The sequence below is a fragment of the Ovis aries genome, chromosome 13, assembly GCF_016772045.2.
Source record: "Ovis aries strain OAR_USU_Benz2616 breed Rambouillet chromosome 13, ARS-UI_Ramb_v3.0, whole genome shotgun sequence".
NCBI classification, from domain to species: domain Eukaryota; kingdom Metazoa; phylum Chordata; class Mammalia; order Artiodactyla; family Bovidae; genus Ovis; species Ovis aries.
The window spans coordinates 36,235,276-36,379,454 of record NC_056066.1 but is presented as its reverse complement, the minus strand read 5'-3'; the positions used below and the strand labels follow the sequence as shown (position 1 = coordinate 36,379,454).

The window sequence follows — 144,179 nt, the reverse complement described above, 5'->3', positions numbered from 1 at the left end:
GTTGAAGGGTCTGTTGAAATCTTATGTCATGTGTTTTAGTCAAGGTTTTTTTTTTTTAAATTATTGAGTTCTGATAGTTCTTTAAGTATTCTAGGTATAAGTTTTTCATCAGATATATAAACTGCAAATATTTTCTCCCAGTCTGTAGTATGTGTTTTTTTGCTAACAGTGTATTTTGAAGAGCAGGTATTTTCAATTTTTGTGAAGTCCCATTTATCATTTTGTACTTATGCAGACTGTGTTTTGGGTGTCATATTTAAGAAATGTCTGCCTATCCTAAGGCCACATACATTTCCCCATGTAGTTTTCTAAAAGTTTGATCATTTTAGGCCTTAAATGTAGGTTTTTGATCCATTTTGAGTTAATTTTTGTATATTGTTCAAGGTATGGGTGAAAGTTGACTTGATTTTTTGCATGTGGTACCCAATTATTCTAGCACCATTTGTTGAAAACTGTCCTTTACCACTAAATTGCATCTGTATCTTTTTATTTTTTGGCCCCGCTGCATAGCATATAGTATCTTAGTTCCTTGACGAGGGATTGAACCCAGGTCCCTTGCAGTGGAAGCATGGAGTCTTAACAACTGGACTGCCAGGAAAGTCTCTGTGCCTGCATCTTTATTGAAAATTGGTTGTTGGTATTTCTGTGAATTTATTTCTGGACACTTTAATCTGTTCTAGTGATTTGTTTATTTTTTTCCAGTACCACTGTCTTGGTCAATATACACAGAGAGAAATAACATACTAAACACCAATAAATGCAACTTAATTGTCAGCTGACTTCCTACTTCCTAATAGTTACATTGAAAGCCAAAGGCAGTGGTGAGATATATTTAATGCAATAAGAAAAAAAAAAAACTAAGAGTTGTATACCTACAAAAATTATCTTTGAAGAATAAGGGTCAAAAAAGCATTTTCAGTCAAACCAACATAAAACTGTTGGGTAACAGTAGAGGGGCCCCCACTATAAGAAATTCTAATGCCTGTTTTTCAGGAAAAAGGAAAATGATCCCAGGTGGGTAATCTAAAATGTAAGAAAAAATAAAGAGAAAAATCGGTGGTAAAGAAGCAAACATCAGTCAATGTGAACATTAATAATAATATCTAAGTTGAGTGTTAAAAATAAAGTAGTATCAAAATTGAAAGAAAAAGATGATCAAAGTAATGTTTCAGTGTTCTTATATTACTCAGGAAGAGGGGAAGGATATTAATGAGTTGTTAAATATGCTTATTAAAATATCTAGAGAAGCCTATAAAGATTGATTAAAAAAAAAAACAACAAACATTAACTGAGTGGAGAAGAGAACTGTTTCATTCCAAAAGACAAGACTAGAGGTAGAAAATCATTGTAAAGGCTGGATAAGTGAATGTATAAAATAATACAGGAGAAATAACTATAAATGCTATATATTTAAACAATAAATGTAAAGATACTATATACTATCTAGAAAAAAGAAAGATCAGACTTTTTAAAAAATTCAGCTGTATTCAATTTTTAAAGATACATCTAAAACATAACTCAGAAAAATTAAGTTCAAGATAAAAAATGGTATACTCAGTAAGATAAAATTGGTGTTGCTTTATTTATACCAGATACCAAAATATTTTAGTATTCACTACTGATAATAAAGAGGGTTCCTGCATAACATTAAAAGACTCAGTTAACTAAGAGACAGAGCACTCTCTATGCTTCTTTGCCCTTATTACCATAGCCTCAAAGTAAGTGAAGCATATATTGAGACATATGAAGAAAAATTAACAACCCAGCAGGATAGCGGAAGATTAGAGCACTTATTTCTCAATATTTCACAATAAATGTCTTTATTCCTTCAGCAAATATTTATTGAGCACCTACTATGTGCCAGCCCTGGAGGATGAAATGGCAACCCACTCCAGTGTTCTGGCCTGAATATTCTGGCAGAGGAGCCTGGGAGGCTGCAGTCCATGGGGTTGCAAAGCGTCGGACATGACTGAGCAGCTGAGCAGGTACCGTGTACTAGCACTGAGAGTACAATAGTGGATAAAATAAGCAAAAATCCTTACCTTCAGGAAACTTTGATTCTAAGATTAGATAGAGAAACAAAAAAGTTAGTAGGGACAGAGAACATTTGAACAGCACAATAAAAAATCTTTATCTGATGGACATGTGTGGAACATGCAAAACACTTAATGAATACTGATTTTTTGCTAGGTTATAAAGTCAACACACACACAGAAGCTAAGAATATTATACAGACCATGTTTTCTGACCACTATATATTAAGCTAGAAATCAAAACGAAAACTTGCAGTAAAGATTTTTCTGCCATTCTGTAAAACTAGAGATGTGCATATTCATTGACCCCATAATTACATTCTTAGGATTCTACCTTTGAGAAAATCTGACACATGTGAGCCAGGACATATGCACAAAAATGCCAAGGAAGTTTTTATTGTTGTTGTTGTATAGTCACTAAGTCATGTCTGACTCTTTTGTGACCCCATGGACTAAAACCCTCCATGGGATGTCCCAGGCAAGAATTTGGAGTGGGTTGCATTTCTTTCTCCAGGGGATCTTCCCAACCCAGGAACTGAACCTTCGTCTCCTGCATTAGCAGGCAGATTTTTTTTTTTACCTCTGAACCACCAGAGAAGCCCCCCACTAGATGCTATACCTGTTTTTAAAAAAGACAATTGGCGATAGTTTGTCCAGAAACAAATGTTTACCTGCAAAAGATAGATTAAAAATAACTGTGGTCTATTCTTATAATCAATAGTAGACATTTATGAATGATACCTGCTTGAATCCATATAGATGCAAAACTCAAAAGGTTATTTTCATGTTACTTCAGCTAGACTAGTTTGAAGTTATGTACTTACTATGGAATGGCATGACTTCATGTTGTATGCAAATGTGATGAGGGGGAAAGAAAAGTAAGGTCAGGCGAAACCCAGAATTCAAGATTGTAGGAAGGGGTAAGATCAGGGAGGTACTCACAGATGATGAACAAGGTTTCCATCTTTCTGCCTAGGTACTGGCTACAGAGTGTGGCATGAATGATGGCCTCAATGGTCTCTGTCCCCTGGTGTTACACCTGTGATCATGTCACAATATTGCAAAAGGATTTTATAGTTGTAATTAAGGTGACTAGTCAGTTGATTCCGAGTTAATCAAAAGGGAGATTGTCTGGGTGGTCTAACCTGATCACTTAAACTCTTTAAAAGCAAAGCATTTTCTCAAGCTAGTTGTACAACAAGAAGTCAGAGATTCAACACATGAAAAGAGTTTGATTGACATGTCATTGCTTTCTTGATGACAGAGGGGGCCACATGTCAAAGAAGTAAGGACTTAAATCTTACAGTTGCAGGGAACTGAATTCTGCCAAGAATAAGCTTGGAAAATGACTCTTCCCCAGAGCCTCCAATGAGAATTCAACTTGGGCATAACCCTGATTGCATCTTTGTGATAACTTCAGCAGGGAGCCCTGTCCAGCCATGCTGGACCTCCATACAGAGCTGTGAACTGATAAAAGGGTGCTGCCTGTGGTAATGATCAATAGGAGACCAATATACATAGATATTTATATTGTTGGACTTGTACCTTTTACTTATGCTATAATCTTTTATTTATAGCATAAAAATGTGATTTCATTCTTTAATAATATTTTTAATTTCTAGAATTAAAAAATTTATTTTTTTGAGACAATTGAAAGATAGCACTGTGTGAGTGTAAGGTGTTCAGAGTGTTAATTTGATACATTTATATATTAAAGAGAAAGCTAGCAATTGACTTCATATATTATACAATATTTTATACATTATTATATATAATTATTTTAAATATAAGATAATGCATATTATATTATATATTATATAATAATTTATATATTAAAGAGAAAACTGCCTCTTGACTTTACAGGAACTTCTGAACAATGCAGGTGATGGGGCTAGTTGTGCATGAAAAGAATTTAAAGTTTTGACCTACCCAATAATGACAAAGTGTCTTCAAGACAAATCATGAATTATGAGCCATGCCCAAGACCATTTTTATGATGTCTTTTATTAGATTGCATAGTTACAATGCAAAGATTATAACACTAAGCTAAGAATGCAGACTGCTACTTATGGAGGCCCAGAATTTGGGAAATGGTTCAATCCTGTGGATTCTATGTAATGATGTTATTGTTGCACTAAACATAGGGGTTGTAAAGCGATTCTGTATGTTAGTCTAAGTGTGTAAATATTTCTGTTATGGCATCCTTATGTGACACCGATCATGAATATTTTATTTTATAGTGTGCTTGAATTAAATCCATTATAACCAAAGAAGGCATTAGAATATGGAGTAAAGTTGGCATGACTGCCTGTATCCTGACCCCATCAAGCATGGAATCGCTGCTAACAACATATGTGAAACATGATCAAAACCCTGGAGGCCTAAGGCAGCAACTCCATTGACTCCAACAGGCACTTCAACAGATTTTAACAGATGTGAGATGAATGACACAAAATAAATAGAACCTAATGTGAATAAGCAGCCACAAGATGGCATTTGAATACTAATGTATTTAAAGTTTGGGGCAGTAACTTAAACACATGGCTACTTTAATCTTTTCCCTTCCCGGGTCACTTTTTCTCATATTGCCATGTAAGAAGATCACAACTTTATTTTCTCTGTAGCCTAAGTCATAAACATTTATTTATCAGCTTACTTTTTATCTCTTGTGATGGTTGATTTTATGTGTCAATTTCACTGGGTCATGAGGTGCTCAGATATTTGGTCATTTTCTGTGTGTTTCTGTGGGGGTATTTTTGGATGAAATTAACATTAAATTGGTAGACTGAATAAAGCAGATTGCTCTTTATAACATGGATGGGCCTCATCCAATCAGTTGAAGACCCTAACAAGGTTGATCCTTCGTTACTTAAGAGAGAATTCTCCTCTTTGATGACCTCAAAACTGGAACAGGAGTTCTTCCTGGTTCTAGAGCTGCCTATTGGTCTTGAGATTCAAACCAGCACATTGGCTCTGCAGATTTTGGACTTGCAGTCTCCATAATTCCATAAGCCAATACTTAATTGTCTATCTATCAGCTACCATATTGATTCTGCTTTTCTGGAGAGTACTACTATATCTCTCAATTTATTGTTAATTAACTGCCCACTATAGCAGAAGTTCCATAAAGGCAACAAGTTTGCCTTGTGCTCTTACATTTCTAATGTCCAGACAAGCTCATAAAAATTATGCAGACAATCATTTGTTGAGTGAAAGCATCGTGGCAGGGGAGCAATGATGCATGTGGGTATTTTGAGGGTGGCACTGAAGGAGTACAAATACGTCAGCTTTAGAAAGTGGTATCTTTGAGTGGATGTTGAAATCATGCCACACTGATATTAAAAATAAAATGGAGGAAAATTTTAAGAGTCAAGGCATGTTGCTACTAAATGGGGAAGTTTAGGTAAACATTGCTCAAAGGGAGGGATCATCTATTCCTGAGTCTTAAATGTTGTTTATAGGCATTTGGAAATTATACACGTTGGTAACAAAATTTGAGACTGTTCTACTGAAATTTTGGCCAGCACCAAAGTCTGCAATTGCACGTTTCTGTTGCCCTAGAGACACTTAGTCTCACCCACGTCATTCAGCTGAAAGCAAATCATAGAGAAATCAGTGTCAATTATGATTACAAATTTTGGTTGCCATTCTTAGGAAAAGATGGAGGGGATGGGAATCAAGGGAGTGAATAAAAGGGAACTTTGTAAATGTTTTGTTCATGGTGATCAAGACCATGAATGTGAGTTGAGGGGATCACATGTCATGCTTGGGAGTTGCAAATTCTATTGCAAAACCACCATGTCTTAGTGCAGTGTTACCAAGATAAAGTAGGTAAATTCTCCATCGTAACCAGTCTTACAAAGATATTTTTTTTCAATTGAATGAGAACTCTATCCTGTGTAACTGACTGCCTTAGTGGGCTGAACAGAGTGAGGGTACAGTCGGGAAACAGCACTATTTCTTTTCTCACCACTGCCTTTAAACGAAGTCTCCATCACCTCCCTTTCCTCTGCTCGTCAATGACAACTCAGTCCCATGGTTTTCAGTTCACTTGCAGCTGTGAGAACTGTCACATTTCCAGACGCTAGAAGTCTAGTCCAGTATAACACAAAACGCAACCTCGCCTCTAGTTCCAGCCTCCTCTCTCCTTGCTTTCCAGCCCCCAAGGCTTGGTTCAGGAATGCGCAGCAGGGTGGGGGTGGAGGGCTGTGCTTTCATTAATGCTCCACCTCGATCTGGCACTCTCTTCCCCTCACTAACATTTTCCTAAGTGGAGGTGGGACAAGGAAGGAGGAGAAGGAGTTAGAGGAAAAGGGGCAGAGTTGTCTTCACATAGAGGGTACTGTTTACAGCTACAGTTCTCTGCAGTCTCCAGCTGCCCTCTCATGTGCTTAGTCGCTCGGTTGTGTCCGGCTCTTTGTTACCCCATGGACTGTAGCCCACCAGGCTCCTCTGTCCATAGGATTCTCCAGGCAAGAATACTGGAGTGGGTTGCCATGCTGTCCTCAGGGGATCTTCCGGACCTGGGGATCAAACCCGTGTCTCCTGCATTGGCAGGGGAATTCTTTACCACTGAGCCACCAGGGAAGGCCATAAATTTTTTAACTTCTGCCAAGTATATAGGCCTCAAACTGTATCTCCTTCCTCTAGTTCGAAAAAAATTATAAATGAAATTGAGCATTTTTTATGGCTAGCTCAGTCGGTAGAACATGAGACTCTTAATCTCAGCTTCATGGGTTTGAGCCTCACGTTGGGCAATGTTTTTGGCTTCCCTGGTGGCTCAGATGGTAAAGAATCTGCCTGCAGTGCAGGAAACCTGGGTTTGATTCCTTGGTTGGGAAGATCCCCTGGAGAAGGGCATGGCTACCCACTCCAGTATTCTTGTCTGGAGAATTCCATGGAGAGAAGAGCCTGGCGGTCTACGGTCCATGGGGTCGCAAAGAGTCAGACACAACTGAGCAAATTTCACTTTCTATATTGCATTTGAACTTCTATTTCTTCTAGAGTGAAGGGATACTTTTTCCTTTCTTACCTTTCTCTTCTGGAAGTCCCACTAGGTCAGGGTTAGCACAGACTGACTGAGATGTTTAACACTCAAGTTTTTCAAGAGCCTGTCAAGTGGCATTACCTCATGGCAGGTTACTGCACTTAGCGTGGTTTTACCCACACACAGGGGACGCTTTTTGTGCAGACAAGCAATTGTACACTGTCAGTCAGGCTAAGATTACCTAGTGCAGTTGTTGTGTGGGCTGGTGGGCCTGAGCCAGGCAGAGGTGTGGAGGCTGCTGTGTGGGGAGGGGTTTCAGGCTGAGGCTGGTACAGCATATCCTTGGTTCTCACTGGAATAGAGTCTTCAGGAAAGACTGAGGTGGGGTTAGATCTCCTCAAGCATTGGCGATGAAAACAATGTTTGCATTCGTGCATACTGTTGCTTGTTACGTCTGATACTTTTGCAACCCTGTGGACAGTTGCCTGCCAGGCTTCTCTGTCCACGGGATTCTCCAGGCAAGAAAACTGGAGTGGGTTGCCATGCCTTCCTCCAGGGGATCTTCTCAACCCAGGGATCAAACCTGCATCTCATTGTGTTTCCTGCGTTGGCAGGCGGGTTTTTTTTTTTTTTTTTTTAACCATTAGCACCACCTGGGAACAATGTTCAGTGCTATTAAACTGCAGAGGAGCTGCATTCTACCTGTGCCATAGGGCACAAGGCAGACTCCAGGCTGACGTGGTTACTGGGCCCAGGTAAGAAGCACCGGCCCAGTTTGCTCCAAAAGGCAACTCCCATTAAGGCCAAGGGAGGGAGTGTCTGTCCTCAGGCTGAAGAGTCACCCCTACCACGTGATGTCCATTTAGCTCTAGATTGGAGTTGCCAGATTGAGCAAATGGAGATACAAAATGCCCAATTAAATCTGAATTTCAAATAAACAAAAACAAAAATTGAGTTTCTAAGTATATCCCACACAGCATGTGGCATATGCTAGAAAGTATCTGCTGTTTATCTGAAATTCATATTTAACTGAGGATACTATCATATTCGACTACTCTGTATTAGATCTATCAATTATACATACTTTTAACATAGCTATAATGCCCAGGACCGAAACTGCACAGCTTATTGTATGAAGGAGCAGACTAAATAGAAGCGTAGGAATCCAAACACAGTTAGCAACAGCAGTCTTGATCTTCTAGAAACAGAAATGGGGAATGAAACCCATTTCATAGAGAAACCCACAGAGAAACCACCCCTGGAAGCGAGTTTGGAGGGCTTCCACCCAAGAGTCCCTGTAGCACAGCACTGAAGATGCCTCTTCATGCCGACAGACAAATGTTTCTTGTACTTATTCTCCAACGCATTCTTTTCTCAGAGCACATTCTAGGAAATGGGTTTATGTAAATGTTGTACAAGTCTTCCTAGCAAAATTCTTGTTAGCTTACCTTCCAGTTACCTTCCTGAAAGAATAAATTCTGGAGCCTGGAAAAAAGAAAGAAAGGAAGGATGAGAGGAAGAAAGAAAAGATGCTCAATATCAGTAATTATCAGAGGAATGCAAATCAGAACTACAATGAGGTATTATGTCAAGTTGGTCAGAATGACCATCATCAAAATATCTACAAACAATAAATGCTAAAGAAGGTGTAGAGAAAAGGAAACCCTCTCACTGTTGGTGGGAATGCAAATTGGCACAGCCACTCTGGAGGTTTCTCAAAAAAATAAAAATAGAGCTATCATATGATCCAGCAATCCCACTCCTAGGCATAAATCCAGAGAAAACCAGAATTCAAAAGGATGCATGCACCCTATGTTCACCGCAGCACTATTAACAATATCCAGGGCATGGGAGCAACATGAATGTCCGTCGACAGAGGAATAGATACTCCTCAGCCATGAAAAGGAATGAAACGGTACCATTCACAGAGACGTGGATGGACCTAGATGTCGTTATACAGAGTGGAGTATGTCAGAAAGAGAAAAACAAATATTGTATAATACCTCTTATATGTGGAATATGGGAAAACGGTACAAATGAACTTATTTGCAAAGCAAAAATAGAGTTACAGATATAAAGAACAAACTTATGGTTACCAAGGCTGGAAGGGTGGGGTAGGATCAATTGGGAGATGGGGGTTGACATATATATGTTACTATGTATAAAGTAGATAACTAATGAGAACCTACTGTATAGCTCAAGGAATTCTACTCAGTGCTCTGTGATGACCTCAATGGGAAGGAAATCTAAAGGAGAGGGGGTACATGTGTAAGCAGAGCTGATTCACTTCGCTGTACAGTAGAAACTAACACAACATTCTAAAGCAATTATACTGGAATAAAAATTAATTTAAAAATAAAGCGAATGTTGAGATAGTTTTACCTTTCTTTGAACGCACTGGGCTTTTAAAAGAGAGGCGAGTTTAACCTGTGGTTCAAGATGAACCACATATTTCAGAGGACCCCCAGGCCGCAGGTGCTGACCGATGCTCACTCTACCCGAGCACTGAGGACCATCTAGTGATGGCAAAACCAGATATTAGCGAGAAGGAAGAATTTGTTTGGATATTTAACACAAAAGGGCAAATGCTTTAGGATATTATCTTTTTGGACTGTAACTTAAGAATTTTGGATTTTTATCTCTTTAGGATTTAATCTTCAAATTTTAATTTCTCAGGATGAAATTCATAATAGGGTAAGGTTCCTATTCAAATTTGAAGTAGCACTTTATTATTGGGAATTTACCATTTAACTTAAATAATAAGCGATTTAATACAAACACATAATGGATTATCTCCATTTCATTGCAGAACCTCGAACAGCATGGGGGGATATAATTGGCTTGGAAAATATAGAAGAGGAAATGAGTATTCAGCTTTGAATACGGAATGCCATAAAGAAAAGAATTTATATATTTAAACTATTCTAGACCGTATTAAGGGCTTCCATGGTGGCTGAGCAGTAAAGAATCCGCCTGTAATGCAGGAACCTCAGGAGAAGCAGGTTCAATCCCTGGGTCAGAAAGATCCCCTGGAGGAGGACATGGCAATCCACACCAGCATTCTTCCCTGGAGAATCCCATGGACAGAGGAGCCTGGCAGGTTACAGTCCATAGGGTCGCAAAGAGTCTAACATGACTGAAGCAACTGAGCACACACACAGACCATATTAAAGGGTGCAAAGCTTGCTAATTAATTTTATGATGCTGGCATAATCTTAATATCAAACTTTGATATAAAAATAACAGATAAAGCTATACAGCCAGTTCTTGTTATTTGCAGTAATTATGTTCTATAAAGTTGTCATTAACACTGAATTAGTGAATACTGAACCACCGCTTCAGGGAGAAATATATGGTTAGGCTCCTGTGAGCCTCTGGTCATAAAATTTTCTCAACTTATAGGTGCATAACCTTGTTTTATGTGTGTTTATGTTTAGAGAAACCTTGTTTAATATATACTGTTGGCTCATTGGGCTTCCCAGCTGGTTCAGTGGTAAAGAATCTGTCTGCAATGCAAGAATTGTAGGAGACTTGGGTTCAATCCCTGGGTCGGGAAGATCCCCTGGAAGAGGAAATGGCAACCCTTTCCAGTATTCTTGCCTGGGAAATCTCATAGACAGAGGAGCCTGGCAGGTTACCATCCCTGGGGTCGCGAACAGTCAGACACAACTGAGCAACTGAGCATGCACACACATTAGTTCATTAACACTGAACTCACAGCCAAATCAGACCTATAAGTCATGCCTGCAGAAAGCTTCTCTAATATACAAATTTTCTCTTTAAGGCACGTCACAGCTTTTCTGCACCTTGGCACGTTGGATGACACTTCAGCACTATGCTCAGGTGCCATTTTAAATAGCAAAATCACCAATAAAAAGCATAAAAATGCAAAAGTATGGCACTAAATACACCATGAGAAGGATACTTTTACAGAATAAGCTGACATAGAAAGGCTGAGTGTTGCCTTGTTCAGCCTCAGCTGGTTGAATAAGTTCCCAGTTCTCAGCTGCTGCTGCTGCTGCTGCTAAGTCACTTCAGTCTTGTCCAACTCTGTGCGACCCCATAGATGGCAGCCCACCAGGCTCCCCCATCCCTGGGATTCTCCAGGCAAGAACACTGGAGTGGGTTGCCATTTCCTTCTCCAATGCATGAAAGTGAAAGGTGAAAGTGAAGGCGCTCAGTTGTGTCCAACCCTCAGCAACCCTGTGGACTGCAGCCTACCAGGCGCCTCCGTCCATGGGATTTTCCAGGCAAGAGTACTGGAGTCGGGTGCCATTGCCTTCTCCGAGTTCTCAGCTCAGAACTTGCATATCAAGTGATTCAATTTTTTTGCCACTTTGCACGTGACTATGAATAACAGAGAAGCACAGCCATACTGATTTGAGATTACAAATACATTCTAGTGAGTAAGTGAGTTTACAAATATGGGATTTGTGAATAACGAAGATTGTTATTAACTACATGGCAAAGTTTCATTCATATTAGCAGCAAAGTTCTCTTTGTGGACTAATAACTCAAGTGAAGATAATCGTAAAACAGTATTAGAGGGCATTAGACAAGATCTGGATACACAGAAAGGTCTTAATCTCAGATATTTCTGGATGGGAATACTTAATCACACAAGAGGTGATTCCAACCAGAATTTCAGTGGGCAATTTTTTAGTGCACAAAGTATTTTAAAGTCATTATGTAAAAATCGATATATTAGAGTTGCCCCCAAATATTTAGAAAAAACTAGACTATTAAATTTTACTATGGAAGTCTTATAAACAAAACAGTGTAGCATAGGCACAGGAATTTAATACAAGAAGTTTAGAAACAGATCCATGGGACTTAATATATGACCCAATGGTATCCCAGCTCACTGGAGACCAGTGTGTTGTGTTATAGATGGCACTGTCATGATGGACTTCACAGATGAGAAGAAATAAACAAGACCCGAACCTCACATAATACACACAACAATAGATTTAAGATGGATGGGTTAAAGTTCTTGATCTTTTTAACTAAGTATTTTTAAAGAAAATTTAAGATACATTTTTTATACACTTGAGTGGTGAAAGCCAGAATCCGTTAAGAACTGACTCCCTAAAAATTAAAAAAATCTCTCTGTGTCAAAGGACAAGATTAAGAGCAAAAGTAAAAGACAAACAAGTCTGTGGGAAAACAATTATTAACACATGTGGAAGACCAAGCGTTAATGTTATTCAACTTTTGCAGATTCATAGGAAAAAGAACATAATATTCCAGAGAACAGGCATTCACAAAACCAGAAGACATATGCAGATATGGTCAACCTAACATACAAAAATGCAGATAAAAAGAATAAGATCGTTTTATAATGGACCCATGTGTATGCATGGCTGAGTTCTTTCTCTGAAACTATCACAATGTTGTTAATCGGCTGCATCCCAATACAAAATAAAAAGGTATTAAAAAAAAAAGTTTAAAAAGATCATTTCCTGCTCATCAGAGTGGGGAAGGGGAGGAGAACTAACCTGTGATCACAGAACTGTGGGAAAACAGATGCCTGTATCTACTCCTGGTGGAAGGAAGACTTATTATTGTAAGTTCTGAAAATAACATAACAATATTTACTGAAATATCAAATGTCCATGTCTGTTAACACTCTTGACCCATTCTCAGTGACTGGAGGAATCCACCCTCTGGAAATTGAAGCAGCATTTTAATTTATATTAACATATATTTACTTTTCCCTTGTTGCATTGTTTATAACAGGAAAAGAGCCTGGAAACACTGCCCACAGTAAACAGTGCCGTGGTACCATGGAATAGTCTGCATCTGTGAAAAAGAATGCCTGTAGCCTTTTTCTTTTAATGCAGGGACTCTTTCCCAAGATTACGCCTTTAAGATATTGTGAGATCTTGCTCTAAATTTCTCTAGAAATTCCCTTTGCCTTCACTGCTGGCTGAGCCCCAGACAGGATAGTCTTATGGAAAAATTGTATTTGTGATCCTGCATTTAGTAGCAAAACAGGTGTCCCTCTCTGGGGCCACCCACACGATCCTGCTTATGTACTTAATGGGTTCATGGCTTCCCCCCAGACCCCAGGAGGCAGAGGAAATAACATCATCCTTCTACCAAACCATTTGGGTTTCACTGGCCCTGGTGTACACTGCTCCATATCCTTAGCAACATGACCACTTGGGTGGAACCATGTTAAAAAGTTTTTCTCTTTTTCTCAAATGATTTAAGAAAACTCTGGGGGAGAGAGTAGGTGGGGATGAAAAAACACAATATGGGTTTTTCAATAACATCTTGAACTTATAACTCTGTGAAATATTGTCTTTGAGCCAGTAATGAAACCCACATTGCACCAGTGGCCTTGATGTTGAACAAAGAGTGGGAGGACCATGTATTACTATCCCTCAGAGCTCTGGGCTCCTCGTGTTCTTGTTCCTTTTTGAACCTGAAGATGCTTTCTGGAGCTCCCATTGCTTTTGTGACATTTCTCCTGCAAAGACCTGGTTTAGTAGTTCAAATAGTGCTTGACTGTATGTCCCATGCCTGCCACCTGTGCAGCGTGAATAACTTTTGGGGACCCCTGTCCCTGGCCTGCACTCCCCAGTTTGGGTTGATGAGAATTCTCCCAGAACCTAAACCTTTGCAATCAGCCCAGTGCAATAGCAGTCTTAAAAAATAGTAGGGGTCACAGGCCCTAAAGGAAATTGGAAATCTTAGAAATCACAGATTTTTAGGTTGATAGAGACTTTAGAGGTTTTTTTTTTTAATTTTTTAAATCTGCCCCCATTTACAGACTGAAAGGAAATATGAATTCAAGAAAGGAAGACCTAGTTTAAACATCAGACGGTTACTCTGGACCTGGCTGCCCATTATGCTGTGCCTCTCCAGTGTGGTCTGTGGACCAGTTGCTACAAATCGTGGGAGCTTGTTAAAAATGCAGATTTCACAGGGACTCCAGTTTTGTAGGTCTGGAATGGGATCCAGAAATCAGATTTTAAAGTCTGCCAGGCGATTTATATTTTATTTTATTATTATTTTATTTATTCTCCAGACTGCAAGGACCACTGCACTAGTGGTACCTAGAGATGCTTCTTTTCCGCTCAGCTGCATCTGAGATTGTTAGACAGCTGAGATTTAGAAGTTGAGCCCATAAGCCACCCAAGACATGTTCATTGAAAGGCAGAGCTGTTCTTCCCGATCATTGAAAAGTTTGTAACTTCCGGTATAACTGAAATGAAAGCTGACACTTTGTCTTAGTTCTGTGCCTACACAAGCAAATCAGTGATGCTGCCCATTTAGGGAGGTTGCCATTATCCTTGGGCCGAGGTGATTTGATGCCTTGTCCACCTGGGCTTCCTTCTGCCTGCAGAGGGTGCACGAGATGCTGGCATCCGGCAAGGCTGGATGGAAACAGGCAAGAATGGCTGATGCTTTTTTGTGCATAGATCTTTTGAATCTGATGGAAACCAGGGACATCCTCCCAGAAACATGTATATACACAAACTTGTGCATAAATTTCTGAAGGCTCCTGAATTCAAATTTAAGGCCCTAAGAGATCCTAAGAGAGGATCTTTCCTATTTTAACTGAGTCTAGGGACTCACCCAAGGTATACTGTAGTGGATCTGGAGTTTAAAAGAGCTAATTTTCAAGAAAACAATGAGTTGGGGAGCAGCAACAAACCTTGTAAAATGCTGATCATTGTTGAAGCTGGGTGATGGTTGTATGAGGGCTTATTGCTCTCTTTGGGTTATGATCATTTCTGTAGCAAAAATGGGGGGGAAATGAAATATCTAATCTCCTTCTATCCAATTTATCTATTTGGTATCTCAGCTGCCGAGGGAATCTTGGGTGTCAACCGAATATCAGTGAGGACCAATCACCCACACTGATAAGATACAGTTTCCAACTTTTGCTGCTGTAAATATCCTATATTACACACCAAATGTCAGGCTTCCACTTGTAATTTATAATGTGTTCTACTTTCCATGAGGAGTGATATCAGTCAGCTATCGCCAAACACTGCTACATAGCACACCATTCCAAAATGTGGTTGCCTAAAAAATAAACTTGTATTCTAGATTATGTATCTGCTGGTCAGTTGGTGCAGGCTGGCTTCAAATTTAGGCTAACTGGGGCAGCTTGGATGATTTCAGTAGCTTGAGCATCTTCTAGGTGTTTCTTGTTTTCCTGGGATTCTTCAGTTACCCAAGGCATGTTCTTCTCATGATGGAGGCTTGCATCACGTTGCTAATACTCTGTGGACAACACAAGTCAGGTGGCAGAGTCCAGAGTCAAGGGAAGAAGAACATTTCACCTAAAAGGAAGAACTAAAATCACATGGCAAAGGGACTAGGTACAGAGGTACCAATAATTTCTTTACTGTAGGGCCAGACTATTCCAATATAAGGAAATGGGAAGTGACCTCAACCTCTTTTTTAGGAAAGAGGGACCGCAGGAAACTCTCTCCCCAGACCGGATTTCCCTAGGATTTGGTAAGACCATTTTCAATCCTGGCTCTCCGATCTCCTAAAATTATTACATCGCTGAATAGATGGTTTTACTATGCAAAATCCAAAGGCTTTTGAATTGGATCTGGCCACCTAAGGGACGGGGGCTTCCCAGGTGGCTCAAATGGTAAAGAATCTGCCTGCAATGTGAGAGACCTGAGTTTGACCCTTGGGTCAGGAAGATCCCCTGGAGGAGGGCATAACTCACTCCAGTATTCTTGCTTGGAGAATCCCATACACAGAGGAGGCTTGATGGGCTACAGTTCATGGGGTCACAAAGAGTTGGATATGACTGAGCAACTAACACTTTCACTTTCACCTAAGGGATAAATAAGCACATTAACAGAGTGGGTGCAAATATGAACCCACCAGGGTGCCAAAGTGATGTCTCTGCTTTTTAATATGCTGTTTGGGTTTGCAGTAGTTTTTCCTCCAAGAAGCAAGCATCTTTTAATTTTGTTGCTTCATTCACTGTCCTCAGTGATTCTGGAGCCCAAGAAAATAAAAGCTGCCACTGTTTTCATTTCTTTCCCAGCTGAAATCAGCCATTCCTGCCCAGATCAGCAAAGCTGCCTGGCGGACCCGGAGAACCTGAGCAAAAGACAAATGTCTATTGTTCAATGCCCCCTAAGGTTTTGTGGTAAGCAATAAAGGGTATGGGAGGGGTGAGGGAGGCCAATAAGAAGGGAACCTGCCGAACAGAGGGGGTGGAAGTAAAAGACCATGGGGACCAGCCCAAAGGGGAGGACATCGGCAGAAAGAAGTGAATTTGTTAATGTTATTATGCCCCCTGGCTGGTTAATGATTGCCAGAATAGCAGATTTTTATTCCATAATATCTTCCAAACATTGAAGAGTTGGATTCTCAGATGAAATAAGACTTTAAGCAGAAGGATGCTTAACTGCTAGTTTAGGGAGAGATTGAATGTAGGGGAAGGGTGGTGAAATAGGGAAGACCGGCCAAAACCTCAGCCCATATTGCTTGCAGATGCCCACTTCCTTCTCCACGAGATGTGTCAGGAGAGTTCAAGAGAGTCCTTCCAACTGACTTTTGGTTCTTGAGAGACTCTTCATGAGAGCCACAACTTAGCATGGCCAAGAATGTTACAAGTGCCCTGTTCTTTATGGCACTGGCATTCTCTGGGTAGGTCTTAGATAAACTGGTGGGCTTTGTCTCCTGAAATTATGAAATCTAGTGTAAGATCAGGTATTTTCTTCCCCAAAGAATAATTCCCAAAGCTAGTTAACTCCTCAGTTCTTCTTGACGATGGAAGACAGATGCATCAAAAAAGTAAGGTTGTGATTTTAGCAAGTCAGACTTCCTCTGTGTCTCCTACATGGAAGAGGCAGGATCTCTCAAGCAAGCCCATGGCTGTCTGAGAGCTCCCAACCTTCTAGGCAATACATTTCTTGTACATTTAAGGCACTTTGTACTTTAAAAGTGCTTTCAGTCTCTTAACTCATTTTATCACAAACATTAAAATGATTCACTAGACAGAAGGGTCTCCTTATTTTATAGATAAGTAAGAACTGCGAAACCTGTATGCAGGTCAAGAAGCAACAGTTAGAACTGGACATGGAACAACAGACTGGTTCCAAATAGGAAAAGGAGTACGTCAAGGCTGTATATTGTCACCCTGCTTATTTAACTTCTATGCAGAGTACATCATGAGAAACACTGGACTGGAGGAAGCAGAAGCTGGAATCAAGATTGCAGGGAGAAATATCAATAACCTCAGATATGCAGATGACACCACTCTTATGGCAGAAACTGATGAAGAACTAAAGAGCCTCTTGATGAAAGTGAAAGAGGAGAGTGAAAAAGTTGGCTTAAAGCTCAACATTCAAAAAAACAAAAAAAGCTCAACATTTAGAAAACTAGAATCATGGCATCTGGTCCCATCACTTCATGGCATATAGATGGGGAAACAATGGAAACAGTGGCTGACTTTATCTTTCTGGGCTCCAAAATCACTGCGGATGGTGATTGCAGCCATGAAATTAAAAGACGCTTGCTCCTTGGAAGGAAAGTTATGACCAACCTAGACAGCATATTAAAAAGCAGAGACATTACTTTGTCAGCAAAGGTCCATCTAGTCAAGGTATGGTTTTTCCAGTAGTCATGGATGGATGTGAGAGCTGGACTATAAAGAAAGCTGAGTACTGAAGAATTGATGCTTTTGAACTATGGTGTTGGAGAAGACTCTTGAGAGTCCCTCGGACTGCAAGGAGATCCAACCAGTCTATCCTAAAGGAGATCAGTCCTGGGTGTTAATTGCAGGGACTGATGTTGAAGCTGAAACTCCAATACTTTGGCCACCTGATGCAGAGAGCTGACTCATTTGAGAAGACCCTGATGCTGGGAAAGATTGAGGGCAGGAGGAGAAGGGGACAACAGAGGATGAGAAGGTTGGATGGCATCACCGACACAATGGACATGGGTTTAGGTGGACTCCGGGGGTTGGTGATGGACAGAGAGGTCTGGCTTGCTGCAGTTCATGAGGTCTCAAAGAGTCGGACACAACTGAGCAGCTGAACTGACTGACTGACAGAGACACAAAAGCTCAGGGGTGACCCAAGAGTCTGGCAGCTTCCTGTGTGGTATTGACTCAACTCATACACTTGTTAGCATAGCTCTCATTTTGGAAGGATGCTGCAGGAGGCCTCTTCCTTGAGGACTTCTGGAATCTTCCTGGAGTGGCTCTTTTACTTTGCTCACGTGAAGCTTTCCATTTTGATGCCTTCAAGTGAGTGACAGCAAAAGGGAGGGAACGAGTGTGTTTTCAGGCTGCTGAGTCTGATGACAAGTAATTAGCTCCACAGGTACTGTTTTCCTAGGCCTTTCTTCATGTGGAGTCTCAGGAAATTCCATTACTATCGATCCCTTCCAATTTTAATGCTGTAATGATCTCGTTTCCCCTCACAAGGGAAATGATTATGGGCACTCTGCATTGTGTAAATACATATGTACATATTTATGTACAGATCTCTGTTGTCTTGGCAGAGCTCTCAATGCTGTTAAAATGGTCTGTGAATGTCTTTACAAAGCCCCCTCCAGGTATGTCCAACAGCATACTTTAAATCAGACTTTCCTTTTTTTGTTTGTTTGTTGGTATCTGGTTTTAACGTGCTGAGCATTTTAAATTATACAAAAGACATTCCTAGAAGAAAGGTTTCTTCTCTTTCTCAATTTCTCTCCCCCAACCTCCCACATCCCAAAGAGCTCTTTTTCAATGTAAGAAGTCAAAAGCTTCCTGTGTTATTCTTTGCATGACTCGCCACAACATTCAAACCTTTGTCTGGCCCAGAAGAAGAGTTTGAGGAGGCTCCCTTCAGACTGGCAGCCAGCTTTCAAAGTCTCCCCTTTCCAAGTAGAGAAATAAATTAAAGCTGACACTGGGAGTGTGTGGACGCCCGCTGCCTTTCGATCTGTGCTCTCGCGTGCTTATTTATTTTTGTTCCGTTGCAAAAAGATTTATGACCCCTAATTATGAATTCTGACATTCCTGTGCTACATGGATGCACTTAGATTAATTTTCACTTTCTGATGGCTTTGAAAAGCTTTCTTTTTCAGTTCTAAACCCTCAAGGGCAACAAGGGTCCCTTTTGAAAGAGGGTCTGGCTGGTGCCACTGCCTTCAAACGCTGTGTTTTCCTGGCTTGGACTTAATCTGGGCTCAGGGATTGACGGATGGGTAGTAACCTCAGCCTCTGCTTTATTTACTCTCCTGGCCTTTTTCTCTTTCAGAGAATCGAATATATTAAAAATATGCTTCTAAATAAAAGCTGGCGAGCAGAGTGTCAGCGTGGAAATAACTTTTTCAAGACATTTCAGGAAAACAAGAATACTTAACAATTTGAAATTTTAAAAAGAACCACTGATGGCTGGTTTGGCTGGGAGTGTGATGGTTTTGCAAAATAGAAAGACGCATGCAGACTTCATGAACAATGCTTCTAAGCCAACATAGGATGAAGCAAGCCTCTTTGTTTTTCTTCTCTGAATGCACAGCTCATGGCATTTCTTCAAAAGTTAGCAAGAAGAGAGGTTGATCTGAGGGCTGAAGCAACAGCTGTAGGACTTGGAATCAGCCCAGGTCTCAAGGATTTCAGGAAAAATAGGGGTTCACCCTGGAGGAGGGGGTGCAGTGAAGCAGGGGTGCCCAACCGGGCACCTCACAGGAGGTGAGTGGTGAGCAAGCGCGTGAAGCTTCATTTGTATTTACAGCCGCTCCCCATCAGTCGCATTACCACCTGAGCTCTGGCTCCTGTTAGATCAGCGCTGGCATGAGATTCTCACAGGATCTGGAGCCCTATTGTGTTTGACTCATCCTGAAACCATCCCCACCCTATCCATGGAAAAACTGTTTTCCACAAAATCAGTTCCTGGTGCCAAAAATGTTGGGGACTGCTGCAGTAAAGGACTCGCGTGCACGCATGCTAAGTCGCTTCTGTCTTGTCTGACTCTCTGCGACCGCATGGACTGCAGCCAACCAGGCTCCTCTGTCCATGGAATTCTCTAGGCAAGAATACTGGAGTGGGTTGTCATGCTCTCCTCCAGGGGATCTTCCCAACCCAGGGATTGATCCTGCATCTCTTGTGTCTCCTGCATTGGCAGGCAGGTTCTTTACCATTAGTGTCACCTGGGAAGCCCAAAGGACTTAGCACCATCTAAAATTCCAGGCATATCGTGGAACCTGGGCAGGGTTCTCAGCCCCTCCTTTCCTACCTTCCTCCCTAAGGCAGTGTGCTGATCTGATTCTTGGGGCAGGGGTGGGGGGAGGGTGGCACTAATGGCCCTAGAATGTCACCTCTCACACCGGAAAGTGCAGCACCCTGGGAGGGTATCAGGGGGTTGGAATTTTTTTTTTTATCAGAACATTTTGAGGGAAAAACCAAATAGCTCAATTGATAAGATATTTCAAAACATTATAATTTTTAAATTTCATTTTAATTAACTAATTAAAGAAGAGAATTTTGTTTCTGGAGACTGGCAGAAATTTCAGTTCTGGAAGCTGGAAGGCTGAGGTCAGGGCGCCAGTGCTATTGCAGACTTGTGTCCTCACGTGATGGAACGGGCTGGCCATCTCCCTGGAGCCCCCGTTTTAAGAGTACTGATCCCACTCATAAGGGCTCCATCCTCATGATCTAAGCATCTCTCAAAGCTCTCCCCACTACTGCCAGTCCTTTTAGGGGTCAGCATTATAACACGTGAATTTTGAGGAGACACAAGCAGTTCCAACCACAGCACCCACCTGAATCACACTCATTCTTCAAGCCCTCCCCCATCATGTCCTTGCAAACTGATGCTGGTCACCAAGGGCTCCCTCCACCGAGCCATGAACACATGGAATTCCGTCAGAAGAGCAGGCCATTAGTGCTAGCCATGAAGACGTTTCTTTTCAAACTTTCCATATTTCCCCTCTTAAAAGCTCCATAGGCAGCCAATCCTGTCTTTAGCTGAGAACCTTCCAGGTTGCACTGCCCCCCCACCACTAGCAGGGACAGAGGGCACAGCCCAAGGATGTGGGATATCTACCTCTGGATGGCTCCACTGTTCCCACAAACCAAAGGGTGATGGCAGAAGGCATAACACATAACACAGTCTCAGCCTCCAGGGAACAGGCTGCTTTCCCAGGGGCCACCCTCCCTCACTCCTAGGTGTTGGAGTGCTTCTATTTTCTGAAAAGTGATCATCTGTGACTCTTACTATGGCTGCCCCCAACCCTGCCAGGTGAACAGGGTTGAAATAAATTTCCTTGCTGAAGAAGATAGCTAAATTTCATCGGTAAATCCAGCCTTGTGGGACCTAGAGAAGCCACCCTGGCCTCCTCTTTCTCCCCCATATCCTCTGTCCAAAGTTTTACTGTTAAGCCTCAGAGGAGATGGCATGTGCCAGAGTCACCAAGTTTGGGTGTCTGGGTTCCTAAAAGGTTGCTTTAACCACAGGGAACAACGAAAAAAACCACTGCATATGGTGACTGTAGCCATGAAATTAAAAGACACTTGCTCCTAGAAAGAAAAGCTATGACAAACCCAGACAGCATATTAAAAAGCAGAGACGTTACTTTGCCATGGTTTTTGCAGTAGTCATGTATGGATGTGAGAGTTGGACCATAAAGAAAGCTGAGCACTGAAGAATTGATGCATTTGAACTGTGGTGTTGGAGAAGACTCTTGAGAGTCCCTTGGACTGCAAGGAGATCCAACCAGTCCATCCTAAAGGAAATCGGTCCTGAATATTCATTGGAAGGACTGATGCTGAAGCTGAAGTTCCAATACTTTGGCCACCTAATATGAAGAGCTGACCCGGAAAAGACCCTGATGCTGGAAAAGATGGAAGAGAGGAGGAGAAGGGGACGACAGAAGATGAGATGGTGGGATGGCATCACCGACTCGATGGACACGAGTTTGAGCCTGTTCCAGAAGATGGTGAAGGACAGGGAAGCCTGGTATGCTACAGTCCGTAGTAGGGTCGCATAGAGTCAGACACAGCTGAGTGACTGGGCAACAGCAACGCTGGCCTCACTTCTGCCACGTGCATCCCTAGTGCCTGCCCAAGTCCCCTAAGGAGAAGGAGCACAGGAAGCGTCTGTTGATGACTGACCGAGCACACGAATGAGTGGACGTGTCAGGCACTTGCTGGTGGCTGAGGATCAACAGCAAGAACCAACATCTACCAACCTCCATGGAGAGGAGACAAACCATCGGATGCTCGCTCCCCCACCTTGGTTCCACAGCAAGGCTGTGAAGGGAAATCTCGGGGTGCAGGATGAATTGTGACAGGAAGCTGGTCTCATGGAGGGGCCCAGGAAGTGCCTCCCTGGAAGAGAGATATGATCTGAAGCACCAGGGGATTTTTCCACTTGATAACCTGGTGTTAACTTAGTCATTCGCTTGACTCTAAGCAGATTACACATGAGAGAAGGAAATCGTGTGTGTGTGTTTGTGTGTGTGTGTGTGTGTGTGTGTGTGTGTGTGTGTGTGTGTGTGTGTGTGTGTGTGTGTGGTGGGGGGCAGTGGCCACTCCGCGGAGCCCAGTGGAGTTCTGCTGCGCAAGGCTTTTTACACTTGAATTGACTGACTTTCCCCCTTTCCTTCTTTTCTGTTTTTCTTTTTGTTTTTTTTGAAAAGCATTAAGAAATTCTCCTCACCAAATACACTGATTTTTTTCAATCCACATATGCATCCCCCCAGTTGTTTATATTTCCAACACGGGTATTTCAAACGCCTATTCCTATATGTTTTTATCTTTTCTGCTTGTCAGATGGTGATGATTTCATGTGTGTGTGATTGGAGTGAAGCTGCTCCTTCTTCCAAAGTCAGCTCAGCATAGCATGGTAGCTTCCCCATGCGCGTCACACATGTGCACGCACACACACACACACACACACGTGCACCCATGCACACACGAAGTCAGAATGCTGCAGCCCAGGGGCCCCAGCATCTGTCACGGGCAGGTAGACTGTGTGCCTGACTCACTCACTTCTCAAAAGGATGATATAAGCAAATAAGACGTCAGCGGGGCTCTGCCAGGTAGGTTTTTGTTTCTCCTTAAACTCTGTGCAGGTCAAAAGAGATTTCTTCTGCGAGTTTCCTCTTCATGTAAATCAGCTTCTGAAGACGGTGGTGGGAAGAGCCATCTGGAGCACGATAAGTTTCTCTGTGCCTTTTCACCTTTCCCAAAGCACTGAAAGCCAAGTTAAGTACAGGCTAGGGACTTAAGAGCTACCTGAGGTTTTAGATGCTCTAGCTGGGAAAATCAGTTGTTCCACTGCTCATCATTAGGGCTCTGCTTTTGTAGGGTGGTTCTTCTTTTCAGCTGTCTCAACCTCAAGGTGAATGAAGCACTGAAGTGACCCAATCCTGCCCTTTGCAGAAAAATAGAACTCAGCAGAGTAAATTTTCAAGATCTCATTGCCTTTGTTCAATGATTCAATGAATCAGGCAGCATCCATCTAGCAGATAGAAATGAAAGACTTTTTTTTTAAAAAAAAAAACTGAAGTATAGTTGATTTTCAGGGCTTTCCAGGTGGCTCACTGGTAAAGAACCTGCCTGCCAATTGCCAATGCAGGAGACGTAAGAGATGTGGGTTCAATCTCTGGGTTGGGAAGATCCCTTGAAGGAGGGCATAGCAACCCACTACAGTATTTATGCCTAGAGAATCCCATGGACAGAGGAGCCTGGTGGGCTACAGTCCATAGGGTCACAAAGAGTTGGACACGACTGAAGTGACTTAGAATGCATACACGCAGTTGATTTTCAATATTGTGTTAGTTTCAGGTACACAGCATCGTGATTCAATATTTTTGCAGATTATATTCCATGGTAGCTTATTAGAAGGTAATGGGTACGCTTCTGTATGGATCCAGTACATATTCTAGTTGCTTATCTATTTTATACCTAGCAGTTTGTGTCTCCTAATCCCATACCACGAATTTGTCCCTCCCCACTTCCCTTTCTCCTTGGGCAACCACGAGTTCATTTTCTGTGTCTGTGAGTCTGCTTCTGTTTTGAATGCGCATTCAAAGTTAAAGACTCTTATAGCCAGAAGGGAGTGGGAACAGAGAGGCAAACTGTGGGTTGTTTTTGACAAGGTCACATTCCTTTAGGGAATTCAGGGGGGCTACGAGGCCTAGTGCTGATCAGGTGATTCCTGATTGGACTATTTTAAGATTCCATTTCTTGGGGTGGGGGTGGGGGTCGAAACTGTAAATAAGTCTGAGTTCAGTAATGTGGAGTTTAGCCTAAGTGGCTCCATTTGGGGTTGTTGTCTTTAACAGCTCCATGCCTTGACTACTTGTACACTTTGAAGAAAGGACTTCCTGTCCCAAATCAGAGAAAGACTTCAGTTATGCCCAGTTAGAAAACACTATTTTTCTGGACCAAGAGTTCAAGTTCCAGCAGCTAGACTGATGCGTGAATTCCTCTTTAGCCAGCCGCCACCCTCCAGTTGGACAGAGGACCGTGCGTTGGAGTCCAGCATCTAGAATATGCTGTATACCATGAACAGATGATTCTAAACTCTCAGGACACTAAGTTCACCACGTGTCTCCTAAATACAAGGAGCACAAGTAGTCCCTTTTAGGAGACCTGAGGTCTCCTGTTGTGTGCATACACCTCTGTGGCTACGATGGAAAGATGAAGACGACTGTTGAGAGCCTGTGAACTTTGAACAGCTGATTGAATGCAAAGTTGATGTTAATCCAAAAAACACACGTTTTCACAATGATCAGACCTTTGCAGGCAGTAATTATCACAAACAACAACAACAAAAAGAAGTCCTTCTTTGAGGGTAGGGATGCTTCAGTTCAGTTCAGTTCAGTCACTCAATCGTGTCCAACTCTTTGCGACCCCATGAATCGCAGCACACCAGGCCTCCCTGTCCATCACCATCTCCTGGAGTTCACTCAGACTCACGTCCATCGAGTCCGTGATGCCATCCAGCCATCTCATCCTCGGTCGTCCCCTTCTCCTCCTGCCCCCAATCCCTTAGAGATCAACAAAAGAAAGTATTCTCATGAAAAAATTTTCTGAGATATTCCTGTAAGTCAATCTTGGTCCTCGCTTTAGGTAAAAGTTAAGATGGGAAGAAAAACATATTCAGGGGAACGAAAAAGCTTACAACAGGGTTTTGGAAACAGTCTTTTTAGACAGATGGATGTAGTTTCAGAATTGTTTTTTGGAAATTGTTTCTTAACTCTTTGACCTGAAATTGTGCTTAACATTTTGCAGAATAAAGAATGCTTTCGGTGTTGGTTGTATAATTTCTTGTTAAGAATTCAGCATTTATTTTTATCAAGAGATATTTTTATCTAATAAGATACGAATATATTTTTTCTCTGCCAGTTTCTTCAGACTGAGGGAATGAATGAAAACTATGGAGTTCATCTTTTAGGGGCTGGCTGGCTAGTTGACAATGGGATCTCAATTCAAGAACCTAGGAAGCAGGAAGGTAGGAAGAAAGGAATGGCCCAGGCTCTCTACACTTCTGGTTCATTCGAGGTGAAGTCATATTCATTGAATTGCATGTCTTCCAGAATATACTGTTGTTGTTCTTTAGTTGCTAAGCCATGTCCAACTCTTAGGGACGCCATAGACTGCAGCCCACCAGGCTCCTCTGTCCATGGGATTTCCCAGGCAAGAATACTGGAGTGGGTTGCCATATCCTTCTCAGAGAGATTTTCCCAACCCAGGGATCAAACCCACATCTCCTGCATTGACAGGTGGATTCTTTACTGCTGAGCCACCAAGGAAATCCATTCCAGAACATACAAGACACTAGTAACCAGGTACTTCTGAATGTTCAGTTCCCATTTTTGCTGACTTTTCAAAATTATGCTGAAGTTCTCCCACATGCTAGATTTCTCAATATATGTTTCTTGTTAGATGGACTCATGGTTTAGCTTTTGCTTGTTAAAGTTATTTACATGGCCTGAGGTCAAATGGTGTTTTTTTCACATTTTGCTTGATGGAAACCTTACTGGACTCCATTGTTTTTATAGCAAAAGATCGGTTTCAATGAAGTGGTAGAGAACTTCAGTTCTAATGTGTCTGTTTAGCAATACATTTACCAGGCACTCAAATCTCCTGGAGAAGATATAAAATCTTGAGGTCTGTATCTGGAGTTTTGATGTGGTGGTTCCTGATCTGAGCCGGGTGAATTCGCACATTGTCAGCCTCGCACACCAGCAAGGGAGAAGGTCAAGCGTCACATTCTTTCCAACAGAGGCAATGGCGAGGTAGCTTTGCTTTCTGGAGGATTATGTAAGAAACTGAGATGTCTGGAGGTCATCGGTGGTAACTGGAGGAGAAAATTGAACTGAACAGGCTGCTTCCACTTAGCCAGGCTTCTCCAGAAGATTATTTACAAGTCTGGGTCCAGCTCTGGTGGAGCTCAGTTTCATGGAGTCAGAGAAACACTGTAAAATAATCCTAAATCAGGCCATCCAACCTTTTGAAAAAAGGCGAGGAGGGAGGGGGGACACTAAGGAAGGGAAGCAAGAGGACTCATTCCCAAATCCGCCCAAATTTATTCCTTTCCTCTTTGTCTTCGTTTCCTTGGCTCTCATCTCTTTCAAGAAGTCTGCAAGCAGAGCAAACAGAGGTGAATAGCCAAAATGGTAGCCCACTCTGCTGCTCTGGTAGGAAAGCCTCCGGACTTAGGCAGCCATTTTCCCTTGGATCATGGATGTCCAAAGTCACATTCTATTAGCTCAGCAGCACATGCAAAATAATAACCATAAACCCAGAAATGTGCTGTGGAATTTTCTCCAGCTCTCTTAACGAGCTCTGCAAAGCTCCTCTGTCAAGGAGAGTGGGGAATGTGTAATTTCAAACACATTTTTAATAGTTTCTCTTGGCTCCCTCCGAAGAAGAGGGAGGCATGCTGACGCGGCTCTAGGAGAGGCAGCAACTTTACAAGAGTAATGTGAAACAAATCACCCAGGTGCTAGTAGCACTTGGAAAGCGTGGGGAGCTGCCTGGGGAGCGGCGGCTCATCAGCAAAGAGCGATGCTGGGGTCTAATGCGTGGGTCTGGAAGTCAAACCAGTGTGGCATACGGTGAGTACAGAGGAAGCAAGGCACCCTCAAAGCTCTGACCAAATCAAGACCCTTTCCCTTTATAACCAAACGGGATTTTGTAAAAACAGAGAAGAGAGGTAACTACAGTGGAAGTGGTAGCAGGTGCCAGACCACCAAGGAGCATCCGTGAGGATGCCCAGAGCTCTTGGCTCTTGGCTGCAGCAACAGATGGACACCTGGTGTAGCTCAGTGTCTTAGACACACTGAAGAGGACTCACAGCTGGAGACCAGGAAGGAGGAGGAGGTGTGTCACTCCTTGGCTTCTCTGGCTCAAGAATCCAAAAAACAATGTATTGGAAAGGATATGGGGTCTTCCCTGGTGGCTCGGCGGTAAAGAGTCTGCCTGCCAATGCAGGAGACACAGGTTCGACCCCTGGTCCTGGAAGATCCCACATGCCATGGAGCAACTGAGCCTGTGCACCACAACAGTTAAGCCTGTGCTCTAGAGCCTGGGAACCATAACTCCTGAGCCTGTGCCCCCCAACTGTTGAAGTCCAGGCATCCTAGAACCTGTGTTCTGAACAGGAGCGGCCACTGCAATGAGAAGCCCGCACATGGCAACTAGTTTCACTGGCTAAAACTAGGGAAAAAGCCCTTGCAGCAATGAAGACCCAGCATAGTCAAAAATAAATACATCAGTAAATTATTTAAAACAGTCACATGAAACATGAACTCAAGGCTTTTCTGTCTTTCTCCCTTTTCCCACCAGTATTGTTAAGTACCTGACCACGGTTCCTTAACTGAAAATCAGAACCCATGGTGAGACAGCAGGTCTGAATATTTGAAATCCTGACAATTTTGAAAAACCTATGACTGTGTTTGGTCACCACACTATAGGTTTGATTCATGAATGTACTTAAGTGATTTGCTCTTCAAATTAGGAAATGCCGCTTTTGTTGAAATAAAACCTTTTCTTTTATCTGATAACTGGTCTTGGAGAAGTTATTTCCTCATGATCGATTTCAATGTTTCACCTATTGTGAAGGAAGAGAAGAAATGGACATTTACTGAATCAAGGGAACAGAAAGTTATCTGTTCCCAGCCCCCTCCTCATTTCATAGTAAATGAACCTGGGGCTCAAGGGAACAACCAAAACAGTGGCTGACTACACAGAGCCCCTGTTTTTAAGCTCAGTGTTATTTCTCTGCATTCTGCAGCCCACTGTGTATCTGACTCCTGTGGGCTGATTCTGCCTTGAGAGGTCTGCTTCCAGCCACCTCCCTGCCCGCTCTCCGTGTCTGCAGTGGAAGATGGTGGGCTGAGTCTTCAGCTCCTAGCCTCACGTTGGGCAGCTCTGCAGCCCCAGTGGGAAGGGAAATGCTGAGTGGGGTCTGGCTTTGGTACAAGTAGGCTAATCATGGTGAGTGGCTGGTAGGAGCTGTGAGAAAGACATGAGCTCCCTGCGGTCCCATTTTCTTCCCCAAGCCCCGAGTTTATCCTCCTGGCCTCCTTTAGGTCATCTATTTCTTTCCTGACAAAAACATCTGGTTGTTTCAAAACTGAAATTTTCATGCATCTCAGCTCATGTAGGAATGTCGAAAAGCTGTTCTGAAAAACATAGCTCCTCCGGGTGCCAAACCAGTTGGGCTGGATTGAACAACTGTTGTGATAAATCTCTGCTCTGCCGCTTCAACAGCCCCAGAAGGTACAAAACAGAATGTTTCATGAGACCAGCCAGTCGAATTGAATAAGACCTGCCTGGAGGAGCCCTGTGCCTTAAGAGTGTGGAGCCACCCCTTTCTCTCCTCCTCCCTCAGGCTCTCTTCTTCTTTTAGACAATTTCTGGGACTGCTGGAAAGAGGACAGCGTGTCAGGATTCTCTGTGTTCACAACAAATTCTTTTGTGTCCTTAAGTGGAAAAATATTTTATGACATGGCAGAGTAACTGCTTGTTCTATGAGTGATTCACAAGGAAAACTCAGCAACTTAATGATGTGTGTCCTTGCCAAGACCGAGGCAAGGAAAAGGATTAAAAAAAAAAAAAAAAAAGTGACCCAGAATCAAAAGTCTGAGAGGAACTTCTAAGATGCTGGACCACCTTTCCACTAAGCAGTTCCCACCATGGGCTATGGAACTTCCACTTGTGCTGTCCTTTATTTCAAACCCACCCTTGTCCACAAGGTGAAACATCCACCCCCACAAAGTCCATGCACAAAACCTCCTGACCACTCGGGCTTTGTTTTAGTGTTTTGTTCTCTGTCCCCTATTTCCTAGGATATGCATTCTTATCAAGATGGTCTGTTGTAATGCTTGGAGCGTGCATGCGTGCTAAGTCTCTTCAGTCATGTCTGACTCTGTGTGACCCATGGACTGTAGCCCACCAAGCTCCTCTGTCCATGGGATTCTCCAGGCAAGAATATTGGAGTGGGTTGCCATTTCTTACTGCTGAGGCTCTTCCCAACCCAGGGATAGAACCTGTGTCTCCTGTGTCTCCTGCTTGGCAGACAGGTTCTTTACCACTAGCACCACCTGGGAAGCCCATGCTGCTGCTGCTGCTGCTGCTAAGTCACTTCAGTTGTGTCCGACTCTGTGCGACCCCATAGGTGGCAGCCCACCAGGCTCCACCGTCCCTGGGATCCTCCAGGCAAGAACACTGGAGTGAGTTGCCATGCCTATAGAAAGTGAAAGTGAAGTCGCTCAGTCGTGTCCGACTCTTTGCAACCTGTGGACTATAGCCCACCAAGCTCCTCCATCCATGGGATTCTCCAGGCAAGAATACTGGAGTGGGTTGCCATTTCCTTCTCCAGGGGATCTTCCCAACCCAGGGATCGAACCCAGGTCTCCCACATTGCAGGCGGACGCTTTTAACCTCTGCACCACCAGGGAAGCCCTTGAGTATACTTCGGTATAATTCAGTACTGTAACTCAAAGCTTCCGTGGTGCTTCTGGAATCAGAGGACACACAGGTCGTATTTCACCACGTTTTCTATAAAAATATTGTTGGATGTTTTGTCACATATTTTGCTGAAATCATTGCACAGCGTGTCCACTCAGTTTCCTCATCTATCAACCTGGAGATGCTATAAAACTGGAACTAAATCTAGACTAGAAGCCTGTGTTGGTCATATGGGCAGAAATTTCCATTCTAAGTAACCACAAGAACTTATTTGCTCCACTGCCTTTGCTGCTGGCATCCTTCTTGGTTTCCCTTTGGGATCCCCTTGCTTCCTTGTTCCAAAGACCAAGATACCTTTCGTGTACCATGAAAGAATTTACTTAATTTGTTCCCTGAGTTCTTGTTAGCTTGTCCTCTGAGATAACACCTGCATTGTAACGGCAATCCTCTGTGCCTCAACCCAAAAGTATGGGGCTAGAGAATTTGTGGCAACGCCAGGGACCAGGGTCATCACATCTCCTGGGATCTGCTGCTTATTCCATAACGGTGACCACGTCTCAGTCTGCTTGTTTCTATGTCTGGCAACTCTTGCTGTGCCATCAACTCCCCAAACCCACCCACCTCCCCCCAGCATGGCAGACAGGTGCTCTGGTTACACAGTGGGACCCCTCCATGGGTCCCCAGCCAGGCTTCTTTTATTCAGTATTGGAAATGGCCTCAAGGGATTTTCCCCTTTTTGAAGGGAAGTTTAGGCTCTTGCCTAAACTGTGCTAAATCAAGTTAGACAAGTCAGCGGTGAAAAACCCCACCTTTTTTTTTTTTTCTCACCTCCCTTCCCAATATGCTCCTTCATTACCAACAACCAAGAGGGTTCATTCATTCAGCAAAGAGTTGTTAAGCATATATTTTGTGCACCAGTCTGAGGTGGTACTGGGGATTCAGAGGTGAGCAACACAGCATGGTTCTGCCCTTGAGAAGTGTCACCAGGTCAACTGGGAAGACAGTTTTTAAACATATAAAAATGGCTGGAGAGAGAGGGTTATGGGGAGGACAAGCTCTTACCTTGCTCCAGAGGGTCAGGGCAATGGTGTGGGAGGTGACATGGACGACAGAAGTGGACCTAAGAGCCTGAGAGAGGCCAGCTGTCCCTGGGGACAGTGCCCAGAGTCCTGTCCACCCAAATTCTTCTGAATGCCCCTGCGGTTGAGGGCTCCCTCGTTGTCTTGGGAAGGTGATCTAATAAGATCTCATTTCACAGCTCATCTCAATTTAAATTCTGGGCTTGTCCCAGACTTTGTTTATCTGCAGAATATTTACCAGCCTGCAGAGTGATTTATTTTTGCAGGAGAAATGCCTGCAGGATTTCTAGCTCATTTCTGAAGTGGCCAGCTCTCCCCCTTCCTCTTTGAAGGCTCAGAAGTGCCTCAAAGTAACCAGTTAGAATCAGAATTCCTGGCTGTTCTGTCCCAAGTGAAAGTCGCTCAGCCATGTCTTACTCTTTGTGACCTTATGGGCAGGCTGTAGCCCTGCCAGACTCCTCTCTCCATGGGATTTCCCGGGCAAGAATACTGGAGTGGGTTGCCATTTCCATCTCCAGGGGATCTTCCCAATCCTGGGATCGAACCCAGGTCTCCTACATTGCAGGCAGATTCTTCACCATCTGAGCTACCAGGGAGCCACTGGATTTCAGAACTAGCGCTGGGACCTGGGTTTCTGAGGACTCTAACCATAGCTCCGTGTATGTGGCCCAGTGGGATCAGCGGAGGGCACTGTCAGCCAACACCCTCTTCTGGGGGCTTCTCGATCTCCTGACACACAGACCCCCTAGACCTGCAGAATCTACCCAACCAGAAGAAAAGCGCAAGTTGATGAGAAGCGTTTGCTCAGCTTTGGCCATCTTGGGAAGGGGCTGCTTCACCCCTGGACGGCTCCCACCCCCTACCCCTATTTGCTTGTCTTGTTCCTACCTCTGTCCCCTCCCCCTCACACCCCACGAGGCTGCACAGGCCCTTTGTCGCCTTGCTGAGCGACATTCCCGTTCCTGGACCATCCCGCGCTCTTTCCCTGCAGAATCTCCTTTGCACAGAGCCTGGGGGTTGGAGCGCCGCGAAAAGCATCTGCAAACGTGGAAAGTTTCCCTTGTGCGTTCTCCTTAAACATTTGACAAGAATTAAAGTTTCCCCCAGGGGAACCAATTTCACATATTAAAACCAAACTTTTTTCCTTCTTACAGTCTCTCTCCCTCGCCCAGGCGCAGACCCGGGAGGAATGATTTCCTGTGAAGTCCGGCCGCTCGCCGCCCCTGCGCAGCGGTGAGCGCGCCGCCGGCGGTCGGACCCAGGGCTGCGCGCGGCGCGACCCGCATCCTCCATACCCACGCCGGGCCGGGGCGGGCCCCGCTTTCGCTGGAAAAATAATAAAATGTGGGGTCAGTTTCTTTTAAGCTGGCTTTCTGTTTCACAATTCAAGTTTTCTGTCAGGAAATGAGTACCGGCTAGCCCTTTAGGGTGGAGGAAGGCGGAGGGGAGCGGGCAGGGGGCGGAGGGGAGGGGGCTGCGCCCCCTGTCCGCAGCAAGGCCGCCTCCGGCTGCACTGGGGGGCATTAGGCCCTTCGTTTGTCCCTCAAAACCCGCCCGCGTGGACCCGTCCATCTGCGTGGGGGTCTTTTGTGCGGCTCCAGGAGGGGCCCCCTTTAGAAGGGACAGAGTCCAGCATAACCAGACAGAATATACATCTGTAGTGAAGCCGGACGGCCACTGGATGTCTGCAGACAGGGTCATTTTAGGACCATGGGGACGCGCCAGTGAAAAAATCCCAGGCGTCCCTGGAGAAGTCTTCTTCCAGGAAAGCAAAAATGGAAATGGGGGCACGGGGCTGGGAGAGGATGGTGGGGGCGCGGGGGTGAGGAGACGCGAGGAGACTAAAGACAGAGTTCCAGGCATAAATATGCATGTCTGGGCAGCGTGTGTTTCAAATGGAATGTTAACGCGCATACGCAGGGTATCCCGGAGGTTGTTTGTGAACCTCCCCCAAAAGGGTGGAGGGGCTCGAACGCACATTTGGAATTTTCATTGGAAACACATGCACAATTAACAAAAATGAAAGCATATCTTCGAAACATTGAACTTGCACCCAAGCAATTAGCAAGCTGGTTCATTCTGATTTGCTGGGTTGTGGGGCTCGGATAGCCAAACCTTTATGCTGTGGTGGTGGCCGTGGTGGTGGGAATCAAATAACTTTTAAGACCAGAGAAGACTTTCCAGAGCCCTGCTATGGCTAAGGGGGCAGGATGGAGGCTGGGTTTGTTACAGTTAACATCCTATGATTCCCAAGCGATCTGGTTTGGAAACAGGGTTTAGAGAGAAAGTATTCATCCTGCTTTAAAAATTCTTATAACATGCGTGCAGAGAAGTGTGTCTCAGGTCAAAGCACTTTCTCATGCTGAACACATCTGTATGATCAGCACCCAGAAGCCTCACTCAGCTGCCAGGCACTGCTCTCTTCTTCTCATCATTATGTTTTAAATTACAATTTTCTTGTCAGTAACTAAAGACAATAATGGTTTATTTTGTGCCAGAACTTCAGGGTAAAGTGAGTCCAGGCCAGGGGTGTGCTGTGCACACATCCAGAGCCTCCTCAGGCTCCACCGGCTGCCTGCATCTTCCTCAGGCTTCCAGCACCACCCAGAGCACAGCGTGAACACTGTGGCCCCAAAACCTCTCCAGACCACTAGCTCCTCCATTCCAGAGGCCCTTGGAGTTCATAAAGTTACTCGTTTTATATGTTGCCTTAATCCGTTCAGGCTGCTGTAACAGAATATCACAGACTAGGTGGCATTTCTCAAGTTTTGGAGGCTGGAAGTCCAAAATCAAGGTGCCGGTAGATTTGGTGTCTGGTGAGGACCTTGATTCTTGGTCTTCTCCCTGTTGCTTCACGTGATGGAAGGACTGAGTGTGTTCGTGTTAGTCGCTCAGTCATGTCCGACTCTTTGCGACCCCAAGGACTATAGCATGCCAAGCTGCTCTATCCATGGAATTCTCCAGGCAAGAATACTGGAGTAGGGGCCATTCCTTTCTCCAGGGGATCTTCCCAACCCAGGGATCAAACCCAGGTCTCCTGCATTGCAGGCAGATTCTTTATCGTCTGAGTCACTGAAAGAGGTTCCTATTCTACCGGCACGAATCCCATTCCTGAGGGATCCATTCTTATGGCCTAATCACTTCCCAAAGTCCCTACCTCCTAATATCGTCTACTTCAGAATTAGGATTTCAACAAAAGAATTTGGGGAGGACATAAACATTCAGTCCATGCCATACATACTGACAGCCAACCAATACCAGGATCTCTACTCCTAAGGAGCTGAACAATCTATAAGAGAGAAAAACAAAGAAACAATAGGGTGTGATCTCTGCTAGGGCTGGAATTAGCACAGGGGAAGGGAAGGATCTGAAAGGGAACACTGATCTTCAAAGGTGGAGGAAGTTTTCCTAGAAGAAGAGCCTCAGCAGAGTCCTGAAGGAACACCCAGGTGAAGGCGAGGGTGGTAAGGAGAACAGAATTCCAGGCAGTGAGAACAGCATGTGCGAAAATGGGGAATGAGTGGGGTGAGGGAGAGGAGATGGGTTTGGACCAGCTCAGGAAGACCCCGTGTACTCCGGGCGACCAGATGGCCCCACTTGCCCTGGGGAGGTATCTACCTTCACTTGCTATTCTACATCACAGCCACCTTCTCCCCTCCTTCATTCTCAGTAGTGACTGATTTGGACCCTAAAATGATGTAGTCACCTCATCCAAGCCATGCCAAAGAAACTGAATTCAATCCTGAAGGTCCAAGGAGCTGGTGAAGGCCTTTGAGGAGGGAAGAAACCACAATCACACTGGCGTTGTAGAAGCATTACTTCGGCTGCAATGGAAGAATGTTTTGGAGAAAACAATGATATTTTAGGAGATTATTGCCTTCATCTAAGGTAGAGGTGATGGTAGCCAGGGTTAAGAGCTCAATCATGATGATGGATGAATTCAGAATGAATGAGAAATATTGCGTAAAAGGACTTCTAAGGACTTGGTGATTGTACTTAACTCTGTGTTCATTGAAAGTGAAAGTGTTAGTCGCTCAGTCAAGTCCGACTCTTTGTGACCCCATGGACTGTAGCTCACCAGGCTCCTCTGTCCGTGGGATTTTCCAGGCAAGAATATCATGTTCATTGGTCATTTATATATTGCCTTCTAAGATTTTGAGGAAATGGCAACCCACACCAGTACTGGAGAATTCCATGGACAGAGGAGCCTGGCCAGTTACAGTCTATGAAGTCGCAAAGAGTCAGACATGATTGAGCAACTAAGACTTCAAGATTTAAAACTGGATTCTGCTGGCAGCCTGGTGCTTGGGTTCCAGCAGTACAGAAGCCTTGGAGGAGCTGGAAGGGACGACGAGAGTGAGCATAGGGCTGGCTTGGGTTTTCCATCTCTGGAAGGCAGAGCTAACCTGTGCTGAGCCAGGTCACAGCAGCAGCTTGGGTTGAGGCCAAGGTTAGGGCCAGGGCAGGGTGGCGCTACCTTGGGGTGGTACAGACAACATGGTGGCACTGGGGTGCTCAGCAAAGACTTCACTCTTGGACTGGTAGGCAGGTTCACATCCTGTAAGTTTGAGGAGTGTTACAAGCTTGTGAATTACATTTTAAAAATTCTGTTATCAATACCTCTAAAGTAGTAGGAACTCCAGTCCTCACCACATGTGTTTTCCATGTGTGTTGCGACTGTAGAAAGTAACCAAACAACTCTGTATTGAACTTGTCAGAATATAATCAAAAATTCCACTAATTACTTCAGCATGAAGCCCATTGAGCTCTCTCCCTTAATCATCAGAAGTTAGTGAGCACCAGCGCTTGGGAACAGCGCTTGACTGTGTTTCTTGGACAACTGCAAAAGCTTATCTTTCACTGCAAGGTTTTCTCATTTTTCGAAACTCCGTCCCCATTACAGTCATCATTACTAACTACATCAAGAGTGCACAACTGAGAAAGGTACATGCAAAGAAACTCCTGAAATGGGAACAGACATTCACATTGGAGTGGTAGTTTTTGCCAAAAAAAAGTTAAACTGGAGCAAATGAATTGATTATCCTAGGCTGCTGGCTTCATTGCTGGAGAAAGAAGAAATGCAAAATTCTGCCAGTGAGTCCACGCTGTTTAGCACATTCGCTTTACCTCTGAAAGCCGGTAATAATGACAGAAGAAAACTGATGGAGTTTTGAGCCCAGGAAGAAAAATTAAGAGGCTTTTAATATTTACAAAGAAAAACATTATTTCCCTTTAATCTTTCTTGTCTCTCCTTTCAGTTCCCATTAAGCATCTGCACTGTGGGGGTGGACAGGGGGGAATTGTGGAGAGAAGAAAAAAGAGAAAGTGAAAGCAGTGAAAAGAAATAGTAACTTCTCAAACAGAGAGAATGTATAATAATTTATACGGATATGAGAGAGCCTTAGTGCAGAGTCTGTAAATGTTTATATTTGGTTTCTAAATGAAATATGGTAAGCCCTATTTACTATTCAGAACTCCAAATTTATAAAACAGATTTTTTGTTATTGTTGTTAGTGGGAAGAGAAGTGGAAATGAGTTGGAATGGGAGTTTATTCACATTGCATAAAAATTCTTTACTTTGCAAAATGATTCACTGAAAGCTTCCTTTAAATAACAGCTCTGCTGGTGCATTTAATTTACCAAAAAAATCAATTTTAAACAGAATTTTAGGAACAACGTCTGTGTTATGCAGTGAAAATGCAGTAGGCATTTAAAAATAAAAACAGATTGGGGTGAATATGAAAATAAATTTGTATTCTTTGAATAAATTTTTCCTAGGCAAGTATCAGAATGGTGGCCTAGAAGTATGATGAGAGGTCATTGTGCAGGAGTAAGTTGAAGGATTAGGTAGGATTAAGGAAGGGTGTATGGATTTAACTTTAAAAACTGGACATGATATCATCTAAGGAATGAGTTTTACTAGGAGACCTTGTATCAGTAAAAGTAAACAAAGGGATTTCTAGTTCAAGTTGCAGATAACCTCCCCTGCATTTAAGCAAGCAGATAATTTTGCTTAGATTCCAAATTCCCATTGAAATTACCAAATACATAACAGAAAACTCTGCATCAGTGTTTAAGTGGTTTTTGCAAAAGCAAATATGACAGAAAAGAGTAGTAAAGGGAAGGAAATCTGATCCTAATATTTTTAGATGCAGCTCCTGGGCAGATTGATAAAAGTTACTGGGAAGGTAATAAACATAATGTAAAAAATTAATATTATTAGTAATCTGGATCCAAAAGCTTAGATTATTTCAACAGCAATTTAGATCTGGGGGACATGAAATAAAAGGCTATTAAGTGTCTTATTTTACTGGAGGGAGGGGCAGTGCTTGATTGTGATCAAGAATTTTGGCTCAAATATTATCGAAAGGCAACTTTTTAAAGAACAAATGTAGTAATAGAGAGAGGTAGAAAATCATAGTGTAAGTTATGTCAAAACAAAACAAGTCTTTATATTGGTCCTTTCAACATATATAGACAATTCGAGGCAAAGACTGAAGTTAAAAACACACATGGGGACTTCCCTGGTGGTCCAGTGGTTAAGACTTTGCCTTCCAATGCAGGGGGTGCAGGTTCGAACCCTCCTCAGGGAACTAAGATCCCACATGCCTTGTGGACAAAAAAGCAAAACATAAAACAAAGCAATATTGTAACAAATTCAATAAAGATTTTTAAAATGGTCCACATCAAAAAAAAATCTTAAAAAAAAAAACACATGCAAATACTTTGGTGCTGGTAAGCACAAGACCCATAAAATGCATGCCCCTTTTCTAACATAATGTGTTTTATTTTTCTAATGTGTACCATTTTTAAAGCCTTCATTGAATTTGTTACAATATTGTTTGTGTTTTACATCTAGCATAGCAAGTTAGTGAGTTTGGGGATCTACAAAGGTGGGTAGGCATGACTAGGAATGGAGAGCCAAAATATTGTCTATGAAATGTGAACGTCCAGTGAGAGATATAACTCAGATTTACATAGTGAGGGAACAGTCACCTGTGGGGGAATGTGGTTCACAAAGAATCTATAATGTCAGGATAACCAAAGAAGTTTTAAGGAGAAATTTGCCTCATTTGATATTACTCACTATTGTGCTTCCCAGGTGGCACTAGTGGGAAAGAACCCGCCTGCCAATGAAGGAGACATGAAAGACCCAGGTTCAGTCCCTGGCTCTGGAAGATTCCCTGGAGAAGGGCATGGCAACCCACTCTAGTATTCTAGCCTGGAGAATCCCATGGACAGAGGAGCCTGGTGGGCTACAGTCCACAGGGTCACAAAGAGTTAGACACAACTGAAGCAACTTAGCATGCACACATGCGCTGCTCTAAGTCATAATCTCTTCATCACCTCAAGTCTTCAGTAAAGGCTTTGCAGAAGGGTTTGGAAGTAATTAAAAGCTTTAGTATTAGATTTGAAGGGGTAGAGAGGTTGAGGAGGAATAAAGAGAAAGTGAACAGAGAAACATCTGGGACAAGACAAGGCTGTGGGTACTGCACAGCCATGGGAAATGCTCAAGAGATGTTGAGGGTAGAAGACACAGACAATCAGAAGTGAATTTGCCATGAAAATACAAGTCCCCATAAATTTGCCCAGATCTTGGAGAGGATGGTAGATTTCTCATTGAATGTGGCAGCAAGGGTCAGTGGTTTTGTTTTGAAATCTCAAGAAGCCATGTGATATCTGTATACATAGTGTCTACAGTATTAGAGTTGAAAAGATAAATCTATCAAAAAGTAAAATGAAAAATAGACACAAAACATTAAATGAAATACAAGAAGTTAGAGCAAATAAAATAGTTATGTGAGTAGTTAAATGTGCCTTTAAATGACAAGGACTCAGAGACTTGCACTTTATGGCAGAATAGAGTAGGTCATAGTCACTCAATGTTCTCACTATATTATCTAGAAAAGTCCTGAAAATTTCCAAAATTACATATCAAAGACATAGGAGAGTTGTGGAAACAGAACTAGATGAGTTGGAATTCCAGTTCTGAGGTCTTCTGGAAATTACCAGGTATTTTCTTTCTAAAACCAATTGCCAATTTGGTTTTCTAAAAAGAAATGGACAATATGCTGTTTACAAGAGACACATTTTAAACAGAATACCATTTACAAGAGATTTACTTTATTTATGAGGACGCAGGAAGATGGAAAAATAGGAAGAGAAAAATGATATTCCATACAAACACTAACTGAAAGGTAGCTGATATAGTTGTATTAATAGCAAATGATAAGATTTAAGGCAAGAAATGTTAAAAGAGACAGAGGAAAGTCCATAAAGATGGAAGAGTCAATTTATCAAGAAGACATAATAATTTAAAACTTGTTTATGCCTAAAAGTTACAAAAGGTATAAAGCAAAAGTTGATAGAACTAAAAGTAGAAATTGATAATCCACAATTACAGTTAGAGATCTAATACATCTTTCTCAGTAACTGATCATAATTCATACTAACATAGAGAAAAAAATGGGTATGATCTGAACCTAATTGACAAATACTGTATAGAACATCACATTCAACTGCAACACAGTCTTTTTCAAGTTTACATGGAACATTTACCAAAATAGATCGTACACTGGATCACAAAGTAAGTCAAAAAATTTCAAAGTACTAAGGGATATACAGGAAATGTTTTTTGACCACAGTAGAATTAAACTTGAAATCAAGAACAGAAAAGTTAGTAGAAAATCTCCAACTTCAGTAACGTATGTATCAATAAAGAAATCACTGTAATAGATATGAGATATTTTGAACTCAGTAATGATAAAAATTTGACAGATCAAAACTTGTGGAATGTAATTTCTGACCAAAGAGAAGTTTATAGTTTTAAATGAGTACATAAGAAAAAAGAAAGTTGGAAATCAATGATTGAAGTCTCTGTCTTAGGAAGTTACAAAATAAAAGGCAAATCAAATCCTGTTAATAAGTAAATGGAAGGAAAGCTAAAGTTAAAGGGGAAATCAATGTCATAGAAAGCAAAGAAATAATGGAAATGAAATAAAGTGACAGTACATACCATTTAAGAAAGCTATATAGCAATATCTATTAAAGCTAAACATGGGGTTATCCTATGATCCAACATTTCTGCTCTTTGGGTGCATACCAAGAAAAATCAGTTTTTATGTCATATATATATATAGAAAATAGGATACATATAAGGCATGAACTAGACATATATAAGAATATTAACAGTAACATTTTTATAATAAGTATAAATTGAAGCAACCCACATTTCCATAAATGAAAAAATGGATAAATAAGTTGTATTATGGGTTTAAATGGAATACTGCTGCTGCTGCTAAGTGGCTTCAGTCGTGTCCAACTCTGTGCGACCCCATAGACAGCAGCCCACCAGGCTCCGCCATCCCTGGGATTCTCCAGGCAAAAACACTGGAGTGGGTTGTCATTTCCTTCTCCAATGCATGAAAGTGAAAAGTGAAAGTGAAGTTGCTCAGTCATGTCCGACTCTTCGCGACCCCGTGGACTGCGGCCCACCAGGCTCCTCCATCCATGGGATTTTCCAGGCAAGAGTACTGGAGTGGGTTGCCATTGCCTTCTCCGAAGTGGAATACTATATAACAATAAAAAGAATGACTTTTGCCACATGTAGGAACATGATGAACCTCACAGACATATTGTTGAACAAAATTAACCAGAATGAAAAGACTGCATGTTTTGATATTCAATTTAAATGAAATTTAAAATTAAACAAAACTAATTTGGGCTTCCCGATGGCTCAGCAGGTAAAGTATCCGCCTGCAATGCAGGAGACACGGGAAGACGTGGGTTTGATCCCTTGGTTGGGAAGATCCCCTGGAGGAGGAAAATGACAATCCACTCCAGTATTCTTCCCTGGAGCATCCCATGGACAGAGGAGCCCGGGCAGTTACAGTCCAAAGGGTTGAAAAGAATTGGACTCGACTGAGCGACTAAGCACAATCCACAGTGATAGAATGCTATTTTCCTTGGGAGTTTGCTGACAAGGAGGACATGGCAGACACAAGGAGACACTTCCCGGGCCCCTCTTCAGGGCAGGACTTTTTGCTCCAGACTCTGGAAGTGCTGCCAGTGAGCAGCCTTCAGCTAGTTATGCAAATCATACCTCAGAAAAAAAAAACAAGAACTAAGACTCAAAATGCCTTTAAAAATGCAACTATATGTTGTTTTCAAAAGACTATCTCAGAATAAAGGATAGAAAAAGTTTAAAGAGAAAATAATGGAAATACAGTGTATTGGAAATTCGAGTTCTACTCTCTCCAGAGATTCTCCTGAGATGGCTATAAAAGAATATTGAAAAGGTTTAAATCCACAAAGACAAGAAGAGAAGGATAGAGAACAATAGCAAACAATGTCAACATTTTGAAAGCAGGAAAATGGTGACTGACTTAACAAAGTAGAGAGAAAGTTGAAATCTAAGTGTATAGGCATAGAAGCCAACAGGAACTGAGGTAGTTCCCACACACAGCTCCAGAAAAGCTCAGGCAAACAGGAGCACAACAAGCGGCTGAGATCAGGACAGTTGGTTGAAAGTCCTCAGAGTGAGCAGTTAGACTCCTGGATCCCTTCCCTTGAGCCCACACTGTCACCATCTCCCCATTTTCAAGGGACGTCTGAAAGCTTTCTCTTTGGAAAGGGTCAGTCTTACAGGCTCCAAACTTGGGCACACCCAGCACAGCAGAAAAGTGAGAGTGAGGTGTCATATTGAACACCGAGGATCAGATGAAAGTTCACGCCCTCAGTGGTGAGACCTTGGTCCTCTTCCTTCATACAGATCTCAGAAAACTAACAGCCAGCATGAACCCTCTAGCAGAGGATGAGTTGGTTCTTCTCTGAGGAAACTGCCCAGCCCAGATAAAAAGACTGCTCTCATCCTTCTTCACAAGAGCCCTGTGTTCTTGAAGCCCAAGCAACTGGGCTTCAGCAGGACCCAAGTGAGTCAGCCAGTCAGCTGAGGAGCCCAGGCTACTAGTTCTATAGACTCTGCATGTCACCTGGAGAGCTTTTAACCAATATCCCAACCTATCCCTAGGGTCCACCTACCCTGGGTTTTCTACTCTATCTAGGGGAAGGTTTAGTAGTAAAGTCACTCAGTCATGTCCAGCTCTTTGCAACCCCATGGACTGTAGCCTACCAGGCTCCTCTGTCCATAGGATTTTCCAGGCAAGAGTACTGGAGCGGGTTGCCATTTCCTTCTCCAGGGGATCTTCCCAACCCTGGGATTGAACCCTGGTTTCCCACATTGTAGGCAGACGCTTTTACTATCTGAGCCACCAGGGAAGTCAGGGGAAAGTTTAAGACAACTCAATTTGAATGTTTAAAACTGTGTGATGAATTTTAAAAGAGGAATTTAAAAAAAAACTATAATGATGTTAAAGTGAGTGAAGTCGCTCAGTCGTGTCCGACTCTTTGCGACCCCATGGACTGTAGTCTACCAGGCTCCTCTGTCCATGGGATTTTCCAGGCAATAGTGCTAGAGTGGATTGCCATTTCCTTCTCCAGGGGATCTTCCTGACCCAGGGATCGAACCCAGGTCTCCCGCATTGTAGACAGAGGCTTTACCATCTAAGCCACCAGGGCAGTCCATAATGATGTTAAGTGCTCCCTAATTTAATACTCAATGGCCATGAATTTGAGCAAACTCTGGGAGACAGTGAAAGGCAAGAGGAGCCTGCTGTAGTGCATGGAGTCGAAAAGAGTTGGACACAACTTAGCAAGTGAACAACAATTTAATGCATTGGAAGGACCATTGCTGAAGCTGAAGCTCCAATACTATGGCCATTTGATGTGAAGAGCCAACTCACTGGAAAAGACCCTAATGCTAGGAAAAGACTGAGGATGGGAGGAGAAGGGGGCAGCAGAGGATGAGATGGTTAGATAGCATCACCGACTCAATGGACATGAATGTAAGCAAACTCCAGGAGATAGTAGAGGACAGAGGAGCCTGCTGGGCTACAGTCCATGAGGTTGGAAAGAGTCAGACATGACTTAGTGACTGAACAACAATGACAACTTAATACATGAATCCTAATCGCCTTTAACAAAATCAGTCAGATGATCCTAAATGTCATCCAGAATAATACATATAAAAGACAATACCTTACTTATCATGTAAGCTATTAAAATTAATCATAAATTTGCAGAAATTAAAAGAGTGAGGCTCTGCTGCCAGAAAGGACAAATCAGTATAACAGAGTAGGATTAAATATGAAAACTTCACAGACAACAAAAGTGGCATTTTATATAAGCAGAGAAGATTGTCCAGTGAATTGTGTTGATAATCATGAGAAAAAGGACAGGAAAATGATTTTATTTATTTTTCAGTGGTTAATTAATGAAGATTTCTGGAAAACTGGGTGCTCTGTCCCTGTGACGACTCATGTTACCCAAGCAGTAAAACAAAACACGATCAGATGAGGTGCCCACGAAGATTCCGCTCAGCTCAAAAGTTATGTAGTCATTCTAAACTAAGGTAGTTGCTGCTTTTGTTTGTCTTTTTCAAAGCTCAATGGAGTAGTGGCATTCTGAATGTCAAAATAGAAAGACAACATTAAAAATGAACTTGCCTGACTTTCTCCCTTGAAAGAAGAGGAAAGATTACTGGCCATTCTAGCCTCAAGGGCCTGAGGGACTTTGGCACTTTTTGACATGCACTGTTTGTTTTCAATGGGAAATTACTCAAAATGTAATAAGGAAATATTTTGCTGAGTAAATAGATTCGTTTACATCTTGTGGCATGGACGGTTAAGAAGAATCCTGGCTTTTAAGCTCCCTTGGCTGAAATTCCCAGTCAAAGAAAGGGATTTCTCTTCTCACTAGTATTTCTGTCTTTCCAAAGGACTCTTCCTCCTCCTGCTTTTGAAATCAGATATTTTAAGATACTTGAAATGCAGGGACGGGATAGAGACTTTATTCTACTGTGGCGGGGAAGAACATCATTAATGTTTTGTGGTCACAACCTTTCCGGAAGCCTTCCTGCCTCTCCCGAGGGTCTAGCTTTGTCAGCTCCGAGTGTGCGGTGTGATTCAACGGGTGGGACAGACACACAACTGGATGAGCCAAGACGTGGGGTTTACGTTGGAAGGGACCAGATTATTCATGAGAAGGACCACTGGAGATGAAAGTGAGGAGAGACAGGGAAGGAGAGAGAGGAGCAGGACTTGGCCACGGAGAGGGCTGGACCGGGAGCTGGGATGGAGGGCAAGGAGGTTTCTGGGGCCAACTGAGATTCTGGGGTGAATATCAAGAGTGACAGAGGCAGAGAAAGGACCCAGCATGATTTCTGTGCATTCAAAGTGTAGTTCTCTCTACACTTTTTGGCAATTTTCCCCTAAGTAAAAGTTGGAGCTGATTTCATTTATATATTTCAGCAGAGTGTGGTTCTTTGAATCAAAATGTATGTGCTGAGGCTACGCCAAGTGGGTTTCAGTTATATTTGGGTTATGCCACAAAAGCCAAAGGTTGTATCACTCTTGGCCCTGTTCACTCACTTTTCTCTTGGCCTCGCCCCGTCTTTTTGCCTCACATAAGGGTTCTCCTGTTTCTTGTTCACGGGCCTTCACTCCACTGCAGACTTGTTGCTATATAGTCCCTAAGTCGTTTCCAACTCTTTGCAACCCCTTCCTCTCATCCCAATAAAGGTAAAAATGTATTAAAAAAATATCCATCATAAATGCTACCAACATCATCTCATCTTTGTCCTCACTTGCAGCCTCTGAAGAAAGTTCGAGTTTGGAAATGCTTATTTCCTTTCAAAACAGCTGCAGGATGGTCCCTACCAACCGGCTAGCATGACGTTACTTTGAATCACAAACCCAAGCAACAGTGGAAATGCGCCACGCTGGGTCCTTGCTCGTTCACACGCCCATCCTCTGCCTCCAAACACCCAAGCACCCACTGAAATGGCAGTTGTATTATATTCATGCATCCATGCAGCAAATAGTTTCTGAGCACTGGGTGCCAGGCGCTGCTCAAGTGTTGAGGACACAGCGATACAAAGAGAGAAAGCGAAACAGACGCCCCAAATCCTGCTTTCCTGTTGGTTATAATACCCGATTCAGTGGTGCCATGGACTGTGGATCACCAGGCTCCTCTGTCCATGGGATTCTCCAGGCTAGAATACTGGAGTGGGTTGCCATGCCCTCCTCCCGGGGCTCTCCCTGACTCGGGGATTGAACCCGGGTCTCTTGAGTCTCCTGCTTTGGCAGGAGAATTCTTTACCACCAGTGCCTCCTGGGAAGCCCTAGGGGTGCAAGCTAATACTTAACCTGAGGCAGGGATACGGATGTCGGGATGGATGGAGGTAGCTGGTGTTTCAGATGGGGTAGCCTGGGGAGTTCTCACTGAGAAGGTGATGCTTGAGGACAGACCTGGAGCACGTGAGCAGGGGAGAGTTTCAGTGGACAGAATCTCTAGGGGAAGGCTATGAGACAGGAAGGTACCTGGCAGAGCGGCTGGAGCTGCGGATTGAGGCCAAGAGCTGCCCAAGATGTTTTAAGAGAGGTCTCAAGGGCCACGGAGGTTATAATGAAGACTCAAGCTTTTTCCTCATGTGAGATGGGAAGCCGTGAAAGGAGTTTGTGGAAAGACGGGACACAATTTAAATGTTAAAAATTTAACATTTAACAATGTTAAAAATTTAACACGATTTAAATGTTAAATGTGATTTAAATGTTACCAGGATCATTTTGACTTCCTTTTTGAAAACAGACCAGGAATGAAGCAAGGAGACCAGCAATTCAGTCTGTGGGTGAGACAGGATGGAGGTTCGCACAGGGATGGTAACGGTGGAAGTGAGAGAATCTCGGTTCTGATTTATTGTCAAGCAAAAGCTGATGTGTTGACTAGTTTCCTTCCATTCCTAGTTTTTGAGTGTTTTTATCAGTAAAGGGTTGCACTTTTTCAATTTTTTTTCTGCATGAATGGAGATAATAATGTGGGTTTTCCCCTTCATTCTGTCAATGTGGCATATCACTTTGTCTAATTATTGAATGTTTAAGGAATCTCCACACTGTTCTCCATAGTGGCTGTATTAGTTTGCATTCCCACCAACAGTGTAAGAGTGTTCCCTTTTCTCCACACCCTCTCTAGCATTTATTGCTTGTAGACTTTTGGATCGCAGCCATTCTGACTGGTGTGAAATGGTACCTCATTGTGGTCTTGATTTGCATTTCTCTGATAATGAGTGATGTTGAGCATCTTTTCATGTGTTTGTTAGCCATCTGTATGTGTTCTTTTAAGTGCCCTGAGATCCCAGGAATAAATCCCACTTGGTCATAGTGCATAATTTTTTAATATGCTTTTGGGTTTGGTTTGCTAGTATATTTTTGAGGATTGCTGTGTTAGTATTCATCAGGGATATAGGTCTGGAGTTTTGTTTTGTTTGTAGTGTCTTTGTCTGGGTTGGGTATCAGAGTAATTCTGGCCTCATAGAATGAGTTAGGAAGAGTTTCTTCCTCTTCAGTTTTTGGGAAGCATTTGAGAAGGACTATTGTTCTTTTTTTAAATGTTTGGTATAATTCATTAGTGAAGCCATCAGGTGCAGGGTTTGTTTGCTCTTGTTGTTGGGAATTTTTGATTACTGATTCTATTTCCATACTGATATGTTATAGGTCTATGCAGATTTTCTATTTGTTGTGAATTAGTCTTGTCAGGTTTTGGGTTTTTAAGAAATCATTCATTTCATCTAGGTTTTCCAACTTGTTGGCATACGATTATTTTAGTGCTTTTTTATAATTCTTATTATTTCTGTAAATCAGTAGTATTATCCTCACTTTAATACCTGATTTTAGTATTTTTAGCCTTATCCCTTTTGTTCGTGGTACTCTAGTTAAATTTTGTCTAGTTTTGTCTAAATTTGCTCTAGTCAATGTCAATTTTGTTGATCTTTTCAATTAAAAAAAACCTGTTGATTCTATTAATTTTCTCTGTCTTTCTCTAGTCTCTATTTATCTCATCTCTCCTTTCTTCCACTAGCTTTGGGTTTAGTTTGTTTTTTTCTAAAGTTAGGTTGTTGATTTGGAATCTTCTTTTGAAATGCAAGTTAATATATATTTTACTCGTAGCCTTACTTTTGCTGTATCGAATAAGTTTTGATATGTTGTGCTTTTGTTTTCATTCATCTCTAGATATTTTCTAATTTCCCTGGTGATTTGATCTTTGACCCATTAGTTGTTGAAGAGTATGTTGTTTAATTGCCGCACATTTGTAAATTTCCCAGTGTTCCTTTGTTAGTGATTTCTAATTTCATCTAATGGTGGTTGGAGAAGAAACTCTGTTTATTTATCTTCTTAAATCTATTGAGACTAACTTGTGGCCAATCTGACATTGAAGAATGTCCCTATGGGCACTTGAGGACAGTCTGTCCATACTATTGTTGTTGGATGAATGATTTTATACCTTTGTTTATGGTTTTTTATGTCTTTTTGTTGTTAATGTATAATTTCCTTCTTTGTCTCTTACAAATATATATGTTCTTTGTCTCTTGTAAACTTTTTTGATTTAAATTCTACTTTGATTTCTATAGTCATCCCAGCTCTCTTTTAGTTACTATTTTCATGGAATACCTTCTTTCACCTTTTCACTTTTTAAGCTATTTGTGTTTTTGGATCTAAAGTGAGTCTTCGTAGGGTATAAGATATAGTTGGATCATTTTTTAAAACCCATTCTGCCAATCTGTGCTTTTGATTGGACAGATTAATCCATTTACATATGAAGTTATCATGATAAGAAGGGCTTCTGCCATTTTGTCATTTGTTTTCTATATACCTTATAGCTTTTTGTTGCTCTTTCCTTCATTTCTGTCTTCTTTTGTGTTTGACTTGGGGGGGGGCAATAAAATGCTCAAATTCCTTCCTCATTTTCTTTAGTATATATTCTACAGATATTTTCCTTGTGGTCACCCTGGGCATTGCATTTAACACCCTAAGGTTATAATACTCTAATTTGATGTTAACTTCAATAGCATACGAAAACTCTGTCCCAATATAATTCTGTCCCTATCTCCTCTCAGTTATTGATGTCACATCAATACATCTTTTTTACATCGGGTGCCCAGAAAAACAGCCTAATAAACTTTAAATGAATTATGTAGAAATTTAAAAGTGGTGTTACAAACCAAGATTACAATAAAACTAGCTTTTATGATTGCCCATAAATTTCTCTTCACTAGAGAGCTTTACTTCTTCATGTGACTCCTAGATACTGTCTAGCATGCCTTCATTTCAACATGAAGGACTCTCTTTAGTATTTCTTCTAAGGAAAGTCTAGCAGTAATAAATTCTTTCCATTTTTGTTTATCTAGGAATGTCTTAAATTCTCCCTCGTGTTCTGAAGGACAGTTATGCTGGATGTAAGATTCTCAGTCGAAAGTCATTTTTTTCAGCACTTTGAATATATCATCCCACTGCCTTCTGTCTTCCAAGGTTTCTGACAAGATATCTGCTAGTAAGGAACACATTAATTGTCTCTTGAATCTTCAAGATTATCTCTTTGTTTTTGACAGTTCGATTATAATGTGTCTCTTGGAGGGTCTCTTTAAGTTTATCATACTTGCAATTCATCAAGCTTCTTGGGTTTGTAGATTTACTTATTGCATCATATTCAGGAAGTGTTTGGCCATTACTTCTTTAATAATCTCTCTGCCCCTTTCTCTCTCTTCTACTTATGAGACTCTCACAGTGCATATGTTGATCTTCTTGATAAGTCCCACAGGTTCCTTGGGCTCCGTTCACTTCTTCACTCTTTTGGTTTCGTGTTTCTCAGATTTGATATGTTAGGTTGTTTTTTTTTCTTTAAATTCACTGTTATTTTTGCTGCCTGCTCAAATCCACCTTTGAGTCCCTCTAGTGAATTTTTCATTTCAGTTATTTCAATTTTCAATTCCAAAACTTTTTTTCTACATTTTGTTCCTACATCAGTTTCTTGAATTTATCTATATCATTCTTTAGCTCTTTGATAATCTTTAAGACAGTCATTTTAAAATCTTTCTGGTAAGCTGCCATCTGATCTTCCTCATAGGTATTTTCTTTTGACCTATTTTTTCCTTTGAATGGGCCATATTTTCCTTTTTCCTTACACGCCTTGTAATTTTTTATTTAAAACTGAACATTTAAATCTTACAATGTGGTAACTCTGGAAATCAGATTCATCCTCTTCCCCAGGGTTTGCTTCAAAAATTCTCATAGGGCATCTCTGCCTGGGAACAGCATGAGGCATAACCTTCAGATCTCAGTTTTGTTTATTTCTGAGTCTGTGTCTTTCCCTTGGGCTTGTGTAATGACTTTATAAATTGCCTGGGGTATGTGGTTGCTTTTAAATGTCCTAATCCTTAAATGTTAGGCTCCCAAAAGGGAAAAAAGGAGAAAATGAAGAGTAGAGACTGTTTCTTTAAATTCACTGGAACCCACTGCAGTCAATGGATGTGTCTTGCAACAATAGTGGCCCACTTCTGCATCTGCAACTTTATGATCAGAAACAGCAATCAGAGATCAGAACACAGATCCCCATTATTTGCAAGGTCCTCTTGGCTTCTTGGCTACTCTGGTTCCCAGGAATTACTTTTGTTGGCATGGTTACCTGCCATGGGGCTGGGGCTGGGACCTTGGTAGCCATTACCCTACTACTAATACCTATTATCAACTAAAATTAACCTCAGTTTACAGACCAAGACTTCCCCTGGAAGCTGCAAGCTTTTGAATAGACTCAAGAGTTACAAAACAGATACATCAGACAGATTCTCAGAGGACAATTGTTGTGAAGGTAGAGAAATGAATTTCTGGAGATTCTTACCCTACTATCTTCCCTGATGTCAGTCCTCCGCTCTCTATTTTTATACTATTTCCAGAAATAGTGTCAATAAAATCAGGCTAGGAATAATGCTTGATTACTATCTGATTCAGCAAATGAATCACTCACATCATGAATGTCAGTTGATAATTTTGTTTATTTTGATTAAGAAAAAAGTGAAGCAACATGGAAGCCTGCCAGATCTTTACTTGTTTGGTAAGGATGTGAAAATTTTCTTTGTTGAACTATACAATAGTTTTTGAATACTGGGAGAATATTTTCCCAATTTTTGTGCTAATCCTAACACTAAAAGTCACAACACTCTCAATTTTAACAATTAAATATCTGCACTCTTTGCGCATCAATAACCTCAGATATGCAGATGACACCACCCTTTTGGCAGAAAGTGAAGAAGAATTAAAGACCCTCTTGATGAAAGTGAAAGAGGAGAGTGAAAAAATTGGCTTAAAACTCAACATTCAGAACACTAAGATCATGGCGTCTGGTCCCATCACTTCATGGCAAATAGATGGGGAAACAATGGGAACAGTGATGGATTTTATTTTCTTGGGCTCCAAAATCACTGCAGATGTTGACTGCAGCTATGAAATTAAAAGACGCTTGCTCCTTGGAGGGAAAGTTATGACCAACCTAAACAGCATATTTAAAAGCAGAGACTCTACTTTGCCAACAAAGGTCTGTCCAGTCAAAGCTATGGTTTTTCCAGTAGTCATGGATGGATGTGAGAATTGGACTATAAGGAAAGCTGAGTGCTGAAGAATTGATGCTTTTGAACTGTGGTGTTGGAGAAGACTCTTGAGAGTCCCTTGTGCTGCAATCCATTAGGTCACAAAGAGTCGGACATGACTGAGCAACTGAACTGAACTGATTCTTTGGGCTTCAGAGGTGGCACTAGGGGTAAAGAATCTGCTTCCCAATGTAGGAGATGTAAGAGACACAGGTTCGATCACTGGGTTGGGAAGATCCCCTGGGGCAGCAAATGGCTACCCACTCCAGTATTCTTGCCTGGAAAATTCCATGGACACAAGAACCTGGAGGGCTACAACCCATGGGGCCACAAAGTATCAAACATGACTGAGCACATCAGCATTCCTTACATTGCCTTTTTATTTCCTTAAATCTAGACCACATTAGAAAATTATTTTTGTAAAGAAGCACAAAGTAAATGTAAAAATAAAATGAAAATGGCATTGCAGGCCATACTGACTCTATTGTAATGATTCAACTTTGGTGTTCTAGCGCAAGTTGTTGTTTAGTCAAGAAGTCATGTCTGACTCTTTTGTGACCACCATGGACTGTAGCCCCAGATTCCTCCATCCATGGGATTTCCCAGGCAAGAATACTGGAGTGGGTTGCCATTTCTTTCTCCAGGAGATCTTCCAGACCCAAGGATTGAAGCCACATCTCCTGCATTGGCAGGTGGGTTCCTTACTACTGAGCCACCAGGGAAGCCCCAGAGCACAAGTTAGCAATAGAGAATAAACATGGCTATGTGCCAATAAAACTTTACGGATGTTAAATTCTGAATTTCATTTAATTTTCACATCATTAAATATTCTACTCAGTGAAATGCTTGAACTAAACATTCCTGACTACTCTGTTAAATGTAGTCCCCCCTCAACTCCTCTTGCCCTTCTGATGCAGTCCTTCACATAATCCAGCACAAGCTGGAATTATTTTGTTCATGTGTGTGTTCTCTTACTTACTATCTTTCTCTCCACATTAGAATGTGAGCGTCGTGAGAACAGATTTCATGAGAAATCTTACCTTCATATTGTCCGCACCTATAACAGTGCCTGTATCTAGTAAGTGCTCATAATTATGTTTTTGAAGGAAGACTGGAATTTCAATAGTAAACCCGTATTCATCTTACCATTGTTTTCATTCTGGTACACATTTCTATGAAACAGAGCCAGAGAATATTACAAATGGCGGGGAGAATTCCCACTCAGTTTTGCTCCTAAAACAGCTGCAAAGGGCCATGCCCTGCGAGTCTGCAGGAGGCCCTACAGCTCCTCACAGAACGAAAGCAGTGTTTCAGCCAGGGCGGCTGCATAAGGAGACGCTCTGTTGGAGGTTGGTTAAAAACATTTGGGAGAAATGTTTTCCTTAGTGTTCACAGCTAATGGAACGTTGTTATTTTAAAGGTGCCGTCCGGGGCCAGTCGTGTTCCTCGAACGTGTTCTCCCTGAAACAGCTCAAAATGAGTTGCAGGCTCTCTGGGGACTTTTTTGATAGAGACCAAGTTTGGCAGTTTCTGACTTGGCTGTGTTTGCTCAGGGAGACTGACTTGCCTGTCCAGCTCGGTCACTGTTAGCCAGAGCTTCTGAAGAGCACAGCAGCCCCATGAAGGACTCCTGTGAGCACAGCTGACGCTTCTGCTGGCCCTTCCAACATGCGTCAAGTTGCTCTTCTGACTCTAGATGTATCTCCTGACCTGCAGAACTTTGACTAGGTCACCACAAGGCACACTGTAATAAAACGGTCATGGTCACCGTATGGAATCATGTCCAAGCAGGGACAGAATCTTCAGTTATTATTTGCTACTTGTGTCAGACGTTGCAGTTTATAAAGGAACGGTATATTGTCAGTTGGAACCTCAAAATTATCTACATCAACAAGCATTCTTATGATTTGTGTGCAGTGACTGTGCTCCAGAAACATATAGTTTAAGTAGATGTTCCACACGGGTCTTGCAGGAAGTACACACGATCATGAAGTCCACGAATATCCTCTGAGTTCAAGGGGGAAGAGAGATGACCCAAACAGAGAAGGGGAGCCCCGGCCGGAGTCTTTTTTGGCCCCTCAGCCCAGTGCCCATGTCCAGAAAAACGGGGGGGGGGGGAGCGGGGAGGGGGATGTTTCTGCAGCGCGGGTGAGGGTCTCTGTAAACGTACTCTCTCTGGGAGGAGCCAGGCCAGGGCAGGGCGGACCGCCTGGGGGCCCGCGCATCCTCAGGTTTCTCTGGCCGCAGCATCAGGCAGAGGCTGAGCAGGAAGAGGTTGTCCAGGTCCAGGGCTGCGGCCCCAGGGAGGCTGAGCCTGAGGAAGAAAAGCTGCAGACCTCTGAGGGGGCGAGACTCCGGACCAGGCCCTGGGAATGGCCTGATGCCTCTGCTCACCCCACAGGTGAGCGGCCAGCATAGGAAGCACGGCGCCTTCCGAGAGGAGGAATCTTTTTGGCACAGATACTGGCTCCATATAGAACCGTCATTGTTCAGAAGAGGAGAAAGGAAACCGGGAGGCAGGAACCTGGAGGCTGAGCTCCAGGATCCACTGCGCTGCCTCCAGGGGTATCTTGGTCCCTGGAGATGCTGATGAGAGGCTGCGGGGCGGGGTCGGTGGGAGGGGGGAGGAGGAGGCAGGCTGAGGCCCCTCGTAGCGGCTCAGGCTCCCACCACAGTGGCTCCTCTCCCCTCCCTGTGCCAGAAATACCCACCCCACCCCCCAGGCAGTCCCCCATACCCACCCCCGCCCCCACCAGCCCCCCGTACCCACCCAAACGTCAGGCGGCCGAGGCCCCGGTTTCCCCAGGCAGCCCGTTCCATCCTCCGCTCTTATCCTCCACCCTGGGCGGCACCTCAGCGTTCCTGTCTGACCTCGCACCTCCTCTATCACCACGTGCAGATTCTCCCTCTGTAACTGCCGGTTTGAAATATCCAGGATGTTTATGTTTTCCTGATTGAATTCTGACTCACACAGGCCTTAGGAAGAAATTCTCTAATAAGAAGAAAAACACAGGTAGTCCAAAGGGTAGAGGGAACCTAATTTTATAAAAGATTTATTGCAGAAAAAAGTAGCCAAGACTCAAAATTTAAGAAAATGTGGAATCTATGAATAGGACCGAAATCGGTCATCAAGCTGAGATTTTCTGAAAAAGCGAAATGGGATAAGAAGAACGCTATGAGATACAAGATGAATGGAAAGATCCGGATTCCCCTCTTGGAATATCAAGTTGGTAATGTTGACGACGGGGCTTCCTAGGTGGTGCTAGTGGTAAAGAACCCACTTGCCAGTGCAGAAATAAGAGATGTGGGTTCCATCCCTGGGTCTGGAATGACAACCCACTCCAGTATTCTTGCCTGGAGAATCCCATGGACAGAGGAGCCTAACAGGCTATGGTCCATCGGGTCACAAAGAGTCAGATACGACTGAAGCAACTTAACACAATCTCATGGCTTAAAACATCTGTCAAAATGAAGAGAAAAGGAAGAAAACTTATTCTGAGAAAATAGTTTTAGAAGCTATCTTTGTAGACTTAGCAACAAGTTCTATTAATATATTTTGGTAAATACAAAATGGAAATGTGTTATAAATTGGAGGGACCTTGGCGAAATTTTTTTTTTTTAATATTGGGTTCTAAAAAAATGTTTGTTTGTACCAGGAATTCTAAAAAGCGACTGTGAAACTGTGAGTCTGATTTCACCTGGGAACAGTTAAACAGAAAGTCATGAATCCTGTTCTCAGAGATTTTTACTGAGTGGATCTGGGACAGGGCCTGAGAATCTGTGATTTTTTTTAAATTAATTTTTTAATTTAATTTTACTTTACAATACTGTATTGGTATTGCCATACATTGACATGAATCCGCCACGGGTGTACATGAGTTCCCAATCCTGAACTTCCCCCCCCCCCCACCTCCCTCCCCATATCATCTTCTGGGTCATCCCAGTGCACCAGCCCCAAGCATCCTGTATCCTGTATCGAATCTAGACTCTAGACTGGCTGGTCAGGATCAGGGTTTTAAACCTACTGGTTTCCAGGAAATGTTACAACACTACTCCACCTAGTGGTGGAATACCCTAATTGCAGATTCTATGGGGCGCGGTTGCTGGCTAGAATAAGACATTGTTTCCTAAGAGTTTACTCTATTGAGCAAAAGTTAGTAGCTGGCTGGAAATATTTGGGGAAAAAAGAAGATCATTAATAGAACTGGAAGAAGGCAAAAGAAATCCTAACTGCTGTAATACATTTATATCAGCAGGGGACCCCTGAGTCTGTCCCTGCCACAGAGCATCATCCATAGGGTCACGCAACCTCAGGGATTCACTGAATCCTTAAGACACTCAGACCTAAACATTAGCAATGAGATTCTTTCCTTGACTCCCTAAGAATCCTCTGATTATGGATGGGGATTACCAAAGGGAAATAAACGTAGAAAACACTGAAAGGGGAGGCAGTATGCTTGCTTTGTGAAGTAGAGTTGTGGCCCAAGGTCGCAGCAACATGGGGGACCCAGAATGTCACATCCAGCCTTGCTTTTCGACTTTCTTTCCTAGGAGTCAGTTTGAAAACGCCACAATAAACAACCACCATTTAGGAGCGTCCCCTGGATCTCAGACCCTGTGATGTCCAGACCAAGAAAAGCCAAACCTTCTTTTACACCTAACTGGGTTTGTGCTCTCGGTTCCAATTTCCTTTCTGAGGCTCAAGCTTCTTTCCCAAAGAAGTTGGCCCAGGAATCTCTCCATCTTTCCAGTGAGACTCCACCCACCAATGGGGGTGCAATCCAACCCTTGTAGATTCAACAGCAAAACTGTATTAAAACACAACAGCAATCCTGTCATCTTCATTCTATGAGGTCCCCAAAGACAGTAAGGTGGAGTTTTCAGAAAGAAGGTCTCGCACTTGAGCTGCTGGGGTTTTGTGCATTATGTGTGTTCTATTTGCTTTGATCACCAGAGCGCTGACTTCTACTCTGAGACAGAAACACCAAGGATAAAGGAGGGAAAGGAGGAGGGGGATGGGCAAACAACTAAAGAGAAGTGAGAACGTAAAACAGAAGCCTGGGGTCCAGGCAGAGCAGCAGCGAGCCTGTGTAGGCTGTTCGGGGACAACAGTGGCGGAAAAGGGAGTGAAATGTAATCCCAGGTTCTTTAGTGCTGTTTGTTGGGCTTTGATCTCAGCGAACAGCGCAGGAAGCAGTCAGCTCCACTCTGGTTTAACGTGATCGGGAACCTTCCCTCTGGGGTGAAATGCTAAAATCCACTGGCTCCTTTCTGAAAGGTCTTAATGAGCCAGCTTGAAGCTGAGGCTGTTTCTCCATTGGCCAATGGCAAAAAGTATGGAAAATTCCAGACAGTGGATAAACAAAACTTTCCGATGTATTTGGCTTTGGGGGTGCATGATATACGACGGTGGAGCTCTCAGTAGCAGATTTCCTTCCTAATGATGTTTTTCTTAGGCTAATAGGCAGCCCCCTTATGCTCCTGCACATTTGTGGCCCTGGCGGCCATGCTGCCTCAGAAGCTCTGCCACTTCTTACCGGCTCCACCTGCTCATGCGCACGTTCCTCTGATGGGTCTTCACTAATTTAAGCAGACACATGCGATAAAACTCCACTTCCTGTGTTCCCCGGAACCTCTTTGTCACAACTGAGTACAAGAACTTTACTATTTAATCAATGCATTTGGCATACTCCTTCTCTCCTGCTGTGGTTATGTGACACATTTGACCTTTTTGAGAAATCTGAAAATCCACTTAAAAGAACCAGCATTGGTTCTAAGGGGGAATCACTGGGCTAGACACTCCCATTATCCAAAAGCAAATTCGCTAAACCTCCGTTCACTCAATGACTCATTTCTTGAATTAATAAGGATTCCCTCCCCCCGCCCCCCTAGTTTTGAGCCATGGCTTCGACACAAGTCTCCCACCCGGCCGACCTCTGTCCTGTCGCTGCTGTGGTGAGACGGTTTCCTGTTTTTCCTGCTCTGGCAGAGCTGACCCCTGGCCCGGGCCTCTGCTGCAGCAGTTGCCCCTGCCTCAATCATGGTTTAGAAAGAAGAGAGGTCTTCTTCTTCGAGCACTGTTTAGGGCTTTCTCTGTCTTGGCTGGTCTGTGCTCCACAGCTGCTCTTGAGGCCCTGCCCATCCATGGCCTGGACCTGCCTCTTGCTTCTGGCAGTAAAACCACCAGCAAACTGGTCCCCCTGACCTGAAGGATTAAGTCCGGGGGCAGAAGACAAATGGTCACCAGCCTACTCGGTGATTCGGAACACGGGCCCCAGCGTGGCCTGGTTCCCAAGTGGCCGGCAGGGCTGAGGTTATGGTTCTCCACAGCCAAGAAAGGCCAAAAACTCAGGAAGTGACTGCTCCAAGTGCCCTCCTGTCTCTCCTGAGGGGCTGCAGAGGGACAGGAGCCACGGTGGTCTCTGCCCAGCGGTCTCAGAGCCAGCATGGAACTGGGGAGATGTGTTTTATTAAATCTCAGCCAGTTGGAATTGTCACAGCCACTTTCCCATGGCCAGGGGACTCCTGCAGGGAGTGTCACTCAGCTTCAGAAGTGAGCCGAGGGACTTTGCGGTGGGCAAGGGTGGGAGAGAGGAGCCAAGTGGGGCCCCTCCAGGAGGGAGAACAGGAATGGAGCGGGTGGGGAGGGTGACGGTGAGAGAGCTACTAAGACGTAGTCCAGGGGCCTTTCTTTCTGAGTGAGGAGAAGGGGTCCCGGGCAGGACCTCCACGGTTCCCTCAGAAGGAGTGGAGGAAGTGGAAGTCCTAAAATGACATCCTGACATTTCAATGTTAGGTAAGTCTTTTTACGAACCATGGAAAGTGTTTTAAAATGCACAGTTAAGTTGCACAACTATCACGACTATCTATTTCCAAAACTTCATTGCCCCCCCCCAAAGAAGCAGTAAATCCCCTTTGCCCCCTCCCTCTGCAGCCCCTCAGTTCAGTTCAGTTCAGTCATTCAGTAGTGTCAGACTCTTTTCAACCCCATAGACTGAAGCACACCAGGCTTCCCTGTCCATCATCAACTCCTGGAGCTTGCTGGTTAATCTCTAAAATCCACTTTCCGTCTCTATGAATTCACTTATTCTAGGTACCTCAAGGGCAGTCATGCAACATTTGTCCTTTAGTGTTTGGCTCATGTTACTCAGTGTCTTCAAAGTTCATCCATATTGTAGCATGTGTCAGAAATTTCACTCCTTTCTGTGGCAAGGCTGTATATTGTCACCCTGCTTATTTAACTTCTATGCAGAGTACATCATGAGAAATGCTGGACTGCAGGAAGCACAAGCTGAAATCAAGATTGCCAGGAGAAATAACAATAACCTCAGATATGCAGATGACACCACCCTTATGGCATAAAGTGAAGAAGAACTAAAGAGCCTCTTGATGAACGAGAAAGAGGTGAGTGAAAAAGTTAGCTTAAAGCTCAACATTCAGAAAACGAAGATCATGGCATCTGGTCCCATCACTTCATGGCAAATAGATGGGGAAACAGTGGAAACAGTGTCAGACTTTATTTTTGGGGGCTCCAAAATCACTGCAGATGGTGATTGCAGCCATGAAATTAAAAGACACTTGCTCCTTGGAAGGAAAGTTATGACCAACCTAGACAGCATATTAAAAAGCAGAGACATTACTTTGTCAACAAAGGTCTATCTAGTCAAGGCTATGGTTTTTCCAGTGGTCATGTATGGATGTGAGAGTTGGACTATAAAGAAAGCTGAGTGCTAAAGAATTGATGCTTTTGAACTGTGGTGTTGGAAAAGACTCTTGAGAGTCCCTTGGACTGCAAGGAGATCCACCAGTCCATCCTAAAGGAGATCAGTCCTGGGCATTCATTGGAAAGACTGATTTTGAAGCTGAAACCAATACTTTGGCCATCTGATGCAGAGAGCTGACTCATTTGAGAAGACCCTGATGCTGGGAAAGATTGAGGGCAGGAGGAGAAGGGGACAACAGAGGATGAGATGATTGGATGGCATCACCAACTCAATGGATATGGGTTTGGGTAGACTCCGGCAGTTAGTGATGGATAGGGAGGCCTGGCGTGCTGCAGTTCATGGGGTCGCAAAAAGTCGGACATGACTGAGCGACTGAACTGAAATGAATGTTCAAAGTCTCTCTTGTTTTTTTAACCATTGCATTTCCCCCACTTTGGATACCTTTGCAAAAACACAGGGTCCTCGATAAGATGTGTGAAGTCACATATGTCATCAAAGGCTTTGCTTTAAGAAAAGACACCAAGGCTGGTGGAGTAGCAGCTGCTTACAGATCAGGCTAAGGAAGAAAAGAGTTCTGCCTTAGGAACCCAAAGAGGGCTCCAGCAAGACTGACCACATATGACCTGTTAGAACTAGTCAGACTTGGAAGAGTGACCCGGCAAGGAGTTAATAAACATGGAGGAAAGACAATTTAATATCCATTTTAATCTTTGCCTACACCTTAAAGAAATGTTCCTAATTTGTGGTTATTTACAACACAGTAAATCAAGCAAACACCATGAGGCGCCAATAAAAATTTTTAAAAATCAGCCTTAAATAGCTAAACTCTCAACAGCAGCTCATAAAGTGAGGCTTGGCAGTTGTTAGGTAGTTATGGTTAAATTGACAGTCCTTTGGGGAGTTAAGATATCCAAAAATGCAGAGGTAGTTAAGACTATAGTGATAAATGGTTGGCCTTGTTGGTTGAAGAGATTTTACAGCACACATTTAAAGCTTAACCGCCTGTGAGAAAGTGAACAGGAAATAGAGGTTATCACTTCTTCGTGGCCACTTCATTCATTATTGACCTCAGGGGGTCGGTGACACACAAGGCAAGACTCAGGCTGTTTGAAGGAAGAAGTCATTTCTAGGTAATATGATACTGTCAGGCAGAAAGGGGGGTTAGTGCCGGGGAGTTCCACAAATCTAGCAAAGGTACAGAAAAGAAAGTAACAACAAAATATCAGAACCAGAATTTTTAAGACTACAATAAAGAAAAATACTAAGACTGTAATTCCCACTGAGACCTCTGTTAGAAGATGACAGAACAAAGTTACATTTACTTGACTCCCTTTCCCAGGGTTTCCCACAAGTTCCAACAAGAAGAAAAACAGAGAGCAAAGCTTCATCTTTGATGAAACTTGGCTTCGACACAACCAGGGAATATGAAGACTGTATGATGTATACAGAGACATGGGGATCATTCTGAGGGGTGATGTAAGAACTAATGCATAGACCTCTCTACATCTCAAGCAGGATATAGATTGCCTAAAAGTGAGTGAAACAAAATCCTAAAATAGCCAATGAGTAATCTCTTACTTTGGAAGACCAGGGCTTGGGTCTTAAGCAGGTCACAGGAAAAAGGTAAATCCCATGGAACATTTAGTTTCATAACTTCAAGACTTATTGTCTTCTATGAAAAAATGGTCTAGACTGGGAAAGGAAATGGTAACCCACTCCAGTGTTCTTATTTGGGAAATCCCATGGACAGAGGAGCCTGGCAGGCTACAGTCCATGGGCCCGCAGAGTGGGACACGACTGAGCAGAGCACAGCAGCAACTTGCAGAGTATATTCACTACCCTAAAACTTCATCTGTGCCCTGCCTGTTCATTCTTCCTTGTCTCCCAACCCATGGCAACCTCTAATCTTTTTTCCTATCTCCATAGTTTTGCCTTTTGCAGAATGTCATACAGTAGAAATAATACAGTCTATTGCCTTTTCAGATTGACGAATTTCACTTAGTGATATGCATTTAAATTTCCTCCCAGGTCTTTTCATGGCTTGATAGTTCATTTCTTTTCAGTGCTGAACCATGTTCCACTGTCTGTACCACATGGTATTTATCTGTGTGCTTAGTTGCTCAGTCATGTCTGACTCTTTGTGACCCCATGGACTGTAGCCCACCAGGCTCCTCTGTCCATGGGGATTCCCCAGGCAAGAATACTGGAGTGGGTACCATGCCCTCCTCCAGGGCCCAACCCAGGGATCAAACCCACATCTCCCACATTGCAGGTGGATTCTTTACCATCTGAGCTACCAAGGAAGTCCAAGAATCCTGGAGTGGGTAGCCTATCCCTTCTCCATGAGAACTTCCCAACCCTGGAACTGAACCAGGGTCTCCAGCATTGCAGGCAGATTCTTTACCAACTGAGCTACCAGAAAGCCTGATATCTATCTATCCAATTACTAAAAAACCTCTTGGTTGCTTCCAAGTTTGGGTGTTGCTGCTGCTGCTAAGTCGCTTCAGTTGTGTCTGACTCTGTGTGACTCTGTAGACGGCAGCCCACCAGGCTCTGCCATCCCTGGGATTCTCCAGGCAAGAACACTGGAGTGGGTTGCCATTTCCTTCTCCAATGTATGAAAGTGAAAAGTGAAAGTGAAGTCACTCAGTCGTGTCCAGCTCTTCGAGACCCCATGGACCGCAGCTTACCAGGCCCCTCTGTCCATAGTATTTTTCAGGCAAGAGTACTGGAGTGGGGTGCCATCACCTTCTCCCCAAGTTTGGGTGATTATGAATAAAACTGCTATAACCATCCATGTGCATGTTTTTGTGTGGACAGGATTTCAACCCCTTTGGATAGATATCAAGGAACACAATAACTGATTCATATGGTAAGAATATGTTTTGTTTTATAAGGAACCATCAAACTGTCTTCCAGAGTGGCTGCACCATTTTGCATTCCCACCAGCTATGGATGAGAATTCCTGTTGCTCCACATATGTACCAGCATTTGGTGATGTCACTGTTCTGGTTCTGGCCATTCTGATAGGTGTTTAGTGGTATCTCATTTTGGTTTTAATTGCACATAATGTGAGACATCTTTTCATATGCTCATTTGCTATCTGTATATCTTCTTTGGTGAGGTGTCTGTTAAGATCTTTAGCATATTTTTAAATCAGGTTGTTTTCTTATTGAACTTAAGAGTTCTCTGTGTTCTTTGGACAAGAGTCTTTTATCACATGTGTCGTTTGCAAATATTTTCTCCCAGTCTGTGGCTTGTCTCCTCATTCTCTTGGCATTGTCTTTCAGAAGTTTTAAATTTTAATGAAGTACAGTTTAGCAATTTTTTTTCTTATGTATCATGTCTTTGTTGATGTATCTAAAAAGTCATCACCATACCCAGGGTCATCAAGGTTTTCTCTTATGTTATCTTCTAGGAGTTTTATAGTTTTACATTTCACGTTTAGATCAATGATCCATTTAGAATTAATTTTGGTGAATGCATGAAAGTTCTGTCTAGATTCTTTTTCTTTCCTTTGCATATGGATGTCCAGTTGTTCCAGCACAAATTGTTGAAAAAACTGTTTTTTCTCCACTACATTGCCTTTGCTACTTTGTCAAATGTCAGTTGACTGTATTTGTGTGAGTCTATTTCTGGGCTCTCTATTCTGTTGCTCTGTTGAATTTGTCTACTTTCAGCAACACTACACTGCCTTGATGACTGGAGCTGGATAGCAAGTCTTGAGGTCAGGTAGTGTCAATCCTCCCACTAAATTCTTCTTCAATGCTGTGTTGGCTATTCTGAGTCTTGCTTCTATATATAAACTTTAGAATCAATTTGTCAATATCCACAACAGAACTTGGCGGGATGTTCCTGGGGATTGTATTGAATCTATAGATCAAATTGGGAAGAACTGACATCTTGACAATATTGAGTCTTTGCAATCATTGTAGTGTAGTGAAGTCTCTCAGTCGTGTCCGACTCTTTGCGACCCTGTGGACTGTAGTCTACCAGGCTCCTCTGTCCATGGGATTTTCCAGGCAATAGTCCTGGAGTGGGTTGCCATTTCCTTCTCCAGGGGATCTTCCCAACCCAGTGCTCGAACCTGGGTCTCCCGTGTTGTAGACAGACGCTTTACCATCTGAGCCACTTTTTACTTCTTCTTTGATCTTTGATTTTGTTCATCAGAGTTTTGTGGTTTTCCTCATATAGATTTTATACATAGTCATTAGATATACACAGAAGTATTTAATTTTTAGAAGTGCCTAGGTCATTTTGAGTGACAAAATAAATTTCCAAGAGAGGTAAGATTCAATATACAAAAGTAAACCAAAGAACTAATAGCAGAAAAGTTAGATGAATCTTTTTATAATCTAGGCATTAACTATGTACCAGGTACTATTGTTATATGTGCTCTTGTATATATAGTGAATTTAATCCTCACAATGCTAGGAAGTAGGTATCATTATGATTCAAATTTTACAGATGAGGAAGCTGAGGTTAAGTGTCTTGTCTAAGATTGTAGAGCTACTAAGCAGAAGAGATAGAACTTGAACCTCAACAGTCTGGCTCTAGAGCCGAAGTGCATCTATGATGACCAAATGCATGTAGTTCCCACTTACACACTGTAGGCGTATGCACACGTGATGTTAAGGTTCTAAATTTTTTTAATATTATAAATTGAAAGTGAAGTCGCTTGGTTGTGTCCGACTCTTTGTAACCCCATGGACTGTGGCCTACCAGGTTCCTCCGTCCATGGGATTTTCCAGATAAAAGTACTGGAGAGGGTTGCCATTTCCTTCTCCAGGGGATCTTCCCGATCCAGGGATTGAACCCGGGTCTCCCGCACCGTAGGCAGACGCTTTACCATTTGAGCCACTAGGGAAGCCCTTTCATTATAACGGAAACAAAAATATATTAAAAACTGGGGAAATACCTGCAACCTAATTATAGACAAGGTTGTTGTTGTTGTTCAGTTGCCCAATCATGTCCAGCTCTTGGCGACCCCACGGAGAGCAGCACCTCAGGCCTCCTTGTCTATCCCGTCTCCAAGAGTTTGCCCAAGTTCATGTTCCTTGCATGGATGATAATGTCCAGCCATCTCTTCCTGTTACGGTAATGAAGTTATAAATACACAAAGAGCTCATACACATCACTAACAAACAGACAAAAGAAGGGAAGAAAGGGAAAACAGACAGACAGGTAGGCAGTTCACCGAATAGAAATACTAATGGCCAATAAGCTTATGCCTAATGTTTCTCATCGTTAAAACAATGATATAATTTTTACTTATGACGTTTTCAAGTATTGAAAAGCATAGTAATAGTCAATGTTTTGACCAAGAGGAGGAAAACAGACACTCATGCCCTATTGTTAGAATTGTAAAATGGTAAAACTTTAAAATGGTAATTTGGCAACGAACATCAAAAATTTAATGTACCTATTGTTTGACATTAATTCCACATCTAGTTATCTATTCAACAGAGGTATAGTGGCTGAGGGCTTCCTAGGTGGCTCAGTGTTAAAGAATCCACTTACCAGCGCAGGAGACACAGGACACGTAGGTTCAATCCTTTGGTCAGGAAGATCCACTGGAGGAGGAAATGGCAACCCACTCCAGTATTCTTGCCTGGAAAACCCCATGAACAGAGGAGCCTGGTGGGCTACAGACTACAGGGTCTCAAAGAGTCAGACATGACTGAGCAACTTAACACGCTGAAGTGGCTGAAGACATATATACACAAATACAGAGCTGCTCAAATAGGGTCTGCATAATGATGGTACTCTACAGACGGCTTGTCATTCGCCTGCCAGGAGATCAGAGGCCAGAATGCAGATCAATCTCACTTTTAAGAGCACTGTGACTTCAAGTGACAATTTTTTTTTCATAGAAAGACTTTCTTAAGGAAACAGTATATTGATTTGTATTTTGGTGAAAGCTCCTTATCTCACTGTGAAACAGCACTTTGAATAGCACTAGTTTATAATAACTAAAAATTGGAAATAACTCAAAAGTCCTTAGGGGTGTTTGTTGGATAAACTTAATAATCCCAAACCCAAATTCTATGCATTCATTAAAAATAAGGAAATCTACACATAGTATATCCATATATACACCGTATATACATATATGGGCTTCCCAGTGGATCAGCGGGTGAAGAATCCACCCGCAGTGTGGGAGTTGCAGGAGATGCAGGTTCGATCCTTGGGTCAAGAAGATTTCCTTGGTAGTTATGAAGAACTCACCTGCCAATGAGGGAGGCATGAGACCTGGGTTTAGTCCCTGGGTTGGGAAGATCCCGTGGAGGAGGGCATGTCCATGGGAGAATCCCATGGACAGATGAGCCTGGCAGGCTACAGTCCATGGGGTCACAAAGAGTCAGACACAGCTGAAGCAACTGAGCATGTACCCATGCACTGTATATGTATATACACAGGATGGAGTGGAAAAAATTTTTGCAAGGCAGGAGGAATATATTAATAGTAAGAAGTACAAGATGAAGAAGTACATGTACATAGAGTTTCTGGAAGCATACACAAGACGGTTTTGAACCATGGTTATCTTGGGGACATGGGATAGGGTGTGGGGCTTTTATACTTATGTCCATCTGTACAGCTTAAATGTTTCTACAACTAGCATGTTACATCTACAGTGTTTTAAAATATGAATTAAAAATTTTGTTTAAAGGTCATGAATCAGACTCACTGCAGAGTGAATTTCCAGAAACTGGAAATTTGAGCTGAAATTTGTTTCAGAATACTTATTGAGATAATCTTTATATGGGATGGGATGAATTTTCAAGGAGGCATTTGTGTGAAGATGTAAAAACACATCAGCTTGTCTTTCCTAACTCAGAAATCCATTTTTCTCACCTTATTATGGCCAACGCACACACCTCTCAAAGCAAATTTTAGTCCATCTCTAGGATGGGTCTCAAAACTAGGAATTGATGAAGTCAGGACTCTGTCCCTGCAGTGTGACAATCAGTGACCTAATTCAGATCGTGACTGTCACAAAGAAGTACAGGACCAAAAGATACTTTGTGCTCAAAAAGGCCCAAAGATGGTGGATCATAGCAAGTCTTTTCAAAATCTAGGGTTCCTATATGCTTCATGGAAACCACAATTTATTCTGCCAGAAATTATGGGATATCAGGCCTTTCAGAGTCATCTGGAACATATTAATAATCATTGTTTGTACAGTCCCATGCAGTTTGCAAAGCATTTTTTTATCCACTGTCTTACTCAATCCTCATAACAGACCTTTGGGGTAGGTAGATTTCATAGACCAGGTTTTATAGATGCAAACACTGGGTACAGAAGGCTTATGCTTATTCCCGAAAGACACTGAGGAGTGAAAAGGCGAAGCCAGGCTGCAGCAGCCTAGATTCTTACCACCACCCCACACTGCCTTCCAAGGCATCTGACCTAAGGGGTGCAGACAGAAGCGTCTGGGCAGCTTGCTTTATTCTCTGTGTTTATTTGCCTGATGTTATGCCTTTGAGCTGGATGAGTTTTAAAGCAGACCTGGCTGTTGCCACTGTTTGTTAAACATCACTACTTGGAGTGAGCAGAGTACAGAGAGCAGTTTGAGTTCTTGGTCGTCTTAAACAGGATCAAGCAGGACAAACAGAGGGGAAAGCGACTCTTGTTGACGGGATGAAGGAAGCCATAGCACATGCTGCGTTTCCTATGGGAGCGTCTGTTCTTCCTACTTTGGTTCTACTTTAAGTGACGATAATAAAACAATCTTTCTTGAAGGCCTAATTTTGATACCTACTTTAACTATTTCATGCAATCTTCCATGTCAGAGAGCTTTCCTTTCCCAAGGTTCTTTATTAAACTATCCACATCTCGTACTCCATTTATATTTCTACTTCCTTGCACATAAGCTCTATAGAGAGGAATTAAAATTATGTGATAATACCTTCCAGTTATTGAGCACCTATTAACTGCCAAACAATGTGGAAGGGGGCTTCCCAGGTGGTGGTAGCTGTGAAGAACTCGCCTGCCAATGAAGGAGGCATGAGACCTGGGTTCAGTCCTTGGTTTGGGAAGATCCCGTGGAGGAGGGCATGGCAACCCACTCCAGTATTCTTGTCTAGAGAATCCCATGGACATAGGAGCCTGGCGGGCTGCAGACCCATCAGGTCGCCAAGAGTCAGACACGACTGAAGCAGCTCAGGACACAGGCACCCACTGTGGCAGGAACTTTGTATATCATATATTATCTTTAAACCTTGCGGCACACTCTACGGGTTATAACTCATTGCTCTCACTTCGCGGGACTGGGTGTGGACCCGTCAGTGGTGAGTGGCAGAGTTGGGATGCAGGCACAGATCCGTGTAGACTCAAAGCCAAGGTTCTCTCTAACTCACCAGCTTGCAGTAATAATGCGTATTGTATTAGCTACTGGAGGAAGGTATTTAATGAAAATGTTCATTTTAAAGTTCTGTATAAACAGTGAGCATCATACATTCTTTTCCTCAGCTCTTAAAAGGTGGGTTGGTGGTGATCTCAGGTGGTCTCAGGTGATGAAATCCAACCCTGATCCAAATGTGAAGCTCCCACATCACATCCCTGACCAGCCTTAGGAGAATTATGGCACATAATGGACCCTTTTGTTCTGCTTCTCTTTCCACCTGGTCAGCTCTCAAAGGAAAACAACATTCTTATGATCATTGTGAGGTCTAGAAATTAACTTTTATTTTAAATCTGTCAAGAACTCCTGGCAGTTATTAATTTTATTAAAATGATTACATATGGCAAAACAAAGAATAGAGGTAATTCTATTTCTCTACAACATAAATTATGAGTTAGGGTCTCAGCTGCTGACTCAGCATTGTTGAAGATTTTTTTTTTTTTTAAGGATTGGGGGGAGGACTTTAATTTCCAGAAAATATTAAAGCAGCAAAAGAAAAAAAAAAAGTAAAAGTAATTGCAACTGGAGATACTGCCTAGGATGTGCTAATTATATAACTGTCTTGATGTATTTATAGACCAGACTCCAAGCTTTGGTGTTCAAAAACAAAAAATCATGTGAAGAGCTGTCCTTATTGACTTGTCATCCATAGTTTATAACATAGAACAAATTTGCTGATTCTTTTTGAAAAGGTGGTAAAAATCAATTATGACTAATTTAAATAAAAAAGCAACCAGCATTCATTTATCTAACTGAAATATGTAAAAACAAAAACAATTTTATTAAAATATTTAATACCAGAATAACTTATAATAGTATGAAAAAGAGTGAAGTACTTGTCCTTAGTTTTCACTGACATGATCACATTTTGGCAAAATTGTTTTATAGAGATTCCAAAGTTTTTATCATGGATCTATAACTATTTAAGGATCTTATAAACCAAAAGAACTCATACTTCATCTGATCATACAGTCATAACTTACATATCTTGCTTTGCACTTACTGTTACTGCAAACAGCAACTTAGAAAACAAAGTAAAAATATATATATATACAAAATATTTTTATATCAAATTATTTTCATTACACTAAATAAACCCAACCCCCAAATGTTATGGTACATGAAAAAGTGTCCTACAGTTTATATCAAGACTGATACTGTCCATATATCAACTAGAGCAGCCTTTGGGTTTAAATGTATTTTGTAAAATAAAGAAAAATATCACCATGCGGCTGCACTGCTGGCTCTCATTCACACTCACAAAAATGCTTTCCAGTTTTTAAAAAAAAAATTATAAAATAGATTACATACCCAGAAAAAACATCCCACCATTAAAGAGTCAAAGCTCTTTTACTTCTCTGAGCACAAATACTCTGTTATATTTGGCGTCTCTTCTGTTTATTCAAACTTCAAGCCTCCCCAAGCTGATGAGAATACTAAAAAAGATCTTCTTTCTTGATATTGATTATTCTCACTCAATGATAGCCTAATTTAGAAACAAAATGTACTTTATTTTAATGCATTATTTCATTTTAATGTCCTACTTGGCAAAATTCAGAGACTGTTCAATGTTTGTTTTCCATATGTTTTAAATTTAAAAATCAATGTTGTGTGTATATGTATACCCACAGAGATCCATTTCCTTTATTGCCTGTTTTCAATGCAGTGTAAGTTGCCCATCAGCAATCGTGATTTGAAATGAACCAAATAAAAGGTTTTTCCATATGAAAAGAGCTATTCCATATGAAAAACAGTTTCCATCACAAAAAACACTGAACTCTAATGCAAATGGGATTATGTTTTAAAACTAAATTATAAATTGAGTTTTACACGGGAAAATTTCGAGTTACTGAGATAATGAAGTTTTTGAAAACCGGCAAAACTTGGGAAAAAAATCCAAATCAATTCTAAAGAGCATCGTGGTGTTTTCCAGCAGTGCTTAAAGACTTATTTTTCTGATCGCATTCATTGCCATTTTCCTTGAATGTATACATTATGTGATTCCCAAGCCTTTCCTTTTGGAGGTTTGTAACCTACCAGATATCTAGGCAGGATACACGCATAAAATTCTCACTGTCACTCTGCAAAGCACATTGAACAGTTTTAAATATTGCAGATTTTTTTTTTTAAAGGAACATTTCATTTGGGCTGAAGAGATTTCCAGGCTTTAACATGTGAACTAGTGAACACATTTCAAGGTGTTCAATCCTGGCACCGGTGGCAGGTCCATCCAGAATAAAGCTCACAGTTTAGTAAGCACTGTGGTGCTGTCGTTTTGAGGCACTGCTGTTCTGCTGTGCCCACGTTGTAACTTATTTTCAAGAAGCAAGGCACTTACTGTAACGGCAACACAGACATTTTACGCATACTTGGAGTAACATAAAATAAGTTAATATTTTTGATTAAAGTGGAGTTTTATAATTTATATGTCTTTTATAGAAGCAACTAAATGATACATTTAGGATGATTAAAAATAAGAAGAGGTTTGAGAGGGAGTCATTGTCACTCCTGCTCCAGCTCTTAGGATGAGGGTTTATGAAAAAACACTGATGTGAAGAACAGCCATCCATCTGAAAAGTAACAAACTCTTAAAACTGCGGAACCAGGGGCACTTTGACTGTCTTCACTTCCGCAATGTGGGACGACTTCTGGATGATGCAGCTGGTGGTCCCCTGCGGCTTGTCCTTTCCCTGCGCGAGATTGGTTAAGGCCATGGCTGCGTTGATCTCCTTCCAGTACGTGTCATCCTTGCTCGGTCCCTTTCTAGTAGCTGCACTGGATTTAAGCAGAACAGAAAGAAAATGATCAAACTCACAGCAGTGTACGTAGAAAAGATCATCACTGAAAAGCATGGATGGCAAATAAAAACATACCACTCACCTGTCACCCTTATTAGATCCATTTTCCAGAGTGTCTGTAAAGAAAAGCAAAGATTGGATTACTTTTCTTTTTTTGCTTTCTTTTTTCCAAAAAACCCACCAGTATTTACTTATTTTTGGCTGTGTTGGATCTGTGTTGCTGCTTGGGCTTTTTCTCTAGTTGGGGTGAATGGGGGCTGCTCTCTAGTTGCCATGCACGGGCTTCTGATAGGGGCGGCTTCTTTGGTTGCAGATCACAGGCTCTAGCACACTCAGGCATCAGTAGCTGCGGTGCATAGGCTCAGGATTTGCAGCTCCTGGACTCTAGAGTGCAGGCGCGATAGTTGTGGCATATAGGCTTAGTTGCTCCACAGAATGTGGGGATCTTCCCAGGTCAAGCATCAAACTCCCTTCTCCTGCATTGGCAGGAGGATTTTTTACCACTGAGCCACCAGGAGAGCCTGAACTATAAAACACGGACTCCTGGATGGTCTTTGGGGTGCCTGTAGCTCAATAGTCTATGGTTTCCTGGAAATCAAACCTCATCTCAGGAAAAAGACTGGCCATAGTCCCCTCTGGCAAGTCAGCAGGTGAACAAATGACCCAATGCTGACAGCAACCTGGAATTCCTGGTGCATTAGAACAAGCAGCTCAGGTGTGTAAGGTCCACATGAGCCCTGCACCCTCCACTGCAGGGAATGAAGGTTAAGGTGTGGCCTCTGCTCATGCATTTTCACCTCTGGTTTAGATTGGCTCCTTCACTCAGAACATGCATGTCTATCAAAACCACATTATTACAAAGGAGGATGAAATGGGTTTCTGGTCCGGATTTAGCCTCTCTAGGGGAACTCCTTTGGCCAAAAGAACGAGATATTGGGAACACAAAAACAGACATGCTGGAGGGAAAGATTCCAGAGGGTAAAGAAGTGGGGGAAGAACAAAGAATGGGGTTGGGACTCCCCATCAGCCTTAGAGACCCCAAAATACAGTAGTTAAGTCACTGCCATCAACAACCACCACTACCACCAAGAAGCTGCAGGAGGCGCTGTGACACACACGAGAAGCTCAAGAAACATGGCATTTGCTCACAGCTGTCTCTGAGCTCCATGGTTTCTGGAAAGCTTTTTCCTGCTCCCAGTCCTCTCCTTTTCTTCTTCTCTCCTAACCCAGTATTTCTGAAGGCCAATTTTTTTTCTCTGCAATACTCAAGGCTAGTTAGGCCATGCACCCTAATGTCCAGCCCTGGGCTCCCAGAGAGCTGCGGAACCAGGAGAGACCTGGGAGGCAAAGCATGAACATGATCATAATATAGTCCAGCCGTGGCGGCACTTCCAGGGATGAGAGGGAAGAGAAAGTAGCGATATGGCCACTTCGACATAGTAGCTAAACTTTGATGCCTTCAGAAAAGAGTCAATGAAATGTGTTCACACATCCTGAGTCAGGCCACCATGAGCTCTTTGCACAACCTTTTTACTCAAGGCCCACCTCACCCCTGCACCAAAAAAAAAGAAAAGGAAGACATCAAGAGAAACAAAAGCACTTAGTGAATAAATGACAAGGTTGTTAAATGAAACTAACAAATAAATAAATGAGACGATGTGTGGTGTTGTGCTGTGCTTAATCCCTAAGTCCTGTCTGCCTCTTTGTGATCCCACGGGCTATAGCCCGCTAAGCTCCTCTGTCCATGGGCTTCTCCAGGCAAGAATACTGGAGTGGGTTGCCATGCCCTCCTCCAGGGGGTTTTCCCAACTCAGGGATATTACCTAGCTGGATTCTTTACTGTCTGAGCCACCAGGGAAGCCCGGGACTGCATGTGTCTGGCCCCAAATGGAACAATAAATGTTAGTCCCTTTGGTTTTCTTTTGTTTTAAGGCATCTTTGGAAAAATAAGTGGATCTGTGAGCAGTTGATCATCTTCTGGACCTTCTGGCCCCTGCAAGGTTGGCTTGGACGGTTAGCTCCACCTCTGCTGCTTGATAATTTTGGAATTAGAATATTATTCATGTAAATAGAAGAAAAAAAATGACAACTTTGAATTCATAGAACTGTGATAATCCTAGCTTACTGACTGTGCCCTGTGTTCCTTGTATGATTCTAGGCACTTTCAGTTCAGTTCAGTTCAGTCGCTCAGTCATGTCCGACTCTTTGCAACCCCATGAATCACAGCACGCCAGGCCTCCCTGTCCATCACCAACTCCCACAGTTCACTCAGGTCTAACTTATTTGGCATTAGTAACTTTGGCCACCTAATGCGAAGAACTGACTCACTGGAAAAGGAGGAAAAGGAGGCAACAGAGGATGAGATGGTTGGATGACATCACCAACTCAATGGACGTGAGTTTAAGCAAGCTCCGGGAGATGGTGAAGGACAGGGAAGCCTGGCGTGCTGCAGTCCATGGGGTCGCAAAGAACTGGACATGACTTAGCGACTGAACAACGAGAAAACAACTCTGCGTGTGGACAGCAAGTCTCTGCTGTCTGTTAAGTCTTTCTTTGTGCTATTATCTGCAAATCTTTGCTCAATGACAACAGACACAAGGCACGACCAGAACAGAGAATAAGTCAATGCCTTTGTTTAGGACAAGAAAAGCTAACAACACTGGACATTTTACAGAGAGGGAAAGAGAATAAAAAAGGGGGTTAGCCTTTGCTCACTTTTGTCCACAATGCAACCATTCTGTTGCCAAAGAGAAACAATAGGTTTTGGAGATATTTATTCAATGGAAAGTCTCGGCAAAAGCAGAGTAAGGTTCATGATTCCCTAAATAACGTTAGGGAAATAACACAACCTAATTTAGAGAGGACCACGTGACTCATGTTCTGGCTCAGGGATGGAGCTCTCTCGAATGGACAGAATCAGATTCCCCACCTGGACTGTCAACAGAGAGTGGTTACAGAGCAGAGGACAGGAAGGAAGCAGGTGGCTGCCAACTGCACATGCAAGGAAGACACAGACATCCCTGTGAGGGTCCACGGAGAGCTTCCTTGGCCCCCTTGCCTGCTAGACACTGCAAGCACTCCCTAACTTCATGACTGCTTGCTGAAGTCATTCCACCAAGAAACACCTTGACCACGGCCAACTGTGAAACTGTAAAACTCTGCTTACTCTTGGGGTCTATGTGTTTTACAGTTTGGTGCTTATGAAAATACCTTATGAAAATACACTTCAAAGTGTAAGCACAGAGACCCCATTCCCATTTGGGAGTTCTTCATTAGTTTCAGGAATTTTCACAATGTCCTTGCAACAAAGAGGATTCCTGTGTTTTATTTCTAGGGCAGATGGGCACTTAGTGTCATAAGGTATGGGTTCAGGTTCCTTTCCCAACCACAGAAGAAAAGGTTTCGTTAAAAAGGAATGAAAAGAAACAGTCTGCTTCTGTATCAGTCCAGTGTTAAAACAGCATGTAACAAACTTCAATGTCGAAGATTTCAAACCGAGAAGGAAAAGCTGACTACGACTGCCTTTGGGGCTGGGGGTGGGGGGCTCTCTGTGCCCAGGTTTTGGTACAGAACATACACTGGTGTTAGAAGGGTGTGCTTTTCCTACTACTGGGTATTATGCATCTGAGAGACACCCCCCCACCCCCGCACCCTCGGAGGCACAGTTCCCAGAGGAAGCAGCCAGAGGAAGACAGCAAACAGGGGCCCTTTTACTCTGAAACATTCGTGCTTTTGTAGGAAAGCGAAGAACCATAAAGATCTGGCAGTTTGGGGAGACCTTTCCCCCCCCATTCCTTGTGCTGAGACCAAATCTGGGGAAATGCCCTAGATTATCTGAGGGGAGTTCAGAAAATGCACGACCCCGCTCATTCTATGAAACAGTTGTGTTAAATGTGAATTTTTTTTTTTTCACATGCTCTTTTCCTTTGAAGTATAAACCAGCCGGCAGTTATCTGGTTCAATGGCTTTGTGTCTTTTCAGCCGATCATCAGGATTTAAGGAAGGGTGGGTTTCTGAACACTCCCCCCACTCCCAACTCAACGCCACTGCAGCAGATGGGCAGTCTCACTGGCTCTCCTCCAGGAGTGGCACCCAGTAGCTCAAGGAAGGATCTGACAGGAGAAGGAAGGGCTCTGAATGCTGCTGAAAAGAGGGCAGTCTGAGCCAGAGCAGGCGTTTCCCTGACGCTAATTACCGTGCACAGACCCGAGGTCTATGCATGTCCTACATTCAGCTCAGCCTATCTCCTACTCTGCAAGTAGCTTGGCTCAGCCTCTCCCACGTCTGAGCTAAAATGCCTTTTTAGATCCTCAGGTTCCAAAAATCAGCTACGCTGTCAATTACCATAAAAGCAACTGGTTGGCAGGAACAACTTGCTGAACCAGCCAAAAGAGCATGTTTTAAGACCAAAAAAGAAAAGGAATGAAAAAGAAGAAAAAAAAGAGAGAGACTTGCGTAGTTAGGAAAATCTTGGATGCTGTAAAACCCAAACCATGTTGAAACTTAAAATGGGGCTATCCTCAGTTTGGACATGTGTTTCCTTATAAAGTTAAGTAGAGAAACAATTATGAAGGAAATTCAGTCCCACTGCAGCTCACAGTCGTGTGAGCGTAAAGCCCTGTGGGCAGAGTGTCCATTCAAGTTTGAGAAACATGGTTCAGAAATATTAACTCTGAAATATATATTCCTGAGGTAATATTTCTGGTCATAAAAAGAGACAAAAATAGGGCCAAAGCTTTTGTGCTGAGATGGTTTTCAAACTTAATCAGTTAAGTCCTAAAGTTAGGAATGTCTTGAAACGTTTCCCCAAAGACTACTCACATCACGGAAAGGTAAATAAAATTGTGTCTAAGAACCTGAGTATTTTTAATTAAGTGATCCGAGTCATCCATCCAATGTACGTTTTCCTAAATGAAGGCAGAGAGAGAGAGAGCTCCAGATGCTTGACATCTGTACCCTCTCACCCTTGGTCGGTTTGGGGGCCGCTGCTGGAGAGAGCAGGGGTGGGATAGCCAGGCCTAGTGTTTCTCACCTCAGAGTCCTGAGGGCCCCTGGCACACCACCAGGATCCATCTCTGGAGTTATTTACATACTTGGCACGGCGGAGATAAAGACTGAGACTCTTGGGGAATTGGCCAGATATGAAGCCTCACTAAGATTCCGAAATACCGATTGCTCCAAATTTGCAGGATCTCATAATAGACAGATCCCCATTCCCCTTGTCCTGTCTGTCTCTACTTCCCTAGGCACTAGGTCTGGGCTGGGTTCACACACCCGGCAGACTGATTGATTCCACTGTAACGCTACATTTATTTACTTTTAAAAACAGAATTTCGGGACTTCCCTGGAGGTCCAATGGTTAAGACTTTGCTTTCCAAGGCAGAGGGTGTGGGTTCGATCCTGGGTAGGTGAGCTAAGATCCCACATGCCTCCGGCCAAAAGAGGAAAACAAAACATGAAACAGAAGCAATATTGTAACAAATTCAATAAGGACTTTAAAAATGGTCCCCATCCAAAAACAATCTCAACAAATAAACATTAAAGAAAAAATAAAAGTAGCGTTTGTTGTTGTTCTCTAGTAAGAAAGTCATGTAGGTTTGCAGCAGAAAATACAGGAAAAAGTGGAAAAGAGAAACTCAAGGGCAGTTTAGGGATAACTCGAATAAATATTTGGATGAATGGCCTCCCAAAGTAAGTTTATATACATTTTTTTTTAAAGAGAGTCATTTTGTACATGTTTTAGAACTTGCTTTTTCACTTAACTTCTACCTTTTCCATACCCTTTTGCTAACAAATAAGATAATAATCTACCACCTGGCCTACTCTGATGTGGCAATATTTGTCTTTTTCTTTTTGAATCTATGAAAAAGAAACAGCTTGAAAAAATTCAAAATCTAGCTCCACTTGGTTTAAACTTGGATATTGAGAATCTTGAATGTTATAAGAAGGGGCTACCGTTAATATAACAATTACTAGCATTTCACGGAGAAGGCAATGGCACCCTACTCCAGTACTCTTGCCTGGAAAATCCCATGGATGGAGAAGCCTGGCAGGCTGCAGTCCATGGGGTCGCTGAGAGTCGGACACGACTGAGTGACTTCATTTTCCCTTTTCACTTTCATGCATTGGAGAAGGAAATGGCAACCCACTCCAGTATTCTTGCCTTGAGAATCCCAGGGACGGCAGAGCCTGGTGGGCTGCCGTCTATGGGGTTGCAGAGAGTCAGATACAACTGAAGCGACTTAGCAGTAGCAGCGGCAGCAACATCTTTTCTGTACTTTTTGCTAGTATTTTAGACCATAAAGATACTCCCGGCCAAAAAAAAAAAAAAAGACTTGGTGTAGCGTTAGTTGGTCAGTCAAGTCTGACACGTTGCGATCCCATGGACTGTAGCCCACTAGTCTCCTCTGTCCATGGGATTCTCTAGGCAAGACTACTGGAGTGAGTTGACATTTCCTTCTCCAGAGGATCTTCCTGACCCAGGGTTCAAACCCGGGTTTCCTGAATTGCAGGCAAACTCTTTACCGTTTGAGCTACAGGGAGGACCTCAAAAAGGCTTAAGCCCTTCCTTATTATTTAGTCTGTAATATATATTTTAAAAAATGGTCCAAATCACAGAACAGGAAACCTACACTCTGTTGAGCTCATCCCTGCACTTTGATAATTTTATTTATTTGTTTATCGGCTGGGCTGGGTGCTCACTGCTGCACAGGCTTTCCTCCAGTTGCAACAAGTGGGGACGACTCTCCAGCAGAAGCGCTCCCGCTTCCCACTGCGGTGGGTTCTCTAGTGGCAAAGCATGGGCTCTAGGGCACGTGGCCTCAGGGGTGGTGAAGGGGCTCCGTTGCCCTAAGGCATGTGGAATCAATCTCTTGCCATGTTTCCTGCATTGGCAGGAAGATCCTTTACCACTGAGCTACCAGGAAGCCCCACCTTCGCACTTTAAGTTAGAGTTACACTCCCTAGCAACAGTGGTCCCCAGCCTTTTTGGCTCCAGGGAATGGTTTCATGGATAACAATTTTTTTCACGGACTAGTGTGTGACGGGGATGGTTTCAGGATGATTCTCATAAGGAGCATGCAATCACTTTGCCAACAAAGGTCCATCTAGTCAAAGCTATGGTTTTTCCAGTAGTTACATATGGATGTGAGAGTTAAACCATAAAGAAGGCTGAGTGCCAAAGAATTGATGCTTTTGAACTGCGATGTTGGAGAAGACTCTTGAGAGTCCCTTGGACTGCAAGAGATCAAACCAGTCAATCCTAAAAGAAGTCAACCCTGACTATTCACTGGAAGGACTGATGCTGAAGCTGAAGCTCCAAAACTTTGGCCACCTGATTTTCGAAGAGCCAACTCATTGAAAAAGACTGATGCTGGCGAAGATTGAGGACAGGAAGAGAAGAGGGCGACAGAGGACGAGATGGTTGGATAGCATCACCGACTCAATGGACTTGAGTTTGAGCAAACTCTGGGAGACAGTGAAGGACAGGGAAACCTGGCGTACTGCAGTCCATGGGGTCGTAAAGAATCGGACATGACTGAGTGACTGAACAACAACCACCACCTAGCTCCCTCGCATGTGTGTTTCACAGTAGGGTTTGTGTTCCTAGGAGACTCTAAAGCCACCCCTGATCTGACTGGAGGCAGAGCTCAGGTAATGCCAAACCATGGGGAGTGGCTGTAAATACAGAAGAAGCTTTGCTCACTTGCCCCGCCCTTTACCCCCACAGGCCAGGGACTGGACCAGCCTTTGGCCCCACGGGCCTCTGTTCTGTGATCCTCCTTGCATCACCAGGAGGGAATAACTGCTAAGTAACTGCCAGACAGCTGCTACTGCATCACTTTTAGAGGAAATGTTTGTGGTTATCCTCTCTTTAGGGGTAGTGAGAGCTTTTGAATGAGTAAAGATAAATCATCCTGAGTGATTCTGCCCAAAAAGGAAGGGAAAAAAACCTATCCAACAACCTGTAACATTTATCTGTTGATGATTCAGCTGCCTTTTTTTTTTTTTTTTTCCCAGCGCCACAGACCAAAAGTGAATTGCATTTTAAAAGTTCAGCATGACAGGAAAAGACTGCCATAAAAACTCCATGACTATCAAGGCTATTGCTCATGGAAGGATTATGGAGCCTTTTGGAATAGTGAAGTGAAGTGAAGTGAAAGTCGCTCAGTCGTTTCTGGCTCTTTGCAACCCCATGGACTATACAGTCCATGGAATTCTCCAGGCCAGAATACTGGAGTGGGTAGCCTTTCCTTCTCCAAGGGATCTTCCCAACCCAGGGATCGAACCCAAGTCTCCCGCATTGCAGGCAGATTCTTTACCAGCTGAGCCACAGGGGAAGCCCTTTGGAATAGTGAAAACTACAAAATGAAACCCACCTCAGCTTCATGGATGGAAGTGGTTATTTTTTTCTCCCTTTTGCAATATACTAGCTACATTATTTATCCTGGGGCCTTAAAGAATGAGTGGCTTCCAAAATTATTTGAGTTTAGAGAAAAATCTTTTCCAAAAATTAAGCCAGTGTTTCCTCCAGCCATGACTTCCACCATCTGGCTGAGGATTCTTCTCCTTCCTGTTACCTCTCATGTGGGCTGGCCCTGCACTACAGCTAACGGTGCCCAGATGGCCTGTATCCACAGGGCCCCACCTTCAGTTGCCTTTCTGTCAATGCAGCCTGCTCTCTATCTCCTCCTAGAAAATAAAACATTAGAAACCACACCCCTCTACTAGACCAGTAGTGAAGAGGGGGAAGCTTTCAGGATAGGTTATATTGCATGAACAGAAGCAGAACACCGTCCCTGTTCCAAGAGCACACGCACCTGTGGATAAACCTGTAAATGTTGTCCTTATCAGTTCGGGGACTACAGAGCCTTCCTGTGACTTTTCTGACTATGCAGAAGGTCTCCTTGTTAATTATGAGCTGAACCTTTGTTCTGGTAAAACAGTTATTCTGACCTCATCAGTCTGGACTACAGGACTAAAGGCATAGGAAGTGGGATTTGCAACTTGAAAGTAACTTTTCAAATACGCACAGCACCACCCAATTAGAATGTCTCAGCTCCACTTTCCATCTTTCCCACCAAAGATATTAAATGTCCTCAATCCTAAATTACTCTGCGTGGTCCCATTACCAAGATCGCTCCTCTGTGATCTCAAGGGCTCCACCTTCCCAAAGTTGAAACCCTTCAGTCTGAAATTTCACTTTGAAGATCAGAATGTAGTCTCTAGGGAGGAAATTGTTGGTAAGTAACCAGAAAGGGGGTCTGGAAATGTTAAGTATTCTCATTTCTATTCTTAGCATGTCATTACTAACTCTGAGGGTGGTCTGCTGTGAAGTACAGAGGCAATGTGGGGCAGTGGGTAGAGCCCAGACCCTAGAGCCAGAGGCTGGGGTTGGGTCTCTGCTCCACCACTGATTTTCTGTGTGACAGTCTGCCAAAGGACTGACCTCTCTGTGCTCTAACTTTCTTACCTAGAAAGTGGGGCTAATCACATTAGATTCAGGGTTGTTATGAGGAATGTGTGATTTCATATTTTCCAAAACTACTTATAAGAAAGCTTAAGCATATATACCAAGAACTACTGATACACAAATCCTTGTAAAAATTAACCTCTCGGAGAGGTTGAATGTGGTCACCAGAAAAGTTAGTATTGTTCAGAGATTTGATATGAAAACCATTATGTAAGATGAAATACTTTAACTCTGGGCAAAGCCCATCAGCCTAGATTAATGGATTAAGGGTGCAGAATCTATCATCTTCAAAGACAAAATGGCTTTTCTGATGCTATTTTGTGCCAAAGTACGGTAACATGCCAAGACAGAGAATGCTGGAGCCACATTAAAGAATATCCACTGATTTTAAGTGTCTAATGGATTTTGTTACTTCATTTTCTCGAGGGGAATACTGGAGATATCACCCAAACGTTTCATTCATGAAAGCGAAGTTTTCAGCCAAAATCTCAGAAAATGCCTTCCTAATTACACGCGGATAACTTCTGTGTGTGCCTGTGTGTTACAAGGAGCATTAATTGTTTATAAAAGTGCTCTCTTTTACATGCAGGTTGGGCTACCAGTTCTAAAAACAGGGTAGACTTGCTCTGATCCTTGGCTAAACTTTAGTTTTGTCCCAGGGTGATGACATTGACATTCATCCACCAAGTTTTGCAACAATGCAAAACGACCATGGGTGTGGCTGCCGCACTGCAGTTCTAGAAGGTTGATGTTTAGTAAATATATAGCCGTATAGTGTTATGTTAGAAAGTACTAACACAACTTCCTTTAGCAAAAAAAAAAAAAAAAAAGGCCTTTTAAATGGAAAAATGTGTATTTGTTATAATCTAGAAATTGGCTGGAAAATCTGGCTCCATCTATGTATTTTTAAGTTCGTCAGTATCTCTGAAAAATCATCAAAAAGTACTTCTGCTTTGATATATGAACCGTAGTGTATCCTTGACTTGGCTCACGTTATGGCCATGCTTTTCAAATTCCTTAATACCATCTCCAGAAATGACACTTCAGACTAGGCGATCTTGCTGTTAAACCTGTCTGAATGCATTAACACCCGAAATGACACAATAAGAGAGAGGATGTTTGCCGACTTCTTGGCTCTTTCAGAAGAGGAGCAAATGACAGTTTCTCTACTCACAGTTCATCTGCTGTATTTATTAATAGAAAAGCAGCATATTTCAGACATAGATGAACTGTGCTACCAGTCCTTCTCCTACATTTCAAGTACATTTGGATGTTGCTAATACACTTGAAATGTTAAAACTATACTTGGCATGTCAGGGTTCTATGTTCACACATTTCTACACTTAAAGGTTCTGTGATTTTCTGCTTTTAATTCCAGGAACAGTCATTTAAAGTCTAAACCAGGGTGGGGAAGGACTTTCAAATGAAAATTGCAAAGATTTTTGTTGATGGTATGGAAGGCAGGAGGCATAAAGATGAGGTAGAAGATTTTGCTGGCCATGGGTGTGGCTGTAGGTCTAAGCATTCCCCTGGTCTAGAAGTCTTCTGATGACCCCCTTTGACCAAGAGAAGACCACATAATCACCAGGAATCTATTTGTGAAATGGCACAGGAGCTTCTTAGGTGGCACAGTGGTAAAGAATTTGCCTGCCAATGTAGTAGATACAAGAGATGTGGGTTGGTTCCTGGGATCAGGAAGATCTCCTCGTGTAAGAAATAGCAACTCTCTCTGGTATGCTTGCCTGGAGAATCCCATGGACAGAGGACCCTGGTGGGTTACAGTCCATGGGGTCACAAAGAGTTGGACATGACTGAGCACACACACAGTGGCGTATACAGGTCCTATTCCACTGCTCTCACCCAAAGGTAGGATACAAAAATTTTCTTTAAAAAAGAAGGGGATAAGTTGTTTACCTCTAACAAGTTGATCAATTTGGGGAGAAATCAAAAACATAGGTCAAGCCCACGATTTTATACAGTAATTTCTCTAAGTTGTAGGACGCGTCTTAAGATCACAGGAAAATAGCTGTGGGCTCAGTAGGAACAGGACTTGCGTGAGTCACGTATGTGAACTGCATCTGAAGGGCTCCCCCCAAAAACGAGGAAACAGTAACTGTCCCTCCTGGGCTTGCAGTGAGGATTCAACGTGGTGTCCAGTGCCCAGCTCTTGAAACAGAACCTGGCCTGTAGGAAGGGCTGCTACTGCTGCTAAGTCACTTCAGTCGTATCCGACTCTGTGTGATCCCATAGACGGAAGGGTTATGACGCTACAGTTCCCCAAGTGAAGTGACGCTGACGCTGTCAGCCGACCTTCGCCAACTGTGGGGGCCAATCCAGGCTCTGCGTTGTTGCCAAGCGCCCTAGGCGTCAGCTGGGACAGCCAAGGCTGCAATTAATGCTCCGAGTTCCCGACTCTATCTTTGTATCAGTAGCAGATATAACACTTGTATTAGAAAAATGCCATTCAGAAACGGGTGACTCCAGGTTCAAAATGTTTTTGTCTATTTTTGCTTGCTGCTGCTGCGTCGCAGCAGTCGGTCCAACTCTGTGCGACCCCATAGACGGCAGCCCAACAGGCTCCTCTGTCCCTGGGATTTTCCAGGCAAGAACACTGGAATGGGTTGCCATTTCCATCTCCAATGCATGAAAGTGAAAAGTGAAAGTGAAGTCACTCAGTCATGCCCGACTCTTAGCAACCCCATGGACTGCAGCCTTCCAGGCCCCTCTGTCCATGGGCTTCTCCAGGCAAGAGTACTGGAGTGGGTTGCCATTGCCTTCTCCACTATTTTTGCTTAACACCACTAAAAAACAAAAAACAAAAAAAACTGCCTTTTTATTAATAGGAGGAGTAATAAAACTTTGGGCTTCCTTGGTGGCTCAGCAGTAAAGAATCCACCTAACAAGGTAGGAGATGCAGGTTCAATTCCTGGATCAGGAAGATCCCCTGGAGAAGGAAATGGCAACCCACTCTGGCATTCTTGCCTGGGAAATCCCATGGACAGATGGAGTCACAAAGGAGCTGGACACAACTCAGCGACTAAACAACATATAAAACTTGACTTGCATTATTTTCCCCAGGTGTTACAGGTTTTGCTATGGAGTGATGTATAACTTAGGGGGAGTCATTACAAATACAACTTAAGAATAAAGGAACCCACAATTTCCACTGTAAAACATGGCACAGTTCTTCAAAATAATCAAATCACCCTTCTTCTAACTGGAACAGCTATGGTAATGACAGACTGTTACAAGATCTGTGTTTTCTATTTTGAAAATAAACATGTAGACCCACTTCTATATTGCTGTGATGTAGGGCCTTTTATTTTCGAGAGTCTTATATTTTTCTAAATTTTCCTTTGGGAAAATAGAGTGACAAATAGTAATCCAGATAGGGGTCATCAAAAAGTAATTACTCAGTGTAATACAGAGGTTTTTTTTTTTCTTTCTAGGGTAGGATAAAAAGCCTTCATAAAGTAAAGTAAACTTAGTTTCTGTTGCCCTTAGTAGAAGTAAAGTAAACTTAGTTTCTGTTGCCCTTAGTAGAATGTTTTGTTCAGGCCTGCTTCAAAAAGGACAGACCTTGGTTTTATTATACATGGTGATGAGGTTTACAAACAGTTTTTGGTTATTTTTAATCTGTTATTTTTACAGCAGCCCTGAGAGGTAACTGGAGCTATATGATCTCTAAAGGGGAACGGGGACAAAGGGAACAGAACCACCATGCAAACAATGTGGTCACCCTTGGGACCAAAATCACTAAAATAGAGCTCAGTGGTCAGGATGCTGAGCTGAGCTGTGAAGGAGGTCAGAGGGGCTCCTGTCTCAGCCTGCTGATGGCTTTGCTTCTGAACAAGAGCAGAGATGGCAGAGACTCTGACTCAAAGGGCTGAAAAGGGTCCAAGTACTAATGGTTGTCACCTCGAAGTCCCCCAGAGATCCAGGGGCAGGCTGAAAACTGGAAACAACCCTCGGCCAGTATCTGCTGGAGAACGAGCTGGGTTCCTTCTTCCTGCCAGAGCACATGGGTTCTTCCTGTGCTGGGACCACTGCCCGCCAATGCTGACCCAAATTAGACATACAGGTTCCATACCAAAGCCTGAAGAAGTTCAGTCTCACAAGGGGGTGTTTCTCTCACAAGATAGTAAAAATGTAGTAGTTAAACATGAAGCAAAGAAATTGTAAAGAGAGCACTCTTAGGATCTTAGATTAAAAAGAAAAAATACAAGTGCTTGATCATCAGAAAGAAGAGTGAGCTTAACATACAGAAAAGTTTCTGCACAGCCATTTCATGGAAATTTTAACACAGAAGACTGGCATGCTCGCATGATTTAAATGTATTTAAATGCTCAACAGCTGCTGTTCACAATGTTCTATAAATGAGTTCCCTTCTCCAGGGGATCTTCCCAACCCAGGGATTGAACCGAGGACTCCCTCATTGCAGGGGATTCCTTACCAGCTGAGCTCTTAGGGAAGCCCAAGAATACTAGAGTGGGTAGCCTATCCCTTCTCCAGCAGATCCTCCCGACCCAGGAATTGAACTGGTGTCTCCTGCATTGCAGGCAGATTCTTTACCAGCTGAGCTACCAGGGAAGCCCTGTGATATAAGTAAATAAGACAACTCAAAAATAAAAGAGAAAACACCTTTGTTTTAATCATTGAAAGTGACTGATTTAGAGAAAAGGACAATGAATCCAATATTATTTTTGGACTAGAAGCAATCCTCTGCTATTATATTTTCTACCCGTTCACGTACTTTTTGATGACTTTTAGAGAGAAATATGTTTCAGTTGTGTAAACTAATTTTAAAATAAAAGGGAGAGAGGGAAAGGCAGGAAGCTGTGCAAAAAAAGAGAAGAGAAACAAAAGTTACCTTTCCAGGACCAATCAGATCCACTTAGTCACACTTCAGCATTTGGTGATGAGATATATCATACATACCCCAAAAGTGACCTAAGTATTAAATCTCTAGACAGCCAGAAATAGGTGATGAGTGAGCAGAGTAAAGAAGACTGAAGTCATTGCTTTGAATCAAAGGACTAAATCAGCAAGAGTAAACAAACTACATATTGTCATCACGAAAGGACAAAAATTTGCTCCTTCTTTAAGTACTAACAGCAGGAAAATCGTAATTCCTTGCAAGATCCCCAAGTTCCTGCAGGCAGGTGGCCTCTCCCCTCCCTTGTGGTGATTCTAGTCACTTTTCCACACTTCTAGACAGGGAAACAGAAGGGACCAGTCTTGGATCTGAGGGCAGAACACTTACAAAAACAGCAGAGCTGTGAAGGCTCCTGATACTACAAACGTGCCACAGCACTGCTCTCTGCATCCTCCACTATGTCAGCGGTCTGTCCTGTTAGACACACCCCAGTTAAAGCCAGCAGGAGTGAGCCACGCTCTGCTGCACATACAGTTTGCATGTGGGTCCCAAGCCAGGGAAGCTGAAGGCATCTACTGAACACAAGAAGAGAATCCATCCTCCCAGGCCACCCACAATGGGAGCTGAACAGGGGACATTACAAACACGCAGGAAGAAGTGAGCCATTGTTTCCTTGGGCTCTGAGGCAGCATTTAATTACATAGCGCTCAGCACAAGAGGAGAACAGGAGTCCGTCCACAGGGTATTTCTCTTATGTTTTATACTCTAAGTAGCTGGATATATTATCTAGCTGATTTTCAGTCTACTTTAGGAGGTTTATAAAAATCGTCTTATAGAGAAAGACAAATACTGAATGGTATCACTTACGAAGTGAAGTGAAAGTCGCTCAATTGTGTCTGACTCTTTGCAATTCCACGGCCTATACAGTCCATGGAATTCTCCAGGCCAGAATACTGGAGTGGATAGCCATTCCCTTCTCAGGGGATCTTCCCAACCCAGGGATCAAACTCAGGTCTCCCGCATTGCAGGTGGATTCTTTACCAGCTGAGCCACAAGGGAAGCCCAAGAATACTAGAGTGGGTGGTTTATCCCTTCTCCAGCAGATATTCTCAACCCAGGAATTGAACTGGTGTCTCCTGCATTACCAGCAGATTCTTTACCAACTGAGCTATCAGGGAAGCCCAATATCACTTACACATGGAATCTAAAAAGCAAAACAAGCAAATGTGTACAGCAAGACAGCAGGCTCACAGACACAGAAAACGAACTCATGGTTACCAGTGGGGACAGGGAGGGAAGAGGGGCAACCTGGGGTGGGGGAAGGAAAGGTGCAAACTACTGTATATAAAACACAGGGAGTATGCAGCATATATATAATCCCTGTAGACACAGGGAATATAGCCATTATCTTGTAATAACTGTTAATGTAATAGAGGATAACCTGTAAAAATGCGAATCACTATGCTGTGACCTGAAACTAATATAAATATTGTAAATCAGCTACACTTCAACTTTAAAAATGGAATGATCTGCTTAGAAAAATAATAAAATCATGAGATTTTTAAAAATTAAAAATATTAAAGTTATAAGATAGTTTATTAGACAACATATAGATTCTTATTTGGACAAAAGGATGCCCAAAAATACTTTCAGGAACGTATATTTGTGCTTGTGTATTATAGGAGCTCATGGGTTTCCCTGATGGTTCAGACAGTAAAGAATCTGCCTACAATGCAGGAGACCTAGATTCAATCCCTGGTCAGGAAGATCCCCTGGAGAAGGGAATGGCTACCCACTCCAGTATTCTTGCCTGGAGAATTCCATGGACAGAGGAGCCTGGCAGGCTACAGTCCATGGGGTTGCAAAGAGTCAGACATGACTGAGCGACTAACACTAATAAGAGCCCATGCTGCTGCTGCTGCTGAGTCGCTTCAGTTGTGTCCGACTCTGTGCGACCCTACAGACGGCAGCCCACCAGGCTCCCCCGTCCCTGGGATTCTCCAGGCAAGAACACTGGAGTGGGTTGCCATTTCCTTCGCCAATGCATGAAAGTGAAAAGTGAAAGTGAAGTCACTCAGTCGTGTCCGACTCTTCGAGACCCCATGGACTGCAGCCCACCAGGCTCCTCCCTCCATGGGGTTTTCCAGGCAAGAGTGCTGGAGTGGGGTGCCAGTGCCTTCTCCATAGGAGCCCATAGGAGGAGCATAAAGAAATGAAGGACGTGTAACGATGAAAGTGTGCTGAATTATTCACATGAATAGTCATCATCGTTGTAATAATTAGCAGGGCTAGGAAAAGCAGAAAATGGGCCCAGAAATGGAGAAAAAGATGATTATTTTTACACTGGAGAAAAAAGGAGGTAACGGGAGTTGTGTGGGGCAAGCGTTGAAAGCATCTGTCAAAAAGTGGCTTTAGAAATGGGAGTCCCAGTTCATGATTAATTGAAAAATTATTCAAATGGAAATTCCATGCTAACATTAGCCTTCTTTAAGACAGAGAATAACCAATTAGTTACTCAAATTCCTACAGCCGCTTTTAATGGGATTCGTGCCTTTTTGGGGTTTATCTTGCATTGAGAGATTGAGTGCACCTGTTGGCTGCTGATCAGTGTGACCTGTGGAGGGTGGAATTCACTTAACCACATGTTACTCCTCCAACAGTAGGTGCACTGGGAAGAGAGAAGATTTGGAACCAGAGAGCTGGGGGGTCCTAATGACAGTTCTGCTGCTTATTAGCGTGTGGCTTGGAGCAAGTCAGTTAATATCTCTGCGTGACATTTTTTTTCTCATCTGTAAAATAGGTACAAAACAGGGAACAATGAAGGCTGTTGTAGAAATTAGTAATAGTTTCACTACAAAACATCAGGCAGCCAGGAGTTCTCAATAAAGAGCAGCTACAATTATTTCACATTAGCAATTATGCTTCTTGTAGTGGCAGCCATCAGGGATGCACGTGGAAGATTTACCCTGAAATGGAACAGATAACGAAAAACACAACAGTCCAGCGTGGTCTTTGTATTAGAATAGTCTCTGCCAGGTCAAGGGCAGGCATGTTATGTCTAGGACACTCTAGTATGGAAAATTCCCTGAAGGGCAAGACTGCATGTCATGGAGACTTCAGTTTTGCAGTCCGCTTGGAGAAGGTCACTTCCATTGCTTAGTAGCCATAATATGAAAAACACTAGGAGAGTGAGAATAAGCACACCCCGTGGCAAATTCCAGGATTATGTCAGCAACAGGTCTTTGCTATTCATTTCTGGAGTTGGTGCATGTGGCTGTTATCGGACTGGCAGTTCAGACATGTTGCCCATGCCATCATATAGGTATGCTGGAGTAGTCTGCCCTTAATGGCTTGGAAAAAGTTTTAGATGTGAAGGTCTTCATTCCAGGTAGAATATAACATTTGGATGTGGAGGAACAGCTTTGGGAATGCCCAATTCTTAAAAGATAGGTCTTTAATCTCTGCTATTAAAAATTTTTTATGAAGAGCTGACTGACGTACTTCCACCAGAGAAAAATAACAACTTAAAACATACATTACCTAAAAGACCTTCATTGCTTCATCCTAAACAGCTGTACACAGTGTCCTTAAATTCTTAGGTTGGAGCAAGAATTTATTGATTATTTCAATACTCCTGATAGCTTACAAAGAGACCAACATTCATTAAAAAGTTCTTCCCACTGCAAAGAAGAATGTGAAATACTCAATTTCATAGAGAGTGTATAGTAACACTGCAGTGAAGCTGAACTTATCCAAGGAAAAACCAAAAAAATTTTTGATTGTCAAATGGAAAATTACACTTTGTACACATTTTACCCCCATCCCTTTTGGGAGCATAATTAACGTCTAGATCAACTTAACACGATTCACAGTGGTGACAACAATACTTATCAAGCATTTTGCAAGTCATAAATGCGCAATTAATCTCATTTCCTTTCTATGCACACATATCATTTTCCCCATTTTATAACTGAGAAACAGAAAAGCTGACTGGCAGGTCCAAGGCGAAGCTGTTAGTACATAATAGGGCTGGTGTGTGTGTGCGTGCGTGTCCATTTGCTTCAGACATGTCCATCTCTTTGCAGTCCCATGGACCATAGCCCACCAGGCTCCTCTGTCCATGGGACTCTCCAGACAAGAGTACTGGAGTGGGTTGCCGTGCCCTCCTCCAGGGGATCTTCCTGACCTAGGGATCAAACCTGTGTCTCCTGAATCACAGGCGGATTCTTTATTGTCTGAGCCTTGGGGGAAGTCCAATAGGGCTGGTACTAGAAGCCACATCTTTCATTTTAAGTTCAGCAGACTGGGCTGTTCTCATGGTGTCTTCATTCACTATTTCAGGGGTTTACTGGTTGGTTCAGCAAACATTTACTGAATGCACCCTGACCATCAGGCACTATGACAGGCCCTAGAAATACCACAAATTACAAATGGGTCTCATCCCCACGCAGCTCACCGTTTACCGAGTAAAGGACAAGAGCTCAGTGTGGGAAGTGCTAAGGGAGCGACGGTGGGGGCGGGGGCACGGTGGGCCTGAAAGCAGCTCTGAATGAGACAATGCCCTTTGGGCAGCAGAGGAGAGGTGCTGGGCAGGTGTGTCCAGCAAGCCTCTTCCTCTATTCATGCCAGGCCCAGCCAGTGTTACCATCATCTGGGCACCAGGGCCCAGGAAAGATGGGAAAGCACAGGCCAGGGCAAAGATAGGCAGGAGAGGCCGAGGTGAAGATGGGGGATGGCGTTCCGGGTAAAGGGACATCTGTGAAAGCACAGGTGACAACACCCTCTCGGGGCCCTTCGGGGAGCTCTGTCTTTGGTGCAGCTGAAAAAAATGGGGTGTGTGCAGGGTCAGGTGGGAAACGACCCAATAGAGACTATAAAGGCCAGGAACTGAGGGTTTCTGGGTTTGCACGCCAAGAGCAGGAATGTGAATTTGATCCTGAAAGGTATCAAAGTGAAAGTGTTAGTTGCTCAGTCATGTCCGACTCTTTGCGACCCCATGGACTGTAACCTGCCACGCTCCTCTGTCGGAGGGATTCTCCAGGCAAGAATACTGGAGTGGGTAACCATTCCCTTCTCCAGGGGATCTTCCTGTTCAGGGACTGAATCTAGGTCTCCTGCATGGCAGGCAGATTCTTTGCCAACTGAGCCACCGGGGAAAGGCATGGGGAATGACCAAAGGATGTGTAACAGTAACAGGATGAGATATGGATTTCAGAATGCTCCCTCTTGCCTTAGGGGAAGACGGGTTTAGAGGAGCCAGGCAGGATCTAGGCGGGAACATCAAGACAGAAGAGGAACCCTGGGAATAGGGAAGATCCCCTGGAGAAGGCATAGGCTACCCACTCCAGTATTCTTGGGCTTCTCTGGTGGCTCAGATGGTATAGAATCTGCCTGCAATGCAAGAGACCCAAGTTCAAATCCTGGGTTGGGAAGATCCCCTGGAGGAGGGGATGGCAGCTCACTCCAGTATTCTTGCCTGGAGAGTCCCATGCACAGAGGAGCCTGAGGGGGCTACAGTCTATGGGGTCACAAAGAGTCAGACATGATGAAGTGATTAAGAACACACAGTGGAACTGTGGTGTTAGAGAAGACACTTGAGAGTCCCTTGGACAGCAAGGAGATCCAACCAGTCCATCCTAAAGGAAATCAGTCCTGAATATTGATTGGAAGAACTGATGCTGAAGCTGAAACTCCAATACTTTGGCCACCTGATGTGAAGAATTGACTCATTTGAAAAGACCCTGATGCTGGAAAAGATTGAAGGCAGGAGGAGAAGGGGACAACAGAGGATGAGATAGTTGGATGGCATCACTGACACAATGGACATGGGTTTGAATAAACTCTGAGAGTTGGTGATGGACAGGGAGGCCTGGCGTGCTGTAGTCCATGGGGTCGTAAAGAGTCGGACACGACTGAGTGACTGAACTGATGGGGCAAACTTGCCGAATGGCTAGAGGGTGTTTGGGAGCAGGAGGCAGGATCTGCCTTGGATGACTGGGAGGATGGTGGGTCTCTGAACCAGGAACTGAAGGAGGAAAAACATGTTTTACCCAGGAGGAGACAGGTTGTCATGAGTGTGATGTTGACATGCTGAGAACATGAGGTGCTTTGAGGACCTTCACATGTGGATGTGGTCAGGAGCATAGGATGTCACCCTGAACAGTAAAGAATGCAGCATGGCTGCACTGCTCAGCAACATATTTAGGAACACTGGTGTTTCCTCCTCAAAATATTCATTTTAACATCAAGACTGAACAGCATTAGGTAAGAGAGGTATGTGTGCTCACTCAGTTGTATCTGACTATTGCGACCCCATGGACTGTAGCCCGCCAGGCTCCTCGGTCCAAGCAACTCTCCAAGCAAGACTACTGGAGTGAGTTGCCATGCCCTCCTCCAGGGGATCTTCCCACCCCAGGGACCAAACCCGAGTCTCCTGCCCTGGCAGGAGGGTTCTGTACCACTGGGCCACTTGGGAAGCCCGAGAGAGGTGTACATGTAAATGAATACGGACAGGTCTTACATGAATCTAGCTAAAGAATGACATTTTAGCACAGATATCTAAATATTCTCCCAAATGCTGGTTAATATTATTCAACATGTAATTTAAAAAACAATCTCCAACACAGAAGTCTCGAAAGATGAATTATTTTACAGTCTTCATGAGTCATGCCCTCTATCCACACTACATGTACTTTCAGAAGGAAATGTACATCCAGAGGGTGAGAAGGAAAAAAACAGTTTCCTTCAATGAAGGAGCAGACGAGAGCAGCCTGTGCACCTGGCGACCTGCCAGTCAAAGGACTCCGAAAAGCTAGGAGTTTCAAGGCAAATCTATACTAATCCATCTTTTACCAAACTTCTCACTTAAAGTCTACCTTTTGACATGAAATATTTAATGGGAACTTTAACCACGAAGTGCCCTTAAAAAAAATGTAACACTGGATTCCTTACTAGGCTAAAGGAAGAATGTATTAGGTTGAGTGAAAACAAACAATGTTAAACATCTATTTTAAAAAAACAGAAGAATAAAAGGACTTGTGAAAAGCATAAAGCAGTTAATGAGAATTTCCACTGAGAACCAAAAGTTACTGACAAGGCAAAGTTTCTTTGCTATTGAGGACAGATGCTTCTTAGAGAGTGGATAAGTCAATAAAGTCCATTTTCCAGTGGCATTTGGAGCCACAGTTTTAATCTGTTGAAACAGCACAAAGACAAAAACCAAAATACAAATAAACAACAAAAAAGGTTTTCTTTTCAAAAGGAACACCATTTAATTGGCTTCCACTCTCGCGGTTTAAGTTGAGCTCCTTAAAGGGGAGTAACTCCCTCAGGAGGATGGCTTTTTGCTGGGTACGTGCGTGATGTTCATTTGTCTTGCATCTAAAAATTAGAACATAACAAGCTTCTAATCATCACTTGTTAATTTGAAACAAAAAGAATTCTTTTTTCCATTGAAAGCAGATTGCTGTTAAAAAAAAAAAAAAAGCAGCATTCTCCAAGGTCATATGCTGTTGGCAAAGCTCAAAAAACTCTTATAGTCCAACTTGCTTATGTTCAGCTGTGTTTACTTAGACTTAACTCGACAAAGTCTGCCTCTGATTACTCTGAATAGTCATCTGCCCACAGATAAATAGATATTACACAAACTTTTAGAGGGAATGACATTTGGCCTCCATAATTTTGGAATAATTTACTATGTACCCTCCACTTGAAACACCAAAATGCTGCACAATATGTTTTGGGATTGGAACATAAATATTTCATTTCACAGAGGGAGCAGTGTCCATGACCTTCACGGATTTCAGGTGATTTACTAACAAAGTGCCGCCTTGCCCCAGGAGGTGTGGACTTGTTCTGCAACAGGCAATTTCAAGGCAACATCTATTTCAGTCTTTTCAATAACCATCAAGATTTCAAGGAATTTCTGTAAACAAACTGTCACTTAAAGAAAAAAACTTTCCATCAGTGTTTTTGCAACAAAGTCTCCAGAACAGAACATGCATATAAAAATAGGAGTTAACTAAATTATTTCCAGAGACTACATGTTAGAGTAATGTTTACACTATTGGTAGAAAGCAAAAGCTCAGTGTTTTACCACTATTTCTTACACTAAATGCGAAATTTTGCTTTGGGGGTAATGTAAACCATTTGCATGGCAGAGTCTGTTCCTGATTACCTAAGAATTGATGCTGGCCCATCTTATTTACTTTGCTTGCTGTTATATTTACATAACAAAAGATATACACACTCTCCAAACTAAGATTGTCTTGGAGGTGGAAGTATTCATTAAATTCCCCCGCAATCAATCAATGAAGCATCAGTCAACAGACCTTCGCCGCATTTTGCCAACAACCGACAATACAGTCGTGAGCAAGGGAAGACGCCTTCTGTCCTCTCAAGTTTATCTAGGGAGAAAAGTGATACACTGAACACACACTGTCATCTTCTATGTCCTTCACTTTATTTTATATGATTATGAAGTGTTATCCCTGCTGAAACTAACACATTTCTTCCCTGACTCTTGCCTTATTACTGAATTACCCTGGGGATTACCCTTCGTTTGGAATTGCTAGGTGTGTTAAGGGAGCCACGGATACTCACTGGGCCAGCTCCCTCTAGCAGTTCAGGCTCTGTCTGTAACAGGGTTAGTTCTTGAGTGATTCATTTAATGCTCTCTATTTTGGCTTTTATACTAATGCGCTATTTTGGTTTGATAAGCTCTCTGTGAAGTGAAATAATGTCAACGATGGTACGGCTACTGTTGGAGTGGCTGCCATTCACGCCTAACGAGACAGTTTCCAAATTTCTCCTGAAAGGACTGAATCCATTGAGGGACCTCAGAGCACATTTTCTGTTGTTTTTTCCCATGATGCTTTGGCTTTGAGGTTCACAAAAGATGCTTTTGCATATATAAGTAAAGAAGGAATATGCTTCCAAACGTGCCTGCCTTTCGAGACCAGCTAACAAATCCAGAACACATGCTGGAGACTGGAGTGCCTTCAGACTAATCTTTGTGAGAGAAAACAGTTAAGGCCTCCTCATTACCTTTTAGTGCAAAACTGCACCCACAATCATTCTATGGACAGAAAGGGCAGAGTTTTCAAATTCAACGCGTAGTCAGAGAACTGAATCCAGGAAAATGAGGAAGTACGCAGCTGACTTCCGAAGCCCAGCCACGTGACAAAACCAGAGCCCTCTCCAGAGCCACAGAGATACCAGCAAGCCAGGTGAGGAAAGCTGCTCATGCTTGAAAAAGGAACTTTCCACCTCAGTATCTAGGTGCCCTGAGAGCTGTCTAAAAAAGGAAGGTAAGCGGAGTTGGAGAACATGTGTGCACATGTGCTAAGTCGCTTCAGTCGTGTCCGACTCTGTGCGATCGTATGGACTGCAGCCTCTCGGGCTCCTCTGTCCACGAGATTCTCTGAGAACGTGCAAGACATGCCAACAACCACACATTGTACATTTCAAGCACGGAGGGAAGGAACAGCTGATACCCTTCCAGTGAAGAACGAAGCTACTTGTGGGTGGTTTCTTACAAAGGAAAAGTCAATTGGCAAATTTTATCAGATTGGACGAAGACATAACTGCTCAGAAACTAATACGGAAACTCATCTTGGAAAAGGAATACAAACCCCTACTCATGCCAGATACTGTACACGAGAGCAAGGCTACAGAGAGCAATGCGATGTTTGAACAGCCAATCTATCTCCAGACACTCGGTTCATTATCTAAAATGCAAAAGAATTTCACAGAGAGGTAAAATTTAGTTATGGGTCACTGGCCGGAATCAGCTTGCAGAAGATCTGTTGTTGAATAAAATTTATATGGCCCTCTCAATGCTAACTGAAGTAGGAAAAAAAGAGAAAAAAAAAAAAAAAAAGGAAAGCTTTCACAACCAAAAATCTTGAAAAATTTCCTATATTTTTTGGTTTCGTTTTTCCCAGAACTGAAACCCCACAAAATAACACCACCTCAGTGCACTCACTCACATCCAGCTCAGTCAGGAAGTGCTGAGGTACATAAACATTTTTTATTTCACTTTTTTTTACAAGAAGGTGACCAACATTTTCTTAGCTTTCCAAAAAGCTTCAGGTTTGGAAGACATTTTGGTTAAATGTCAGCAAAGGAATTCGCTCATCATTCAAACAGCACTTTTTCTTTCCAGCCTTGGAGTATGTGTAGGAACTGTGCTGTGAATGGAATTACAAAACAGCTCAGAGCCACAGAGGGGAAGGCAGTCCTACAGTAGGGAAACATTCCTGCAGGAGAAAACCGGAGTCACAAGGCATGTTTACACACACAGCTCATCAAGGGCTTTCACAGTTATCATCAATAACTTTGAGACACTGAGATCTTTCTTTCCCTCATTTTAAAGATACTGACATAAATCAAAAAAGTTATATGATTTACCAGATGTTTCTTAGTTATTCATAATTACTGGTAGAGAAGAAAATCTGAACCCAGATCTTTGAAGTCTAAAACCATAATCTGAAAGGACAGTCACTGAAGCCCAAAAGCCAGCATCACAAGTGATGGGAAAACACTAGCAGTATGGTCAGCAAGGTCAGGAACAAGACAAGAACGTGCCCCATCGTCACTGTTACTTAACACGGAGCTGGAGGTACGATCTAGGCAAGAAGCCAGAGAAAAACTTCATGGCAAAATTTTAGAAAGGAGGTAGAATCATTACTATTTGAAAATAATAGAATTATATTGCTGGAAAATGTAAGAAAGTCAACTGAAAAAACTACCCAAACTGATAAGCAAGTTCATGGTGGTGGCAGAGTACAATATTAACACAGAATGTTAACATTGCTTATGTAAAAACAACAGTTAAAAAGCTGTGGGAAAAAGGACCCTGATTACAACAACATGACAACAAAAAGATAACATGTCTAGGACTAAATTTAACAAGAAATGTTCAAGACCTAGGAGGACTCAACTGAAGCAACTTAGAACGTAACACAAGCGATCAGGGCAGGTAGGTGCTCAGTGGTAAAGAATCCCCCTGCAATTCAGAAGACTTTTTTTTTTGAGAGACAAGTTGATCCTAAAGTTAATATTGAAAAATAAACCAGCAACAATAGCTTTAAAAGCTACGAAAAAAGAAGACTGGGGGAGAATGAGCACAGCCAGGTGTTAAACATATTCTACAGCCTCAGCAGTGAAGACAGTGTGTGATGGGAACACAAGAAAAAAAAAATTCCATAGGAGACAGAAAGATAAGATAGACTCAGCTTAAAATGTAGTATTTCCAAACAGGGAAGGAGGAGAAATTGATCACTAAGCAATATTAGAATAACTAGGTAGCTCTATGGAAAAAAATTAAGTTGGACATTTTCTCTACACTGTATTATACCATTTCTCAAGCTAAGATACATTCCAATGAAATAAAATGTTTGAGATACAAATTGAGACTCATAGAAACACCAGAAGAAAATCTGAGGCACTCCCTTTAAGGTTTTGAAGTGAGGACGTTCTATTACATAAAATCTAGCAGCCATACAAAGCAAGATCAATACATTTCGTTTCAAAGACTACATGGGGAAAACCGAAAGGAAAATCAAAGCATATATAACTAATTGGAACAAAATACCTGTTACTCACAAACATCCTAGGCTTATCTCCCTGTTCCATAAAGTGCTTTTCAAGTTAATAAAACATTATCAATGGAGGGTCGATAGCAAAAAGATTATGAATATATACACAGAATAAACAGACTGTTGCTGAAGCTGAAATTCCAATACTTTGGCCACCTGGACATGAATTTGAATAAACTCCGGGAGACAGTGGAGGACAGAGGAGCCTGACGTCCATGGGGTCGCAAAAAGTTGGACATGACTTAGCCATTGAATAACAACTATATATATATATCTCCCCTCCCTCTTGAGCCTCTGTCCCACCCCCCCGACCCCGCCCCCAACCCAGGTTATCACAGAATACTGGCTGGCTGGTTAGGCTCCCTGTGTTACACAGCAGCTTCCCACTAGCCATCTATTTTACACATGGTGGGTGTATATATGTCAATGCCACTCACACCACGCCAGAGGGTGTGGTACTGGGGATCAGGAGACAGGAACCCAACATGCGTAAAGAGATGTAGAAGAAGCACGAAAATTCACCCATGCCAATCTCATGGTTGTGGACGCTCCCCCGCCTCCACACCAGCGTTTATCTACCCTCTCTGACAATTACTGCTGCAACATTTGGCAACCAGTACCATTAAATAGGGGCTATATCTGCAAAAATATCTTAAGTTTTGAATTTCAAAACAAGAAAAATAGAACTTTCTTCCTGCCCTATGCTAATTCACTTGTTTTTCAAGGGAGATTAATTTAAAGAAAACAAACAAACAAACATGTTTTTCTAAGTGGAAGCTTATATCCTATTTTTTTAAAAATTTTGTTTGAAATCACAGTGACTCATGTCACATGGGTACAGGTTAAATTACACTGGGATCTGTATTATTCTATCAGAAGTGAGCAGGTTAAACCAGTGGCAAATTTGTGCCCTCAAAAAAAGTGAGAAAGTGCTATTGTGCCATACATGGAACTCTGCTCAATGTTATTTGGCAGCCTGGATGGGAGGGGAGTTTGGGGGAGAATAGATACATGTATATGTATGGATGAGTCCTGTCGCTGTTCACTTGAAACTATCACAGTGCTTTCTGTTAATCAGCTATACCTCAATACAAAATAAGAAGTTAAAAAAAAAACAAAACGGAAAGTGGATGATGCCAGCCTTTATAAATTTTTTAAAATAACGTTTTCCTACATTTTATCCCTGAAGAGGGAAACTATTACCTCTCCTCACTGATTTAAAGAAATTTTTTTTAAAGCTTAAGAAATACTTCCAACCATAGACTATTAAAGAAGTTAACAGCCGGTACAGCATGTACACCAACCAATTCGAAGACATGTTGGCTGGAGAGACCGGAACACGGATGCCCACTATTGAATATTTAACACGTGTTGTAGAAGAAGCTTTGCTCCCAATTTCACATGCTTTCTCCCCAATTTAGTTCACTGACCATCACAAGGTCTTCGCTAATATACCTGAACCTACAGGTATATTATTTTTGTGTACCGTTCAGCTAAGTATTTCTGTATATCTTGAATGCACACAGAAAACCAACCATACACCAGATTATGTTGGGAGCTGGAGGTGAATGAGACGGTCTCTATATTGTAGGGAAGTCAGAATCTAAGGAGGGCAGCAACGTAGTTCTGTTCTTCACACTGATTTCTGAGATCTGGTGACAATAGTGAGACAAAGGTGAACTAACTGATAGATGGCTGTGGTTCGAGGCCACATGCATGAAGGACCCTGAAGACAGCAGAGCTTCCTTAAGATCATCTCTGCACCTTTCACCCACTAGTCTCCCGCCCCCTGCACCACTAAGGCACTGCTGTCCGAGAGAATCACATGAGATGAGAGCACAATCAGACGACAGCACACATGCAAACCTCAGAAGCAATTTTAAATTGTCTGGTAGACATGCTGATAAAAGGAAAAGGAAAAAGAAAACATAGTTTTAGTAAAATATTTTCTTCAATTCAATACAGCCAAAATATTATCATTTCAACATGGAAACAATATAAAAATTATCCATGAGATATTTCCCATGTTTCCTCCCTCCCCCTATCCATGCTAACACATATCACTTTGGACTGGTCACGTTTCAAGAGCTGTTACCTTACGTGGCCAGTAGCTAGCATACGAACAGCACAGTTCTAAGAGACTCTGTAAAATGCAAACGTGAGCTATTCATTAAATCTCATAGTGACAGAGTGAATTCTGAGGAATCTTCAAAAATACAGAAATGTTCACAGTTTGCTATAGACTTCCTGTGAAAGCAGAGATTCCCAGAGCTGCCCTGCAATGAAACGGGTGAAGGTAAGTTAGGGCTGGCTTGGTCATCATATATTCTGCTTCCTGTTCTTAATCTCTGGCTTAGTCAGTCAGTTCAGTAGCTCAGTCGTGACCAGCTCTTTTCGATCCCATGTACTGCAGCACGCCAGGCTTCCCTGTCCGTCACCAACTCCCGGAGCTTGCTCAAATTCATGTCCATCAAGTCAGTCGGTGATGCCATCCAACCATCTCATCCTCTGTCGTCCCCTTCTCTTCCTGCCTTCAATCTTCCCCAGCATCAGGGTCTTTTCCAATGAGTCAGTTCTTCGCATCAGGTGGCCAAAGTATTGGAACTTCAGCTTCAGCTCTTTCAATGAATATTCAGGACTGATTTCCTTTAGAATTGACTGGTTGGATCTCCTTGCTGTCCAAGGCACGCTCAAGAGTCTTCTCCAACACCACAATTCAAAAGCATCAATTCTTCACAGCTCAGCTTTCTTTACAGTCCAACTCTTACATCCATACGTGACCACTGGGAAAAAATCTCTGGCTCAGTGGAAAGGATTCACAACTTTGGCCACAAAGACCAGATTTCTTCTTCCCACTCTCTCTTGGTCTTGGTATTGGCCTGAGAAGGAGCTGTCCGCTGAGGTTGCTGACTCAGTGCACTTCAGCACACTGTTTTTCCCTTAAAGATGCCTTCCCTTAAAGGCCCATCTTGCTCATGGGCCCCTGGGAGAAGACTGGACAAACTTATAAAGACTTAAACTAAATCCCTCAGTACTTGGCAAGTAAAGAATACCAGTGTGAAGACTCAGCAGTGCTCCTCTAGATGAGATCCACAAACCTCTCCAAGGGCCCTTTCAGGCCTAATTTGCCTATTGTTGCTGTTGTTGAGTAGCTAAGTCATGTCTGACTCTTTTGTGACCCCATGGGCTTCTCTATCCAGAGGATTTCCCAGGCAAGAATACTGGACTGGGTAGCCATTTCCTTCTCCAGGAGATCTTCCCAACCCAGGTACCCAACCCATGTCTTCTGCACTGGCAGGCAGATTCTTTACTACTGAGCCACTGCGGAAGCCCGAACTTGCCAGTAACTCCTGGTATTTAAGGATCCTCTGATTCTTAGCAGGCAGAATTTGACCCACCCCCCTGTTAGGTTCTGACTTTCTCTTCTCCCTCCAGCTCTCTCCTTTTTAATCCGATCACCTTTCCAAATGTCCTTTTCTCTACATCACTATGAAGTTTTCTCGGATCTTTCTCCTCCAGATTCTCTTTCCTATTACTCATTGTTTCCTTTATCTTTCCGTCTCTGACATCGTTATTTCTTATACCTGGCATGCAATCATATTTATACTTAATATCATTGTCCTGGATGGTTCCTTCTCAAAATCAGATTCTCTAAGTCTTTAGTGATATATTTATTTGATACACAATCAAATATTACGATATCCCTTCCTTGCCAGGAGAGAAATTTATAAATAAATTGTCCCAAGTGGTCACTGGTTAAAATAAAGAGGTGAACCTAGTGATTTTTGATCCTGGCTGATTCTTTCTACAGAGGCAGGAAGGACTTGGCAGAGGCCAGCTGAATCATGGTTAGCCAGCGAGACAAGACAAAATGTGTCTCAAGTCGCTTCTTTGGTTTAACATCCCGATCCTGCTTCCTCCCAGCCTTCCTCCAATCTATCAGAGAGTGGTGCCCCACTGCTGGAAGGAGGAGGCATGGATAGGGCACAGTGTCCACGTTTAGAATTTCTACCTCTGCAATGCAACTTAGGAACAGCAGTAGGTATAACAACATCTCTGGGCTCACCCCAGCCCCAGACCTCTGTCAGTTTCTTAACACCTGTATTCACCAAGTCACATCATGATCCTGGAGTTTCCTTCAGAAATATGATAAATCCCAGCCCAATCATATCACTGCTTTCAAGTCAGACAAAAAACTTTTGGGACTGCAGGGTCACAGTAAGAACAAAGCTGTACAGGCCGGGACACCCTGACACAGAGGAAGACTGCAGGAAGCAGTCCTCTGAAGTCAGAGACCAAGGAAGGGACCTCGCCAAAGAGAATTCGTCTCTCAGAATAACACAGCTTCAGATTTAAATCTAATGAAAAAAAGAAATTTTCTTCACTTCTCCTAATAATACATGTATCATTTTCTCTTTAAAGAATATAAGCATGAATCCCAGTGGCTTTTGTTGGATTAATTGATTTGTCTTCTTTTTTTCCCCAGAAGTTTCGATACCAATCCTCAGTTTCTAGTCTGGCCAGCTGAGTGGAATGAGGTAGTCCACAAGCAGGGGGTCCAAGTCCAGGGATGGCCTCTACACCAAGTCTCCCGACTGAAGAGGACCCTGCACTGGGCATGAGAGTGCTCTGCATCTGATCACTAAGTCTACCCCAAAGAGAAGCCCCAGGTAAGTCCTGAACTCACACAACCCCAAGCAGACCAGAAACCCCAGAGCTATATCCAAATGGTATTCCAGTCCTAGTGGGGTTTTAGGAAATCTCTGAGACCCCTGAAATAATGAACAGGTATAAGAGAAGAAGGCAAATGGAGAAGGCGGTGGTAGAGAGTGAGATGGTTAGATAGCATCACAGACTCAATGGACATGAACTTGAGCAAACTCTGGAGATACTGGAGGACAGGGAAGCCTGGCGTGGTGCAGTCCACGGGGTCACAAAGAATCGGACACAACTTAGCAACTGAACAACAACCACCACAGAATAAGAAAATTAATTGCCATTTCATCTCACAAATGTCTTAGCAGGAAGGTGACAGGTATGAACTACAAGCCCCTCTGATTTGCTTAGCGCCTGGGGAGGGGCTGAATACACACAGCAGGCCTGGGACGAAGTTTTGTAGCTAACGCAAGAAAGAACTAGATTACACAAGCAAGAAAGAGCTAGACCGTGTGGAAAGAACCTGGAGACTTTGGAGCCACATGGAAGTCAGGCGGTGAGCAGGAAAAGATGGAAGGGGGAGGCGTGAGTCTGGGAGATGCTGTGCTGCCAGGGACCCTCTGGGCCAGAGAAGGCAGAGGTGAGTTCCACTTGCAGTGGCTAAGGAGAGCTTAGAAACAAGGAAAGCAGTGCTCTGTAAGAAGTGGGGTGAACCACCCTAATGTAAGGCCCTCCTGTGCTCTGGTATGCTCAGTCACTCAATCGTGTTTGACTTCTTGGCGACCCCTTGGACTGTAGCCTGCCAGGCTCCTCTGTCCATGGAGATTCTCCAGGCAACAGTACTAGAGTGGGTTGCCATGCCCTCCTCCAGGGGATCTTCCCAACCCAGGGGTCGAACCCAGGTCTCCTTCATTGCAGGTGGATTCTTTACCATCTGAGCCACCAGAGAAGCCCAAGAATACTGGAGTGGGTAGCTTATTCCTTCTCCAGGGGATCTTTCTGACCCAGGAATCGAACTGGGGTTTCCTGCATTGCAGGCAGATTCTCTATCAGCTGAGCTCTCCAAATTCTCCACACAGTCCAGGGCACGCACATGCCTTCTGGGGGTGGGGAGCTGGGCGGTGGGGGCGGAATCTTCTAGAATCTGAGGACAGGACCACATTGCACATCAGAATCAACATGATATAGAGCAGGGACCACAGGTGTGGGAGGGCAGAATGACCACGGACTGAACGCACTGTGGAAAGTCAACGTTTCTGACACACTTTGAAGATAGAACCCTCAGGCATCATCAGAAACCTTCAGAAGGGTCTGCTCTTGCACAGCAGGAACCGTGTCCTTTTTAGACCTAAATCAGAGTCAGCTCTGTTGCTGTCCCTGGTTGCAGAGAAGTACAGGCTGGGGACGTGCCTGTGCTTTTCTTTGGAGAAGGATCCAAAGCTTTTTAACCAGTTTCAAAGCAGCCCATGTACAAAAGAAGAAACAGCTCCAAATAAGTTAAGAATCACTGTTTTGGAGAGGTCAACTCTATAAATGATTTTTTTTTTTTAATCTGAGTACACTTAACCAGGATGGAAAACACCGTAAAATCGAGTGGAAAGAGTCTGAAGGAGAAGCGAAAGACTCAAGTCCTCTTTCTGGCTCTGCCATTAGGTAGCTGGGCCCCAGCAGGTCCCCTCCCTCCCACCTGGCGAGAAAAGCCAAATAATCATCCTCACTTTTACCTCACAGAGTTGTAATGAGCATCCAACAAAATGACAGATGTCTGTGCACTTTCTACAGTACACAGAGTAACACAATATATTATTAGATCTCATCTGGCATTAGATTTGCTAACCAAATACCAGAATAGTAAGTACAAAAATGACCTTAGTGAAAATATTTTTACAATTCAATCATGGACATTATCCCCCTCTTCTTGCCATAATAAATAAAGGCATTCGACTTTAAAGGATATTTTTATCATTCATCCGACTTTTGGAGTTTCACCGTGTTCTAGCCTCGCTGTACAAGTTCTGTTTGTGACTCTTCCTCCCTACTGCTCTGTTTGCTCCTCTGTGGGTGCATGCCGAATTTGTGCAATCGCAAAGGAAGCTTCACTGTTTTTTTTTTCTATGCATGGCAATAAGCATGACATTTGATCTTACATAGGGATTAAGTCATTCATGAGCGGAGCCCAAAGGGAAGAACAGCTTCAAAATAACAACCAGCCTTGCTGGTACTACAACATTCAGAAATTCATAGTCACTTCTGCTACAGTTATAATTTGTAGTCTGTCTGGCACTAAGAAATCTAACTGCAGTCTCTGTGGTTTAAATAAAATGTATCTACAGTAACTTGGAGCCATGTTTTAAAATGTTCCATGTTATTTTAGTTCAAGGACAAGCTTTTAAAATTAAAAGAAAACTTTGGTTTTCATTATAGATTAAAAGTGAAAGGTTTTTTTTTTTTTTTTTTTTTTTAAGGAATGCTATGGAGTCCCAGTTTTGAAGAAAGCAATTGAAATTAGTTCTCCTAAGGTAACAATCTTTATTAATATAGGAAGATCAAGAACTGAGAGCACACACTCACACACAAAGACAACATTTTTGTGGTTTTTAAACTATGATAGTCACAGTTCATCTACTCAGTATTATATTTTCCAGTGATTTCAGATGTATTTTATGACCAGGATGCAATATTTTAACAGGCATTGCTGCGGAAACAATGACAGAACTAAAAAAAGGCAGTTGATAGTGTCGTCTAACTTTAAATTTAAGAAAACCCTAGTAGAACCTAAATTTATAAAACACAGAAGTTGAGTTACATTGTTCATAAAACAAAAGGATTCACTGCTGGATTGTTTTAAAATACCAAGTGTCTGTGCTTGCCTTAAAATCTGATTTAATTTAAATCTAATATTTTTTAGAATGTGTCTATCTAAAAATTCAAGGCACAAGTTCATTATATTCTGTAGATTGATACAGAGTGGCCGAAAATAGAAGCTTTAAGTCAAGTGCACCAGCAGGAGCAGTAAGTAAATGCTTAGACCCCAGGTTCCAGGCAAGGGCTTCCCAGTTCGTGCCCTCGGCTCTCCTGGGCCACTCAGGATGCTACAGGAAGGAATCTGATTGCAGTCTGCTTATTTTCTCAACTGATGCTCTGCTCCTTCCAAGGTAACATCTCCCTCTACCCCACCAACCTTGTTCTGTGATTGTTTTTCGACTCTGTAGCTTCAGGCATGGTGTTTCCAGTAGTCATGTAAGGATGTGAGAGTTGGACCATAAAGAAGGCTGAGTGCCAAAGAATTGAGGCTTTCCAAACTGTGATCTTGGAAAAGACTCTTGAGAGTCCCTTGGACTGCAAGGAGATCCAACCAGTCCATTCTAAAGGGAACCAACCTTGAATATTCATTGGAAGGACTGATGCTGAAGCTAAAGCTCCAATACTTTGGCCACCTGATTCTAAGAGCTGACTCACTGGAAAGGACTCCGATGCTGGGAAGATTGAGGGCAAGAGGAGAAGGGAGCGACAGAGGATGAGATGGTTGGACGTCATCACCGACTCAATGGACATGAGTTTGAGCAAGCTACGGGAGATGGTGAAGGAAAGGGAAGCCTGGCGTGGGGTTGCAGAGTCAGACACGACTGAATGACTTAACAATAGCGAGTTTTGTGTTCTCTCATCCTCAATATAAGGATTGCAACACATGCATCATAGAATCACTGCAGGGACTAAAGTAACACATGTAGGTAGAGCACAATGCAGGCGCAGAGTGAGTGCTCAGTAAACTGCAGCAGCTATTGTCAGTAGTAAGTGCAGACCACAGGGAACTCTCTAGCCATCAGCCTTAGACACACCTTGTCAGTTGTCTGATGCCTGCCTGTATGTTATAGATAAGAGGTATGTACCCTTCAGGGAAGCAAGACTAACTGAAGGTATAAAGAGAATACATATGTGTGTTTCTTTGTGCTTATATGTAGATAATTATGTAAATTTTAACTAATTTACTTAGACAAGATTTGATTACTCAGTTTACAGATTATCCATACCCAAAGCATTTACAGCAGTATCTTTCTTTTACTTTATAATTAACGGATCACACTAACAATGACGCTTGTTGTCTAAACATTTGAGGTTGAAGAGGCAAAAGTTCATCCAAATCCCCCTGCTATGTGACCTCTGCTGGGATAAGCAGAATTCTGCCCCCTATAACCTTCCCCTCTAGTATCACATCTGTGAATGTGCTATGTTATTCACTAAAAGTGACTCTGCAGACAGAACTAAGATTACCCATCAGCTGACCTTAAATGAAGGGTGGGCTCAATGTAATCACACAAGCCCCTTAAACACAGAGCTTTTTCCTGGTTGGGGCCACAGAGCTGAGGCAGAGCAATTCAAGCTCTTGGAGGATTGGGCATACTGTTGCTGGTTTGAAAATACAGGGACTGGAGAGAAGGAACGCTGCAGCTTCTAGAGCCTGAGATGTGAGGGGGCAGGACCTCAGTCCTACAGCCATAAGGAAATGAATTCTGCCAGCTGCCTAAATAGCTTGTGAGTAGGTTCTTCCCCAGAGCCACCAGGTAAGAACCCAGTATGATCAAAACCTTGATGTCAGCCTAGTGAGACTCTGAGCAGAGCATTCAGCCATGCTGCACCAGACTGTCCACTGAAATAATATGTAACAATATTATATAATACATTTATAATAATATTTGTTTTAAGTTGCTAAGCTTGTTAAGCATTAATAGAAAACCAAAATATAAGCATATGATTTACAACCACATCACTTTTGAACCTGTGATGGTTATTTAATTAAAAAACAGCACACTCCATCCCTAACCATGACACAGAAGCTGCCATTTCTGCCAATGGATGTGCTGTGATCTCAGGCTAGTCTTCTGACATTTCTCTGTCTGTCTTAGATTCAGGGGCCTCACTTAACACTTTCTGAAAATAATTGCTTGGATCTGTACCTGCTCATGTAGCATCTCTCGCAGAGCGTGTGCAGGGTCATTGAAGAGAAAACCCTTCAAATCCCTATATTCCAGGAAAAACCTTGAGAAGAGACATGAGGTCCCTTGGATATTTCCTGTTTATGCTGGTGCCCAACGGCAAGATCAACCGGTGATACCACGTGGTGCTCTCAACCTCATCCTCACTGGGAGGATTCTAGTGCTTCTGTGGATGTGCCAAAGCATCAGTACATCGCTCAGGGAAAGAACTCCTCTTCCCCCAGGAAAACAGACACCAAACAGATCATGAGCAAGGGACTCTGGGAACGTTAGACATTCCAGCAAGAGACGGTGCTGCTCTCGGAATGATATTGGGAACAGCGGCCCATTTTGAACTCATTAGTGTTTAATCAGCACAGTGTCCACGTGCTGACAGTTGGACAATCAAGCATATCCCTAAGGGAAGAAAGAAACCTCAGAGAAAAGTATTCTGCGGTGAGTCTACCACTGCCCAGAGACAGAAATACGGTGAAATATCCATCAACTAAGCCACAGTTGAACAAACCAGCAAAGAATCTGGACAGCAGAGCCCTGAGCAAAGACAAGGGACTTCACTGTTAAAGCAGAGAGACAAAAAGAGACGGAAGCGGGGAGATAGGGAGAACGGCAGGAGGAAGGAAGGAAAGATGGAAGAAGAAATAAGAGAAAAAAGAAAGATGTTGGAGGAAAGACTAGATATTTAGACATTATTCAAATAACTTGAACATTTACATTTCAATATGTACTTTATTAATGTATTTTTAGGGGCTTCCCTGGTAGCTCAGAGGTTAAAGCGTCTGCCTGCAATTCGGGAGACCTGGGTTCGATCCCTGGGTCAGGGAGATCCCCAGAGAAGGAAATGGCAACCCACTCCAGTATTCTCGCCTGGAGGATCCCATGGACGGAGGAGCCTGGTGGGCTACAGTCCATGAGGTTGCAGAGTTGGACACAACTGAGCAACTTCACTTCACTTCCCATGTCATTACTTTATTTTGATAAATACTTTTAATTAAATACATCTGTACCACTAGCTAAAAATCATTAAAGTAATCCAAGTATGAGAGGGGAAAAATAATATAAAGCAAATTTAATGCTCTATTGATACTTTGCTAGAAGGAAAGATTGGCAAAAATGAATGGAATTCTTAGCTTCCTGTTTTTACTTAAAAATTCCCAACAGTACTTGCTCAAACAAAGAACTTAAGTTTTCCACTGGAAGGACGAAAAGAAAAGTTAGTTCTAGCATGTCCTGCCACATGCTTCACTTCAGAGACTTCAGAGTAAAATAGTATCGATTTGGATTCTAATCACATTTCAAAAGTGCGGTATTTATTAGGTGCATGACTGTCAAGTGCCACTATATCACAGTGTTATGATTAGAGGCCCTTTTTAAAAAACGACATTGTACTTAGTGCTTTATTTCAAACACTATAGTTGATGGAAAGTCTTACCCATTATAACATGTCATGTTTTTGTACATGAAATCCATCAGATATTTTCCAGGAGTTCCCACATTCCTCTCTGCACACAATTTCCTTTGATTTTGAGAACTGATGCCTAATTCTGAATGTATGCAAATTCCCAGTAAAACAGAAACAAAGGAAACATCTCTCATGATAAAATCATTTACTGGAAGTCTGTACTAGAGTTCCCTTTAAGATGGTATACTGACTAAGCTTGATTTACTTCTCTCTCAAAACCCCATTAAAATCACAGACTGTAAATTTAAAACCAAATGAATGCCTAGCAGTCCTCAAAAACAATAAAGGATACCATCGCCAAATCAGAAGAGTTGAGAAACTCATGGAAGATGAAATGCATGTGGCATCTAGTGGGTGGGGAAATTCAAACAGAACCACAACTCAAACCATGTGGAGGGCAAGACCGTGGCAGAGCAGGAGCTGCTGCTCCCAGCAGGGTATAGAAGATATTCCAAGTCATAGAGTAAGCAGGTCAGGACTCCTGAGGGTTACCTGTCAAAGGACAGTAAAGGGAAGAGCTAGGCCATGCTGCCTTCCTGAGTCGGGGGCGGGGGGGGGGGGGGGGTGCGCCTCTGGTTAATCCGGCCTAGGACACAGCTTCTGCAAATGTTCTTTACACAAGGTAATTGTTGTTTAGTCACTCAGTCGTGACAATTCTTTCCTGACCCCATGGCCTGTAGCCCACCAGGCTCCTCTGTCCATGGAATTTCCCAGGCAAGAATACTGGAGGGGGTTGCCATTTCCTTCTCCAGGGGATCTTCCCGACCCAGGGATCGAATCCACGTTTCCTGTGTCTGCTGTATCGCAAGTGGATTCTTTACCTACTGAGGCATCAGGGAAGTCCTTACACAAAGTAGGAAACCTCTGTAAAGAGGGTGCCTGGCATGAAGGCCATAGAGACATGCAGAGCAGAGACCCTGGCAACCTCTGATCAAGGTGGGATCATGGCTGCTGTGAAGAAGGCGTAATAAGAAAAAAAGATGTTCTTGGAAAACAAAAATGAGATACCACAATGAGAAGTGCAATCGGTTGATTAATAGAATGGAAGCGGCAAAGCTGAAGGTTATGTTGGTGACTGGGAGGAAAAAGTTGAGGAAACTGTTCATAAAACAAAGAAGAAAGATGAAAAATGTGAGAGGAAAAGGAGAGGACTAAGGAACACCAGGCCAAGATCATTTCATGGGTGAATTCCTTCAAACCTTCAAGGTACCAGAAAGAGTTAATCCATGCTTCATTTTAACTTTCCTGGAGTAGAAAAAGATGAAATACTTTCCAGCTCATCCCACAATATTAGTGTGACTCTAACCTCAAAACTGTTCAAGGAGAGCACTGGAACAAGAGAAAAGTACAGACAAACCTCACTTGAGAATTCTGATATAAAATTACTAAGTAAAATGCTAATAAACTAAATCCAGAAATCTCTTTAAAAGAACAATATATCTTGAGGGAAGAGAACTTTTCGTAAGAATTCAAGGCCAGTTGAACACTAAGAAACTTAAATGGATTAAAGGAGGACAACTAGATGATGCTCTTAAAAAATGTGGAAAAGCATTTGATAAAAGGAGCAACCTATTTGGTTACATGTGTGTTTTGGGCAGGGGATTCCTTATCAAATAATCTAGGAATGGAAAGAGAATCCCTTAACATGACAAAGTGACCATATCAGAAGCTTACTGTGAAAATTACACTTAAAGGTAAAATATAAGGAAAATTCCCTTAAGTGTCTGTCATCACTGCTATTACTCAACACTGTTTTAGAAAACTTGGTCAGTGTGATGCAATACCTGGAGGATGGAAGAAAGGGAAAGAGGGGAGGAAATAAATACCTGAAACTGTTACTCTCTGAAGGTTATATATGTTTGTGTGTCTTGACAATTCAACTGGATATAAGAAAAATATACAAAATCCAACAGACTTTTAGGATATCTAGTGATGACTATTATAAAATGTAATGGACAAGTCATTCACAATAGAAACAAGAAGAGCAACAAAAGATCCTATAATTAACTTAATGAGAAATATGCAGACCCTATGTAAAGGAAAACTACAAAAACGTGTTGAGCATCATGAAAGATGCTCCTAATAAAGAGAGAAATAAACCATATGCCTGAGTGGGAAGACCTGACATAATAAAGATATTAAATTCTGTGCTATCCTAATTTCCAAGGGATTTTTTAAAGCAGAACTTGTCAAACTTCTTCCAAAGTCCAACTAGAAAAGTATATTCAATAATCTAGATGAGAATACTTTGAAAAAAGTGAACATAAAGTAGACACAGCCTGCCAGACGTCAACATGTGAAAGTCAACAGTCGTGAAAGCAGTGTGCTACTGACAGAGGAGCAGCGTTTAGGTTTGACGGTATTCAGTACAGCCTAGAAACAGACACACACAGAAGGGAAGCACTGCAAATCAGTGAGGAGCAGTGGATGCACTCAGGATGTCGTGCTAGGACAACAGGCTATCAATGCAGGGGGAAAATCAGATCTTTAGCTCATACCATTTATAAAAACACTTTAGGCTTCATTATGAGCATTAACGGAGAAGGCAACGGCACCCCACTCCAGCACTCTTGCCTGGAAAATCCCATGGATGGAGGAGCCTGGCAGGCTGCAGTCCATGGGGTCGCTGAGGGTCGGACACGACTGAGCGACTTCACTTTCACTTTTCACTTTCTTGCATTGGAAAAGGAAATGGCAACCCACTCCAGTGTTCTTGCCTGGGGAATCCCAGGGACGGGGGAGCCTGGTGGGCTGCTGTCTATGGGGTCACACAGAGTCGGACACGACTGAAGTGACTTAGCAGCAGCAGCAGCATGACCATAAAACTGAAAGTGTTAGTTGCTCAGTCCTGACTCTTTGCGACTCCATGGACTGTAGCCCACCAGGCTCCTCAGTCCTAGAAATTATCCAGGCAAGAATACTGGAGTGGGTTGCCATTCCCCTCTCCAGGGGATCTTCAAATCTGAGTCTCCTGCATTGCAGGCAGATTCTTTACTGACTGAGCCCCCAAGGAAGCCTAATTATGAGCATGTAAGTGTACAAATAAAATAATACAAACAGTACAAGTAACTGTGGAAGCAAACTTTTATAAAATTAGGAGAGTCTTCCTAAAATGACACAGATAGAACCCCTGCAGATTTAACAAGGGTCCCTCGCCTACCTCCTGGCCTAGCATCTGGGCAGATGGTCTACCTGCCACCAGTGCACTGAGCCCTGCTGGGCTCCCTAATACTCCTGGGAGATGTTCCCCTGGTTGCTCAGAGCCTAGGTTCTGTTTCTAACAGAGATAATACAGTCTGTATTTAACTATGACTTTCAGTAAACTGTGGGCTCCCTTCTCTCCCTATAAATGTCACAGGATCTCAGGTGATCAAGGGTAATAAGGTAATTCCCTGGAGAAGGAAATGGCAACCCACTCCAATATTCTTGCTGGGGAAATCCCATGAACAGAGGAGCCTGGCAGGCTCTAGTCCATGGGACCGCAAAGAGGCAGACACGACTGAGAGACTAAACAACAAAAAGGTTCTTATGGATTATCTTGTCATAAGCCCCCATTTTATGGCTAAAGGACCCAAGGCCTTTGGAGCACATTATCAATTGCTAGCAGTTCTGGGTGAATATGGAGAGCCTGATGTCTAAGGCAATGCCATAACTTCCTGTGGCTAAATCTACAAGTGGGTGATTTTAGGTCAGGTGAGAAGGGAGGCTGGAGAGAAATCTGGGGCATAGTAAAGTCATTTTTCAAACCACAGATGAAGCAGCAGGTATTTAACTACAGTAAAATATACATTGAACTGGTCATGCTTCCACTGGATGTCAACCCAGAGCTTTATACTATCATTTTAATTAAAGCACCAGAGAGAGTGAGGTCAAACACAGATCATTTACCTTTCTGCTTCTTCTCTGAGTTTCCTATTAGCGTTTCACCGAGTTTGTGCAGGGGGGTGGGGATTAGGAATGGTATTTGGGGGTTGGTAATATGTCATGAAATCATAAAGTTGAGCTTTTTTTATATTTTCCTAATGAGAGAAAAGTTATTCTAACTATAAACTAAAAGTTTTACTGCTTCAATCACAGTAACCATGAAATAGAACTCAAACACCTTTCAAGATAGTTGAAAATGACTATTCCAGATGATTTACGTTTATACTTTTAAAAGCACGTTTTAAGAAAAAATTTAAAAAAAAAAACTCCTGGAAGAAAAAAGTACACAGGTTAGATAAACTGGAGGTCCCATGGGTCATGAGTAAATCTGAATTGGCGCCATAATTTCTGAAAAGGTCTGAAGTAAAGGAACCCAGGAGACACGGTAAAAAACACAACAAAACCAACTGCACTACTGACAAAGTTGTGAAAAAACTCCTTGATCCAGCTGGAGAGATTTAGCAGCCCCAGAGAGGAGAAAAGGACGAAAAAATACAGGGAGATGAAATGCAACCAAGACGATTAAGGAAGATGCAAAACAATGATAACATTCGTCCTCGGCTGCAAACCAGGGAAGGCTGGTGGTTCTCAAGCAGCCATTTAGCTCTGTGCTGGGCGAAGACATCACAGCAAAGGCACTTGGCATCAAGCAACTTCTGGTTGGGAGTTTACGTTTAGAAATGTAAGACCCAGTAACATCTAAGGAATTCTTGTTCTTGCCAGATAGCCACCCTCTTGCCCCAAAGCCATGTGACAAATGATCCCGAATACCACTCTGCTTTTTACGCATCTGCTCTCTAAATCAGTGCAGAAACTGGAAGCAGCGACTCTGAATTTTGGCCTCAGCAAAAGGGTACATTTTAGTGTCATAATGACAGTCTTGGCAGAACAGGGTCTTCTTCCTTGCAGTGTCTCTGCCATGCTGAGAGCTCTGTCCATCGTAATCTGCATCTGGCTCGAGCGAGGGACCATCAGTCCTCAATTTCAAACACAGGGGCAATGGTGTGGGAGCTTGAGAGCAGCTGTTTCTTGGAAATTCCACTTTATGAATGGCTGTCTCCAACTTCCAGCACTTGAAAAAGGTTTCCTTTTCATCTGCATTGTTTTTCCATTTTAATTTTATCTCACCAAATGAGTCCTCTCAACATCACTGTTTTAAAATACATTATTCTCTTCATTTAAAGGAAGCTCAATCAAAGGCAGGACTGCTTTATATAATGGTGTCCAAAAAGGAACACAGTCTTTCTGTCAAAGATGTCCATCGTGGTCCCTCTATCGAAGCACTGAGTCAGTGGGCAAGAGGCTGCTCTCACCCCATCGCAACCCAGGGGTTATGGAAGACGCCACACAAACTCACAGTGCCATCCGGCCACACAGCAAAGTGCTGCCCAGACCTGGGGCCTGGTGATGTCTACACTGCAACTCAGCTTTTCTCACACTCACGTAGCAGAGTGTCTGACCTGAGGGAAAGCTGCAGGTGAACCTGACCCTGAAGCACCTTAGTGTTATCTTTGCACTTCAGCGTCCTACTGGCCTGAGGGAAAAAAGACTCAACATTGTGAGAAGCCAATGAGTGACGTCACTGCTAAGCTGAGTCCAATCTAACTTCCCCAAACCACTCTCCAACTGGATTGTTGGTATCACTCCCACGTTTTTCAGACCACTTTCAGGTAATGAGGCGACATCTTTAGAGTAGACCCATGGCAGAGGAAGGATACCACCGGTCATTTTCATAAGCCTCTTTGTTTTCCGAACTGTGTTTAATTCTACTGCTACAACTGCTACACACAGACACACACACAGACACACACACAGACACACACACAGACACACACACACACACACACCCCAAGAGACTTCTGCCCACAGCAGGGACCACTAAAGATCTTCTGCAAACCATTTCTCTTCTCGGAGCAACACAGCATAAACCCTAGGTACCAGATGTCCATTACAGTCTACCATCTACCAACACGCGTGAAGACCTTTCCACTGCAGCCATTAAAACAGACAAGCTTCTGGTTGAAGCCCGTGTGCCTAGAGCCTGTGCTCCAGAAGAAAACCCACTGCAATGAAAAGCCTGTGCACTGCGACGAAGAACAGCCCCTCTTGCCACAACTCGAGAAAGCTCTCACAGCCACGAAGACCCAATACAGCCAAACGTAAATAAATAAATTTAAAAAAAAAAAAAAAGAATCAGGGAAAGGAAGGCAGCAATAAGAGACCTAAGCTATCAAAAAGCATGAGTTTTCTAAAAATGAACAACCATCTATCCTAAATTCTGAAAAGTTCAACACTAATGACATGATTTTAAAAATAAAATTCAATTAATTCAAATTGCCAAAAACAATAGACTTACGGTACCAATGATCAGGATCACATTTCCAAGCAACGCAACCACCTGCATACAAAACCTCAACCATTTCAGTGCTCAGCGTAGAACCCAAGGCAATGTCCTAATCTGCAAATTAAGGGATTGAACTGGAAGACTCTTTAAAGTTTACTGCTGAATTTATAAAAATCCTTGACCATTTTCCTCTTTAGTAAAATGAAAATAAGACAAATTGGGTAACGAAGAAAGGAAAGGTTCATTACACAGCTGCCATTTAAACATGCCATCCTTCATTTAAACTAAAAACCATGAACAATTCAAATGTGAAAAAAATTGAACAAAGTGAACAAAATTATTATTACTTTTCTTCCTCAAAAACCACAATTATAGATAATATAATGTCTAATAGAAAACAAGAACAAAATTTAAAAGTACCCAAATTCTGGGCTAGAAGAAAACACGTATTTATTCTGAGTAAAAATTCTGTTACATCAACAAGACAAATTTTGACATAGAAAAATACCTGTTTAATTTTAGAAACAAAGTCGGGAGGCAGAAGGGAAAAACTAACTGTGACTCACCAAAAAAGAAAGAAAGAAAAAAAAAAGAAACCACTTCCATGTTCATTAAACAGAATGTCTTGTTATTTTCACAGACAGTAAAAACTTTTTGACATCTTTCTCAGTCCCAGGCTGGAGAGGTGTCAACAGATCTTATTTGGTCTTGTCAGTGTGTAAAGAGTTTACAAACCTGACTAAATTTAGAATTAGCAGGAGTTAGGCACTTATATTCCTTATACACAGAAGAAGGGGGAAAAAGGTCCTTTTATGCCAGCTTTGAGTTTGGCTTGAGTTTTTATGACTTATTTAGAAGCCCTAGGGAATGAAAAGAGTCTCTTAATGGAAGCACTGACACAGTATTAAATGCAGTGACATGAACCAGCACTTCTACGAAATCACACCAGGTGTGACTGGCCACTGCAGCGTCTGAAATGCACAGAGTGTCAGAAAATCAGTCACCATAGATGGAATGCCAGGAGACAGTCCTGCCAAAATATAGGGATACCCCCACAGAATCAAAAGGTAACACTGATAAACTTGTTTTTAACGGGAAAATAGGTAAAAATGTATGAGATCTATAGTCTTACATGTGGAGGACAGAGAAAATGTAAAATTTCTGCAAAGACGTTCTCCAATTTCACCTTAGGATTAGAAACAGTCATTCTTAAAAAGCCGAAGAAGTCACGTCAACCCTGACAGTGAATGGGACAGAAGAGTTTAAATCATTGGATCTAAATCTGCACTGTTTCTTAAATCTCACCCACATGACGACCTAGATGAGTAGACAACAGATATCATTACTTAATGAAGTCAAATCCATAAAAGTTCCTTTTCTATTTGCCTGTCTGCTACACATTTTTATTCTTCAGTGGATTTTTTTAAACTGCTAAACCCTTCCATTTATCGTCCTTACATTTTCCTGAAAGTCACTCTTTTAACTTGAAAATTGGTTTCGTTTCATTTTATACTTTCTAAGTTTTTATTTCAACTCTCTTAAACATCTCGTAGTTCTAAGCTTCATTCTGTTTAGTTTTTCCCACCAGTTTTAACTTTCTCTGCGTTTGCCTCTTTTTCAAACCCATTTAAACATATTTGGGACCATTTTCTTTCCCTTGTCATGTTCACAGACACAGATCGACATGTACATACGTACATTACAATGTCTTTGGTGATTTAAGAGGCAGACAGACGAAATCATGAAAACACTAACTCATTCACTTAAGAAAAGAGTTCCAGAGCAAATACGTGAGACACACTGTATTAAGTGCTAGGGGGACAATAAAAAGGAATAAAATACTATTTCAGGGCATTCGAGGGCTTTTAATATACACAAATCGGTGAGCATCAGCACAAAAGGAGAGAGACCATACAGCTGCACTCCAGGAAGCCGTCACTCTACAGTCATACAAATTTGAAAACAATGTTGCCATCATTCTAAGGCTCCACTTGGAGAAAACAATATAAAAGGACAAAAACGTAGTCAGGATCCAACACAGCCCTAAAAAAGGTGCACATTTTCTAAATGAAGCTGCTATGTATTTTCAATTTGTTTGTAAACCACGTTGTTGAATGGGGTTGCTAAGTCTTAACATCTGCATATAGACTTTTTCAGGCTCTCACGTGATACCGTGAAATGAAAATATCTCCTGCCATATCAATAAATGAGAAATGTCACAGACATCAGTAATTTCTGGCCTTCAAATGTGAATGAGGCCTCCCAAAACTGCGATCCACCGGATGCTGCCAGCCACCACAGTGATTGCTAAGGGGCTGGGGAAATGAAAGAAGCAAGGTGAAGAAGGAAACAGGATTGATCCAGACACATGAGGTGCATATCTGAAAGGAATGAATTCAGTGAGCCCAGAGGCTTGCATCTTCGCACGCATAGTAAGCTCCATAACTTTATGCCTGAGTTTTGATGTTCAGATGGCCTGTTCCCTTTGTTGAAAACTTGTATATAGTCTGACATCCCTCATGCCTCCTTGGAGCAGTTTTCTCAGAGCTACTGAAATGGGCTTGAGTCCTAAACATTCCCATCAAATAAAACAACTCTACATTCAGGTTGTGACTATGTATTTTTTTTAGTCGACAATACCAAATAACAAACAAAGAAAAGTGAATGAAAAACTAACCCCTGAAGGAGCTTATGCCAAACTGCTTATGCCAAAGCTTGTTCTCTTTTTCTATCTTTGTCTGCCACGAATCTCTTAGCCTTTTAATATTACATGGAACATTTAAGCAGCTTCATTTAAATTTTGCAAGAAGAAAATTTACTTTCAAAACTCAAGGTAATGTGCTACTTCAGAAATAATCCAAGTGAGTGTGTTTTGCCATTATCATCACTGATAAATATTTAAACATCTACAGTGTTCATAATATCATGCTTAAATTTTTATAATTCTATCCCAAGCCTCCCCAAAGGTCAGAATTTCTATAAGTCTCATTTCAAAGGTTACTGCTCTGGCATAAGTAATTAGGAAAGACCCCTTTTTAAAAAGGTTATCAGAAAACACTGTTCTTTATTCAAAGATGTCAGGAGCAAGTTTAGTCTGGAAGCATAGAAAAAGCAACAGGAGGAGTTTAGGGAAGACGTGGGGATGCTGAGACACAATCCGCAGGCTGTGTCTCATCCTGTATGTCCAGAGGAACAGAAAAGTCTATCTTTTTAAAAATCAGTCCTGAAATTTCTATCTGGAAATTTCACTTTGGTGGAAAACCTCATTTCCAGATGGTATCTGATAGGTGAGGTATTATTGTAGTAAAAGACAGAAGACAGAAAAAAAAATTGGATAACCTTTCAAGTATCCTTTAAATGTCACTAACTGGGCTGGTGACAGAGGGTTTTATTATTCTCTGCTGGAGCACATCAACAGTCATTTGCATGCCAGGAAAAGAATGTCTGGAATCATCCAACAGGGCTGAGCTTAATCTTTCACTAAAAACAAGGAAGTGACAAGCATAAAAAGGGAAATAAAAGAAGATGAAAGTATCCAAAGTCGACTTACTGGTCAACAAAATTCCAGAGAGAAAATAGCATGGACACAGAAACCCACACCATCCTTAAGAGTAAAGCCTTCTCTCAGCAACCATGAGGCTTTCTTTAAGTTACCCCCCAAACACCTGAAATTGATGAAACAAATCGAGTCGTCATTCAGTGTTCAAAAAGATCTGGCAAGGCAGTTCTTTAAATCTTTCCCTCTGCTTCATTTAAGCTATGCTGTTTTCGACAAGCAGCCCAGCATAAAACCCAGGGCTCTGGTGAGCCTGGAGTGTTTTTGGTATGTGATGTGAATGCCTGAAGGACACCTCGTACTGTGTCCCAGAAGTACACTGTGAAGTCAGCAGTTGAGAACGGAGACTGCCATTTCTCCAAAGAAACTATGCTATATAGATTACAGTTAAATCCCAGGTTAATCCAATGGTTTAGTCAACCCATGAGCATCCCTATGTTTCACTATGAAAAATACCAGCTTAATTTCTAAAGTACACATGTATGCAGGAAGAGAGCGAAAAAGAACATCTCCACCACCACCCCCACTCCCCACCTCCTGGGGTCATCATTAGCCAAGAACAAAATTTGGAAATGGCATTTAGCCTTGCGTCCTCACAGATTTACTTTCTGCTGCTTAGTTTGTCTTTCCCCAGTAACCAAAATCCCTAGTTCCCTCATTTTGCAGGCCATTCAAATGGACATTTCCTCCCAAAGAGTCTGGTTTACGAAATAAATGATTTCTTTCTTCTTTCCATCAAAATCTCCACTGCTTCAGGGATATTCACCTTCATCAAGTGGAGGGAAAGCGAATCTGGTTAATTCACACTAATATAGAAAAGAGTTCTCTCCACCAGTATGTTTTTGCTATACCAGACGTGTATAATTAAGAGGGATTTCAGGCAGTTTAATAAGATAAAGTTGAAACATTCAGGCTTTAGGGAGCAGAGTAAATTTATGAATCACATACTGGGGAGGCAGCGGGGCTCAGAGAGTAATCATTAGCATGCACTAGCCATTTATAAGCTGATCACTTGTGAGCTGCGAAAAGAAACAGCAGGATAGGAACTTGTCTGCATGCCAGTGACAGAGCAGGGAGGTTCACACATTTTATTTCAAGACTTGCCTGTCCTTCCCCTCATCAAGCATACTTCTTAGAAGTGACTCCTCTCTTCTTCACTGAAGAAGGAGATTTCACAGGCTTGGTTTGGAGGGTAAATTAAACTCGAATCCAAGTTAGGAAAGGCTCTACGAGGACGTCCTCTGGAAGATGCTACAGATGTTCACAGATGATCCCATTTGGAGAAGTTCAACTACCGAGTGAAAAGGAATGGAGCTGGGCATGAAGCTACAGCCCTTATCCTGATGTCTCTGAGAGCAGACCCATCCAAGGACTAGAGACCTGGAGGGCAGTTTGCAATGGGAAGTTACTCCGTCCGATATCTGAAAATTACCATTGGAATGGCACCCCACTCCAGTACTCTTGCCTGGAAAGTCCCATGGAAGGAGAAGCCTGGTAGGCTGCAGTCCATGGGGTCGCTAGGAGTTGGACACGACTGAGCGACTTCACTTTCACTTTTCACTTTCCTGCATTGGAGAAGGAAATGACAACCCACTCCAGTGTTCTTGCCTGGAGAATCCCAGGGACGGGGGAGCCTGGTGGGCTGTCATCTCTGGGGTCGCACAGAGTCAGATGCGACTGAAGTGACTTAGCAGCAGCAGCAGCAGAGCAGCTAACACTTAACCCAGCATGATGAAGAGGACTGTGATTTTAATTTAGATGGCTTCACTGAACAGATGAGACTGAGTGCCTAGATTTCCTTGCATATTACTTAATTCTATTTAGAAGGAATAACCTTAATAATTCTGATCAATTCTGTTATGATTGCTGCTGTCAGAATGCGTGTGTGTGTGTGTGTGTGAGAGAGAGAGAGAGAGAGAGAGAGAGAGAGAGAGAGAGAGAGAGAGAAAGAGCTCAGTCATGTCTGACTCTTTGCGACCCCATGAACTGTATAGCCCACCAGGTTCCTCTGTCCATGGAATTTTCCAGGCAAGAATACTGGAGCGGGTTGCCACTTCCTTCTCCAGGGGACATTTCCAACCTAGGGATCAAACCCGCGTGTCTTTTGTCTTCTGCATTGGCAGGCGGGTTCTTTACCAGCAGAGCCAACAGGGAAGCCATCAGAATACTTATTGATAGCCTGCTATGCCCCTGAAAAAATATCTTTTATTCCTACATGATGTGGTAGATTGAAGATTACAGAGAAATATTTAATATCTACGTAAAACTTTTTAAACCAAGTTTGTATCTACTTGGATGGTGTCTAGTAATATCTTCAATTAGGATTACTGCTTTATGATCTTCCAGACTTCTCCCTCCTAGAATTTAACAAGGGAAACGAAATTCAGTGATTGCCCTTCCAAAAACCAACTCTTTCACTTGGCTTTTTGCCTCCGTATATTTCATGAAATGCATCATGAGATTGCAGCTGTCTTACAAAAACGGGTGGAAGAAATGGATACAATTTCTAAGCACAGATAAATCAATAAACTGTATTTAAAGGTGATCTCTTCTGAGTAGGTCATCTACTCCTATAGAACTAGGGTGGGAGAAGGGGTGTTTAACAGCAGTCTTAGAAGTTTGCTGTTAAGGTGAGGAAAAAAGATACAATCAGAAAGAACTGAAGAAATTCAGAACAAGCCTGTGTGCCAGGGAAAACCAAAGCAGTTGCTCAGAAAGTATTTATTGAAATTCCCTGTTCTACTACTCATGCATGACTGCTAACCCAGCGACAACTGCAGCAACATTGTCAGTTTTCACAGAAGACAGTCATTTGGTGTTTTGAAATTTAGTAGACCAGTCTTAGACCAACCCCTCTTGCTTCATTTTCCACCCACAAACTCTACAATTTTATTCTGTTCTTTTAAAGCTTATACCCATGCATGAGAAACCAGAAGCTTATGTGTCTAGGCTGTGATCTCATTGCTTGCATAACTAAAAGATAGGTTTTTATTTAAAAATAGAATTTGGCAAATGAATAGTCCATAACCTGAACCAAGTGCATCTGGAATGCTTTAATAAAAATAAATGGCCAGGCCATTTCACTTTGAAAAGCATCGACTGTACAGGATGTTAGTCCCTCTCTGATTTTAAATTTTGTCACCTTTGAAAAGAGCTTGCATTTTCAGAAGACCCACCCACGCTGGGGAAATTTCACAGGCACATGACCTTGTTTTTACTGGGCAACATAAATTTACAAGGAAAAAGAAAAAAACTTTTTAAAGAACAGATCTCAATTACCCCACCTCATTCAACTGTAATTTTTATTGTTTTTACCTTTCTTGTCTTGTCCATACACACTTGTCATATTCAGGGCATCCTCAATTAAAATTTTTCCACTTAACATTAGATGATTATCAATATTTCCCATTTTGTTTCATAGTCAGTATCAGCACCACAAATAAAAATTTTGACTTTATGCTGTCTTAATCTGGTTTGAGGTTAGGAAAACATTTACATTTTTAAAAATTGAGATACTTCCCATGTTTTTATATGTTCCAGAAACATATATAAAGCATAGGAATTAATTATTTCTTTAAAGTTTAAAAAAGAAATCCAATAGCTTTATCAAGCATTTGGGAACTGAGTTTACTAAAAACCTTAATTTTTCCTGCATTAGCAGTCATTTAAAAGTTTTCTTACTATGAATTAACAATTCATGTGGATAATAGCAATTCACTTAATCCATACATTTGCATACAGTATATTGTCAAATGATTGTGTATAGTACTTTATAATAAGTTTTTAAACTATTATTTTAATCAAAAATATGTTGATTGCTATATCCTCTTTCTCACTTCCAACTTTAATTTGAGTTAATTTTTGCTTATTTCTTTTACTACTGACTTCAAAGAGCCAATTCTTGATTTATTTATCTGTTTTTTAGTCTTTATTTTACCATTTTTTGTTTTCTGTTTATTCCTTTATCAATTATCTGTACTTGAATGACTTGATTTTTTTTCCTTTTTCTGAAAATAAACATTCTGAATTATAAGTTCTGGTCTGGCCACACCAGTTAGGTATTAACAGATAGTTTGAACTTTTTTGTTTTTGGCTAATTTATCTTTTATTGTATGTTTTACTTCTTCCTAGACACAATTATTACTTACAAGCCTATGTATTTCCGAGCATCTGGAGATGTTTTCATTGTCAGATTTGGAGATACAAACAGAAAATGGGATTAAGTCATCAAAAATGTATTGCAACATCTTCTGAATCCTCATAGATAGTGTATCTTGTACATATTTATAGACACTTGAAAATCAGATTTATGACTAAATAACCTTAAGGATATATTCAGCAGACCAACTTTAAATGTCTTTATAAAGCTCTATTGTTTATATATCAGGCTTCTTGATATTCTAAGGACTCCGGGTAGTAGTACAGGCATAGTATTTAGCATAGAACCTAGTGTATCACAAATATTCAATTATTGACTGGTGACAACATGTGTAACAATAACAGTAACAGCAGTCTAGCAGTAATTACACTCCTCAGACCTCTGGTGCAGGCTCAGCTGCACTGCTGATCTATAGAAGAGTCATTAGCTGTCTGTTCCTCGTCTGGGCTTTCTTATCTGTGACATAATACAGCTGGACTCCACGCTTCCTGAAGTTAATTCTCGGGGGAGCATTTCTAAATCTCACTGCCTGGCATTTTCAGGACGTGGACTCTACCTGTACCAGATATAGGGCACACACAATCCTTTGTCCTGAAGCAAACTTGCTCAAACACTCTTTACATGCAAAGCTCTGGGGGAATTGAAGTCAAGACAGAAAATTTTACCAAGCTTGCCACTCCATCTGAAAGCTGAGGACAGGTAGAAATTGATTCATTTTTTCTGAACTAAAAGTAAAGATTTCAAAGCTATTTATCAGCCCTACCTGTGCTTTTCAGAAATAAAAGTAAGATTTCCAAAGCAATTTAAGGCACTTTTCCTTCACAAACATCTCGCCACCCATGCTAGTTTATATTCATTTTCCATCAATATAAGCAATCAAATACTTTAAGAGAAAAGATAGAATGCAAAATATTCGCATGGCTAGTTACGATCTGGGACATTCCTCCATTATAATTTATTCTTAAAGCCAACATTTATCTCCTCTAAGTATGTTTATTGCTAAGACTGAAGATCTTCACTGAGGATGAAAACTTCCCAGTAGACCATCATCTGCTAATAAGTGTACCTGCTGATGAAGAACAAAATGAAAGGTTTCAAATTGAATTATGGGCCATATGTGCAAATCTGATATGCAGGCTATAAAAATTATGTCTTGACACCTGTAGAAAGAAGGCCATCTGCTGCAGCCTTCATTCTGCTTAAACAAGGTTATCACGAAAAGCACAGACTTACCCGTGCGGTAGACAAAGTTGCCTTCCGTTTCCGACGACGAGGGAGATACCAACTCTTCCTCAAACTCATTGGAACTAAAAGACCCCGAATGGTTTCTTTGCCTTGTCTTTCCCATCATGGCTGCATTTGTGACCATGACGTGTCTCAAAGAGTCGTTAAGGTAACGATTCAACAAGCTGCTCTTGTATTTGGGGGGCGATACGTAGTCCTCACTGGCTCGTGACTCTGGCCGTACTCCAGCCTTTATGACTGAGCTCTCACTTTTAATCACGGGATGGTGAACTGGATTACTATAGCCTCCGTCATTCATGTGGTTTCGTGGAGGGTTTTCTCCATCTAAGAAGGAAAATACCACTAGGTAGTTCTTACACGTACTTTTCCCCAGACACCCAATTGTTATATTTAATGATTTAAAATATACATATAGGAAGAATATTTAAAGTACGTAAAGTTATCTTTGATATTTAGGATTAATTTTTAGGCTAAGAAAAGCAGGAATCTAAGTAATTTCTCCCTTTGGTATTTTAATGTTAATAAATGTCACAGAAAATGTTATTCTGACACATGATAAATCTATGAACAAGAGGAAACAGCCATAATCTGGTTGGTCATTTATAGTATTATAAAAGTCAAGTTACCCTGTGCAATAAAAAAGAACCATTATGACAGCATTATGTTTTGTGGGATCGACCTTAGAAATAGGAATTGAGGTGAATGACTCCTTACAGAGGCAGAGTAAAGAAACCAAGATAAAAATATCAACAAACCTTCAGAACAGGAGTCATCACTGCTCACACTGAGCCGCTCAGCATTCCCTTGAACATACTTGTTGTATAACTTTATTCTTAAGGCCCAGCTTAAGTCTGGCTGTCGAACAGTATTCTTAAGCCGACGTCTTGCATTAGCAAACCAATTTGACACCTAAAAAGGTTTTATTTCTCAGTTAACACAACATAAAAAATTATCCATCATATAGTTACTTTCCCAGAAAGGACCTAAGCCTCTCTTATAATCTCTGATCATTACATATTCTCAGACATAACAGTACTGGAATTAATATCTGTTCATTCATTCATTCAACAAATGTGCTAAGCCCTCACTGTACAGACTGAACACTAGTACAGACTGTACACTATATCCTGGGAATAAAAACATATTAAAGGACTTTGCCCTAAAATTTTGAGGCTAGTAAGAGAGGTAGGAGAATACACAAATAACTCTAAAATCTATTCACTATTGCCAAGACATGGAAGCAACTTAAATGTCCATCAACAGAGAAATGGATAAGGAAGATATAGTACATATACACAATGGAATATTACTCAGCCATAAAAAAAGAAAAATGCCATTTGCAACCACATGGATGGACCCAGAGATAATCAAACTAAGTGAAGAAAGTCAGAAAAAGAAAGACAAATACCATATGATATCACTTATATGTGGAACCCAAAAAATGACACGTGAACAAAACAATGAAATAAAAACAGAATCAAGGAATACATATATTTATGTCTATAATGGAATACGTATATGTCTGTAACATATAAACAGAATATATATATACATGTCTGTAACATATAAACAGAATACATATATATGTCTATAACAGAATCACTTTGGTGTACAGCAATAATTAAGACATTGTAAATCAACTATAATCAAAAAAATAATTCTAATATAGGAAAGAAGGTAATTGGCTTAAGATGCATTAAAATAAAATGTTACAGCAGTGAAACAGAAGGAGGGGTTACTTTCATGTGACTCAAGAGTTCGTGAAATTACACTTTGAAGGAATATGTCAGGGATAATGGGGGGGGGGGAGAAGTATGTTTCCAGTACAGACTTGGAACAACAGAAATCAAATTACAGAGACATTATGGGAGGTAAATAAGAGAGAAGAATTAGAGATGTCGTTGAGTTATCAAACTTATGTAAGAAGAGAAGACAGTGCCATTCTGAGGAAGGAAGAATTGTTTGAGGGTGAAATGATGGGTTTGGTCTGGGAACATTTAGCTTGAGGTACCAGAAGAGCATACAGGTGAAATGTGCCAGTGAGAAAATAAAGAGGCCATCTGAGATTCAAGGGCAAGGAAGATCAGATTTGGGTCAAATGCACAGAAGTGAGAGCTGAGGTTGTGACAGTAGGTAGAATGAAAAGAAAGTCAAGGAACAAACCCTGGAAACCTCTAGCAATTAAGGAGGTAGCAACTGGCAAAGCAGAGAGAGAGCAATCAGACAACCAGAGAGAGAAAAAGGCAAATAACACCCAGCTTTAAGCTAAAAATTAAGTGCTTCTGAATAGGTGATGGCAAAGAAATGAATACTGTAAAATACAGTTAGTCCCATTGCTTTTGTTTAAGGTGCTGCTGGATTTCTGGAGGGCTTCCCTGGTGGCTCAGATGGTAAAGAATCTGCCTGCAATGCAGGAGACCTGGGTTCAATCCCTGGGTCGGGAAGATCCCCCAAGAAGGGAATGGTTACCCACTCTGGTATTCTTGCCTGGAAAAACCCTCGGATAGAGGAGCCTGGCAGACGACAGTCCATGGGGTTGCAAAGAGCTGGACACAATTTTGCAAAGAGCTGGACACAATTTCTAGAGGCTAAAATGACACTTGACATTTCTTTTTAAATATCATGTTCTCATCCAAATATATAGATATTAAAAACCTGAAAAGCCAATATTTGCCTTTAAAAGGATGAAATGTGGGAAGAAGATTATGTCTTTCTGTCAATTTTTTCTATAACATGATCCCACAGTATATTAATGGTTTGTGTGGTGGTACTTGCTCTGGAATTTCTTTCTTTTTTTTTTTTAATACTTAATCTATAAATACACCTTTTTTTTTTTTTTTTTGGGTGCATTACTCAAGTGTTAATTATTGAATGAACCTGTGGTGAATCCTACTTTTAAAAAGAAATCTATAACTCATTTTCTTTTTCCCCCCATGGGTAAAACAAGGTAGTCTATCCCAGTTTATATATACACAAACCATATCATACATAATACATATATTCAATTCATATATAATATACATATGTTCAATGTTAACCTACCTTTGTGTCTTAAGCAATGATGATTGTCCTCAAATTTATGAGCAGTGGTGTAACTACCTCACCATGGCATTTCAGAAGCCTTGGACACCACCAACCACTCTTCCTGCCAAACTGTGCTATTATTACTATGGTTTTAGCCCGACTTCAAATTCTCCATCTCCTCCAGCCTCTACAAACAGAAAACTCCTGGGGCTATTCATTCAACACATACACACTGAGAAGGTCTTGTATGCCATGGTGTTAAGTGTTAGGAATGAATAAACTTTGTCCCCTACACACACAGAAGGACTAGCAGTGAAGAGATTGATAATGGCACCCGGGTGAACCTGCACTATGGAGGTATGAAATGCCTGGTCAATTTTTTCTCAAACCTCTCTCGATTCTCCAGGTCATGGCCAAAATGTTCGTCCATGTCCTCGTCAGTACTAACTAGAACATTTAGAACATTATTTTTTGAACTTCCGTATCTTTCTTTCTGCCCACATGAATAGATCTTACAAACCGCCATCAAATTAAAGTGATGATGCACTGTTATGATTTAATTACTTAAATGATACTTAATTACTTAAATCATACTCAATCATACTCAAATCCTCACTCATTTCCTGGGCTTCCTTGGTGGGTCAGAGGTTCCCTGGTGCATCTGCCTGAAATGTGGGAGACCTGGGTTCGATCCCTGGGTCGGGAAGATTCCCTGGAGAAGGAAATGGCAACTTATTCCAGTATTCCTGCCTGGAGAATCCCATGGATGGAGGAGCCTGGTGGGCTACAGTCCATGGGGTCGCAAAGAGTCGGACACGACTGAGCTACTTCACTTTCATCCTCCAACTGTAGTGTAACAGAAAGAGCCCTGGTTTCCTTTTTTGACTTTGCCAAAAACAGGCTGTGTGAGTTTAGATAAGTCATTCAACTTTTCAGAATTTCATGGTTCCTGACATCCTTGCCAGCTCTGGAAAATCCCATGGACGGAGGAGCCTGGTGGGCTACAGTCCATGGGGTTGGACACGACTGAGCAACTTCACTGTCACTTTTCACTTTCATGCATTGGAGAAGGAAATGGCAACCCACTCCAGTGTTCTTGCTTGGAGAATCCCAGGGACAAGGGAGCCTGGTGGGCTGCCATCTATGGGGTCCACAGAGTCGGACACGACTGAAGCGACTTAGCAGCAGCAGCTGCAGTAGAAGCAGTCACTCTACTGAAATATTGAACACCTCATTTTTACATCATGTAGTTAGTTCTCAGTTCAGTTGCTCAGTTGTGTCCAACTCTTTGCGACCCTATGAATTGCAGCATGCCAGGCCTCCCTATCCATCACCAACTCCCAGAGTTCACCCAAACTCATATCCATCGAGTCGGTGATGCCATCCAGCCATCTCATCCTCTGTCGTTCCCTTCTCCTCCTGCCCCCAATCCCTCCCAGCATCAGAGTCTTTTCCAATGAGTCAACTCTTTGCATGAGGTGGCCAAAGTACTGGAGCTTCAGCTTTGGCATCATTCCTTCCAAAGAAATCCCAGGGCTGATCTCCTTTAGACAGACTGGATGGATCTCCTTGCAGTCCAAGGGACTCTCAAGAGTCTTCTCCAACACTACAGTTCAAAAGCATCAATTCTTCGGTGCTCAGCTTTCTTCACAGTCCAACTTTCACATCCATACATGACTACTGGAAAAACCATAGCCTTGACTAGGCGGACCTTTGTTGACAAAGTAATGTCTCTGCTTTTGAATATGCTATCTAGGTTGGTCATAACTTTCCTTCCAAGGAGTAAGCATCTTTTAATTTCATGGCTGCAATCACCATCTGCAGTGATTTTGGAGCCCCCAAAAATAAAGTCTGACACTGTTTCCACTGTTTCCCCATTTATTTCCCATGAAGTGATAGGACCAGATGCCATGATCTTCATTTTCTGAATGTTGAGCTTTAAGCCAACTTTTTCACTCTCCTCTTTCACTTTCATCAAGAGGCTCTTTAGTTCCTCTTCACTTTCTGCCATAAGGGTGGTGTCATCTGCATATCTGAGGTTATTGATATTTCTTCTGGCAATCTTGATTCCAGCTTGTGCTTCTTCCAGCCCAGCGTTTCTCATGATGTACTCTGCATATAAGTTAAATAAGCAGGGCGACAATATACAGCCTTGATGTACTCCTTTTCCTATTTGAAGAGGACTTCCCTGGTGGTCCAGTGGTTAAGAAATCTGCCTGCCAATACAGGGGAAGTGGGTTCAATCCCTGGTCCAGGAAGATCCCACTAGTCTCAAGGCAACTAAGACCATGCATGGCAACTACTGAAGCCAGAGTATCCTAGAGCCTGTGCTCTCAAACAAGATAAACCACTGTAAAGAGAAGCCTGTGCACCACAAATAGAGAATAGCTCCTGCTCACCACAACTAGAGAAAGCCCATGCATAGCAACAAAGACCCAGAATGTCTAAAAAAAAAAAAGAAGAAGAAGAAGAATGCAGGACCAATCTGAGATTGTTTTGAAAATTTAACATTAGCCATAGGCCTTGCAGTTGATAACTGCATACATATCTCAGCAGACACATTCAATATTAAGCAAAAGCTATGTCAACACGGAGGCAAAATCTTGCAATATAGCAGATTTCACCAAATGATACATGACTATATGACAGGAATTTGGAACATCTACTATAAGTGTATGGCTTCCCTGATAGCTCAGTTGGTAAAGAATCTCCCTGCAATGCAGGAGACCCTGGTTTGATTCCTGGGTCAGGAAGATCTGCTGGAGAAGGGATAGGCTATCCACTCCAGTGTTGTTGGGCTTCCCTCGAGGCTCAGCTGGTAAAGAATCTACCTGCAATGTGGGAGTCCTGGGTTCTCTCTCACTGGGTTGGGAAGATCCCCTGGAGAAGGGAAAGGCTACCCACTCCAGTATTCTGGCCTGGAGAATTCCATGGACTGTACAGGCCATGGGGTCGCAAAGAGTCGGACATCTGAGCGACTTTCAATTCACTTCACTTCACTTCAGTTAAGTGAAGGGAGCATTAACATCCAATCACTAAATACAGTCTCAAACTCTACTTGCATTGCACTCTGTATTGTTATCTGAAAAAAAAAAATCATTTCACTCTTATAATCCAGAAAAAATATTTTTAAAATATACATGCATAAGCAATGGGAAATATTGAAACCAGGTACAGCCCCCATTTGCCCTTCTTTGAAAAACTTCTTCAGAGTCAGTTATTGCCTGGGTAAGCTCCACATCCTACAATAACACAAAACCCCAATCACATACTTGTTATTCCACAATAAAGTTGTTTATATTTTGAGAGTAGAGAGTGTATTTTTACAATGTTTGAACAATAGTCAGTCATAGGAAATAAGCACAATGGAATTGTTTTGGTTGGTTAAAGTCAAAACACGTACACAAATCATCTTCCTGTTAATTTTTTATAAAAATCCTTATATCTTATTAGGAAGATAGCAGATTAATAACACAAACAGTTATAACTAATTAAGACAAGTTGACAAGTCTAGTGGGTAGAAAAAGATGAAGTTTGCGTAAATACCTCTCTCTGCTTCATCTTCCAGGGATGAACAAAATGTAGTCTTGTTTAATGTCCTTTAGAGCTTCTATTTATTGGAAAAAGTAACTTATGTGATCCTAAAACATTCCCTCCATTAAAGTTTCAGCTTTTTTGTTTCTAGGCTTAATGGAGATGACCGATCAGGTTTTATACCCTTCAGAGTAGCAAAATAAGGCAAAAGCACTTCTTATGAAAAGTTTGAGAGATTGACAACACAACCAAAAGGGAAATATTAAGTGTAAAAGAAATTTTCAAAAATATGACACTCTTATAGTTAATGAATAAATAACTATGCTGACAACTTAATATAAATTAGGAGAAGCAGAGACAAGAAGTATTATAATAAACAAAAAATACAGTCTGGAGCCAGAAATAAAGGAAAAATTCCATATTTGTCTATAGACATAAAATATGACATATTTCTAGATAAACCAAAAATAATGTCAGTTACATGCTTGTTCTGTAGAACCAGCATATATCATTAAATATAATTCATTCATTTTCTGCTGCTGTCCATGTATTTCCTACAATGACATAAATTTTCAAACCAGAATATCTTCCTCTGATTTCAAAACATTCTCCAGTTTTCAGAAATATGTCTGGGCAAGTCACATGGTGATTCCAGCAGTATTCCCCCATTAAAACCTATTCAAACACGTATGAACAGTTTACTACATGGAAAGTACTGGACTAGGGTGAAATGGGAAGACGAAGATGGATAAGACATGATCACTTGAGTGAATAGGAGAAATTGATTCAATGTGAGAACCTGACTCCTGAAACAAGTCTAATTTCCAGGGCTCAAAAAGCTTTATTCAGATCACAGCTTGACATTTTTCCCCCAGAAGTAAAAGGCATTGATATAATTTATTTGGTTTCCACAGAGCCAAAATTTGCTTTGGATGTTTAATACATGTTTGACTTATACAAACTCCTTATATTCATAAATATATATTTTTCTTTGATAGACATTCCATTGTGCCTAATTGAGAATAACTAGATCCAAACTGAATGCTATATAAGGGTCCCTTGGTCATTCTATACATTTTGAATTTTTCTATTTATCACTTTAATGTTTTAGAAACTAACTTCATTTACTATAAAACTTGAAATCATTAAATGGGTATCAATTATAATTATAAACAAGTATCTCTGCCCCATTTAAAAATTACATATTTGTGTGCATTTTATTTTCTGAAGACTATAGTGTAATAAAAAAAATTATGGCAAAAGTTTTCATACATTGAATAAAAACTTCATGTAAATTAGAAAAATGCAATAGTTTTACCAAGATCTTAACACAAAAAGAATTGTTAACTGCATTTGAATGACCATTTTAGGTAGAAAACAATTTGATTTTGTATTAAAAAATAACTATTTCTGTTGTAGTTCAAAAAACTATTGCACATAAAAATTTAAATGTCTCTGCTAATGACAAATACATTTCATGTTTTAAAATGTCCTAACTATGTCATAAACACTTTTTGCTTTCTGTCTGAAAGAATGGCAAGTATTAAATATGGAACTATATAATCAATAATCTAATGCTTTACTGTTGACATCAGAGTGAAATATTCATACAGCTCTATAAAGTAGTGTATTTTCAAAATAAATAACATACCAGTTTAAACTGAAATCTGAACACATGCATTTGTTTTCTTAAGTCAAGTTTTTCTGATTGGAATAATTTATTTAAAAACTAATTTTGAACATCACTAGTTTATGTTAAAATAAAAAATCATAGTTTTATGTTAAATGTATATTAAGCCAAGAACACTAAATTAATTTTCCCCTCCAGTGCTGCAGCAAATCACTATTAATACTATTGCCTGTTAATATAAAGCAAAACAGATGTTTTTCTCTACAATCATACTCTGAAAATAAGCAGAAAATGCATATTACAGTTTTAATAAGGCTGAATACAAGTCAATTTTCATGCTTTGTCAAACTTTCTAGTAATTCCTAAAAGGACAATCTTACACTCTGGAAAGAAATCTTTGTTATCTAATAGTTAAATATTCCCTTTTATTTGGGGGTTCTCACGATAACTTTCATGGAATGACCAAAATTTCACCATGCAGTGATGCAGTGCTACTATAATGCATGAGATTTCTTGGCTCATTTAGCGCCTCCTCCTCCTCCTTTTTTTCTGTTAAATGCTTTGTTTGATGCATAAAAGTTTATCTTACTACATTTATGAAAGAAAACTTGTGTGATGGAAAGAGCACTTGATATAGAATTACATTATTTCCAGGCCTTCCCTACCCCTAGGAACACAACTTCTTCCTGCCTTGATTACATCATCTACAAAATGCTGATAAGAGCTCTACCTATTTCCCCAAGCTTGTGATACGGTTATGGAGGGGAAAAACTTGTCCAATGTAATTCACTAGATTGGCAACAAACTCACACGCTTTCTCTACACTTGATCAAGTAACCCTACCATTTGAAATCTGCCTCTTCTTATCCTGAGTAGAAAGATAAACAGCCGCAAAACTGTGTGGATTCTAGCTAATGCTCTGGGTGTCATTTATTAAAAAAGAAGAAAAAGAAGAGAAAATCCCAAATCCACTTCTTGCCTTTCCAATCTACCTCCTAGCTCTGTCAGGAATGGTTAATTTAAAAGTTATCCTGTACTTGACCTTTAACATGGGGCCCTGATGTGGGGTGTCTTTCTGCCTGGCTTTCAAAGTGTGGTGTCGGGCCAGCAGCTTCAGCATCACCCCAAGAACTTGTTAGAATGCAAATTATCGTCCTCGCCCAAGGACTACTACAAACTCCGGGTGGGAGTCTGACGCGTACACAAGTTTGAAAATCACCGCGGGGCTAGGTAGTCCCATCCGTAGCCATCTATACTTGTATAGAATCCGGACACCTTCTCCTAAGTCTGCACTTGACTTTTCACTGCCCTCCTTAAGGAACACCACACAATCCCTCCTGGACCAAACAGAGATAAGATGGGAGGAAACCCGGAGGCTCTTCCCGCATTAGAACTCTGCCCTGTGCCGCCTCGCATCATCCGGAGGAGCATCCGGACCGGCCGATCTCGGCCCGTCCTTTCCCAGCAGCGGGGAGGAGAAAGGCGGCCTGCGCCCGGTCCCCACCAAGAGAGGGGCAGGGGCTCGTGGCCCCGATTACCTGCACGAGCGTCATCTGCGAGCCGAGCGCCAGGAGAATCTTCTCGGTCTTGGTGGGATACGGGTTGTCGCGGTGCTTGTACAACCACTGCTTCAGGGGCCGCGCCATGTCCTGCAGGGCCTGCCGCTTGTGCCGCACCTTCCCGCCGTTCTGCCGGGCCCTGAGACAGCGGGAGAGGAGGGGCTGTGAGCCGCGCCCTCCTCTGCGACCCCGGGGGTCGTGTCTGCACGCGTCTCAGCCTGCATGGACCCCTGTCACACGCGCGCGGACGTGGAGGAGGCATTGGCGGTGCCAGAGGGCGGATGGCCAGGGAGTCACAGGACAAGGCCACCAGCTTTATACTGAAAGGGGGTGGGGGTGGAGAGGGGAGATCCTGAAGCCAGAGGCTGGAGGATTAGGTGGTCAGATCTGCTCAGCAGGGCTGTCCCCGCCAGGGGCCCTGGCCTCGCCGACCGTGTACAACTCTCCAAGAACGTTCTTTCAGGGATTCAAGCCCGCCGCTGGGGCTTCCCGTCGTCTGTGGTCAAAGGTCGCCACTGGACGGTGGGAATAAAGCGAGAAGGTGATGGCCGGCCCCTGCCCTTGTTCCTCTGCAAAATCTCCCTGAATCCTTGGATCCTCTGGGTAAAGGGGAAACTGTCCAAGAAAGGGTTTGTGGAGGAAAGATGCTGAACCGGAAAAAATAAACAAGTAACCCAAAACACTGTTGGGGACTTTTCACGACATAAGGAAGAGCTTAAAAGTATGGACAGGTCTGTCCCACCTGCTAAAGTAAAAAGACCTCAGGAAGAGCTTTTTTCCAAGGAGGGAGAACGGGCCGGGGCGCTGGGCCCTGCGCTCCTCTGCGGCTCCGGGAGGGGTCGCCGCGCCGCAGCCCGCGCGTTCTGGCCGCTCCGCGAGCACGCGCGCCTGCGCCGCAACCTCCAGGGCTTTTGCCTCTTTAAACTCTTTGAAATCCAATTCCATCCGTGAGGACTGGTAGTAACATTTTGACGAAACCCGATCTCTACTTCACTAACAGGCAACGCAGCAGAACAAGCAGCTGATGCAATCTCTCAGATGGACCGGCCAGCACGGCCGCCCGCCGCCCCTCCCCCGCCGCCCCACCCCGCGGGGCGCTCCCGGAGTCGCCCGGACGTGGCGGGGCCGCAGACGGCCTCTGCACCGGAGCAGCTGGCGGCCTGCGAGCTCTTGCGCGCCTCCCACCCCGCCCGCAGCCCTCAGCCGGCTAAACCGAAACCCAGGCCCGCGGCACCCACCCTCCGGGCTCGCGGCGGGCTCCGCCGAGCCGCGCACGCATCCTGAGCGTCCTGCGCAGAGCCGACCTTCCCAACACCTTGGCGGATGCAAGGCCCTGACGTGACACAAGATGGGGAAGCCCGCGGGGCTGGCCTGACCGGGGGAGCCCCTACTGCCTGACCCTGCCCGGTGCTCGTGCATCCCCAGCAGGCCTTTCTGCCTCATCCTCAGCCGCGCAACTGCATCGCGGTCCGGAGAGGGGCAGTCACCCCCACCCCCACCCCCATCCCTGAGGTCCAGGCTTCGGAGCACCCAGGGGCGCTTTCAGGTGACCTCCGTTTCCAGCGAGCCTCTTTTGAGCTATTCTGACGAATCGATCCCCCACCCCACCCCCATACTTAGAACTAGTATCTTAAAAGGAGAGTGCGTGAAACCGGGTGGCGGAGACCTGTCCTCCCAGGAAACTCTGGGCCCCTCACCCGCAGGCCCGGGTTGCCACCAACGCGCCCCCGTCTCTCTGTCCCCACCTCTCCCGGCAGCCGGCGGGCAGGGGCCCCGGGAGAGTGAGCTTACCCGGTCCTCCGGTGTCTCAGGCCCAGGTTGTCCTTGAGGGGCGGGCCGTCCGTAATGCCCACTTCGGGGCGAGCGTGGGGACTGTCCAGGACGCCGCCGTAGGGCCGGCCGCCCCGATCCCGCTCCGGAGCCCCGCGGTCCTCAAAAAGCACCGCGCCGCTGAGCTTGTTAAAGACGATCGTGTTCATGGCGCGGGCAGGCAGGGGCGCGCGGCGCGGCCGCAGCGCCTTGGGACCGGGCCGCCAGGAGCTCCGCAGGGCTCAGGTTCTAGGAGATAAAGATGAATCACATTACTCGCTGAGAGTGCTCATACTCCGGAGCGTCCCGAGTCCGAAGCTGGCCTTGGCGCGGGGCTGCGGAGCCCAGGGGAGGAGCGACGCCGCGGCACCTGAACCCAGGGACTGCCGCCTTCCCCTACCTGGTTACATCGCTCCCGGGTAACCCGGGTCACCGCCCCCGAACACTCCCGGGACTGGTACCCACCCTCCTCTCTGCCCCGGCTTCCCAGCCCGCAAGGAATGTCAGCCAGAAACAGTTTACCCGCCTGACAAAGGAAAGTGATTCCTAAACAAGCCTTCCAGAGTTGGTTTTAATCTGGATGAAGCACACTCCGGAAAGCGTGGGAGGACAACGCGGGGCCGTGCGTGATTATTCAATCAGAATCGGAGACTAAAGCCTCCCAGAGCTCCCACTCGGGCTCGTCAGGAAAGGTTGGAAGAAAGGAAAAATTGGGGGTAACACGAACGACCGCATCAGCCAGTTAATGAGTCCCAGTGCATAACAGGATTTCAGGGATTTGCTTGTTTGCTAGATCCTGGGTGGTTTGGCTGAAACCCCTGCGTCCTTTTTTTTTTTTTCCAGCTACAGCTCCTGGGGGGGGGGGGGGGGGGGGTGAGGGCAGGGAAAGTTAGCAGATTCCACAGATAGAAAGTTAAGTGGCCTCAGGGAGTTAAGCGGCCCTCCCTCGAGGTTCCTGCCACCCCTCCCGCTGCTCCGGATGCGCAGGGTTCGGGCAGGTCAAAGGCGCCTGAGTCCCGGGCCTCCAGAGCTGGTTGTCAGCGCTGTCCTTTTCCGCAGCGCGGGCGCGAGCCGCGAGCTCGGAGTCCTTTCCCTCCCATCCCTTTCTGGGGTCTCGGGAACCATTGCAGAAGTTGCAAAAGGTGTTAAAAGAGCGGGGGAAAGGCGTCGCGGTCCGCGCTCCATAGAGCCTGCGGGGAAAAGTCCGTAGCTCACCTCCCGGGTCGACACCGCTGGGAGCCTCTGCCCACCGCGCGTGAGCCTCGCGGGCCGGTCTGCGCCGCCCGGGAGCAGCCGGGTGGCTGCCCGGAGGCGCGCAGCCGCCCCTGGCAGCCGCACCTCCTCGCCTCGCGCCTGGTGAGGAGGAGGGTACAGCTCGCGTGGCTTCCGAGCCGCCCCCGCTTCGCGATCCGCGTCCCCTCACCCCGTCCCGCCCGCCCGCCACCCCCAGGCACACACGCCGGGTGCCCACGCTCGCCAACGCCCCCGCCCCGCCCTCGGGCCACCGCAGCAGCGGCCACGCGCGATGTTTAGGGTCGTGACCGCAACGGTTAAACTTCAGCTTGCGGGCAGTGTTCGTGGAGAGGTGGAGTCAGACCTCTGCCGGCTGCCGGTTGTACGGCAGGGCCGAGCCCTCCCGCGCACGCAGGTACGTCTGGGGTTCAGACAGCCTCAGCGAGCAGCGGGGAAAGCGGACATTCGCGCTCGCAGCCCACTTTCCCCTATCCGGAAGCGCCTTGTTTTTCTTTTACAATCTGTGCGCTTAGTGATTTGCGTCCAGGCTGCTCTGTTTGGGAAGCACACTCGTTCCCGGCCCGCGGTCTGTCCCCACCTCAGCCCTGTCCCTCTGTGTGCGACGGCGTGTTTTCCCTGGCCATTGCGCCGCGAGGTTCGCCTTGCCGACCCTCTCCGCTGCCCCAAGCCCGTAGGTCCCCACTACAGATCCCAGCGCGGCAAAGGGCCGAGAGCTGGGTCCCCGACGTCAGGGGTCGTGTGAACTGCCGCTCCTAACCCTCCCCGGGGGGGCCCGCGCGGTCCCCATTGCCGCCTCTCGGATCCCGCGCTTCCCCACTTACCCAGATTCACTCCACTGTGGCTTGGGGAGAGCCCTCCCTTCGGATCCGCCTCGCCCAACCCCCGCGAACGATTTTAAGCAAAGGGGGCGCAACCAGGTGGGCTTTCCGACTCCTCGCAGACCCTCCAGCCAGCCTCGGCCGCCTCCACCCCCCCACCCCCCTCCCCGGCGCGTCCCCGAAGGACCTCAGAGGGAGGTGGGGGAAGGGCCGGGAGCTCAAAGCGCAGGGCACAGAGGGAAGGGGCTGCTAAAGAGGGGAGGGAGCCTCCCTTCCCGCGGCCCTGCGCGGGGACGGCGCGGCCGGGTCTGTACCTGTCGCGGTGGGGCCCGCGGCCGGCGGCAGAGCGGCTGGCTCTCCCGCGTCGAGGCTAGACGTGCTCCCATCCCCGCCGCATGTTTTCCGCGCGGGCTCCGGCGCGCTCACCGCCGCCACCGCCAGCGTCGCGGCTTTATTTACCCGGACCGGCGCGCGCGGCCCGGGAACAGGAATAGCGAGGCCTTCTCATGTTTCCTGACTGCCCAGCCCAGCCGGCGAACATCCTGCGGGCGCGGTATACACGTTCCCGGGCCAGAGAGAGGAAGCCACCGCAGGGACCTCTGTTAACCCTCGCCGCAGAGGAGCTGCTGCAGCCGGTGCCGCCGGGGATCCCCAGGCCCGAGATTCCTATCCAGTCGGGCCCGGCTCCCAGATCCCTCGGCCTCGCAGGAAGAGAGCAAAAGAGGCGATTTCCTTCTCCCTTCGGGGAGCGATTGGAGAACATGCAGTAGCTCCCGGCTCAGGCTCTGGAGCCGAACGGCTGCGGTGCGCATCCTGTGTCCTCGCTGGCCGGAGCGCCGGAAATTTCGCCACTCGTGGCTAGGCAGAAGAGGGCCCTGCGACGCGCCCCCCACCCCTGTTTTTCCCCTCGCGATGAGCTGGAGTGAGGTTAGCTAGAGCTCGGTTTGTGCCTCTAACGCGTGAGAGCGGATCGCAGAAGGTGTTTGTGCCCTTTTCTCGTGTCCTTAGGCTTCTGCGGTCCTGGCTGCCTCCAAGCCAGGCACGAGTCACCTTCCAGGGCCAGCGCTGGAGAAGAGGGAGGCAAGGCGGGGTCAAGGCGGGCCCAAGTGCGCAACCCACGGCGACCCAGGTGTGGAAGAGGCGGCGAGTGCGGGGCCAGGACCTGCGGGGAGCAAAGGGGATGGAACTCGGAAGGACCCCGAGCCTGGCCACAATGCAAGGAGAGAGAGACTCCTATCAGATTCTCTTACAGGTGAAATTTGCCTTCCCACCATCGCCTCAAATATGAGAGGAGCGAAAGCTGTAGTTTAGGTACTATTGAAGTTGGGGCTTCTGGCAACCTGTATGGTCCCCACGACGCGGCGCGCGTTCTCGCCGCGGGCCCTACTGCGGCAGCGACGCCTTTCATTCTTTTTTTTTTTTTTTTTAAGAGCGAAAGTAGATTTCCCCCAAGCCTGAAAGTTATGACATCATTTGTTCTTTTCTCGCCTAAAGGTGGCTGGCCAGCCTGGCGCGGTGGCCCACCCAAGCCTCTTCCTTTTAATGTGGCTGGAAGTGGTTAAAACGTACACTAAAGCCATTGTTTCCAGCACTGGTCACCCCCGAATTTTCCATTATGTTATCCCCTGAAATACGCGACTGTGCCCCGGTCTAAAGCAGACAGGGGCGATGGTTTAAATTTGTGTGCATCCGGCAGACAAATAGTATCATTTGTTCCCGTTTCCAGATGCGTTTGTGGCACTGTCGCATCTTGCCCTGGGCGCTGCACTTGACTTTTGTGGGGTGGGTTCAGTGTAGTCATGGGTCTACAGACCTCGCAGTGGGGACTTGAAGTCAGGGATACACCATAAAATTCGAGCCACTGACTTGCAGGGAGTAAGTTTCACAACAAAAGCAGATCCAGTTTATAATTCATAGGAAGAAGAGGCTGGTTCTCTTCAAAGAACTGTGTGACTGATGGTGGTCATCAGCCATATATAATGGAATTGAATCGGCTGTAACACGCCCCTCTGATATATATTTTGGTCAGCTGTGCTGGATAAGGCACCAGGCATGCATGCAGTTGCTTGCAATTTCACAGTATTCTACTGCTTACCTAACTGTTTCTTGTAGTATTTAGTCTAGTAGAGGACAAGTAAATTTCATTGTTTAGTCTTAACTGTATTTACTCAAATGTAAAATGTATTTGAAAGATTTTGACTTTTTGAGGCATTTTTACATGTAAGATCATTATAAATCTGATATACACAGCAAAAAGTCTTTCTGCAAAATGTTTTTCATTTGTCATAGGAATAACATACACCTCAGTCTTAAGTCACTGAAAAATTAATACATGGTAATTCCTTTAGATTGTAGCCTAATCATTGGAATCCATTTTAAAAATGAAAAAGAACAGTGGAAGGTCCATTTTAAAGTGAAATAGTGTGGAAAATCCCTCTCTAATATACAAACGAGTGTATACTGTGTAATAGACCAGAATTTTATTTTTGCAAGTGTCATCTTCTATGCAAGAGAGAAATTCCTTCTTTTAATCCACATCCAGATGCACTTGTCATCTTAAATTTCACCTTTTTCTAAAATGAATTTTACTCAGTTTCTTATGCTATATTCCAATCTCCAGTATATGAAATACTGTTTTATAATCCTCAGAAGTAAAACTTTTAGTCTTAGAAAGAACTATCAGAAGATTTGAGAAAGTGTGTGTAGTTTGTGGATACTGGCCACATATGCGGGAAAAACTGAAAACTTAGGCCACAAGTCACAAAACTTGAACCCTAATCTTAATTCTAATTAACCTGATGTTGGTTTAGCCTGAATTTACTGAAGTGTAAAATACAGATTTTAAGTTTTCCACAAACTTGCCTTATGCTACTACGATTTTTTTTTTTAATGTGCAAGTAACAATTGCTATTGCTAAAACTAGAAAAATGTTAAGTAAGAGCATTTGGCAGAAATCTTAATCCATCCTATTGAACTTTGAGTGTAATTATAAATGTAAGTAATTTGAACTTTCTAATAAAGAAAAAAATAAGAAGCCTTCATTATAAGCCTTTTGGTTTATTACCAAGGAACCTGACATTTCAGAACAATTATTGGTCAAAGTTTTTGAAACTAATATTGCTTTTAAACTCTCTTTCAGTTATTACTTATAAGCAATGTAATGAATTACAAAGCCAGGGAATGACTGTTGCTCCCCAGCCAAATAGTATAAAGTGGTAAATTTATAAACAAATAGCCAGACCTCCTCACACTTGGCCAGTTTGACTTGTAAAGATACACGCTGGAGTGCATAAGTAAAATAACAGAGCAAGCAGCGAGAGAACCAGCTGTAGAGACATCCTGAGCAAACTAGGAGAACGGATGGCCCCAACGTATCTCATTTTTGCTTTCTTTATAATGTAACTCTAATGGCATACACAGCACAGAATAAACTCCCTCAGAGAGGGCCTTCTCCATAAATGCACTCTCAAACATCAAAGAAAAGAGTACAAGTGAAAGTTCCTCTTCAGCCAGCTCCACCCAGTCACATTTCTGAGAGGCAACAGCCAAGAGGTGGCCATTCTTTTAAACTTTTTCTCCATGTAGTGACATACACAAATATAACCAGATCATTGTTTTGTTTTATGAGTTTTTGAAATAAATGAGACCGTACTTTACATATGTGTACGTACACACACACACACAATAGTAAACTAAAACTTGCTTCTTCACTCAATGATTTCATAAAGAACTTTCATGCCGGGTCCATATAAATGGAACTCCACCTTTTTAACTGGTATGACATGCACCATAATCTGCTTATGCATTCTCCTAGGAACTTAGTCTTTTCAATTTTCACTATTATAAACATTAAATACTCTTGTAGGGGACTCTTTCTGCATGTATGTGTTTCTCAAGGAATAACTACACAGAAGCAGCATTGCTCGACTGGGGGAAACAGGATTTAAAAATTTCGATAGGTCCTTAGAAATTTCCCCCCAACTTATACCCCCAGTCTTCTCCCAACTTATACCCCTACAATGTTTCCATTTCCTCACATGCTGCATAGCATTTCATATGTTTGGTTTTCATCACATTTGTCTGTATGATGAGTAAAAAAAGGTCTCATTGTTTGAGAGACTTTTCATTAATTTATAAGCCATTTGTATTTCTTAGTTGAAGAAATGTGCTTATATCCTTGTTAGATGCTTATTCATTTATAAAAAGGTTCTTTAAAGAACATTTTTCCATGAAATATATAGTTTATATATTGACAATGTGAATTAAGAAGACTGCCTTTTACCTAATTTGGTTTTTGTCTTCAGTTTAAACATGGACACAGGTCAATAGAGGGCTTCCCAGATGGTGCTAGTGGTAAAGAACCCGCCCACCAATGCAGGAGACATAAGAGACATAGGTTCAATCCCTGGGTTGGGAAGATCCCCTTGAGGAGGACATGGCAACCCACTCCAGTATTCTTGCTTGGAAAATCCCATGGACAGAGGAGCCTGGTGGGCTACAGTCCATAGGGTTGCAAAGAGTCAGATACAACTGTAGCAACTTAGCAAGCATGCAAAAGTCAATATTTTCTTCTAATACTTCAAAAAATGGTTTTCACTCAGCTCCTTAATCCTTTTGGGATGAATTTGCATGTGTTGTAAGGGAGGACTCAAATTTGATTTTTTTTTCTTCTCCAGTTGAATGGTCAATTATTCCTATGGAATTTATGAAAGAGCTTTCCCCCCCATCAATTTGAAATAACTATTCTCATATATGTGGTAAATTCCTTTCCATATGTAGATTGATCTAACAAGGTTTTGAGAGATGTTACACCCAATAGACTGTAATAAATTTAATCTTCAAATTTTTAAAATCGTCTTGGGCTCCCCAAACTTTCAATATTATTCTGTTTCTAATTTCAGAACATGTCAAGTATTAGAATAGTAATATGTGCAGCCTGGTTATGGTTCTCATTTAGAAGGCTAATTCAGTACTGTTCTAGAATGAAGCTGCCGGTTTTGGGTTTTTGTTTGTTTTTTTTTTTTTTTTTTTTCCTGTCTTCATCCTGCTAAGAAACAAGAGAGTAATTTCAGGCAGCCATATTCTCTAGGATAGAATACAGCTGATTGGAGCTCTCCAAACATACCAAGTGATAACCAACCACCAGCAACATAACATTTTTTGTAAAAGTGATGAGTCCCTGCCATCAGTGATTTGAAAAAAGAAACTTCATCTTTTTTCTTACATAAATACTTATAGAATGTGAATTAATGCCCCCCCTCCAAACAGCACATCAAGAAGAGGACCTTTGATAGGATCGCAAATTAGGCAAGTTCACTTGGACAAAAATGCAAAAATTTTATCACTGCAATTAAAAAAATATTACGTACATACAAGTACAGAAAATACTTGTAATAAGCAGTCAGCAGAGCTGAGATCTGGGTGAGTTCATGTCTTCTTCTACCTCATAGAGCTTGAGAGAGGACTGGAAGTTAACTCTGGAGCCCTAACTGAGGCTTCATCTTTTCTCTTGATTCCAGAATATTTTCTGTCTTTACTGCATGGGTCCTGAGGAGAACCTGGAAAACATTTTGTCCTCAACATGTGCATTGAAATATGAGAATTTCTTGTAGAAGTTCTAGCTTAAAAATCAGTTTGCCTTCACATCAAAAAGTGGCCATTTTAATAAATATCGTGAAGACTTTTCATCATAAGCAAGGATGACTCTCCATATTTGGAACCTAAAATGGACTTTTAGGCACTCAATAGATTTTAAGATTTAATTACAATCCATACTCCATGGCTGTATCAAGTTTTTGGTTCACTCCACCCCCTCCTCTATCCACCCTCCCTGCTTTCACTTTCAGCCTCCTTGTTTTCATCTCTGGGTAGAATCTTTCTTAAAAAATTTATTGGATGATTTACATGGGTGATTTACAGTGGTGTGTTAGTTTCTGCTGTACAGCAAACTGTGTAGGATACCTGAATAAGTTCACCCAAGGAAAGCTTGTGAACAAAACTGATATGTGCAATTTCTGCTTACCATGCTGAAAAAGAAATTTCGTTTGCCCTTCTTTTTAATTGTTCTTTGTTAAGGAGGGCTGGGGCATGGATGTGGGAGTGGCCTGAATCTGCCAATCAGAAAACAACCTCTAAAATGGGGGAGCCAGGGGCAAGATGAAAAGAACCTGGAGCCTTGGATGGACCACCTGAGTTAGAGCTCCCTGGCCTGGGCTCAGCATACTATGTCTGTAAAAGGCCAGATAATAAATGCTTTAGGCTTTGTAGGTCATAACCTCTCTGTTCTATTTTGCCATTTGTAGTCCAAAAAGTAGCGGTAGATAATACTTGACTGTGAATGAGTTGTGGGTCAGTGTTCCTGTAAAAGTTTATTTAATGGACACTGAAGATTGAATTGTATAAAGTTTTCATGTGCCACGAAATATGCTATCTTTCTTTTTTTTCCCCCAGCCATTTAAAGATGTGGAAACTACTCTTACCTTAGAAACAGACAGCAAACTAGATTTGAGCCCAGGTGGGCTTCCCTTGTAGCTCAGTTGGTAAAAAATCTGCCTGCAGTGCAAGAGACCAGGGTTTGATTCCTGGCTTGGGAAGATCCTCTGGAAAAGGAAATGGCAGCCCACTTCAGTATTCTTGCCTGGAGAATCCCATAGACAGAGAAGCCTGGCAGGCTACAGTCCATGGGGTCCTAAGAATCAAGACACAACTTAGCGACTGACTAAACCACCACCATGTTTGTTCCCCTTCCCCCTCTCTCCCCCCACTCCACCTAGGCTACTGAGCTCTGGACTCTACTGGGAGACAAACTTCCTCTTCTTTAAGTTGCTATATTAAAGGAACTTAGCCAGTACCCTATGTAATACACTCCTCTGCAAAGATGATCTTAGTTACCTTGAGTGAACTTGGAGGAGTGCTTTTTGCACGACTAGAAGCTGCCACAAACAAGAACTGGAATGGAGATGCAGTGACAAATTGCTTTCTCTTCTCCTCTCCTACGAACAGGCTGTGTGTTTAGAGAATCAGTCTAATTACTCGCACAATAGTTTTGAGGCTATGTACATTTTAAATTTTAAGTGTCTTTTAAGGTATTGATATTTGACTTTTGATGCGTGTTTTTTGTAGTCATGTACAATAGTGATTAATTGATAAGAATGACTATTTCTGGCTTAGCCCTCCCCTACCAAAAAAGTCCCACAAAATTTGAACTGTTTTTTCATTGTTTTCTTTTTTAATAATCAGCAGTCAATATTTATGGGGCACCTGTATGCAAAATCCTGCCAACAACTGCATTAAATTTACTTTAAAAGACGTGATCCTTGCCTAGCTTTCAGACCTGTTAAGAAAACACAGGGAGACATACCTACCTCATCTCAAAAGTTTTAGAGTGTCTGATATAAAGATCGCTTGAATCCAGTAATCTGCAAATCATCTGTGGAAACACATGAGGGACCTTGAAGATGATAGAAGGGCCATTTGGTGTGTCTGCTAAAAATTTTGTAACCATATTACAGACAGTCCTTCCCAAAAACATGCAAAAAGAGATCGTTATTTCAGAAATTTGATCCTGATTGAAAAACAGCATCTTGACCTCTTACATCAGACTTTTTCTAGGTGTATGCCCCAAACCTCTGGGTTTCAGGAGAGAATTTTAGGGCTTCTGTTGAACAGCAACAACCAAAACAGTAAGAATAAATAAATATACTGAGGTTAGCGCACCATCTTTCTTCCTTCCCATGTCCAGGCCTCTTTAAACCTTCCTCCACTTTTACACTTTTAGGAAAAGTGTTGAAGAGAGAGAGAGGTTGCAGGGGAGAAGTTGTAACTCTGGCCAATATGTCTGGGCCACAGAGCCACAGGAAAGCAGCTGCACCTTGGACTGTGTTTGTGGCCCTGAGTAATTCTCTGTCTCTTTGTTTTGATGTTCATTGACCTTCCTGAAGTGGGCTTTGATGTTGTGTTGTTTAGTTGCTAAGTCATGTCCGACTCTTTTGCGACCCCATGCACTGTAGCCTGCCAGGCTCCTCTGTCCATGAGATTTCCCCAGGCGGGAATACTGGAGTGGGTTGTCATTTCCTTCTCCAGGGGATCTTCTCGATTTAGGGATCAAACTGGCATCTCTTGCATGGACTGGGGGATTCTTTACCACTGAGCCAGCAGGGAACCCCTTTGATGTTGTAGGCTATCACAATACTGCTCAGAAGGGAGCTTGGGCTGGGAGAAAGGGAAAAGGCAAAAGATGTCAGGCCAATTAATTATTCTGTTTAAGTGACCTAAAGTCTAGGATAAGGGGAGCCTTACAATAGACAAATAGCCCAGATTTTTTTTTTTTTGGACCTGCAGTAGTGGTCTGCTCAAAACATATGACCTCATTTTCAATAACTTGGATGGACATGGAGGGTATTATAATAAGTGAAATAGGTCAGATAGAGAAACTGTCCGATATCATACGTGGTATCTAAAATATAAAACAAAGGAATGAATAACAAATTGGATATAGACTCAGATAACACTAAACAGAGAATGAGCTAGTGGTTACCAGTGGGGAGACGGCAGGTAAAGGGATGAGACGGGGTAGGGTATTAAAAGAAGTACAAATTACTGTGTATAAAATAAATAAGATATAAGGATATATTGTACAGCACATGGAATATAGCTAACATTTTATAATAACTTTAGATGAAGCATTATCTATACAAATATTGAATCATCATGTTGTATACCTGAACCTAATATAATATTGTACATCTACTACACTATAATTCTTGAAAAGACATATGTCCTAATACTACTCCTTCAGATCT

At 42.8% G+C, this 144,179-nt stretch overlaps 1 protein-coding gene and 1 long non-coding RNA gene across 3 annotated transcripts; both read right to left on the bottom strand.

Moving 5' to 3' along the window:
- Positions 1 to 66,929: 66,929 nt before the first annotated feature.
- Positions 66,930 to 135,808, bottom strand: MKX (mohawk homeobox). 2 transcript variants are annotated; one of them, XM_012189398.4, is made up of 7 exons: positions 135,693 to 135,808; positions 133,289 to 133,555; positions 131,477 to 131,636; positions 122,506 to 122,659; positions 121,739 to 122,074; positions 69,548 to 69,581; positions 66,930 to 69,442 (listed from the first exon to the last, which is right to left on the bottom strand). In XM_012189398.4, the coding sequence occupies exons 2-7, from the start codon at positions 133,474 to 133,476 to the stop codon at positions 69,256 to 69,258; spliced, it is 1,059 nt and encodes a 352-aa protein (XP_012044788.2). In that variant the 5' UTR covers positions 133,477 to 133,555; positions 135,693 to 135,808; the 3' UTR covers positions 66,930 to 69,255. The 2 variants fall into 2 exon arrangements, with proteins under 2 accessions (XP_012044788.2, XP_027832511.1); XM_027976710.3 differs by having other exon boundaries at positions 66,930 to 69,437.
- Positions 135,809 to 140,698: 4,890 nt separating this feature from the next.
- Positions 140,699 to 142,053, bottom strand: LOC132657627 (uncharacterized). Its single transcript, XR_009596053.1, has 2 exons — positions 141,858 to 142,053; positions 140,699 to 140,936 (listed from the first exon to the last, which is right to left on the bottom strand). It is a non-coding gene; the product is annotated as an uncharacterized LOC132657627 (long non-coding RNA).
- Positions 142,054 to 144,179: the final 2,126 nt, after the last annotated feature.

Coding starts and splice junctions, on each gene's coding strand:
- MKX (XM_012189398.4), bottom strand. CDS start 133,476: ATGAACACGATCGTCTTTAACAAGCTCAGCGGCGCGGTGCTTTTTGAG. Junction 131,637..133,288: donor CTGAGACACCGGAGGACCGG/GTAAGCTCACTC, acceptor CCGCTGTCTCAG/GGCCCGGCAGAACGGCGGGA. Junction 122,660..131,476: donor CGCAGATGACGCTCGTGCAG/GTAATCGGGGCC, acceptor AAACCTTTTTAG/GTGTCAAATTGGTTTGCTAA.